Source organism: Ovis canadensis, chromosome 23 (assembly GCF_042477335.2).
Source record: "Ovis canadensis isolate MfBH-ARS-UI-01 breed Bighorn chromosome 23, ARS-UI_OviCan_v2, whole genome shotgun sequence".
Lineage (NCBI taxonomy): Eukaryota > Metazoa > Chordata > Mammalia > Artiodactyla > Bovidae > Ovis > Ovis canadensis.
In genome coordinates, this window is record NC_091267.1 from 74,425,015 (window position 1) to 74,568,272 (window position 143,258).

Sequence of the window (143,258 nt, forward strand, 5' to 3'; positions counted from 1 at the left end):
AGGGAGACAAGCTGTTTCAAATCCTTTTGGGAGGGAACGAGGCAGTGCAGAAATACCTAAGATGGTAAATCCACAGCTCTACTGTGAAGCAAAAATTGCTCTGGAATAGAAAAAGAAATGCTCCAAACTCTAAAGCATTCATCACTTGGTGACTGACACACGATGCTGTTACTAAATATTAAACCTCCAGAAGCTTCTCAGCAGTACCCCGCGTTCAGCTCTCCTCTCGGTTCTGTTTACCTCTGGGCCATGACCGTCAGGTCGCAGATTTGCTTTATCCTCAGAAAGTGGGATTATTGTAGGAACCAAGAAACCCTCATGTCTGACAGGACTCAACACAAGAAATAGCTGTCTGCTGGGGGCCTCCTGGTCATGTCCTGGTGGGGCCAGAAGGACCTAGAAAAGGCGCCTATACTTTGAACAGCTGGGCATCGGATGCCGAAATCAACGGCCCTTCTTTCCGGAGGAGCACGATCAGCCTGTGAGTTGAAGGGCGGGGTCCCTTGGCCTAGCTCAGGTCCCCGAGCTTCACTCTCTGCACTGGTGCCTGCCATGCTGTTGGGCGTCACAGTTGCTTGCAGTTGATTGCAGCAGGAGAGTTGACCTTTTCTCTGGGTTTTATGAACCGTGCCCCAGTCCCTAGAGGTCAGAGAGGGAGTGGAAGGCCGGCTCAGCCTTCTCGATTTCGTTTCCGGAATCTTATGGCGAAAACGGGAAGACCACTGTGTGTCCACCTTCCCTTCCCCACACTGGTTCCACCAGTGAGTGCTTCCCAACACGCTAGCCCTTCCTTCTCCAAACCAAACTGTTCATATTCCCCACAAACAGCTCCCCTGGGCTACCTGTGCGCCCACGCAGTCGGAGCAGAACACTTTACTTGGGAGGATGGAAGAAGGGCAAGGCTGTGGCGTCCCCGGAATGGACTGGAGGCGGTTTGAGGTCTGCTTTGGAAGGGGAAGCACAGGGCAGGCCGAGGCGAGACCTGGGGGCTCCTTGTGCTGTGAGGAGGGGCCAGGCTGAAGGTGACCAGAGGGGGCCCCTGAGAGCAGACAGCCCAGCACAGGGGCCCCACTCGTTTGAGTGTACGGGTCATACAGCACGCAGGTACACACACACACACACACACACACACACACACACACACTCTTTTTGCTTTTTAATTAAACGTTTTATAAGGGACTTTCCTGGTGGTCCAGTGGCTAAGAACCTGCCTTGCAATGCAGGAGACTGACATCCCACCTGCCGTGGACCCCAGCAACCTTGGAGAGCTGCTTTCTCTTTCAGTCTGGGGCCCGAGCGAATGATGTCCTGAGTTGTCATTGCTGGGGGCCCATCATCCATGCTCTGTTGTGTTTCCGCACATCTCGGGAGCAGAGGCTCTGGCAGCCGTTTGCCTGGACTGTCATTTCCAGGATGTTTGTGAGGAGAACACCTTTAAAAGGTAGAGACACTGTCTCTGTTCAAAGCAAAGTGTAGGTGTGCTCACCGTCCAGTGTAAGAAAGACAGTGCAGTTAAGCCCTCGTGCCCCAGCTAGAGTCTGTGGACCACAGCGGAGGATCCACCTGACGAAACTGAGATCCAAGGCAGCGATGTTTCAGTTTCAGTTCAGTCGCTCAGCCATGTCCAACTCTCTGCAACCCCATGGACTGCAGCACGCCAGCCCTCCCTGTCCGTCACCAACTCCCGGAGTTTACTCAAACTCATGTGCATTGAGTCAGTGATGCCATCCAGCCATCTCATCCTCTGTCATCCCCTTCTCCTCCTGCCTTCAATCTTTCCCAGCATCAGCGTCTTTTCAAATGAGTCAGTTCTTTGCATTAGGTACCCAAAGTATTGGAGTTTCAGCTTCAGCATCAGTCCTTCCAATGAACACCCAGGACTGATCTCCTTTAGGATGGACTGGTTGGGTCTCCTTGCAGTCCAAGGGACTCTCAAGAGTCTTCTCCAACACCACAGTTCAGAAGCATCAATTCTTCGGCACTCAGCTTTCTTTACAGTCCAACTCTCCCATCCATACATGACTACTAGAAAAACCATAGCCTTGACTAGATGGACCTTTGTTGGCAATGTCTCTGCTTTTGAATATGCTGTCTAGGTTGGTCATAGATTTTCTTCCAAGGAATAAGCATCTTTTAATTTCATGGCTGCAATCACCATCTGAAGTGATTTTGGAGCCCCCAAAAATAAAGTCTGACACTGTTTCCACTGTTTCCCCATCTATTTGCCATGAAGTGATGGGACTGGATGCCATGATCTTAGTTTTCTGAATATTGAGCTTTAAGCCCACTTTTTTACTCTCCTCTTTCAGTTTCATCAAGAGGCTTTTTAGTTCCTCTTCACTTTCTGCCATAAGGGCGGTATCATCTGCATGTCTAAGGTTATTGATATTCCTCCCAGCAATCTTGATTCCAGCTTGTGCTTCATCTAGCCCAGGATTTCGCATGATGTACTCTGCACATAAGTTAAATGAGCAGGATGACAATATACAGCCTTGACGTACTCCTTTCCCAACCTTTATATATAAGGCAGCCAAATAAATAAGTAAATATCTTTAAATTTTTTTTACTGATAATTGTAGATGTAAATGCAGGTTTAAGAAATTAATACAGAGCTTGGACATGTTGGCTGAAGTGTCCACCCACATACATGAAAGCTCCTTCCTGGAGTGACAGGGCGGGCCTCTGGACAGAGGCAGAGAGATTCTAAACTGGAACCTTGTTTTCCGTGTCATTGTGAAGTTACATTTATCAAGGAAGGAGGATATGAATGCCATTTGACAGTATGTTAGCTTGACTTACATCTGGATTTGTAGACATGGCTGCGGGCCTCTCTTCATACTGTTGCCCTGCAAAGGTTAGGGATGAACGGAGGGCTGGAGGGCAGTTTATTCCCAAGTTAATGACCCCTAGAGATGAAGGTTCTGAATCCTATCTCCAATAGTCTGCTGAGGCCCAGAAAACCTCCTGTGTCTCTTGTGTGTGCGTGTTAAGTTGCTTCAGTTGTCTCTGACTTTTTGCAGCCCCGTGGACTGTAACCCACCAGGCTCCCTTGTCCATGGGATTCTCCAGGAAAGAATACTGGAGTGGGTTGCCACGCTCTCCTCCAGGAGAATTTCAGGACCCAGGGAGCCCGGGTCTCCCACATCACAGGCAGATTCTTTACCGTCTTAGTCACCAGGGAAGCCCTACGTCTCCCCTGGAGAAGCTTCTTAAGAGTCTTGGCAACCAAAGGGAGAGGTTGGCTAGGAATACTGGGGCCGTTGTGTGGAAAGCAGGGTTTGGGGAAGGTTCTCTTGGAAGGGGGCTTCCCAGGTGGCACTAGTGGTAAAGAACCTGCCTGCCAATGCAGGAGACGGGAGTTGATCCCAGGGTGGGGAAGATCCCCTGGAGGAGGGCCTGGCAGGTAAGACTGAACTCTTGTTCCCTCCAGATAAACGATCCATATCTACTTCTCTGCTTTGGTTGTTTCTTCGTCTCTTTGGTTCTCTTGCTTTGGGGATTTTCCTTAGCATCCCAGTAAGATTTCACAGGAAAACCACATGTATGTCTTGGCTAAGTTGAGAGGCTCAGGGGAAGGTGTACCTGTGGGCTTGGGTAGATGGCCAGGCCAGAGCCCGCGATGAGACTGGGCTGGGGGAGCCTGGAAGCATTTTTCGGCCTCTGCTACCTTGCCCTTTATGGCAGCTTCAGGCACTTAGGGTCTGGTCCTGTCCCACCCCGGTGCCCAGGGCGTGTATGCTCAGACATTGTTTGTTAAATGGATGAACAAATATCCTCATCTCACATGCTACTCCAAGTAAACAATCAATGAATTGTTAACTCAAAGAATTTTTCTTAAGTAAGTATTGTTGTTCAGTTGCTCAGCCATGTCCAACTCTCTGCAACCACATGGACTGCAGCACGCCAGGCCGCCCTGTCCCTCACCATCTCCCAGAGTTCACTCAAACTCATGTCAATTGAGTCAGTGATGCCATCCAACCCTCTCGTTCTCTGTCATCCCCTTCTCCTGCCTTTAATCTTTCCCAGCATCAGGGTCTTTTCCAATGAGCCGGTTCTTTGCATCAGGTGGCCAAAGTATTGGAGCTTCAAGTTCAGCATCAGTCCTTCCAATTAAATATTACTAATAATTATGATTAACAATAAATATAAATAAATTACCTATATACATAGTGTATTATAATTATATAAATAATATGCACCCATAGTAATAAAATATAATTAATAATTATTGTTAATTTTGTTAACACCTAACTAGGAAACAATAAACTATTTAGACCATTTCACTGAATTTATTGGAACTAAATTTACAACCAGAAAGTTTCACCACTTTGTCTAAAGACAGAGAAAAGCTAATTGTGATGTTACTAAACTGAAAATAGGGGGAGATTTAAAAATAGCTGCAAGCAAACTCATCATTATTTCTTCCTGGTTTTAGTATATGGAGCACCAGGTTCCGAATTGTTTGCAGTGTCCTTGATGAGTGTGACCTTCCGTAAGATGTTTACATGTAAATATTTGTAGGATGAGTTCAACCACCGAGATAAGCACCCTTGCTTCTAGGTCAGGCCTTCCAAGTAAGGCTGCTCAGGTTGTCTCTTCATATATTTATATCAAGCTCTTGCAAAGGTTTCTAAATTGCTGTGTCAGCGCTTGTGTTTGCAATATCTTAAAGTTAACAGCCCTACTCTTTTAACAGATTTACCAAGTGCTACATACATCTGAACTTCCTGATGTTCAAGCTGGTTTTAGAAAAGGCAGAGGAACCAGAGATAAAATTGCCAACATCCGCTGGATCATGGAAAAAGCAAGAGAGTTCCAGAAAAACATCTATTTCTGCTTTATTGACTATGCCAAACCCTTTGACTATGTGAATCACAATAAACTGTGGAAAATTCTTTAAGAGATGGGAATACCAGACCACCTGACCTGCCTCTTGAGAAACCTATATGCAGGTCAGGAAGCAACAGTTAGAACTGGACATGGAACAACAGACTGGTTCCAAATAGGAAAAGGAGTACGTCAAGGCTGTATACTGTCACCCTGCTTATTTAACTTCTATGCAGAGTACATCATGAGAAACGCTGGGCTGGAAGAAACACAAGCTGGAATCAAGATTGCTGGGAGAAATATCAATACCCTCAGATATGCAGATGACACCACCCTTATGGCAGAAAGTGAAGAGGAACTAAACGCCTCTTGATGAAAGTGAAAGAGGAGAGTGAAAAAGTTGGCTTAAAGCTCAACATTCAGAAAACGAAGATCATGGCATCTGGTACTTCATGGGAAATAGATGGGGAAACAGTGAAAACAGTGTCAGACTTTATTTTTTTGGGCTCCAGAATCACTGCAGATGGTGACTGCAGCCATGAAATTAAAAGACGCTTACTCCTTGGAAGAAAAGTTATGACCAACCTAGATAGCATATTCAAAAGCAGAGACATTACTTTGCCGACTAAGGTCCGTCTAGTCAAGGCTATGGTTTTTCCTGTGGTCATGTATGGATGTGAGTTGGAATGTGAAGAAAGCTGAGCACCGAAGAATTGATGCTTTTGAACTGTGGTGTTGGAGAAGACTCTTGAGAGTCCCTTGGACTGCAAGGAGATCCAACCAGTCCATTCTGAAGGAGATCAGCCTTGGGTGTTCTTTGGAAGGAATGATGCTGAAGCTGAAACTCCAGTACTTTGGCCACCTCATGCGAAGAGTTGACTCATTGGAAAAGACTCTGATGCTGGGAGGGATTGGGGGCAGGAGAAGAGGACGACCGAGGATGAGATGGCTGGATGGCATCACCGACTCGATGGACGTGAGTCTGAGTGAACTCCGGGAGTTTGTGATGGACAGGGAGGCCTGGCGTGCTGCGGTTCATGGGGTCGCACAGAGTCGGACATGCCTGAGCGACTGCACTGGACTGGACTGGACTGCACTGGACTGCACTGGACTGCACTGGACTGGACTGGACTGGACTGGCCTGCACTGCACTGGACTGCACTGGACTGGACTGGACTCCACTGGCCTGCACTGGACTGGACTGGCCTGCACTGCACTGGACTGGACTGGACTGCACTGGACTGGACTGGACTGCACTGGACTGCACTGGACTGCACTGGACTGCACTGGACTGGACTGCACTGGACTGGCCTGCACTGGACTGGACTGGCCTGCACTGCACTGCACGCGCCCCTGCTATTTGGCTGGAATTCATTGGTGTGTGACCATGACTTAGTGCCACACACACATATGCATACTCATCCATAGCAGTTAAAGATGGTGAGACATTTAGATCAAAGGAGTAGAAGTGAGAGTCCAGAATTAAACCCATATATCTAGGGCTAATTGACAAGGTTGTCAGGACAAAAAATTGGAAAGAGTAAGCTTTCAACATATGATATTGGGACAACTGGATATCTGCAAGCAAAAGACTGAGTTGGACTTCTATTTTACAGCATATACAAAAATTAACTAAAATGGACCAAAGACCTAAACTTAGAAGCTAAAACTATACAATTCTTACAAGGAAATATAGGGGTAGATCTTCCTGACTTCCCTGGTGGCTCAGATGGTAATCTGCCTGGAAGCAGAAGACCAGGGTTCAATCCCTGAGTCGGGAAGATCCCCCGGAGAAGGGAATGGCAACCTGCTCCAGTATTCTTGCCTGGAGAATCTCATGGACTGGGGAGCATGGCAGGCTATAGTCCGTGGGGTTGCAAAGAGTCAGACACGACTGAGCAACTAACACTTTCATTTTCTTTCACTTCCTGACCTCAGATTTGGCAATGGATTCTTAGAAATTACATAGAAAAGTACAAGTAACAAAATGAATTGAACTCATAAAAATTAAGAAATATTTGTGTATCAAAGGGCAATCAAGAAAGTTAAAAGACTGTACACAATAGAAGAAAATATTCAGAAACATGTATCAGATAAGATGCTTGCATCCAGAATGGATAAAGAACTCTTAGAACTCAACAATAGAGATACAAACAACTAAATTTTAAAATGGGCGAAAACTTTGAATAGACATTTCTCCAAAGATATATAAACAACCAACAAACACATGGAAAGATGCTCATCATTAGTCATTAAGGAAATGTAATTCAAAACCACAATGAGATGTATTTCACCCCCAGAAAGATGGCTATCATTAGAAAAAACAAAACAAAACAAAACCAAAAAACCCAACAACAACAAGTGTTGGCAAAGATGTGGAGAAACTGGAAGCTTGTTCCCTGCTGGTTAGAACGTGAAATGGTGCAGCCACTGTTGGAAACAGTTCGGCAGTTCCCCAGAAAGTTAAGCATAGAATTATCGTAGCCTCCAGGCCCCTGGAGCTGGTAATAGGTGCTCCAGCAAATATACATGAACGTTCACGGCCACACTGTCCACAAGAGCCAGATGATGGAGACCGCCGTGTCCCTCAGACTACGGACGGATAAACAAATGTGGTATATCCATGCAGGGTATATAACTCACCAAATGCCACAGTGCCATCTGCTGCATAGCTCAGTTGGTAAAGAATCTGCCTGTAACGCAGGAGACCCTGGTTCAATTCCTGGGTCGGGAATCTCCGCTGCAGAAGGGATAGGCTACCCACTCCAGTATTCTTGGGCTTCCCTTATGGCTCAGCTGGTAGAGATCCGCCTGCAATGCGGGAGACCTGTGTTCGATCCCTGGGTTGGGAAGATCCCCTGCAGGAGGGCATGGCAACCCACTCCAGTATTCTGGCCTAGAGAGTTCCATGGACTGTATTGGCCATGGGGTTGCAAACAGCAGGACATGACTGAGCGAGTTTTGCAATGTGGATGAGTCCCTAAAACACGATGCTAAGTGAAAGAAGCCAGACACAAAACGTCGCACAGTTCATGCTTCCATTTATACCATGTGTCCAGAAGAGGCAAATCCATAGAGACAGGAAGCGCCATGGGGTGGGGATATTGAGTGACTGCTTAACGGGTCCAGGGTGAGGTGATGGGACTAGACGGTGGGGACGAGTTCTGAAGGTACCGAACCCCACACTTTCGCTTTATTTATTTATTGGTCATGCTACACGGCTTGCTGGATCTTGGTTCCCCAACCAGAGATGGAACCTGGGCCCCCAGCAAAGAAAACAGTCCTAACCGTGAGACCGCCAGGGAGGTCCCTGAACTCTATGTTTTTACATGGTTACTTTTATGTTATGTGAATTTTACTTCAATAAAACAAAGGGAAAAGGTGACAACACCCGGGCCCTTCCTCATCCCTCTCCCAGACCCCTCTGTGGAGCTGCCTCCGTGGGAACGAGCCCCCGGCCCCACAGACTCTCTGCTCACCCTCCCGGTGCTGAGCCGTCTTCGGGCGCGGGCAGCACAGGGCGGCCCTGCCCCGACGTTTCCTGGTGCTCAGGGAAAAGTCACCCCCTGCCGGGCAGTGCCCCGTCTCCCTGCGTCCCTGTCTTGGTCTCCCACAGCTCTCTGCTGAGCAGATCTTGGAAGCCATCTAAGATCTTGCTACATTGTTTGGGGAGCCCAGGGCAAAGGGAAATTGCTGTGAAAAGATGAAGAATTTCAAGATGGGGACACAGAGTGTCCAGACAAGCTAAGGGCTCTTCATTCCTGAGCAGGGTGTTCTGTCTGCCCAGGCCCCATCACAGCTCCTGTTTCTGGCTCCGTCGTTGCCCTATAAGCACCATAACACAGTCCCTCTCTGACGATGATGACTGCTGTACCCTGTCCCAGGGGCCTGGGACCACTCAGCCGGCTTCCGAAGCCACGTCAGTGTAACGTCCGCCCGGGCTTTTTCCTGCCACCCTTTCCCGCACGTTGCTGGGCACCCACTTTGCCTGAGCCTTCAGTGAGCCCAGCAGAAAGCTCACTTGTCTCCAGTACTCACTGTTGGGACAGGAGAGATGGGCCTGAATGTGAGGGGCCTGGGGGATGCACGGCAAGACAAGACCGCGGCCCTGCACCAGTGCAGGGGGTGCGCTTGGTGGTCTCCAGTCCTCTTCAAGTCCTGAGAGTCTATGTTGAATCTCAGTCAGTTCAGTCGCTCAGCCGTGTCTGACTCTGCGACCCCATGGAGTGCAGCACACCAGGCCTCCCTGTCCATAGCCAACTCCCGAAGTTTACTCAAACTCACATCCATTGAGTTGGTGATGCCATCCAATCATCTTATCCTCTGTCATCCCCTTCTTCTCCCACATTCGATCTTTCCCAGCATAAGGGTCTTTTCCAGTGAGTCAGTTCTTCGCATCAGGTGGACAAAGTATTGGGGTTTCAGCTTCAGCATCAGTCCTTCCAATGAATATTCAGGACTGATTTCCTTTAGGATGGACTGGTTGGATCTCCTTGCAGTCCAAGGGACTCTCAAGAGTCTTCTCCAGCACCACAATTCTTCGGCACTCAGCTTTCTTTATAGTCCAACTCTCACATCCATACATGACCACTGGAAAAACCATAGCCTTGACTAGACGGGCCTTTGTTGGCAATGTAATGTCTCTGCTTTTCAATATGCTATCTAGGTTGTTCAGAGCTTTTCCTCCAAGGAGTAAGCATCTTTTAATTTCATGGCTGCAGTCACCATCTGCAGTGATTTTGGAGCCCCCCAAAATAAAGCCTGACACTGTTTCTCCATCTATTTCCCATGAAGTGATGGGACCAGATGCCATGATCTTCATTTTCTGAATGTTGAGTTTTAAGCCAAAGTTTTCACTCTCCTCTTTCATTTTCATCAAGAGGCTTTTTAATTCCTCTTCACTTTCTGCCATAAGGGTTGTGTCATCTGCATATCTGAGGTTATTGATATTTCTCCCAGCAATCTTGATTCCAGCTTGTGCTTCTTCCAGCCCAGTGTTTCTCATGATGTACTTTGCATATAAGTTAAATAAGCAGGGTGACAATATACAGCCTTGACATACTTGTTTCTCAATTTGGAACCAGTCTGTTGTTCCATTTCCAGTTCTAACTGGACCTACATACAGACAGATTTCTCAAGAGGCCAGTCAGGTGGTCTGGTATTCCCATCTCTTAAAGAATTTTCCACAGTTTATTGTGATCCACACAGTCAAAGGCTTTGACATAGTCAATAAAGCAGAGTAGATGTTTTTCTGGAACTCTCTTGCTTTTTCGATGATCCAACTGCTGCTGCTGCTGCTGCTAAGTCGCTTCAGTCGTGTCCGACTCTATGTGACCCCATAGACGGCAGCCCACCAGGCTCCCCCGTCCTTGGGATTCTCCAGGCAAGAACACTGGAGTGGGTTGCCATTTCCTTCTCCAATGCATGAAAGTGAAAATTCAAATTGAAGTCACTCAGTCTTGTCCGACTTTTAGCGACCCCACGGACTGCAGCCTACCAGGCTCATCTGTCCATGGGATTTTCCAGGCAAGAGTACTGGAATGGGGTGCCATTGTTGGATCTCCGTGATGATCCAACAGATGTTGGCAATTTGATCTCTGGTTCCTCTGCCTTTTCTAAATCCAGCTTGAACATCTGGAAGTTCTCGGTTCATGTACTGTTGAAACCTGGCTTGGAGAATATTGAGCTTTACTTTGCTAGCCTGTGAGATGAGTGCAATTGTGCAGTAGTTTGAGTTTCCCTGGTGGCTCAGTGGGCAAAGCGTCTGCCTCCAATGCGGGAGACCTGGGTTCGATCCCTGGGTTGGGAAGATCCCCTGAAGAAAGAAATGGCAACCCACTCCGGTGCTCTTGCCTGGAAAATCCCATGGACTGAGAAGCCTGGTAGGCTACAGTCCGTGGGGTCGCAGAGTTAGACACAACTGAGCGACTTCACCTCACTTCACTTTTGAGCATTCTTTGGCACTGCCTTTCTTTGGGATTGGAATGAAAACTGACCTTTCCAGTCCTATGGCCACTGCTGAGTGTTCCAAATTTGCCGGCATATTGAGTGCAGCACTTTCATAGCATCATCTTTTAAGATTTGAAATAGCTCCACTGGAATTCCATCACCTCCACTAGCTTTGTTTGTTGTGATGCTTCCTAAGGCCCACTTGACTTCACATTCCAGGATGTCTGGCTGTAGGTGAGTGATCACACCATTGTGATTATCTGGGTCATGAAGATCTTTTTTGTATAGTTCTGTGTATTCTTGCCACCTCTTCTTAATATCTTCTGCTTCTGTTAGGTCCATACCATTTCTGTCCTTTATCGAGCCCATCTTTGCATGAAATGTTCCCTTGGTATCTCTAATTTTCTTGAAGAAATCTCTAGTCTTTTCCATTCTATTGTTTTTCTCTATTTCTTTGCATTGATCACTGAGGAAGGCTTTCTTATCTCTCCATGCTATTCTTTGGAACTCTGCATTCAAGTGGATATATCTTTTCTTTTCTTATCCTTTGTCTTTTATATATCTTATCCTTTGTCTTTCACTTCTCTTCTTTTCACAGCTATTTGTAAGGCCTCCTCACACAACCATTTTGCTTTTTTGCATTTCTTTTTCTTGGGGATGGTCTTGATCCCTGTTTCCTGTACAATGTCATGAACCTGTGTCCATAGTTCTCAGGCACTCTGTCTATCAGATCGAATCCCTTGAATCTATTTCTCACTTCCACTGTATAATCATAAGGGATTTCATAGGTCATACCTGAATGGTCTAGTGCTTTCCCCTACTTTCTTCAATTTAAGTCTGAATTTGGCAATAAGGAGTTCATGATCTGAGCCACAGTCAGCTCCCAGTCTTGTTTTTGCTGACTGTATAGAGCTTCTCCATCTTTGGCTGCAAAGGATATAATCAATCTGATTTCGGTGTTGACCATCTGGTGATGTCCATGTGCAGAGTCTTCTCTTGTGTTGTTGGAAGAGGGTGTTTGCTATGACCAGTGTGTTCTCTTGGCAAAACTCTATTAGTCTTTGCCCTGCTTCATTCCGCATTCCAAGGCCAAATTTGCCTGTTACTCCAGTTATTTCTTGACTTCCTACTTTTGCATTCCAGTCCCCTATAATGAAAAGGACATCTTTTTTAGGTGTTAGTTCCAAAAGGTCTTGTAGGTCTTCATAGAACCATTCAACTTCAGCTTCTTCAGCATTACTGGTTGGGGCATAGACTTGGATAACTGTGATATTGAATGGTTTGCCTTGGAGACGAACAGAGATCATTCTGTTGTTTTTGAGACTGCATCCTGAGATGTCTGAGAGTCCTGAGAGTGTATATTGAATCTAGGCTGGCATGAATTGGTATCCCTATTTTCACAGATGAGTACATGAGACTCAGAGAGGTTAAGTGACTTCAGCAAAGTCAGAAGCTGGTGACAAGTTTCATTTTTAGTTTAAATGTAACTTAGGAAAACTTAAGACATTCATTTCTTTACTCTTGGTAATACTGGCTCATGTATAGTTACCTGCTAGAACTCTGGTAAGATCAGACTTCTTTTGTTTTAATAGCTTTGCTGGCTAAGTTTCAGTTTCATTTCTCTTTCTATTGTTTAGGTTTCAGTTCTGTTCTCAGAATATTCTCTTTTCCTTTGTAGTGGTATCATCTGATCCTGTTTATTATAATTGTACTTTTGTGCCCTTGAACTTAATTAAGACACAAAAGTTATTCTATGGCAGATATTCCTAAACAAAGAGTTGCAACAGATTTAAAGCTTAGTACCAGGCACACTTATTCTAACCCTGAGAAGAATGCATCTGCTTTATTAACACCATACATTGACCCAATAGCTGCCTTGGTGTCTGTACATTCATGGCTTACGTTGTCCCATCAGCACATTCCTCGATGTGGAAAGGCCACCCAGAACCCCTGCCGCCCTTATCAGCCTATGGTGAGTGAACCATAGCCAGGGTTTCTGCCTTTGCCAGAAAAAGAACTTAAGGAGAACTTCCTGAACTTGCTGGTATTCTGGCCACAAAGTGGAGGAAAGCGCTTCTGCTCTTCCTTGTTCACAACTTATCCTCAAATCTGTCCAAGCCAAACAGCCAAGGGGCTCCGCCGGACAGAGTATGAGGAAACGACTCAAGACAGTGACCACGTGGTTAGAAAGTTCTTCAGACTTGACAGCACTTAAGGAGAACAAAGCCTGGACTTCTACTGAGACCACCACACACACTCCAGACACCGAAGCACTAAGGCATTTAAACTTTATAAGTTTCTGCTTTCAACTTAAACCCTGGATGGTCCTGTATTTGGAATTGCATTGTTTTCCTCTTGAAAATTAGTGCACGCTCCATTTTGACAACTTGGAACAGGAAAAAGTAGGAGGAGAAAGAAAATTCAGATTTCAATTTCACCTTTGAAAGATGACTCCTCAATATTTTGGGGTGTTCTCTATTTTTTTTTGACTCGTATTTTTTGGTGTCTTATTGACTATGCTGCATATAAAATTTTATGTGTAATATGTATACATATATATGTATATACGTATATTATCCATAGATATATTTATATATGGATACTGCTATTTTTTTCACTTAACGTTATATTATAGCATTTGTCTGTGTTGGTGCAAATGTTACCAACCGCATTTTTAGTTGATTACATAATATTCTCACTGGCTCAATGGACATGAACCTGAGCAAACTCCAGGAGCTAGTACAGGACAGGGCAGCCTGGCATGCTGCAGTCTAAGGGGTTGCAAAGAGTCAGACATGACTGAGCAACTGAACAACAGCAACCACAATATCCTCTCATTTGTATATGATGCACTTATCCACTTACTTATTTTTGTGCATTAATATTACAAGTTACTCTACTATGAACACGTTTACATATAAACTGCATACCTGTGCCTGCGTGCCCAGTAGTGTCCAACTCTTCTGTGACCCCACGGACTGTGGCCCACCAACTTCCCATCTAGCTCAGTTGGCAAAGAGCCTGCCTGCAATGCTGGAGACTCAGGTTCCCTCCCTGGGTTGGGAAGATCCTCTGGAGAAGTAAATGGCAACCCACTCCAGTATTCTTGCCTAGAGAATCCCAGGGACCGAGCAGCCTGGTGGGCTACAGTCCACGGCTCACAAGAGTCGGACACGACTTAGTGACTAAACCACCACACTTATAAAGGTTGTTTGTTTGTTTTTTAAGAAATTATTTCCTTAGGAATTGTTCCCAGCAACAGGTATAATAAGGCACTCCCTATCTGCAGGTTCTGCCTGCACAATTCAACCAACCCCCTCAATCAAAAACATTCAGAAAAAATAAATTCCAGAAAGTTCCAAAAAAGCAAAACTTGAATGTGCCATAGGCAACCGTTTACATAGAATTAATGTTGCACTGAGGCTTCCCTCAGCTCAGCTGGTAAAATTAGTGCAGGAGACCCGGGTTTGATTCCTGGGTTGGGAAGATCCTCTAGGGAAGGAAATGGCAGCCCACTCCAGTGTTCTTGCCTGGAGAATTCCATAGACAGAGGAGCCTGGCGGGCTATAGTCTATGAGGTCACAAGAGTCAGACACAACAGAGCGACTAAGCGTCATAGAACGCAACATCGCGTTAGGTATTGCAAGCAATTTCCAGCTGGCACAAATGGTAAAGACTCTGCCTGCAATGCAGGAAACCTGGGTTTGATCCCTAGGTCGGGACGATCCCCTGGAGAAAAGAATGGCAACCCAATCCCTGTATTCTTGCCTGGGAAATCCCATGGACAGAGGAGCCTGGTGGGCTACAGTCCAGGGGGTCACAAAGAGTCAGACATGACTGAGCAACTAACACTTTCACTTTCTTTTCAGAGGTGATTTAAGGTATACGAGAGGATATACATAGGTTATAGGCAAATGGTGTGCCATTTTATATAAGGGAATTGGGCATTCTGAGATTTTTAGTATCCGAGAGCATTCTGGAACCTGTCCTAAATGGGACAAAAAATATTAAGATTCTCAACACATATCGTCAAGTTGCTTTACAAAATGATTGCAGTAGTTTACACTCTCAAGCACCCCATTTGATGCCAATATTCCTGGCAACATAAGCGCTTAAAATCGTTACAGGCAAATAATCCCTTAAAAGAAGCTTGCCACACATCTAATGTCTACAGAAATGCCCTTTATTTCGCCTATGCCTTTGGAAGGTTTTAGCCGTTCACTGATGTGAAGAAGCACGAGCTGGAATCAAGATTGCCAGAAGAAATATCAATAACCTCAGATATGCAGATGACACCACCCTTTTGGCAGAAAGTGAAGAGGAACTAAAGAGCACCTTGATGAAAGTGAAAGAGGAAAGTGAAAAAGTTGGCTTAAAGCTCAACATTCAGAAAACGAAGATCATGGCATCCGGTCCCATCACTTCATGGGAAATAGATGGGGAAACGGTGGAAACAGTGTCAGACTTTATTTTTCAGGGCTCCAAAACCACTGCAGATGGTGACTGCAGCCATGAAATTAAAAGACGCTTGCTCCTTGGAAGGAAAGTTATGACTAACCTAGATAGCATATTAAAAAGCAGAGACATTACTTTGCCAGCAAAGATCCGTCTAGTCAAGGCTATGGTTTTTCCAGTAGTCATGTATGGATGTGAGAGTTGGACTATAAAGAAAGCTGAGTGCCAAAGAATTTATGTTTTTGAACTGTGGTGTTGAAGAAGACTCTTGAGAGTCCCTTGGACTGCAAGGAGATCCAACCAGTCCATCCTAAAGGAGACCAATTCTGAATATTCACTGGAAGGACTAATGTTGAAGCCGAGACTCCAATACTTTGGCCACCTGATGCGAAGAGCTGACTCATTTGAAAAGACCCTGATTCTGGGAAAGATTGAGGGCAGGAGGAGAAGGGGATGACAGAGGATGAGATGGTTGGATGGCATCACCGACTTAATGGACATGAGTTTGGGTGAACTTCGGGAGTTGGTGATGGACAGGGAGGCCTGGTGTGCTGCAGTTCATGGGCTTGCAAAGAGTCAGACACAACTGAGCAACTAAACTGAACTGAATGTGTCCGTATTTGAATTTAAAAATCAAGATTTAATCAACTTGTTTATGTTACAGAGAGACATAAAGTGGCAAATAAATTTGGTCCATATCCCATAGGATAGACAAGAATTACATACAGATATAACGGGGGGAGGGACTTCCCTCGTGGTCCAGCAGCTAAGACTTGGAGTTCCCAGTGCAGGGGGCCTGGGGCCAATCCCTGGTCCAGGATGGAAATGAGACTCAGCAGGAAGACTCGGTGAGTCATTTCCCTCTGGAGCTGGTGTAATCTTATACCGAAGGATGGTGAGGCCTAGAGAAGTATTGTGAAATTGCTTTACAAAATGATTGTAGTAGTTTATACTCTCAAGCAACCTTGAGGAGGGCCTTCTAGACTGGGGAAACAGGATTTGCAAAGAAGGTTTGTCATACAGGAAATGAGGAGACAGTTGGCTATAATTACCAAGTGATTTAAGCCATATTTGTACACTAAATCCTGACGTTCCATCCCTTGACTTGTATTCAAAGAAGTCAGTCCACGGAGGCACACCTGATTTTAAAGCTAGGAGAGACCTTAGCTCTGCCCAATGTCTTCCCTATTCTATCATTTTCAAAGGAGGAAGTGGAAAAGAGTGAAGGATTGGAAGGTTTATGTCCTAATTCCTAGGACAGTGCTCTTTCTACGGGGTCCTACACTCAGGCATACATACCAGATGAAAATCTGACAGAGACCAGGTCTATTTATTGCCTTATATTTACATGTTTAAACACACATATACACACGGCATTCTTACAGAGCCTGGGAAAATAACTGGGGGGAAGGGTCCCAAGTAGGAGTGATTATATAGATGTGAAGCGGAGTCTGTTTTGAAAAACTTTTAAGTTTACTTTCATACCTGTATTAGAATATTTTGCCTGGAATGATTAAATGGTATAACTAACTATTGGAACTATTGATGTCTTACAGACTTAAGTATCTTTAAAGAAAATCTAAAAATATATTCACCACACAAATTAAACTTTCCCTTTAACTCTTTTGGGCCACGCTGCCCAGCTTCTGTGATCTTCGTTCCCCAATCAGGGACTGAACCCGTACCCCCTGAAGGGGAAGCCTGGAGTCCTAACCACTGGGCCACCAGGGAATTCCCTTCCTTGAAGTCTCAATAGAAGTTACTTTCTAAATTTTATGAGGAATGGAGTAAGTAATAAGATTGAGGGTGTAGCCCCAAGTAACTCACAATTTAACTGAGAAAATAAGATTTAGAGGTATATATCTACAAGCGCGCAAAACTATTTGATGTAGATAACTTTTACTTATCTTCTATTACCTAATCAGTGTCTTAGAGAGAGTGGGTACTCCATAAATATTTGCTGAACAAATAAATAAGGAAGGAGAAAAGACCATTTCCAGGTGAGATGGCCATGGGCAAGTCCTTGAAAGAGTGCAGGTTTGCGCTTGGTCCTTGAGAGTGTTTAAGATTGAGAAGAATTAGGAGATAAGACGCTCCACAGACAGGAAGTGCGCCTGTTCTCGGCAGCTTTTTAGATGAGCGTGCTTCCTGAACACTAAAAACTCACATTCCAAAGTAGATCAATGTGATATAACCAGGCATGTGAACAGACAAATAGTGTGAAATCAACAGTATACCTCACCAAGAGGTAAGCTTTGGGCTCAGGAAAATGATGTATTTTAAAATATAGCACTGTCCTCAAAAAAACAGAAAAGAAACGAAAACACACCTTAAAACTTTTCCTCGATTAAATTGCTATGAACTAGAACAGCCTGTAATGGAAAATATACCATTTCCTGCACAGTCTACGGGATGGTAATGGTCAGTGATCACATAGTCGCAAAATACTGGAACGCTGACTCTCTCAGCATAAAAGCCACGTCGGTTCAGTTCTGTGTGACTGCACCGGGCAAACGTGTCACAAACATGCACAGATCAGATCGCTCACTGCGCACGCTACCTGTGCTCCAAATAACTCTTTGCGCCTTTTACCCAGGGAAAGAATTAGAGGTATTCTTCTAGGCCCTAGTTCCCAAAGTATAACGCGTTTCTTTCCTCTTTGAAGAATTTTAAACTCTAAGAAAAGACATGTACTGTTTATAGATCCAGGACACAGGTAGAGTTTTTGTTATAACATTTTTTCTCCACTGAAAGCGTTTAGGCTATTTTGAGTGAAAGGGGGTTAATAGTTATTTAGTCTAAATCCTGAAAGTGGTTTCTACATGTATGTAGATACATGGTAACACAGCGTAAAGGAGGTGGGAAGTGTTTCCCGTCTCTAAATGGTAAATGGATCTGCATGTTACAAGATGAATGAAACTTCATGTGAACCTGAGCAGTGGTAAGTCAACATATATGTAACAAGGTTTCTACATTCGGCACAATGGGGAAACATTAACTAAAGTACATTGGCAAGTTAAGGGTGTAGATTGCACCCCTATAGAAGAACCAGGGGCGGGGGAGGGGTGCGGTGGTGAGACGGGGGCTCGATTGCCAGGGTGACTCAGGGAGACGCGCTGCTAATCTTTTTCCCAAAAGTCAACATTGAAATTGGACAAAACTGTCCAAGAACAACCATCTCAGTACTCTCTAAATACAAAAAGCTGAGACAGGTTTATCTGAGACAAGTACTGAATTTCAGTAAGATCAGTGAGGCCTGTGGCGGTGTAGTGGGGGCTCCCCGACCACCCCTGTCCTCGGCTGCAGTCCTACTCAGTTCTACTCAGGCCGAGGATGGGACGAGAGGCAGCTGCCCGCACAGGGCAGTATCCAGCAACGCAGAGAAATGATGATACAGTAGGGCCAAGCGGGGCTTATCCAGAGAACACTAGACTGGTTCAAGATCTCAATGTCATTTAATATAATGCCCCAGACAATAGAATCAAGTACATAAAACACACAACCACCTCAACAGACCCAGAAAAAGCACAGGACAAAATCCAATACCTATTCATGATAAAACAAAGAAACAAACAAACAAAAAGCCAACTCTCAGCAAACAAGGGCTAGAAAGGAACTTCTGCAATCTATTAGGGGCCTCTGTGAAAAGTGCGCAGCTAACTTCATACTCAGTGATGAAAGTCTGAATTTTTTCCCCACTTAAGTGGGAATAAGGTAAGGATGTCTACCTCACCACTTCTATTCAACACGGTACTAGAAATTCTAGCCAGCGCAAACAGGGAGGAAAAAAAGGCATATGGATCAGAAAGGAAATATAGAACTTGTCTTTATTTAGGTTCGTGATTGTGATGTATTCTGCTTCTAAAAATGCACGCGCACACAAGTGCTAGAATGAACGAGTCCGGAAGGTGCAGATACAAGACCAACACACAAAAATCAATCTCATTTCCATATATCAGCAATGAACAATTCAAAAACAAAATTAGGAAATCAGCATAGTCTTAAGTGAAAAATGCACCCCAGAACCACAGTGTGTGATATATAAACCCCGAACAAATATGCACGCATGTATTTGTGCATACTCAAATCCATACAGTCATGGGAAAATGTTGGAAATATATTGTATAATAGTCACCTATAAGCTTATTTAGTGTTTAATAATACTATTTAGTGTTTATTAATTTAGTGTTTTAATTTTAGTCCAATTTATTTTATTAATCAAAAATTGAACAGTGAACATGTGTGGCTGTTATAGTCAGGGAACACATGGTAAATTATTCACTGTTTAAACGGTGTTGTTCGGTCACCCAGGAGTGTCTGACTTTGCGACCCCATGGACTGCAGCACGCCGGGCCTCCCTATCCCTCACCGTCTCCCGGCATTTGCCTAAGCTCGTGTCCATTGCGTCGGTGATGCCATCCAGCCGTCTTATCCTCTGGTGCCCTCTTCTTCTGCCCTCAATCTTTCCCAGCATCAGGGACTTTTCCAGTGAGTCGTCTGTTCATATTAGATGACCAAAATACTGGAGCCTCAGCTTTAGCATCAGTCCTTCCAGTGAATATTCAGGGTTGATCTCCCTTAAGATTGACTGGTTTGTTCTCCTTGCTATCCAAGGGACTTTCAGGAGTCTTCTCCAGCACCACAGTTCAAAGGCATCAATTCTTTGGCGTTCTGCCTTCTCTACGGTCCAGCTCTCACAACCAAATGTGACCACTGGGAAGACCATAGCCTCGACTATACGGACCTTTGTCAGCAGAGTCACGTCTCTGCTTCTCAGCACGCTGTCTAGGTTTGCCATCGCTTTCCTGCCAAGGAGCAATCGTCTGCTGATTTCATGGCTGTGGTCACCGTCCGCAGTGGATTTGGAAACCAAGAAGAGGAAAGCTGTCACTGCTTGCAACTTTCCCCCTTCTATTTGCCATGCAGTAGTGGAGACGGATGCCATGATCCCAGTTTTCCTTAATATTCAGTCTTAAACTGGCCTTTTCGTTCTCCTTCTCCACCCTCATCAAGAGGCTCTTCAGTTCCTCTTCTCTTACAATGGTTGAGACGCTGCTGAGTGGCCAATCAGGGTTTGAATCCTGTCTCAGTTGCCTTCTAACACGAGACCTTGAGAAAACAGCTTAACCTTCTAGTCTCGACTTCCTCATCTATGAAATGGCATATATCTGAAGCATGTTATGGAGATTAATAGAAACTTCGTATAAAGTGGTTAATAGAGAAGTACGGTGTGTGTCCAGTCACTAAGTCATGTCTGACTCTTTGCGACCCTATGAACTGTAGCCCGCCAGGCTCCTCCATCCACGGGGATTTTCCAGGCAAGAATACTGGAGTGAATTGCCATTTCCTTCTCCTGGGGATCTTCCCAAACAAAGAATCACTCCTGTGTCCCTTGCCTCAGAAGGCGGAATCTTTACCACTGATCCAGCAGGGAAGAAGCCCCAGCAGAACAGCACATGATTCAATATGTTCAATTTAATAAATGGTCTTCATCACTGTTGCTGTAGCTCTGCTTAGACAGACTTGCTACACTTTGCTGTCGGGACATGGTCTTTTTCTCCTGGCTATTATTTCTTTGCTCTGCCTGATTTTTTCAAGTAATTATTAATATGATAGGGAACATACTGGCTAATAGAATTAGGTGCAGTTGGAGATAACCGTGGTAAGCTTCACATTACTGCAGCAGCTCTGTGTTTGACTCATTCCAGCCTTAAAGTCACTGCTCAGGCTCACAGGAGGATGTGCTAGAAGTGAGCTCTGATGCAAATGCTGCCAGAGCGTCCCAGGGAGGGATCAGAGCTAGGGTGGACCCGTAGTGGGGTCTCCTTTCTTGCCACTGGCCTGTTACAGCTGGTGAGGACTTGCAGCCAGAGGGCTAGTCGTGCAGCAGAAAGGGTGCCGGGCAGGGATGTTGAGAGCTTGATGGTGTGTCTCTGAATCTTAACGGAGCTCCCTGTAGTCACTTCCTCCAATATGGCTGACTGCCTGAGCCACCAGTTGCAGCCGAAGGCTCTTCAGAGGTTAGAAGTCAGGGAACAGGAATATAGTCAAATATTTCTATCATTTCTAATCCTTCTATTATTATCACCCAAAGTGGATAAAACTGAAATGGTTCTGTAGGCTATCCACATTTCAGTAGCTATGATAGCATACATCATAAGCTTGCTAATCTTACAAAAGCACGGTTAGATCTGAGAAAGTGATCATGAATATTTTACAGAAAAAGCTTACGTTTGTATAAAATAAAACTGTTCTTATGCCTTTTTAAATAGTGAGATATGAGACTTATGATGGAAAAAAACCTTTAAAGTTGGAAATGTTGATGGAACATTTAAAATACAAATTGCATTCAAAAAATTTTTTAGACTTGAGGTTTAAGTGCAAAATAAATATTTTGGAATATTTCAAGTAAGACTATAAAACCAGTGTTCTGATGTACAGATATGCTCTGAGGTAAATATGGCAAGGATACTGTTTAATTTAGGTTATATTTGCTTAATTAGTATCCACATAGTTTCATCATAATCAGTTGGAAAATTGCAAAATAAAACAAATATTCTTCTACATTGTAAACAAAATGGTTGGTTTTTAACTGAGTAGTATTGAAATGAACTCTTGAGAGTCCCTTGGACTGCAAGATCAAACCAGTCAGTCCAACAGGAAATGAACCCTGAATATCTGTTGGAAGGACTGATGCTGAAGCTGAAGCTCCAATACTTTGAACATGTGAAGAGAAGAGCCGACCCCTTGGAAAGGATCGTGATGCAGGAAAGATTGAAGGTAGGAGGAGAAGAGGATGACAGGGGACCAGATGGTTAGATAGCATCACTGATTCAATGGATGGATTGGAGCAAGCTCTGAGAGACAGGGAAGGACAGGTGGGCCTGGTGTGCTGCAGTCCAGGGGTCAGTCAGATGCGACTCAGCAGCTGAACAATAACAACACAAAATGAGCTAAAGAAATGTAACTTTAAACTTAATTTTTGTTTCTAAAGTAAATTTTTTAATGTTATATAAAAGGGTAAGAATGGCAGGGTGTTCAAGTCACCATATCTAGGCCAGGATCCAAGAAATCAATTGTATTTGTTTGCTTACCATTGATAAGATTCAGGGGAGTGCCCACTTTAACCAGGCTTACAAGGCGCTGGTAAACCAGATTGTCGCTCTGTTCACAGAGTTAATGCGGGGTACTCCTTTCTTGGCATCGAGTTCTGTATCTCCATTCTCCAGGGTATCTTGTTCCCAGCACTGAATCGATGGGAGACCAAATTGTTAATCAAAATCAGCTTGCGAAAGTCGATTATCAGAATTGCAGTGAGAGAACCGCTTGGTCTCAGAGACTTTTTGTGAGGATGGGGGAAAAGCCCAAAGAACCAGGTCTTCTCCAGGACAGAGTCTCTTTCTATTGATGGAAAAGTCATCTCTACTGGATACGATGGCTACTGATATTGAAAGTTTTGCACCAGCTTTAACAAATACATGTGCTAAGTACTAAGTCACTTCAGTTGTGTCTGACTCTTTGAGACCCTATGGACTGCAGCCCGCCAGGCTCTTCTGGCCATGGGATTTTCTAGGCAAGAACACTGGAGTGGATTGCCATTTCCTTCTCTAGGGGATCTTCCCAATCCAAGGATCGAACCCTGGCCTCTTCTGTCTCCTGCACTGGCAGGCAGATTCTTCACCACTGCCGCCACCTGGGAAGCCCATTCCCCGTTTTGAGATTACAAGCAGTCCTCTTAAATCACGTTCGAAAGGCAGATAATACAACATAATTAACTTAATAATATTTAAGATTAATCATAATACACTCCACACCAAAAGCCGTCCTCCTCGTGCTTCCTCCTGACCCCATGTAGTTAAGTTCCAGTGTGATTGCTTTGCACTCTTCTTCAGGAATATTTGTCTGAGGACGACCTTGCTTGTCTTTGGCTGTGCCCCAGGTTTCCTTCAGAACACACTGATAGGCTGACTCTGAGGACACCTCACGACTCTGCAAGCCATTTTGAGTTGATTCTAACCAGTTTCACTCTCCAATTTTTTGAAAGATCAACCTACTGAGGTAACAAGTTCAGAAAAACCATTCTCTGTTGAGTTTCTGTTCCTTTTACAAATCTTATTATTCTATTTTAGATATAGTTTTAAAGGGACTTTAATGTTTTGTCCCATTGACAAAACCAGTTAATTAGGCAGCTTTAAGTGTGCTGAACTCCATCCATAAGCTAAGCGAACTGTTTTGTTTACTCATCCTATGGATGTATACCTGCAACTGCTGTCTTTTTTTCCTAATAAAGTAGATGAAATTTTACAACCAACTGAAAACAGTTTTCTATACAATTAAAATGTCATTATCTCATCCCAGAAAGTTAGCATTAATACAGTAACCATATCTAATCAGAAGTCCATATTCAAATGTATCTAATTATTCCCAGAATGTCTTTTAGAGTTTTTTATTTTTTAAAATCATGATCCAATCATAGATCATGAATTGCATTTGGTTGTTAAGTCTGTCTAGTTTTCTTTAGGACACAGCAGTGCCCTGCCTGTGTTTGCTTCCATGACGTTGATATTTTGGGTGATTCAGGCCCGTGTCTTCTATGAACAGTGAGTGTTAGTCATTCAGTCAAGTCAGACTCTGCAACCCTCTAGACTGAAGCCCACCAGGCTCCTCTGTCCGGAATTCTCCAGCCAAGAATACTGCAGTGAGTAGCCATTCCCTTCTCCAGGGGGTCTTCCTGACCTAGGGATTGAACCCAGGTCGAACCCCAGTTTTCTGCATTGCAGGCAGATTCTTTGCCATCTGAGTCACCAGGGAAGCCCGGTGGTGTCTATAATGTCCTCCAGTCCAGATTTTGTCTCATTTCCCCGTGATTAGATTCAGTGTAGACATTTTGGGAAGAATACTGCAAATAGTGTGTACTTTCAATGACACCCATGACATGGGGAGCAATGTTAGGGCGTCTCATTATTGGTGATGCTAATTGTGACCTCAAGGTTAAGGTGGCATCCATCAGATTTGTCAGTGGAAAACACCATTCCTCCCTTTTAATTAAGTGTTATTTTGAGGAACTGTGACTGTTTTGCTTCCTAACAACTTTGCACCTAGTGGTACAAATGCCTGGCTCAATTATTGCTTTTGGTGGTTGCAAAACAACACTGTCCATCTAGGGCTTCCTGGTGGCTCAATAGTAAAGAACCCATCTGCCAATGCAGGAGACATGAATTCAATCCCTGGATCAGGAGGATTCCCTGGAGAATGAAACGGCAACCCACTCCAGTATTCTTGCCTGGGAAATCCCATGGACAGAGGAGCTTTGTGGGTTCACCAATAATACGATGTCACCCTACAAAAAGTCATAAATTCAGCAAATTCTATTCTAGAGAAAACTGCTGGAACAGAGGTTATTTTTCTCCCTAGCAAGTCAGCCTTCCAGGAATTCAGTTCTACCTTTCCACAGATCCCTAGAAGGCAATGTTTTGTTTTTTCTTTTTTGGTGGGGTTGGGAGAGGGACTTCCCTCATAGCTCAGTTGGTAAAGAGTCCGCCTGCAATGCAGGAGACCCCGGTTCGATTCCTGGGCCGTGAAGACCCACTGGAGAAGGGATAGGCTACCTACTCCAGTACGCTTAGGCTTCCCTTGTGGCTCAGCTGGTGAAGAATACATCTGTAATGTGAGAGACCTGGGATTGATCCCTGGGTTGGGAAGATCCCCTGGAGAAGGGAAAAGCTACCCACTCCAGTATTCTGGCCTGGAGAATCCCATGGACTACAGTCCTGATCAGAAAGAGGTGGACACAACTGAGTGACTCTCACTTGACTTCACTGGGGGAGGGACAGCCCTTGCCTTTTTGAGCGATTGGGCAAAGGGTCTATTTGCCAGGTTACCAAAGAACCACACGAGTGCCTCAGGTGGTCCAGTTCCTTAATTTCTAACACAAATCAGCAGCCTGAGGATTTTCCAAACCAAGCCACTTTAGAACCAAATTTATGTCTGGACAGGCCCCAAAGATGGTTGGATTTCAGGGTTTCTTCATGTACAAGTGGGAAAACTTAGGCCACCTGGTCAATCTAAGGTCCTAAGAAGCTGACAAGTGGAACTGTAACTCCAGGGAGAGTCCGAATTCTACCCAATGCTGGTCTTCCAGAAAAGGTATCATACACCCTGTGTTGGGCATGGACTTCCAGCTGTCACAGCATCAACAATGAGGATTTCTTTTTATCTCAAATCTGTCATATTGGGTATTTTTAATAAACCTCATCAAAAACTTATCCTTTTAAATATGCACTCATTTTTTCCCCTTAAGTCAAATGTCAATGATTTACCCATGTTGCTTGCAAGACCTATAGACCAGCTTAACTGTTATCTCTGCTGCTGCTGCTGCTAAGTTGCTTCAGTCGCGTCCAACTCTGTGCGACCCCATAGACGGCAGCCCACCAGGCTCCCCCGTCCCTGGGATTCTCCAGGCAAGAACACTGGAGTGGGTTGCCATTTCCTTCTCCAATGCATGAAAGTGAAAAGTGAAAGTGAAGTTGCCCAGTCGTGTCTGACTCTCCGCAACCCCATGGACTGCAGCCTACCAGGCTCCTCTGTCCATGGGATTTTCCAGGCAAGAGTACTGGAGTGGGGTGCCATTGCCTTCTCCAAACTGTCATCTCTAAAGACAATTTAATATTTCATCTCTTAAAATAAATGCATGATGTTTCCCTTCTTTCCAACAGCCCTAGGGTTCTTTTGGGTTCTGAAGAAGCTGCATCCACTTCTCTGGTTCCAGGACTGATCAGGAACAGACATGTAACCTAAGCCAGTTCAGTTAGAAGAACTCTCAGAACGAGCCTGGCAATGTTGGGATGCCAATATTTTCTCTTTCCTGCTAGAGATGAAAGGGGTTCAGGTGACCACAGGAGCTGTGAGTGGTTACTTCTGGTTCCTGGAGCATTATCCATTCATTGTTTACTCAACAAACATTTAGCACCCCTATAGAAAACTGAATACAATACAGTCACTGACGTTAAGGTACTTACACTGTAAGGGAGGAAACAGGAAGGTACAAAGAGCGGGCGGCCAAGCAGCTAGAATTCACAGCAACTGAGAGAGAGCACACAGATTCTTGGCATGGATCAAGTTAGCTGTTGCAAGATACCATCTGAGGTAGAAGTGGCTGTATCTAGGCATTCTTTATGTGGGGTTGATAGCTTATCAGTCTGCCTTGAACCATCCAGTTAACTGTGGTTTTAGTGAAATTTCTTGCAGTAAGCCAATTGCAAAAGCATCGCAAAGTTTCCTCAATCTTCAACCACTGGCTGGTGTCTTAATCCAAAGTATAACCTTAACTAGAAACCAGTTTTCTGGGTACATATAAATATTTGGACAACAATGTCAGTAACACCATCTTTCATTATTAATGAGGCAAATAAATCAGAGTATTTTTTTTTTTCTTTTGGCTGAGTAGTGGCATGTGGGATCTTAGTTCCCCAAACAGGGACTGGACCCATGCCTGATGCAGTAGAAGCTCAGTGTCTTAAACACTGGACCACCACAGAAGTCCCAAAACAAAGTATATTGAATATTCATTAAAAAGCATCTAGGGACAAGACAAAATAGCACTTTATGTCCTTAAAGATGTCTTTTACAGGATATATTCCTCTGAAAGATCTGGATACAAACACATAACCACTATTACCACAGTAATATTATTTGACCCATCTAAATGATTATATAGGGAATATATATATATATGTATATATAATTAAATATAAAACGCTAGAGAATCTAGAGCAAGTGTTCCCAGTAGGTAGGCCCTGGTGGGAGGAATACCTTCCCAGGATGTCATATTAGAATTATCTGGATAGTTTGTTTTTCCAATAAATACACCTACACCTCATCCTGGGATTTCCATCTGGGCTCCTCCCTGTTGTAATACATCACTCTATTTTTTTTAAATAAGCGACTTCATTATTTTTTAAAACTTTATGTTTGGCTGTGCTGGGTCTTCGTTGCTGTGCCTGAGCCCGCTCTAGTTGCACCAGCAGGGGTTACTCTGTAGTTGAGATACCTGCGCTTCTCATTGCGGGGGAGGGGTGCTTCGCTTGCTACAGAGCACGGGCTAAGTGCATGGGCTCAGTAGTTTCGACTGGACGGCTTAGTTGCTGCGCCCCGTATGTGGGGTCTTCCCAGACCAGGGGTTGAATCTGTGTCCCCTGCATTGACAGGTGGATTCTTAACCACTGGACCCCCAGGGGAGTCCCTAGGACATCACTCTTCACTGAACATGTATTCTCACTATAGGGTGGAAAAAAAACCCACTGCGGCCCGGTCTAATGAGCGGCTGTATGGAGAGAGCGAGCTCCGAAACAATGTACTGGGGCGTAAGCAGCCAACTGTCCAGCCAATGGATGATAACCAGAATCATTAAAGCACAGTGCGTGTCGCTGCATTTTCTAACATGGGCCAAAGACGGAAGAACAAAAGTAATCATTACTGATTGTAAATCTGAACTCAGACCCAAATTTATGGATCAAGTATTACGGAGAGTTCATACCAAATGGCTTCTTGTTGCCAAGGAAAATGTAAAGACCATATGCCTGGATCACATGTAAAAATCATCTCCAAGGATCTAGACAGGTGACTCACTATGGACCTGTGAATATCTAGCAAGGTTACTATCGGTTGCCTAAAGTATGTCACCATAAGCTTCACAAATGATAAGACAGAAAATTCCAAGACACTTGAAGTTGACAGCAAAGGGGCAAGGATTGTAATAATAAATGTTCCTGCAAAGTTTTCTCCTGATCATTTTAGATGACACCTAAAGAACACAAGGAAATAGCAAAGTACAGGAAGAATGGCTTTTATATATTTGACATATCTCAAGTGTGTTGACGACTGAGCGACTTCACTTTCATTTTTTACTTTCATGCATTGGAGAAGGAAATGGCAACCTACTCCAGTGTTCTTGCCTGGACAATCCCAGGGACGGGGGAGCCTGGTGGGCTGCCGTCTATGGGGTCGCACAGAGTCGGACACGACTGAAGCGACTTAGCAGCAGCAGCAGCAAGTGTGTTGAAAACAACTGTTTCCCCATTTTATCGCTGAAGCAGATTCAGGCTTCAGTTCAACCTTTTATTGAAATATAAATTAGCTTCTTAGGGCATAAAATTGTAAAGAGGGCTCAGTATATGCTCTACCAACAGATGTTCAAATATTTTCAGGAAGAGTTTCGGAAAAAGTGATTCTTTTTTTTAACATCCTGCCACTACACAGCTGTAGTAGGACTTCCTAATTTAAAACCTGAAGGTTTTTTTTTTTTAGTCCCACCTTTTAAAAATTAACCTTCAAAAGATCCAGCTGGGTGTTAAATTATAGACTTAAATTTTTTTTTTAAAGCAACAGTGAGAGGGACAAAGGTCTTCCAACGTTAAAAACGTAACAAAAACTTAAAAAAAAAAGTCAGTTCCTCAAATCACAGAGAATTCGCAGGGGCACAGGAATTCAAAATTCTAGCGTAAAGGCACAGAAACGTCATGTAGCTAATAGGACAGGCCCCCGAAGATGGTGGCTCCGCGGGGCTTTGGTAACTGTCGCGGCAATAATTCCCGAAGACCGTTACAGACCGTTGGCCCCGGGGCCGCGGGGCTGCCCGCGTCGGGAGGGCCCTGCGCCCGGGGCCGCCCTCCTCGTGGGCGCCCGCCCGCTGCGCAGACCGGACACGGGGCGGCGGAGCCGCGGCGGCAGGGCCCGCGAGCTGACCTCCTGACACCCGCGGAGGTCGGGCCGGCGCGCCCCCTCCGGAGGGAGCCCGGCTCCAGGACGCGTCCCGCGCGGCCGCGACGGGAGCCGGGCGGCGCCAGGGGCGGCGGCCTGACCGGGGCGGCGGCACGGCGTCGGGAGTCAGAAACCGCGCCGGAGCCCGGAGAAGGTGCGGCCCCCTGACGGCCCCCGCGCCGTGGGCCGAGAGCGCCTCTCGCACGCGGGCAGCCCCGCGCGGTAGCTCCTCGCCCGGCCCGGAGCCCGGCTCACCGCCAGACGCCGGGACCGCGCGGGAGCCGCCGGCAGGGAAGGCGGCCGCAGGGCGGTTGGGCGTGGCCTCCCGGAGGGGGCGTGCCCCGGGGGCGGGGAGACTCGCGCAACCAGCCGTTCCGGCTGCTGATTGGCTGAGGTGCCTGCGCGGAGCCCTCAAGCGTCTCCGCCCGCCCGGCCGCTGCTCCTCTTGTCGCCACCGCCCCGTCCCCACCGGCTTGCGAGGGGACCGCTCAGGCGCCGCCGGCCCGGCCCTGCGCGGAAGACCAGAGAGCGGGAGGCGGACGGACGGAGGACACGCTCGCTAGCTCGCTCCCGACCTCGCCCGGGCTCCCAGAGGCGGCGCGGAGCCCGGGAGGGAGGAGCCGCTGCGGGCACGCCCCGCCCCCCGGCCGGGGAAGACACCGCCCGCGGCCGCCCGCGCCGGCCGAGACCCGCCCCCGGCCCGGCCCGGCCCGGCCCCGGCGGCATGGAGGGGCCCTGCTCCTGACGGCCGCCCGCCGCCGCTGCCGCGGCCCCCGCCCCGCCCCCGGCCCCGCCCTCCTGCCCCCGCTCGCATGTCCGCGCCGCCGTAGCCGAGGATGCTGAGGATGAAGCTGCCGCTGAAGCCGACGCACCCCGCGGAGCCGCCGCCGGAGGCTGAGGAGCCAGAGGCAGACGCGCGGCCGGGCGCGAAGGCGCCTCCGCGCCGCCGCCGCGACTGCCGCCCCCCGCCGCCGCCGCCGCCGCCGCCTTCAGGCGCGCCGCGGGGCCCCCCGCTGCCGCCGCCGCCGCCGCCGCCGCCGTCTCGGGGGCTCCGGCCGCCTGTTGCTGGCGGGGCGGCGGCGGGGGTGGGCATGCCGGGCGGTGGCGCGGGGCCCGCGGCGGCGGCGCTGCGCGAGCAGGAGCGGGTATACGAGTGGTTCGGGATGGTGCTGGGCTCGGCGCAGCGTCTGGAGTTCATGTGCGGGCTGCTGGACCTGTGCAACCCGCTGGAGCTGCGCTTCCTCGGCTCGTGCCTGGAGGACCTGGCGCGCAAGGACTACCACTACCTGCGGGACTCGGAGGCCAAGGCCAACGGTCTCTCGGACCCGGGCCCGCTGGCCGATTTCCGAGAGCCCGCCGTGCGCTCGCGCCTCATCGTCTACCTGGCGCTGCTGGGCTCGGAGAACCGCGAGGCCGCCGGCCGCCTGCACCGCCTCCTGCCCCAGGTGGACGCGGTGCTCCGGAGCCTGCGCGCGGCCCGGGGCGAGGGCTCGCGGGGCGGCGCGGAGAACGAGCGCGGCGAGGAGGACGGCGGCGGCGAGGAGGAGGACGCCGAGAAGGACGGCTCCGGCCCGGAAGGCGGTGGCGCCGCGCCCCGGCCGGGCGGCGGGCTCGGGCTCAGGGCCCAGGAGGAACTGCTGCTGCTCTTCACCATGGCCTCGCTGCACCCGGCCTTCTCCTTCCACCAGCGCGTCACCCTGAGGGAGCACCTGGAGAGGCTCCGCGCCGCGCTCCGCGGGGGCGCCGAGGACGTAGAGGCGGCGCCGGGCCACTTGGCCGGCGCCCGGGCCCAGGTAAGGCGCGCCGGCCTCCCCGCGCCCGCGCGGCGGTCCCCGCGGCCTCCGCGCCCGGCTCCCGGACGTCCCCCGGCCCGGCCGACCCTGACCCCGGCGCCGGGACTGATGTGCGTCCGGCCGGGCCGCTCAGCCCCGCTCCCCTCACACACATACACACACACGAGCGCCCGCCATAACAGAATGCTCTGGAAGTCTCGTCCCGCCGGGGTTGCCCCGGAAGCCCGGCGCTCAGCCCGGCCCTCGGACGCGGGCTCTCGGGACCTTTCGGCCCCGACACTTGGTCGGGGCTGCGGAGCCCGGGCCGGCCGCCGCCCCGCCGCCTGGCGCTCCGCCCGCGCGTCCCGAGGCCCCGCTCGCCCCCCGGGGGAGGCGGCCCCAGGCGCGCTCCCGGCGCGCTCCGCGGTGGCCTGAGGTATAGCGGGTCGCGGGCTCTTAGACTCCTGCCCTGAGCTTGATGTTCTCAGAAAAAGTCAGAGGTGCGAAGTGACTCAAATCAGTTAGGTCGTCGGGCAGGTTGTCTGGGTAGGGAAACGTCCCCTCGGGCGGTTCTGGTGCCCTTCACCCCCGGCTAGTCCGGCTTCTAACGGGTTTGAGTCGTGTCTACACGTTTGGGTCCGGGGATGTTTGTGGGGCCTTTACTGGAAGCATAAATGGTTTCTAAAAAGTTACTGAAAGCCAAAATGTAGTAGATAAGATTAAAAGTAAGTCCCTTGTCGCAAACATGAGATAAAATTTTATAAGGCCACGAAAGCAATTTAATAATCTAGGCCCAATATAAAGCCCTTGAGTGTGACCATTTAATGGAGCAAATAGCTTTCATTTAAAGACTGTACAGTAAGTTTATTTTCGTGGTTCACGATTATTTAAAAAGTATTTATTTGGATGCCATGTTTTTCAGTTTAGGAGATCTCCAGGATGATATATTGGAAAGCGAGATTTTTTTCACTCCTTGCTTGAAAGTTTTCAGCTTATATATCTGCTGTCATTCAGACTAAAACTGGGCATTATATCTCTGCAATGGCTGTGTGGACTCAATAGCCATAGACTCAGAGGAACCTGGGAGCTGGAAAGGATTTAGTGATAATCTAGGCTGAGCCCCTCCTTTTAAAAAGGAGGCTTCAGTGAAGTGACTAACCCACTTTAGGACATACTTTATCAAACTGGGACGTAGTAATGCTAGTATCCAGAATTTTGGCGAGCATGAAATATTACAGTGTCTATTTACATAGCATGCAACTGTGTATACTGCACTCTTCAGCCTGCTTAATAATTCCAAAAAAATCCTTTGTGCCCATCAAGTTTAGAGAAGCAAGCCTGAACTCCAAAGCAGTAAGTACTTACATATCTTACCCCCCCCAAAATCCCTGTATATATTGTAAAGATAACTTAGCGTGTAGATATGAAAATGTCTCATAGTGGAGCAGTTTATATTATTCCATTCTTATCATTCCAACAAGGGTAGCCGACTTCTGGTTTTAACTGCAGTGTTGTTTTTCTCCTCTTTCAAATTTTGCTTATACTGCGAGTGTTGTAAGGGGACGAGGTAAGGGGAGAGATGCGTTCAGAGCACAGCAGTGCAATCTTTATGTTGACCGCGGCGCGTGGCCTTTTCTGGCCACCAGTGAGTGCCGGGAAGAGTGGACAGTGAGGCTGGGCACGCTGCCGCGAGTGTGAGCGCATCGTCCCTTCTCGGACGGTGCCTGGGTCGTGGCCGTCCGCGGGAGCGGGGGTGGATGACGGGGCGCACGCCTGCAGGCGACACTGAACGCCGTTTGTGGACGTCGGCGGCCTGTTTCCTCCCCCGTGGTTGGGGGCTGCCGTGACGGATCACCCCGTCTTACTCGGCTGTTGCTGCCCCGCACTCGGCTCGTCAGCGGGACTCCGAGCCCCTCAGGCGTGGCCGCTTCTGGCCCTGAGGACGTGCCCGCGGGTCTTCCTGCTGCCAGGCTGCCCCGAGAGGCGGCTCGCGGGGGTCTCCACACTTCAGCCCCGCCGCTCGCGGTCTTGGCCGCCCTGGCCTGAGGAGGGAGGGCCCACCCCGCAGTCCGCAGGGAGGCGCCGGGGCTCGCGCCTGAGGGCCGCGCGGGCACGCGCCGCCGAGGGCCGGCGGCGGGGGGGCGGGCGGGGGGCGTCCGCGGGGCCCCGCCCTCCCCCGCCCTGCAAGATGGCGGCCGCGCGCCGCCCACGTGACGGGCGCTGGCCCCGCCCCCGGAGGTGCGCTGCGCCGCCGTGCGGGGGCGCGGGGGGGTTCCCTTTGGGGTCCGCTGGGCGAGGTGGGGACCGGGGTCGCCCGAGAGCCGTGGGGAGGGTTTGCTCTGGGACTGGCAGAGGCGGGTATCGTGGCAGCCTTCTTTTGCCCGGAAGTAACCTTTTAGGCCGATCCTTGTAACTTTTTAATTGTCCAGGAATAATTCTATTTCTCTGCTTTCTTAAATGTCATACATACTATCAATAAATGGATGAAGTAGCACTAATTTTCTTTTAATTTTCTCTTAGAGCATGCTAGCCCAGAATAGTGTTCCTGGCTCTTTTAGGGTTTGTATCCAATTCATAATATGCTGCAGTTTCTCGTTAAAATTTTAAAAACTAAAGACATTTGTCGGTAGAACTTGTATTTCAGTGCAAATTTTAATTCTGGTCGTATGCTTTCAAGCTGACCCAGTCTCAGCAACTGTTGGTTTAGTGGCATAAGGTGGTCACGATGTCAATAAAAGTGACAAGTCCACAAACACTACTAGAGCTTACTACTAAGTAGGTCATTTTAGAATAATGGAGATTTAACAAATATATTTTTACTTTTAAAAGAGGCATTTCTAGAGTTTTCCTACAGGATTTGGATGTTTTCAGAGTAAATGTTACACAGGATTACAACTTAAATGTTGGCCTTGCTTTTAGGAGACTTGTGGGTGAAGCTCATGTTCGTCACAGCTGCAGTGAATTGCCAATCACTGGCATAAAATTAAACAACTAGCCCAGTTGGCAGTAGTGAAAATTACTAACAATGTCCTAGGAAATTTGTGTGATTGATGCATGTCGGTGTTAATGAGATGAAGTACTGCATGTATAGCATAGCTGAAAAAAACTGGTGTTAAAATGGGCCCTTTACTATTAGGAACACAGGGTATAAATGGTGTGTTAGCAATAGCAGCAAAAAAGGAATGTGTTTTTAAATTACATACTTAATGATTACGTTTTTGTTTTCTGGCTGTGCTGGGTTTTCATTGAGGTGCAGGCTTTCTGTAGTAGCAGTGAGCAGGGCCTGCTCTAGTTGTGGTGCGTGGCCTTCTCACTGTGGCAGCTCTCCTGTGGCGGAGCACACGCTCTGGGCTCGAGGGCTCAGTAGTTGTGGCACACAGGCTTAGTTGCTCCACTGCATGTGGGATCTTCCTGGATCACGGATGGAACCCATGTCCCCTGAGTTGGCAGTCAGATACTACCAGGGAAGTCCATGATCAAGTATTTTAAAAAGATACTAGTCTTGTTGCTGTTTCATTGAAAGGATGAAAGACAGCCCCTATCTTTGTTTCCTATCTTTGCATACTTACTAAAGACCCTCTGTTTATGAAAATGGATCCTCTAGTTCTGGAGGCTTAGCCCCCAGTTAGTGACACAAAGATGAAAAGAGCTAAAATTACCATGAAAGAGGAAAGTGAAAAAGTTGGTTTAAAGCTCAGCATTCAGAAAATGAAGATCATGGCATCTGGTCCCACCACTTCATGGGAAATATATGGGGAAACAGTGTCAGACTTTATTTTGGGGGCTGCAGGTGGTGATTGCAGCCATGAAATTAAAAGACACTTACTCCTTGGATGGAAAGTTATGACCAACCTAGATAGCATATTCAAAAGCAGAGACATTACTTTGCCAACAAAGGTCTGTCTAGTCAAGGCTATGATTTTTCTAGTGGTCACGTATGGCTGTGAGAGTTGGACTGTGAAGAAACCTGACTACCGAAGAATTGATGCTTTTGAACTGTGGTATTGGAGAAGACTCTCGAGAGTCCCTTGGACTGCAAGGAGATCCAACCAGTCCATTCTAAAGGAGATCAGTCCTGAGTGTTCATTGGAAGGACTGATGCTGAAGCTGAAACTCCAATATTTTGGCCACCTCATGTGAAGAATTGACTCATTGGAAAAGACGCTGATGCTAGGAGGGATTGGGGGCAGGAGGAGAAGGGGACGACAGAGGATGAGATGGCTGGATGGCATCACTGACTCGATGGACATGAGTTTGAGTGAACTCTGGGAGTTGGTGATGGACAGGGAGGCCTGGCGTGCTGTGATTCATGGAGTTGCAAAGAGTCGGACACGACTGAGCGACTGAACTGAATAGTCGTTAGTGGTTAACGTTGTTGGTATGGCCTTGTTTCTCTGGAGATTGTTTTTAGTATCTTCAAAAGTTAATTATTTGGCAAATAGTGTTAATGTTTGAATTAAAGATAGAAACTGAACATTTATGTTATATGTTATAGCAGATAGCATTTAGTGTTATTTGAACTCACACACAAAAATAAGTGACTGTGTCCTTTAAAAAAAGATCAGTGAAGATACTTAAAAGGAAAACTTGGCAAAATTGTTACTTTTTCATAGCATAGGTTAATTAGATATATTGTACTTGACAAAACAAGTACCTCAACTAGTTTTAATAATACAGATAACATACTGGTGGTGTTAGGACCTAAAAAAGAAAACTCTTTTGGAAAGAGTGCTCTTTTGGAAATAAGTGCTCCTGTCCTGGATGATGAGGATGTGTCTGTGGCAGTCAGAATCCTAGTGAGAGCCCTGAACTGAAGTGAGACCTGGGAGGTTCGTGTCCAGATGTCAGCTGTTGGTGGATTAGGCCCTAAAAAGATGCTTTCTAAAAATGACATTTGAAAAGAACAACAACACTGTTCACAGTAATAAAACCTTTATTTAATTTGTTGTCCACTGCTGGGAGCTTTTACAGTGACTTGGGTCCCTGGAGCAGTGGGCACTGTCTGAGAAGGCTCCTATCGGAGGGATAATAATGGTACTTATGTTATTTTGCAAGGATTAAATGAATGAGTACTTGTGGAATGATGTCTAGTACATGATTTTTAATAAGTGTTAGCAGTTATTAATGGAAGTAAAACTTTCTTTGGACGGTGCTGAAGAGAAGTGAGTGTAGCATCTAGAAACTGAGAGTAGGGAGTAGAGCGAGTCATGACTTTTACAGGAAACTTTAGGTTGTTTTGGCTGCATTGAGGAATAAAAGCAGTTCAGCTAATAAATGCCTCCTGGGAGAGGCTTTTAGAATATCATAGTTAAGCAGTAATTACTTTCATAGCAAATGGCAGCTATTGGGTATCCTCCCCAGTTACTTAAGTTTTCTCAGCGGTGGTTTTCTGAGGCAAGACTAATTCAGGAAAATCTCACTCACACTGTAGGTTAGTATACCATTAGTTCAGTTCAGTCACTCAGTTGTGGCCAACTCTTTGCGACTCCATGAACCGCAGCATGCCCCTGTCCATCACCAACTCCCAGAGTTCACTCAAACTGATGTCCATCAAGTCGGTGATGCCATCCAGCCATCTCATCCTCTGTCATCCCCTTCTCCTCCTGCCCCCAATCCCTCCCAGCATCAGGGTCTTTTCCAATGAGTCAACTCTTCGCATGAGGTGGCCAAAGTATTGGAGTTTCAGCTTCAACATCACTCCTTCCAGTGAACACCCAGGACTGATTTCCTTTAGGATGGACTGGTTGGATCTCCTTGCAGTCCAAGGGACTCTCAAGAGTCTTCTCCAACACCACAGTTCAAAAGCATCAATTCTTCGGCGCTCAGCTTTCTTTATAGCCCAACTCTCGCATCCATACATGACTACTGGAAAAACCATAGCCTTGACTAGATGGACCTTTGTTGGCAAAGTAATATTTCTGCTTTTCAATATACTATGTAGGTTGGTCATAACTTTCCATCCAAGGAGTAAGCGTCTTTTAATTTCATGGCTGCAGTCACCATCTGCAGTGATTTTCGAGCCACCAAAAATAAAGTCTGACACTGTTTCCACTGTTTCCCTATATATTTCCCATGAAGTGGTGGGACCAGATGCCGTGATCTTTGTTTTCTGAATGTTGAGCTTTAAGCCAACTTTTTCACTCTCCTCTTTCACTTTCATGAAGAGGCTCTTTAGTTCCTCTTCACTTTCTGCCATAAGAACTTCTCTGCAAATCAGCTAATGTTATAGCTGATTTATATATATATATATATATATATACACAATTTACCTTTTGTGGGTTTGTTTTGTGTGTATGTGTTTGGGATGGGGCAGGAATTGTGTTGTTCACTTCAGTCGCTCAGTCGTGTCCCAACTCTTTGTGACCCCATGGACTGCAGCACGCCAGGCTTCCCTGTCCATCACCAGCTTCCGAAGTTTGCTCAAACTCACATCCATCAATTTGGTGATGCAGTCCAACCATCTTATCCTCTGTCATCCCCTTCTTCTCCCTTCAATCTTCCCCAGCATCAGGGTCTTTTCCAATGAGTCAGTTCTTCACATCAGGTGGCCAAAGTATTAGAGATTTAGCATCAGTCCTTCCAGTGAGTATTCAGGACTGATTTCCTTTGGGATGGACTGGTTTGATCTTGTGCTGTGCAAGGGACTCTCAAGAGTCTTTTCCAGGACCACACAGTTCAAAAACATCAATCCTTTGGCGCTCAGTTTTCTTTATGGTCCAGCTCTCACATCCATACATAACTACTGGAAAAACCATCACTTTGACTAGACTTTGTTGGCAAAGTAATGTCTCTGCTGTATTTAATATGCTGTCTGGGTTGGTCATAGCTTTTCTTCTAAGGAGCAAGCATCTTTTAATTTCATGGCTGAGCCTCAGTCTTATCTGTGAAGTTGGAACAACAACATCTCTTTAAGTTATGGTGTTTGCATTAGGGAGACAAAATGATTCAAATTGTCTTGAGCACAAATTCATTGAGAATGATATTCAGTGCCTTTTCTTTTCCACTAAGATGCAGCCATTCAGATTGCTACATAAATTGTTTTCAGGAATAGGTTTTCTTTTTTTTTTCTTAATAAAAAGTCTATATGGTATAGTATAGAAAATACTATAGACTATAGTAATATAGAAAATATTCTCTGTTACCGTATCTCTAAATTGATTGGTGTTCCAAGAAGGTAATTAATTAAGCTGGTATGTGAGACATATTTCAGACAGCTTTGTTAGTTCTTATGTTGTTAAGATCTGATAAGCTACAGACAGGCCCAAAGGAAGCATTTCTCTGGGTCACAGATCATTAAAATATGTATTTTCCCCATATTGGATTTGGGGGTGGGAATGGAGAAAACATATAGTTTGAATTTGGGTTATCATGAACTCCCTTGCAAATGTAATCTACTTAAATTTTTTCACATTTAGTTAGGGTAATATAAAGGGCTCAGACGGTAAAGAATCCTCCTGCTATGCGAGATTTGGGTTCCATCCGTGGGTTAGGAAGATGCCCTGGAGAAGGGAATGGCTACCCACTCCAGTATTCTTTCCTGGCGAATTCTGTGGACAGAGGAGCCTGGTGGGCTACAGCCCATAGGGTTGTGAAGAGTCTGACAGGACTGAGCGATTAACTCTTCAAAGATATTTTGCAGTTCTGTTAAGTTATATATTTTTAAAATTTATTTCAGAGTACAAACTGGAATCTATAAATAATTTAACTTTTTAATACTTTTTTAAAGAGCTATACGTTGGCTGGTTTTTAAACCTATTTAATGTTTTTGATCTTCCTTAGTAATAGTAGCTTAATTTTTTTTTTTTTTTAAGAAAAGCAAATACAGCCTGCACTACTCTCAAAGCAGACTGGGCTTCACTTCTATCAACTCTCTCTTCCATCCTGGAGGACCGTGTCGTCACAGGGCTCCTGTTCTTCGCAGAGAGTGCTTTGTCCCACAGGTCGCTTCATCCGGGCTGTGTGAACAGTCACTCCAGAGGGGCCGTGCCTGGGCGGGCGTGTATGTTTCAGGTGCGGCAGTTGCTGGGCGCACACTCGTCCTTCTTGTCTTCCTCCTGCGCTCCAGAGAGCACTTGGTTTAATGCCCTTTGAAACGTCTCAGTTCATTAGGCATGTTCAGTGCTCATTCAGGAAATAATTTGAGATCACTTTGGCAAGTTGTTTGGTCTTTCCAAGTTTCAGACTGCTCTGAATAGAATAGGGATCCCCTCACCATTTATTGCAAAGAATGGCTGTGAAGATGAACACAACAGTGTACATGAGACACTTGGTCAGCAAGCGGGAGACAGGCCGGCTCATCCGTGGGTGGTTCCAAGGGTGGGTAGCGCAGTTTGATTGTAGTGGATGAACAGAAACACAGAAGCTTTAGGAGAAAACGGGTTGGGCTGCATAGGAGCTTGAAGGTCAGATGAAAGAAACTGGTTTGCAGTGAGAGCAGGTGAGAATTTGTATGTCTTCCTGAAACGTTAACTATCCCTTTACATTCATATGTGTGAAAAGAATGCATCACTGATTTGTTATTAAAAAAAAAAAAAAAGACATCTTCCAAACTCATCCAGTTTTCTCAATGGTTCCATTACATTTCTGGTCACTCTGATTTGCTTGGTAACCTTAATCCTCTCTCCTTCATAAGATGAATCGACCCTTTTCCCATCCTCGCTGACACCGTTCTCTTTGAGGACTTGGTCTCTGATTCCCTTTCAGCCTCCCCGCCTCTTACCTGCTGATACCACTGCCAGGCCCACCTTCCTAAAGCAGTGCTTCCTCATACCACGTGTGCTCGCAGTGACGGGTGGAGCCTGTAGGTCTCAGGACTCACATGCCGTCTCCCGCTCCTCCCTCCTGCTCACGGTCTGTGGTTTTATTCGAGGCTGACTCATGCCGTCACCTCTTGTGTGGTGGTGTTTAGAGTTGTCCTTGTGGTAATCTTGGAAGTCTTTGCTGCCTCTGCCTTCCAATAGCCTGTATATTCTCTGTTACAGTTTTGGTACTTATCCTGTGATTTCTTTTTCCTTTTTTTTAATTTACTTTGAATTATTTTTAACTTAAAATCCAGGAGGGAAGGTCAATCTTATAGGTTCCACAAAAACTTAACGTATCACATTTCATTTTTTTTTTGTCAGCGTTGCATATGTCATAAGTGCTCAGTCAAAATTTCCTATCCTTAGAATATTTCAAATAGTACTCTGAAAAATACCATTATGATTAATTACTGTAAGACAGAGTGCATCAGGCAGTGATTTTTTTTTTCTTGGTCTTGATGAATTATCAGCTACTTTGTTATTTGCAGCCATGCAGTAAATGTGCACAATATAGATAGGCACAGTTGTTTTGGAAATAATACAAGGAATTGTTTGTTTAGATAGAAAGCATGGACCAGTATAGATTTGAACCGAAGCTTCAATGAGTGAATGCTGAATAGTTGTACTTATTAATTATTCTTTCACAATCAGGTCATGCTTACTCTGCTCCTTAAGTTAACTAAGCTTTTGTGTGTGTCGGGGGGGTGCACATTTTGCAAACCTATGGGTGATGTTTTGATAGGATGAAGAGTCACAAGTCACAGGCTGTCTTCTCCTTATTTGGGTGGTTGTGGTTATTGCTGTCTAGTGCTGCTCCCCAGCCTTGTGGTTCGCTTGGGGGATGCTGGGAGCCTGATAGGGAGTTGGAGTGCAGCACCTTGCTAATGGGGCTTCCCAGGTGGCACAGTGGCCAAGAATCCGCCTGTCAGTGAGGAGACATAGGAGATGCAGGTTCGATCCCTGGGTCAGGAAGATCCCCAGAAGGGAATGGCAACCCACTCCAGTGTTCTTACCTGGAAAATCCCATGGACAGAGGAGCCTGGCAGGCTACAGTCTAAGAGTCACAGAGTCAGACATGACAGAGCACACACGTGATCTTGCTTATGATCTGAAAGTTAAAAACTTTTTGGTCACTCAAGTGAACAACTTTATAACCTAAGAAGTATGGAGTTTTTATGTTTCTTGTTCAGTTCAGTTCAGTCGCTCAGTTGTGTCTGACTCTTTGCGACCCCGTGAATCACAGCACACCAGGCCTCCCTGTCCATCACAAACTCCCGGAGTTCACTCAGACTCACGGCCATCGAGTCTGTGATGCCATCCAGCCATCTCATCCTCTGTCATGGCCTTCTCCTCCTGCCCCCAATCCTTCCCAGCATCAGAGTCTTTTCCAGTGAGTCATCTCTTCACATGAGGTGGCCAAAGTACTGGAGTTTCAGCTTTAGCATCATTCCTTCCAAAGAAATCCCAGGGCTGATCTCCTTCAGAATGGACTGGTTGGATCTCCTTGCAGTCCAAGGGACTCTCAAGAGTCTTGTCCAACACCACAGTTCAAAAGTATCAATTCTTTGGCACTCAGCTTTCTTCACAGTCCAACTATCACATCCATATGTGACCACAGGAAAAACCATAGCCTTGACTAGACGGACTTTTGTTGGCAAAGTAATGTCTCTGCTTTTCTAGGTTGGTCATAACTTTCCTTCCAAGGAGTAAGCGACTTTTAATTTCATGGCTGCAATCACCATCTGCAGTGATTTTGGAGCCCCCCAAAATAAAGTCTGACACTGTTTCCATTGTTTCCCCATCTATTTCCCGTGGAGTGATGGGACCAGATGCCATGATCTTCATTTTCTGAATGTTGAGCTTTAACCCAACGTTTTCACTCTCCTCTTTCACTTTCATCAAGAGGCTTTTTAGTTCCTTTTCACTTTCTGTCATAAGGGTGGTGTCATCTGCATATCTGACGGTATTGATATTTCTCCCGCCAGTCTTGATTCCAGCTTGTGTTTCTTCCAGCCCAGCGTTTCTCATGATGTACTCTGCATAGAAGTTAAATAAGCAGGGTGACAATATACAGCCTTGACGCACTCCTTTTCCGATTTGGAACCAGTCTTTTGTTCCATGTCCAGTTCTAACTGTTGCTTCCTGACCTGCATACAGATTTCTCAAGAGGCAGGTCAGGTGGTCTGGTATTCCCATCTCTTTCAGAATTTTGCACAGTTTATTGTGATCCACACAGTCAAAGGCTTTGGCATAGTCACTAAAGCAGAAATAGATGTTTTTCTGGAGCTCTCTCACTTTTTCGATGATCCAGCGGATGTTGGCAATTTGATCTCTGGTTCCTCTGCCTTTTCTAAAACCAGCTGGAACATCAGGAAGTTCATGCTTCACGTATTGCTGAAGTCTGGCTTGGAGAATTTTGAGCATTACTTTACTAGCATGTGAGATGAGTACAATTGTGCAGTAGTTTGAGCATTCTTTGGCATTGCCAAGAATGTTTCTTGTTAGGAATGTTTAAATTAGGATAGTTAAGAAACATAATGTTTTCTTGGTATGATTGATTTTTGTTTTGGGTATCAAACGATGTTAAGTTGTCTAGTGGTCCTGGGAGGTACAGTGTGATGGTGTGTGAGCCAAAGTGTTTGGAGAAGACGTCCTCGGGGAAGAGGCCATCTGCTGACGGAGGGGTGGGGGTAGGGTGGGGGTGGGGGTGGTGGTTTGGGGAAGGTGTCATTTGTACTTGGTGGGGTTAAACACGAGGCCTGATGAAGTGTTTCCTGACACAAATCATCACTGACCTTTCTGTCAAAGATCCTTCATAGGCTTTGTGAGCATTTCGGTGAAGAACCCTTCTCCTCTGGGGATGAAGTTCAGTTAGGAGTCCCTGCAGTGCCGTTGGCTGTTGGGGTCCTGAGCCCAGGCTCACCTCCCAGCAAGGCCCGCTCGTGTCTCCTGTTGTGGGGGTGGGGGTGGGGGTTGTGAAGGAGACGGCAGCTCACTTGTGCGCAGGCTGGGGAGGCGAGACACAGCCTCACAAGGTCCTTTGGGTCTCATGCTCAGGGGTCAGGGGTGTGTGCTTCTCAGCTCACCCAGAAGCCTTCTTGCAAAGTGGGGATCTGAAGGTCTGGGCGCCGCCAGCCCAGGGATGCAGCAAATCCTGATTCAACCTCCTTGTTGTTGTTCAGACTTTTAAGTCGTGTCCGACTCTGCGACCCCACAGACTGTAGCCCACCAGTCTCCTCCGTCTATGGGATTTCCCAGGAAAGAACACAGGAGTGGGTGCCATTTCCTCCTCCAGGGGGTCTTGCCCACCCAGGGGTTGAACTTGTGTCTCTTGCGTCTCCTATCTTGGCAGGCGGATTCTTTACCACTGTGTCCAGAAACACACAGGGCGCTTCATGAGGGAAACGCCAGGCTGTTTCTGGGTGGAACTGCTGCCTCTCCTCTTCCCTGCTCTACTCCCCGTCTCCCTGGTCAGCTTCTGCATCAGCATCCTTTCTGCTGGTTCTCCCCCGGGTGTGCATCCTGCAAGTTCAGTTCTCTAGAAGAGACAATGTCATCGACAATATTAATGTTTGGTTTTTGTTTTTTTGTGATAAATTCAGAATTCCCCCAAACACACATAAAGTTGCAGTGAGTCAAGTTTCCCCATTCCATCCTATTCAACCACCCAGCTCCAGCCATGCCTGCTGTGGTCACAGAGGTGCCGGCCCTCAGCTCACCCGGGTGGTCGTGGGAAGAACTGAGAGTCGGGCCTGGGCTGTGGGCTGCGGTGGCCGAGTGTGGACACGCGGTCAGTGCATAGCTTAGCCCTTCCCCCGCTTTCAGTGACTAGAGCACGTTTACCCACACTTTTAACGTAGGGACTCTGCCACACTTGTCTGGCTGAATCATCTTTTCCACACATTTCTAGTCAAACAGTAAGTTACATAGGGAGTGAGTTCACGGCCATAGCAGAAGTCATGGCAGACTGTTTCTAAGCTGCTGACTCTCCAGTCTCCTCCTTTCTGCCCTGTTGGGTCGATCTTGTTCTTCGCGGCAAAACTTGAATGCAGGCGGCATCCGCATCTCTCTCCCACCACAACTCACCCCTCATCAGATGCGCTAGGTTGATTCTGGAGAAGGCAATGGCACCCACTCGAGTACTCTTGCCTGGAGCATCCCATGGATGGAGGAGCCTGGTGGGCTGCAGTCCATGGGGTCGCTGAGGGTCGGACAGGACTGAGCGACTTCCCTTTCACTTTTCTCTTTCATGCATTGGAGGAGGAAATGGCAACCCACTCCAGTGTTCTTGCCTGGAGAATCTCAGAGACGGGGGAGCCTGGTGGGCTGACGTCTGTGGGGTCACACAGAGTCGGACACGACTGAAGTGACTTAGCAGCAGCAGCAGCAAGTTGATTCAGGACTTTCCTTTGGGTTGGGTTACACTGTTTTCACTGAGGAAAGATGAGACAGATGTCTGCCTTTCCCCCACATCCTCTCAATTGAAGAGACAGACAGTAAATAATTCTTAACTTCGCCTGAGCTTCTTCCCTCTTCTATCAAAATAGATGAAATTTGACATCTCAGTAGTGTTTCTAATAGTGAATCATTTTTCTGACATTCAAAGAAAGACTTTCTATGAATCTTGCTTAGATAATAGCATATACTTGAGGTACAACCCTGGTTATTTAAAGAGAATTTACCATGTAGTACTGTAACAGATTACTTCCAAACTTACTGACTTAAAGCAACAACCGTTTTTCCCTTAGTGTTATGTCTCATAATTCTGTGGGCCGGGAATTCAGACAGGGAGCTAACAGCAAGAGCGACTTGTGTCTGCTGCAGAATGTCTGGACACGCAGCTGGCGGCTGCAGGCCTCTCTCGCCTTGCCTCTCTCTGTGTGTCTATGGCGCGGCGTCTCTGGGGAACCACTGTTCCTACAGGCCTGGGGTCCCAGAGCAAGTGTTCCCAGAGGCCCAGCGGCAAGGCTTCTATGACCTATCTCGGCCATTCCAGAACGGCTCTTGATCCCATCCTCCTGGTTAGGCCTGTCTCTGAAGTCGGTCCAGATCCACTTGCTGGAGAATTATACCCACATTTCAGCAGGAGGAGTAAGCACAGTATTTTGAGCTGTCTTTACCCCAGAAACTTCATAGGGTGTTGTCATATACTAATGTTAAATTCTCAGTCTGATTTGATGAGTGTAAAAATTTGACATTAGTAAGTTTAGTATGGAGAAGGCAATGACACCCCACTCCAGTACTCTTGCCTGGAAAATCCCATGGACGGAGGAGCCTGGTAGGCTGCAGTCCATGGGGTCGCACAGAATCAGACACGACTGAGCAACTTCACTTTCACTTTTCACTTTCATGCATTGGAGAAGGAAATGGCAGCCCACTCCAGTTTCTTGCTTGGAGAATCCCAGGGATGGGGGAGCCTGGTGGGCTGCCATCTATGGAGTCGCACAGAATCAGACACGACTGAAGCGACTTAGCGGCAGCAGCAGCAGCAAGTTTAGTATAAAAACAATTTCTGTGCTTTTTTTTTTTTTTGCCTTTTTTTCTTAGAATGTCTTGGTATTTTAAGATGTACCGTCTGCATCAAAGGACGGCAGAAAACATATCGAACATTGGTAGATGTGCTGGGATAAAGTCTATCCGGTTAGACCTTTGTTAGAGTAACCTGAGACCTGCATGATCTTTGCTCTAATGATGTGTTCTCAGAGAAGGGTCTTCTTGGAACTGCGTAGTCAATTTGACTGTTTCACAGACTTTCTTCACATTTAAGAGATCTCCAGTAATTGTGATGGATCTGCATGTGTAAAAGTGAAGTCTGAGCAGTCTTTTAGAATAACCGAGATATGTTCCATGACACGTGGGTTTGAGTTGACCAGGAGCACGCCACAGGTCAGAAGAAGCTTTCTGAGCTCAGATGAGTTGCCTCAGCAGGAAGGAGAAGGGCACACACATGCGGGGCTCTCTTTGCTCCTGCACATATTTTTGCCAGCTTAGGGTTTTTTAAATTTGTCATCTTCTTCCAGCTGAGAAAAATTCTCCCATTTCCCACTTGGTCCTGATCCTTTTTCTAAAACGGTGATTCTGGCGTGTCATCTGCGTTGCATTTGCATAGGAATCTGAACTTAATAGAGAACATGGGCGCTATTCCTTCCTGCAGGGTCCCATTAAACCAGTGGTTCTCAGGTTTTATGGTGCTTTTCCCTGCACATGGTAAAAGCACATGTGCCAGGGGAGAGGAGACAGCGGTACCAACAGCTGTTCCTGCTGAGGCCAGGAAGCCCCGTGATTCTGATCTCTGTAGCTCCTGAGATGTTAGATTCAGTTTTGGTTAAATTAATAAAATCAAAATTTTTTAGTTTCTGAAACATAGTCTAAATGACTATATAGCAGTGATACATGCTGGGATTCGGTGTTGGGAGGAGGGGCAGAAAGCTTAATTAATAGACATTTCATGGGTCAATGAACTTTGGTCCTTGGATAGAAATTCAAATTCCATTTTTCTGCCTACGTTATTAAACTAGGAGGTTTTTGAGTTGGTTGTTAAATTGTGTTCTTCAAAGTAACTTCAGACTTTAAAAGTGATTCCATACAGCTGTTTCATTACAGAATTTATGGAGGCAATGTGATAGAACTATTCTTAATTTTTTTTATTGTGGTGAAATATATATGCGTCCTAAGTCGCTTCAATCGTGTCCAGGTCTCTGCAACCCTTTGGACTGTAGTCCGCCAGGCTTCTCTGTCCAAGGATTCTCTAGGCAAGGATACTGGAGTGGTTGCCATGTTTTCCCCAGGGGATCTTCCCCACCCAGGGTTCAGACCCCAGTCTCCTGCGTCAGTAGGCAGGCTCTTTACCACTGTATACAACTCCGAGTGCTGTTTTCATGGTTTTGAGTATGCACTTCAGTGGCGTTCACATTGCTGTGCAACCACCGGCACCATCTGTCTGTGGAACGTTTCTTTTATCCCAAACTGAGACTGTGTCCATTAAGCCACTACTCCCATCCGCAATTCTCTGAAGCCCCTGGTTAGAACCACCATACTGGCCGCGAATTTGACTGCTCTAGAGTGCCTCGTATAAGCGGCATCATACAGAATCTGCCGTTTTGTGCCTGGCTTATTTCACTTAGCATAATGCCCTAAAGATTTCACCCATGTGTCAATTTTATGCCTTCTTAAGGCTGAGTAATACTCAGTTGTACGTATACCTCATTTTGTTTATCGGTTCATCCATGGACTTTTGAATAGTCCACCTTTCGGCTGTAGTGAACACTGGAGTACTAACTACCTGCTTGGGTGTCTTCTTCAGTTCTTCTGTGTATATGGCTAGGAGTGGAATTGCTGAATCATATGATAATTTTATTTATTTATTTAGTAAATTTTACTGTGGCTGCACTGTATACACTCCTACCAGCAAGGCACAAGGGCTCCGATTTCTCCCCATATTCACCAATACTTGTTGTCTGGTTTTGGATAGTAGCCTTTCTGATGGGTATGAAGTGGTATCTCATTGTAGTTGTGCTTTGCACTTCCCTGACGAAAACTGTTCTTTCTTGTATAGTTTAGCATTCATTTATTTTCAATGGTGAGTGTTATTTTTAATTTATGAACCACATATGAACAATATGGAATATACCCTTAAGAAATGGTTGGCGGGGGGGCGGTCCTAAGATGGTGGAGGAATAGGATGGGGAGACCACTTTCTCCCCCACAAATTCATCAAAAGAACATTTGAACACTGAGTAAATTCCACAAAACAACTTCTGAATGCCGGTGGAGGACATCAGGCACTCAGAAAAGCAGCCCGTTGTCTTAAAAAGGAGGTGGAAAAATATAAAAGACAAAAAGACAAAAGAGGTAGGGACGGAGCTCCTTCCCTGGAAAGGAAGTCTTAAAAAAGAGAGAAGTTTCCAAACACCAGGAAACACTGTCACTGCCGAGTCTGTGGCGAGCCTTGGAACCACAGAGGGCAACGTAACTGGGAGGAAAAATAAATAATGAAAACCCACAGATTATGTGCCCAACATTGACTCCCACAGTGGAGAAGCAGTGCAGACGCCTGCATTTGCCACTAGCAAGCGGGGGCTGGGCAGGGAGGCACAGGCTGCATTGCTTAGAGTAAGGACCGGGCCTGAATGCCCCGAGGGCAATCTGAGGGAACTAACTTGGGCTAGCAAACCAGACTGTGGGAAAGCTACCACGGGAAAAGCCCTAACCTAAGACACCGCCAAGCCCGCTCACAGAACAACGGACTGACTAGAGCTACGCGAAAAGCCCTAACCTAAGGCACCATCAAGCCCACTCACAGAACAAAGGACTGAGCAGAGCTAGCCAGCTGCCGGCCGGCCCATCTCCCTCCAGAGACAGGCAGCCAGAGCCAGAAGAGGGCAATCGCGGCCCCAGAGAGGCATAATCTACCAAACTGCAAGCAGGCTTCGTTGCTAACCAAGACTTCTTGGGGTTCTGGATGGTCAACATCCGCCTGAGAAGGTGTGCCGAGTGGACACCCAGTAAACTGAGCGGCAGGGATGGGGGAGGTGATGAGTCGCAGCAACTGCACTCACCAAACACCTGATCACCTGAGCTGCTCGGACCTGGGAAGGGCACAAAACACAGGCCCAACCGAGTCTGCGCCTCTGAGGACTACCCGAGTGCCTGAACCTGAGCGGCTTAGACCTGGGAGGCGCATGCAGCCCAGGGCCGCCCACGGGCGGTTCCCAGCAGAGCAACCTAGAGCCTGAGAGTGTGGGCACGGAGGGCACACGCGCCGTGAGCGAAGGCAGGCCCAGTGTGGCTGAGACACCGCGAGCACACACCAGTGTTATTTGTTTGCAGCGTCCCTCCCTCCCCACAGCACGACTGAACAAGTGAGTCTGAAAAAGTGTCCACCACCACCCCCTTGTGTCAGGGTGGAAATTAGACACTGAAGAGACCAGCAAACAGAAGAAGTTAAAACAGGGAACCGCCTTGGAAGTGGCAGGTGCAATAGATAAAACCCTGTCATTAGACCGACTACACAGGAAGGGGCCTGTAGATCTTGAGAAGTATAAGCCGGACCAAGGAGCTATCTGAAAATGAACTGACCCCACACTGCCCACAACACCAGAGAAAGTCCTAGATATATTTTTACTATTTTTACTATTATTCTTTACATTTTTTTAATTAAAAAAATTTTAAGTCCTCTATTACTCCTTTAACTTTCATTTTTATAACCTATTACTTTGTGAAAAAAAAGAGAGACCCTATTTTTTAAAGCAAACTTTATATATATATATATATATAATAATTTTGTGTTTTTTTTCTTTAATATTGTATTTTTGAGAATCCAACCTCTACTCTAGATTTTTAATCTTCACTTTTTGGTATTTGTTACCAATTTTGTACCTTTAAGAACCCAGTCTTCAGTACCCATTTTTACTTGGGAGCGAGATTACTGGCTTGACTGCTCTCTCCCCCTTTGGACTCTCCTTTTTCTCCACCAGGTCACCTCTATCTCCTCCTTCCCCCTTCTCTTCTCTACCCAGCTCTGTGAATCTCTTTGTGTGTTCCAGACGGTGGAGAACACTTAGGGAACTGATTACTGGCTGGATGTGTCTCTCTCCTTTTGATTCCCTCCCTTTATCCTCCTGGCCACCTCTGTCTCCTTCCTCCCTCTTCTCTTCTCTGTATAACTCCGAGAACATCTCTGAGCCGTCCAGACTGTGGAGCACACATAAGGAAGTGATTACTGGCTAGCTTGCTCTCTCCTTTTTTGATTCCCCCTCTTTTCATCCTGGTCACCTCTATCTCCCTCCTCCCTCTTCTCTTCTCCATATAACTCTGGGAACCTCTCTGGGTGTCCCTCACTGTGGAGAAACTTTTCATATTTACCCTAGATGTTTTATCAATGGTGCTGTATAGATGGAGAAGTCTTGAGGCTACTGTAAAAATAAAACTGAAAACCAGAAGCAGGAGGCTTAAGTTCAAATCCTGAGAACATCAGAGAACTCCTGACTTCAGGGAACATTAATCAAAAAGAGCTCATGAAATGCTTCCATACCTACACTGAAACCAAGCACCACCCAAGGGCCAACAAGTTCCAGAGCAAGACGTACCATGCAAATCTCCAGCAACACAGGAACACAGCCCTGAGCTTCAATATACAGGCTGCCCAAAGTCACTCCAAGCCCATTGATGTCTCATAACTCATTACTGGACACTTCATTGCACTCCAGAGAGAAGAAATCCAGCTCCACCCATCAGAACACCGACACAGAAAACAGGTTTTCCCTAACCAGGAAACCTTGACAAGCCACCTGTACAACCCGACTCACAGCGAGGAAACTCCACAATAAAGAGAACTCCACAAACTGCCATAATGCAGAAAGCCCACCCCAAATGCAGCAATATAAACAAGATGAAGAGATAGAGGAGTACCCAGCAGGTAAAAGAACAAGATAAATGCCCACCAAACCAAACAAAAAAGGAAGAGATAGGGAATCTACCTGAATTCTGAATAATGGTAGTAAAAATGATCCAAAATCTTGAAATCAAAATGGAATCACAGATAAATAGCCTGGAGACAAGGATTGAGAAGATGCAAGAAAGGTTTAACAAGGACCTAGAAGAAATAAAAAAGAGTCAATATATACTGAATAATGCAATAAATGAGAGCAGAAACACTCTGGAGGGAACAAATAGTAGAATAACGGGGGCAGAAGATAGGATTAGTGAGGTAGAAGATAGAATGGTAGAAATAAATGAATCAGAGAGGAGAAAAGAAAAACGAATTAAATGAGGACAATCTCAGAGACCTCTGGGACAATGTTACATGCCCCAACATTCGAATCATAGGCGTCCCAGAAGAAGAAGACAAAAAGAAAGACCATGAGAGAATGTTGGAGGAGATGATAGTTGAAAAATTCCCTAAAATGGGGAAGGAAATACTCACCCAAGTCCAAGAAACCCAGAGAGTCCCAAACAGGATAAAACCAAGGTGAAACACCCCAAGACACATATTAATCAAATTAACAAAGATCAAACACAAAGAACAAATATTAAAAGCAGCAAGGGAAAAACAACAAATAACACACAAGGGGATTCCCACAAGGATAACAGCTGATCTTTCAGTAGAAACTCTTCAGGCAAGGAGGGAATGGAAGGACATACTTAAAGTGATGAAAGAAAATAACTTACAGCCCAGATTACTGTACCCAGCAAGGATCTCATTCAGATATGCACGAGAAATCAAAAGCTTTACAGACAAGCAAAAGCTGAGAGAATTCAGCACCACCAAACCAGCTCTCCAGCAAATGCTAAAGGATCTTCTCTAGTCATCAAGACAGTATGGTACTGGCACAAAGACAGAAATATAGACCAATGGAACAAAGTAGAAAGCCCAGAGATAAATCCATGCACCTGTGGTCATCTTATTTTTGACAAAGGAGGCAAGAATATACAATGGAGAAAAGACAATCTCTTTAACAAGTGGTACTGGGAAAACTGGTCAACCACTTGTAAAAGAATGAAACTAGAACACTTTCTAACACCATACACAAAAATAAACTCAAAATGGATTAAAGATCTAAATGTAAGACCAGAAACTATAAAACTCCTAGAGGAGAACATAGGCAAAACACTCTCCGACATAAATCAAAGCAAGATCCTCTATGACCCACCTCCCCGATTATTGGAAATAAAAGCAAAAATAAATGGGACCTAATTAAAATTAAAAGCTTCTGCACAAAAAAGGAAACTGTAAGCAAGGTGAAAAGACAGCCTTCAGAATGGGAGAAAACAATAGCAAATGAAGCAACTGACAAAGAATTAATCTCAAAAACATACAAGCAACGCCTGCAGCTCAATTCCAGAAAAATAAACGACCCAATCAAAAAATGGGCCAAAGAACTAAACAGACATTTTTCCAAAGAAGACATACAGATGGCTAACAAACACATAAAAAGATGTTTAGCATCACTCATTATCAGAGAAATGCAAATCAAAACCACAATGAGGTACCATTTCATGCCAGTCAGAATGGCTGCAATCCAAAAGTCTACAAGCAATAAATGCTGGAGAGGGTGTGGAGAAAAGGGAGCCCTCTTACACTGTTGGTGGGAATGCAAACTAGTATAGCCACGATGGAAAACATTGTGGAGACTCCTTAAAAAACTGGAAATAGAACTGCCATATGACCCGACAATCCCACTGTTGGTATACACACTGAGGAAACCAGAATTGAAAGAGACACATGTACCCCAGTGTTCATCACAGCACTATTTATAATAGCCAGGACATGGAAGCAACCTAGATGTTCATCAGCAGACGAATGGGTAAGAAAGCTGTGGTACATATACACAATGGAGTATTACTCAGCCATTAAAAAGAATATATTTGTATCAGTTCTAATGAGGTGGATGAACCTGGAGCCTATTATACAGAGTGAAGTAAGCCAGAAAGAAAAACATCAATACAGTATACTAATGCATATATGTGGAATTTAAAAAGATGGTAATGAAAACCCTGTATGCAAGACAGCAAAAGAGACACAGATGTATAGAACAGTCTTTTGGACTCTGGGAAAGGGCGAGGGTGGGATGATTTGGGAGAATGGCATTGAAACGTATATCATCATATGTGAAACGAATCGCCAGTCCAGGTTCGATGCATGATTCAGGATGCTCGGGGCTGGTGCACTGGGATGACCCAGAGGGATGGTATGGGGAGTGAGGTGGGAGGGAGGTTCAGGATGGGGAACACGTGAACACCCATGGTGGATTCATGTTGATGTATGGCAAAAACAATACAATATTATAAAGTAAGTAGCCTCCAATTAAAATAAATAAATTTATATTAAAAAAGTGGTTGACCCGTTCAGCTAAACTTGCAATTAACAGAAGTACTAAGAGGATTACAGTGCATTATTTATGTTGATTTTTGAAGTATTTATAGCAGTTTTAGGCCAATATGGTTGTATTACTTTGTAGTAAATGATTATTTCAAATCCTGAAAGATGATGCTGTGAAAGTGCTGCATTCATATGCCAGCAAATTTGGAAAACTCGGCAGTGGCCACAGGACTGGAAAAGGTCAGTTTTCATTCCAATCCCAAAGAAAGGCAATGCAAAAGAATGCTCAAACTACCGCACAATTGCACTCATCTCACATGCTAGTAAAGTAATGCTCAAAATACTCCAAGCCAGACTTCAGCAATACGTGAACCGTGAACTTCCTGATGTTCAAGCTGGTTTTAGAAAAGGCAGAGGAACCAGAGATCAAATTGCCAACATCTGCTGGATCCTGGGAAAAGCAAGAGAGTTCCAGAAAAACATCTATTTCTGCTTTATTGACTATGCCAAAGCCTTTGACTGTGTGGATCACAATAAACTGTGCAAAATTCTGAAAGAGATGGGAATACCAGACCACCTGACCTGCCTCTTGAGAAATCTGTATGCAGGTCAGGAAGCAACAGTTAGAACTGGACATGGAACAAAAGACTGGTTCCAAATCGGAAAAGGAGTGCGTCAAGGCTGTATATTGTCACCCTGCTTATTTAACTTCTATGCAGAGTACATCATGAGAAACGCTGGACTGGAAGAAACACAAGCTGGAATCAAGATTGCTGGGAGAAATATCAATACCGTCAGATATGCAGATGACACCACCCTTATGGCAGAAAGTGAAGAGAAACTAAAAAGCCTCTTGATGAAAGTGAAAGAGGAGAGTGAAAACATTGGCTTAAAGCTCAACATTCAGAAAATGAAGATCATGGCATCCAGTCCCATCACTTCATGGGAAATAGATGGGGAAACAGTGTCAGACTTTATTTTGGGGGGCTCCAAAATCACTGCAGATGGTGACTGCAGCCATGAAATTAAAATTGCTTACTCCTTGGAAGAAAAGTTATGACCAACCTAGATAGCATATTCAAAAGCAGAGACATTACTTTGCCGACTAAGGTCCGTCTAGTCAAGGCTATGGTTTTTCCTGTGGTCGTGTATGGATGTGAGAGTTGGACTGTGAAGAAGGCTGAGCGCCAAAGAATTGATGTGTTTGAACTGTGGTGTTGGAGAAGACTCTTGAGAGTCCCTTGGACTGCAAGGAGATCCAACCAGTCCATTCTGAAGGAGATCAGCCCTGGGTGTTCTTTGGAAGGAATGATGCTAAAGCTGAAGCTCCAGTACTTTGACCACCTTATGCGAAGAGTTGACTCATTGGAAAAGACTCTGATGCTGGGAGAGATTGGGGGCAGGAGGAGAAGGGGACGACAGAGGATTAGATGGCTGGATGGCATCACTGACTTGATGGACGTGAGTCTGAGTGAACTCTGGGAGTTGGTGATGGACAGGGAGGCCTGGCATGCTGCGGTTCATGGGGTCACAAAGAGTCAGACATGACTGAGCGACTGAACTGAACTAACTGAAATTATTTATATGGTTTGGGTTGGGAAATACATGATTGTGTTATTGTTAAAAGAATTCTTATGTCTGCCTTTTTTTATTCAATAATATTGAAAGTTAGTGAGTGCCATTCAAAAGTTGGATGGTGACTTAAGAGGTCGATGCTCTCCTCCTTCTTAAGTGTTTCTGTGTATACAGTCTTTATTTCCTTGGGTTTCTAGAAGACGACACACCGTGAGGCTGAAGCTTAGCTCCCAAGGGTATCTGTTATGATGCCTTATTCCTAGGAATAGGGTCATCAACTGACAGCTCATACTCACTGACAGGTCAGAAGGCATGGTCAGACTATAGAACAAAATATTTTAAATTAGAATTCTAGGAAAGTTTAACGTCTTCTGTTTACTTCCTTTTTTTATACTATTAAAAAATTAATGTGTATTATTTATTGCAGGTTTGTATATAATTAGCTCCTGTAACTGAGATAATTTTGGTCTGAATAGTGTTTTGAGATTCTGAACATGAAGTGGGGGAGGATAAGGTATGAATTCTGATATAGATCCATTATAGAGCTATTTTAATTTTTGGCTTACCCAGTGGGTTAGAGTAATAACATATTGGGTTGATCAAAAGGTTTGTTCATATTTTTTCATAACATCTTAACAGAAAAATTGAACTTTCTGGCCAACCCAATCCATGATGGTGTTTGAATTCTGAGAGCCATGTATAAGATTTGCAAGCTCTTCATGACTCCAGGTAGCATTTCTGGGGATAAAACTTACTCTAGTTCACTAATGGTAGAGCACCTAGTTGATATTAGATGGTTTAGCATGAATAGTAAACTCATTGTCCACACACGTTTTTGCTTAGATTTGTGTATTGATGATAGCCTTAAATTTTTTTTTCCTAACAAAGCATCTTGTTAGACTATCACTAAGACTAAGTAGTGAATTAAAAAATTGCATAAAAACATAAAAAATGCAGATGCCCTTACATCTGGGGAATAGCATAAAGGCTACCATCTTTTTATATGTGATCATGGTTCACTTGGGTAAGAAATTGACATCGTTGGCGATTCTGAATAGCGGTCTGCTGTGTGTAACCCCCAAACTGGGACAATTAAATAATTGATAGAATATTGCCGTTAAATAATATGGCTATCTCTTTCCTGCTCTGGCGCCTTGCTTTTCTGCTCTTAATGTGTAATCACCTATCTTATCTCTGGAATTGCTGTTGAAATTCGTGCTGTTAGAAGTATCGCTTTAGCTTATTTTTGTGGCATTTGTTTTTCTTAGTCTCAGATGTAGATTAACTTGTGCCCCCCTCTCTCCTCCAGAATGACTCTTCTCATGGTGATTATATGCCAAGTAACGAGGCCAGTTTAATAGAACAAGCCCCAGTACCTCATGACGGGCTTACTGTGACACCTCACAGAGCCCAGCGAGAAGGTATGTTGTATTTTTCCTAAACTTTAAACCGTCTGTACCCAAGACTGCAGGGCGCTGCTGACACTGACTAACTCGCCCCCTTGCCCCTTTGTGGAGTACAGAGCTCTGTGGCTCCTGGGTTTGGCTCAAATGCTGGTCCTCTCGCTTCCTTGAGTCTGCGTCTGGGCTCCAACTCCAAGCCCCTGGCCCATCCCAGCCCATGCTTGTTCGGTTCTGCCTTTCCTAAACCCGGTCGCATACTTCTGGAGGGCAAAGGCTTTAACCTCTCCCCAAAGTGTTAGCACAGTGCTTCAGCTGTAGAATGTGCTCAAGGCCTGCTGAAAAAGTTAATTTTACTGACGTGCACTGTAAGAGAGAAGAGATTTCTTGCAAGCACATGCTTCCTGCACTGATGCAGGTTTCAAGAGGTCTGGGTGGGGGAGTGAAAGGACGTTGCCCACCGGAGAGGAACGGGTTCACGTGCTCTCTTCCCTTTACATCTGGGGGTCCGTTAACCTGCTGAGGGAAGGTTTGGGGAGGGTGAAAGATATGCGGTGAGCATCACAGTTATAACACTCAGCTAACAGCTTTGAATTGATGTCATTCTGTCTCCTTTTAGTTCCGATAATAATCCTTTTCATGTAATACATTTTTCTTCACAGAGGAAAAATAGATGGGAATGTTTAAGGTTTAGAAAACGTTTACGTAATGAACTGCTTCTGTTCAAGATTACTGAATCTTGAACAGTAACCTGGAATCCTGCCTGGTCTGCTTCAGCCAGGCTCCGTGAAGCAGAGTTTGGGTTTACAGTGAAGGTCCCTTGTGTTTTTCTTTTTTTTTTTTTTCCTTTAAGATAGTTAAAAAATAAAAAGACTACATCAAAATGACAATAATTAACCGTAAGGTGGTACTTGCAGATAGTTTTTCTATATCTTTACCTTTTAAACAAATGTCCGTAGTCCCTGCCCTGCGGTTCTTTAATTTGAGAGCTGCAGGGCCTCCCGTTATCAGCCACCCCTCACCTCATGCCCTCTGTCTCCCTCACCTCGATTCTGATAGATCACAGCAGGTAGAAGTGAAATGGAGCCCAAGCCACAGCCAGGCTCCTGTGCCACACTGCCCTGCGGCCCCCTCTCTCAGCTTGCTTTCAGAAGTAGAGCTGCTTCATATTTTGGAACATTGATTAGTTCAGATCGTTTTTATTTAATAGCACCATCCTTCACGTAATTGAATAGAGCAGCTTTTGGAAACAGCAGGCCCCTCCCCTCCTCCAGCCTTCGAGATACGCAGCAGTTCTGAGCCACTGCAGGCTTCTCACCCCACCCAGCGTCTGCGGTTGTTTCGTCTCCATCCTCAACGTTCTCATCCACCAAGGGAAACTGGCCCAGAAGCAGGCCACCAAACACTAGACATTTGGAAAGTTAACACAAAATTCTGGTAATGGTGTCTCCTAATGTCTGTTTGCCAGCAGATTTCTGTAATCTCAGGGTTCTTGCTTTCTCAGTGCTCACCTGTGGTCTGTAGAGGCTCACTTCTTCCTGCACACTTCTGCTCCTTTGTCTATTCTCCTTCACCTGTTTCAACTTCTTCCTTTAAGGCAAAGTGAGTCCTTCCCTTTTCTTTTCCATCTCCTGTCCCCTGTGACTCGAGCGGTGACCTTCTGTTGAGTCACTTTCCTAGCTTCTTCCCTGTGACCTTTATCATCTTCATTACGATTTCTTCAACTTATACCCTGAGCAACAAATTTTTTTTTTCCTTAAGTCCTCATATTATCCTTAGTAGACTGGCTCTTTTCCCTTTGTAAAGAGATTTACTTGCTAAGGTGGTAACTTCTATTGAAGGATGCATGAAATGAGGACTTTGGGGATTTGCACTTTGACTGACTTCATGAGTGAGCTGATCATCTTACCTGGTTCAATTCAGTGTAATTGTTCTTAAGCCACCAGTGTAATTTATGACCACTTTGTATAATAAATTGTGAGAAGTTTTACTATAGTGAACCATCGTAATTCATTATAATGTTGTTTGTGTTACCACTGTATGATATTAAGGGTCATACTTGAGGGAAACAGTTTTTAAATTCTGAATTGGAAAGAAGTCTTTATCACTTTCCTGTTACTTTTGAAGAGTTCCCCACCTCATTTAATAATTTTTTCCAGTTTATACCTAATCTGCCTAAATAACTGAAAGACTCTAAAGTGTGTATTCGTGGTAATGTGAGTTATCAGGTGTGAAGATTCCTCTAGATAAGCAGTCTTCACTGCAGGCACCTCTCATTATTTATCTCTGGTGCTTGGCAGAGTGCTTGGAGCGACTCTAGGCACTGCGCATACTCATAGATGCAGAAAGAGACTACTCGACTGATGGGCAGCACATGGCTGTGCTTCCGGGTTTTTTGGTTTTATTCCATGATTAAGGCCAGTAGTAAAGATGAAGATAAATAGCTTAACCGTTTGGCTGTGTCAGGTTGAATAACTGAAATGTGTATCTAGTCTCTGTAGAACAAGTCAGCATGTTTTCTTTCTTTCAGCTGTACACATTGAGAAGATAATGTTGAAAGGAGTCCAGAGAAAAAGGGCTGACAGATATTGGGAGTACACCTTCAAAGTAAGCTCCTCTCACCCGAGAAAGAGCCTCACACTGTGTTCAATGGTCTTTTGGAAGGAATGAAAATTGATCTTTGGAAAAACTAAATGGCAGGTTTGCTAACTTAAGAAAAGCTGTGCACATATCTGTGTTTGTCTTAATTAAGGGGGTGTGCTGTTTCCGGTATATACTGCATGGTTTGCCCAGATTAAAAGATGTGTCGCGTCAAGATTGCCCTGACAGTTTGATTAAAAAGAAATAAGAGCCTTAGATTTAAGTAAACAAACCTTTAGCAGGTGAAAGTGAACACTCAGCAGTGTTTTGAACGTCCAGCGACAGGCGTCACCCTCCATGGCGGTCTTCCCTGGCGCCTCTCCTCCTCTTCCTCTGCGGCTGCTGTTTCCTGGCCCTCGTTGCCTGCTCTGGTCTCTGGTTGCTCTGCTGCCCTTCTGTCCGTCACACGGTGTCTGACTGAGCACAGAGCCCGGTGCGGTCGGTCCCCGCGGCTCCTCTCTGCCTGTGGCCTGTGCTGTGGACCCTCGACCACATCTCCCTCCTCCCTGCCGGGCCGCACCTGCTAGCCCTGCTCTTCAGGCGGGCCGCCCGCGCTGGAGCTGCAGGGCGGAGGTGTCTCTGTGCGCCCGCCCCTCGCTTCCTTCTGGAGGAGCTGCCCGGACGTCTGCGGTTCTGCCTCACGAAGTCGCTTCTGGTCCTCCAGCAGGAGGTCTTTCCCTTCATCCCGGGTGTGCTGCCATCATCCCTTTCCCAGGTTCTTGTACTTGGGTTACATGGTATTTCTTTCCAGAAGGCTGTCATCTCCGAGAGAGCAGGAATCATCATCCTCTGCATCTCACTGAGTCTGACTTGCCTAGTTTCGTTGAGTAAGTTTTGGGACTAGCTTCTGCCTTCTATAGAAGCGTCCTCAGTTTTCAAATTTTAAGTCATCTCCACATCTCATGTACATTGCGTGACATTCGCCGCCAGCCGCTCCGCGCTCTTCACTCAGCTAGCCCAGCTCTCCTCGCGCTGCTGGAGCTCTCGGCGCGTCCCTTCCATGAGGCCTTCATGTTCTCTGGCTCTGCACCATCTGTTGCCCCCGGGTTGAGCTCCCGCCCGGGCCATTCTTGGCGCCTGTCTCACCTGCTGCTCGCAGCCCCTGCTCCGTGCCCAGCGCGCTGTCTGTGGAGCCCTGGTCACTGACGGGCTCTCTCTGCTCACGGGCTCTGGTCTTACTCCTGCACTGGGCTCTGTCCACAGAGACCTCACGGTCTTGTCCTCTCTGTGTCCTTTCATAAGAACAGTGTCTGACACCAGGAGCTGCTCAGTGACCATTTGAATAATTAGAAGTCATTTAAAAGTCATACCCCGTTAATAAGGATATTTGTTTGAGGGTTGCTGGGTAAAATTTTGAAGGTATTGTTAAGTATTTGGTTAATTGTGGCATGAGTAGTTGCTAAGGCTTATGTGTTACATAGTTCAAGTATTTACTCAGCTCAGATAATTGTAAAGCAGAAATTATTAGTGGGCCACCACTGAGTCCATTGAATTAAAAGTATCCAAGAAGTAGGTGGGTAATCGATCTTAGTTCTGGCTCTTCTGCTTGCTTAGAGTTTGAATCTATCAGTTAGCCTTTTGAGCTTTAGTTTCTCCGTCTGCAAATGGAAGGAGTCATATCTGCCTCATCCACCTTAATAGGACTTTAAAGCATTAAGATAAAGATGATGAAATCTTTTCCTAAACTATAAATTCCCATAAAAGCACAATACAACACTACCAAGGAGAGGCACGGAACCCGGTACTTCTCTTAAGAATGTGCACTTAGTAGGTTTCAGGAGATAGACTTTTCTTTTTCTTGGGGCTTATATCTACACTCTCCAAGTGTCCTTTTAGAGTCCTACAACTTCTCCAACAGGAATGTAAGACATTCTCCTTTCTGAAAAATTACTAAAATGTAGTCATATTTATAGAAGACAGCTTTTTTTGAAAACCATGCAATTTGAAAGAAATTTTTAAGTAACATGTCAATATACAGTTAATTTTAACAGTTTTGAACAAATTATGATAACAGATTAACTTTATATTTCTAATTTGTTGATATTGATAAAGTTTAAGTAAGGTCATCTGTTTTACACATGGCTTTTTTCCAGTCAGTTCTTGCCTGAGAAATAACTGTATAGTATGTGTTGTTTTTTTTTTTTTCTTTTTAAATCAGGTAAATTGGTCTGATCTTTCAGTCACAACAGTAACAAAAACCCACCAAGAACTACAGGAATTTCTACTAAAGGTAAAAATACAGATTTTATTGTTAAAATGATTTTGATGTCATACACAGAATCCAAAAACTTTAGCACCACAGTAAACACCAGGAATATTAAAACATATATGTAGAGGTTGATTTACAACTCTTCATGAACATTAGCTGTAGAAAATGTCATATTATTCTAAGCATAGATGTTCTTACGTTATATTGCTAATATAAGGAATTGAAGGCTTTCCACATTAAAAAAAAAAAAGGAACCTTATTATTCCCAAGCTTCTTGTTGAGATGTGTGTTGTTGGTGGCGATGTGCCCAGCACCCAGTAAGGTCTCTCCTCTGGGTTTCCTGAGCTTTGACTGTTCTTTTTCTTGACAGATTTCATTTTTTAGTCATACAACTTCTGGAAAGCTTAGATTTAAAAAAAAATATATATATATATATATACATAAATATATAATTATTAGTCCCAAATAGATAACTTATCCTTCAGAATCACAGTAATTAATGACCCCCTGTTTAGCCAACATTTGAATATAGTGTTTTTTCTGTAAGACCAGTGCCTTATCAAGTTATATGAAATAAGTGGCAACATAGTGTACTTCTAGGAACGAATTTCCTATTATAAAATATCCTTTCAAGTTTACCATATGTCTTTTTTTTTCCTGTTTACCTTCCTTTTAAAATCATCTGCAAAATGTAAGAGTAAAAACTGTCCCCTTCACAGTGCTCCCTAACACTCTCTAACTTTTGCGAGGCTGATGGGCGGCACTTAGAGTTTGCTGAAATGTGCAAGAGGAGGCCGGGCCTTTCAGCCCCTTTTCCGGTTCGGTGGCCGCCTCCCCTGCTGCTCAGTGGCAGCTGTGTCCGGCACCTGGATTGTTCCTCTGCCCCAGAAGGACAGCTCCATGGAGGCCAGGTGCAGATTTCCTCCTCCGCGCTGTATCCACAGCGCCGGACACAGTCCTTAGGACACGGTCGGAGTTTGCACTGTGTGTTGACTGCACGAATGAACGAATTCAGGAGAAGAGTTACAAAAACTAAATGGTTGCGAGGTTTTGCAGATGGTTATCCATCAGGCCTCAGTGTTTTTAAAGAAGAGCTTCTAGCATGCTGAGCTCGGCCAGGACTGAGCTGGGGCTCCAGAGGTGGGGACTGTTTGTGTAAAACTTGGGGTTTTGCCCCGTCGTTCCCACGTAGCTCTTCACTGGGAGTGTAGCGTTGGCAGTCTGTGGTGGCCTGAGCGTCACCTGTGAAGCAGGAGGCACAGAGGTGGTAACTGCAAAGGCAGGCCGCACTTTGCAGAAGGCTATTTGAGCTCCGGGAAATGCTCCGTTTAACAGAAGCGCCACGCTGTGGGTGTCCGGGAGCGGGAGGGAAGTGGGGTGAGCGCTTCGGGAACCCCCACCCCGTGTGGGGATGCCCTGGGGACCCCGCCCTGCTCAGCGCTGCTCCAGGCTGCAGCCCTGTATCTGGAAGATTTAGAAAAGGAACGGCTTTGGGGTGATGTCTGAGCAGGAGGCACTTACCTCCCTTTTATGCCCCTGGTTTGTGATGTATTTGCCAGTGAGAGACGTGACGCTGGCCGGTTTTTGTTTCCTAGCTTCCCAAGGAGTTGTCTTCGGAGACTTTTGACAAGACCATCCTCCGAGCCCTGAATCAGGGCTCGCTGAAGAGGGAGGAGCGGCGGCACCCCGACCTGGAGCCCGTGCTGAGGTGAGGTCTGCACGCCGCGCGCTCCTGAGATGAGGTCTGCACGCGCCCAGTGAGCCTCAGGCTGCCCGTGGCCGGCCGGGGCTGAGGACGCGGCGACATCTCTGCAAAAGTTATATTAAAGAAGTGATTTTTTCTTATACTTCCCTTGAGAAACACCCTTGACTGTTCTGTGTGGCTGGGCCGTGGCCTCAGCACCATAAGTCGGGTTCGGGACTCGGGTCCCAGTTGGTGGGCGCCGGGTCAGTGTCGCTGTCCTTCACGCCGCTAAGAAATGCGGCAGCTGTGAAGGAGGAGGACGACGGAAGAGGGGGGGAGCGAGTGTGCAAGTGAGGAGGAAAGTGCGTGAAGGAGGACGTGAGTGTGCAGGTGAGGGAGGAAAGTGCGTGAAGGAGGAAGTGAGTGTGTAAGTGAGGAAAGTGCGTGAAGGAGGAAATGAGTGTGCAAGTGAGGGAGGAAAGTGCGTGAAGGAGGAAGTGAGTGTGTGGGGGAGGCGGCGATGGGGCCAGTACCGGGCCTGGGGTCTGCGCTCCCCTCCGCCTGCGCTGCGGGTCAGGAGGACGAAGGCGTGGTAGGAAGCGTGCGTTTGGGGCTGGACGCCGTCTGTCACGCCGCAGTGCCGTCTTGTTTTCCTTCCGTAATTCCGCGAGCAGGTCATGGCCGCTTTGCGTCCTGTTTGGGTGTAATTGCTCACTCGTGGCCCTGTGGCAGTGAATCTGACGAGCCTGCATGCTGATTAAAGCCCCTGCCTTGTACTCGATATGACTGTACTTCTGACCAATTAGCTGGTTTGTAAACATAACTGGATAAATAGAAGCCTTTGGATTTTAGTCCCCAGCCTTTGGTACTGTGTTCATACCTGAAATTTGGATGAGCTCCATACTTCGCATCTGTTTCTCGTCCCTCTCTCCGTTTCCCCCTTTGTCTTCCTGTTGTGTTTACCTCCACATTTTGAGTTCCAAGAAGCGGTTTTTTCTAATGCACGAGGAAGCTTCAGTCCATAAGGGTCAGCTCTTGGTTTGGTATTTAATGATTTTGTAACTAATCAGAATGGTAGGTCTGAAACATTGGGGAGACAATAAGAACTATATTTTTGAATGAGCACTTAGTGAAAAGGGATTTGTGTGTTGAGCAGGGGGACAGTTTAATATGTGTGTACTATTTGAGTATCATAACCTTGAAGAATGTTGATATTTCCTAAGAGGAAATTGGAGCCAAAAGGCCACATGCCTTGTTTAGGGCGACTCAGCTTGTAAGTGATTGAGCTGGTGTTCACATTCCAAGTAAACTTTCCATCAGACTGTGCTGTAACTCTTCCCCTTTTGTAGGGAAGACCTCCACTTGGAATCCCCTAATGACAGTAATACAACACGAGGAAAGCTGTTTTTAAAGACAGCGGCTTAGACCCATGGTGTGGTGCACACCGAGGTGACCCACCAGCCATGCGTGCCTTAGTCAGCAGCAGTACTTGTGACCAACCTGGTGGTGTCTTGTAGCTTCCAGAACTCTCCCGATCCAGACTTCCCCATGTCTGTATTTTCAGGGAGTGGGACGGTTCCTTCATGGTGCCGCCAAATGGTGAAAAGTAACACCCGTGAAGACGGTAAAGAACCTGCAGTTGTTTTTCTGAGCAGAAAGGTGACTGTTAATAATACGTGTTGGGTCAGAATTGAAACCTTATCACTAGATTATATAAAGTTGAAAATAAGCCTTTTTATTAGATTCTTGTAAATAAGTCTTTTATTCATTTCCTCCTGTGGGAAATACATTAGTGAACAAATATTCTCTTCCTTAGGAAACAGTCTTTTGTACCTGAATTAAACTGCCAGGTGGTTTGTTTACCGTCTCACCTATCTTGTGGGTTTATTGCATGAAATTAACCAATCTCTTTTCTTTTTACATGCAGGCAGCTGTTTTCAACTTCATCACAAGCTTTTCTACAGAGTCAGAAAGTACACAGCTTTTTTCAGTCCATATCATCTGACCCTCTACACAGCCTCAGTAAGTGTCTCTGCTCCTCCGCAGAAATCTGACATTTTTCTGGCCTGGATTTCTTGCTTTACTATGCCATCCTGTATATGGGATTGCCATTTTAGTTAAGGTCAAGTAGCATACAAATTAGAAACATTGGTAGTTTTTAGTGAATTTTCACTGCAGTTTTAAAGAAAGTAACTTATAAAAGCTAATGTCACGAAACAGTAATGACCTGTATGTGAAAAAGTCTATAAAAGAGTGGATATATGTATATGTGTAACTGATTCACTTTGCTCTACAGCAAAAACTTAACAGCTAAATCAGCGGTACTGTAATGAAAATTTTAAAAGAAAAAAGCATAACATCACAAAACAGGGGCCAAGTATCTCAAACTCGTGGGCCTTCTGGATCCTCAGGCCCCTTAATAGACCTGATTCACAGGTTGCCAAGACACCCTAGTGCAGCCTGGATGATGGATAACCTCTGACCTCTACCCCTATTCCCATAAGGACCTCCCCAGCCTCCCAGGCTGGAAGCTCTGGCCTTACCCTCTCCACATTTCCCCTTCATGTCCAGTCATTTAAGGACCAAGCCGCACCGGACAGAGGACATCTTCCTTCTTACCCTTCTCAGCAGTCCCACTGCCAGGCCTGTTTTTCACGCACAGACTGTGCAAAGCCGCACTTCTCTCCGATTCTAGTTTCTCACTGCATTGTAACCCGCCCCAGGATTATCTTGAGGATCAGCGTGTTAATCCTCTTGTTGGTGTTCAGTCATTAAGTTGTGTCCAACTCTGTGACACCGTGGACTGCAGCACGCTAGGCTCTCCCGTCTTTCACTGTCTCCTGGAGTTTGCTCACATTCATGTCCATTGAGTCAGTGGTGCTATCTAACCATCTCATCCTCTGTTGCCCCCTTCTCCTTTTGCCTTCAATCTTTCCCAGCATCAGAGTCTTTTCCTTGAGTCAGCTCTTCGCATCAGGTGGCTAAAGTGTTGGGGCTTCCATCCACCCTCTGTTCAGAACATTAAACAGCCACTGTGAGGCTCAGGCCCTGTCATGAACATCCTTGAGCCTCCTCTCCCCAGCTTGAAGGGTTGGCAGCCACTCGGTACACCTGCCGTTTCCTATTCCAGGGTCTTGCTCTTTTGCACCCTTTTGTCACAATCTGTTAAGATCACACCTGTTTTTTGGGACCCAGCTGAAATAGCCGCCTCACAAGGGTGTTTCCCAGCCTCCGTGTGTGTTCCTGTGGTCTGGTTCCGCCCACATGTTTCAGCATTCGTCACAGTCTGCTTTGCATTTGGTTTTGTACACATCTATCTCAGGTGCCTTTTCTAACAAATATTTTGCCAGTAACATCAAAATAGTCAGTGCTTTCTTCTTGAACCAAGTGTGATTTTTTTGAATGAATATCTATAAATAGCATCTGTTTAATTCTAAAGAAGCATTGAAGCCGGAAGTTAAGCTTTTAATTCAGATTTTAGCAAGGCTGCCTAGGAAAATGTGCTCAAGTGAGTAGTACACACATAAATAAGAGAAGACTAGTCTGGAGAGTTCGGCAATTTATAAATTACATGAGCAATGCTAAAGAGGCTGGTAGATTTTTAAGATCTCAAATTGTGTGAAATGAAGATAGTGTATTAAAGGACATGTTTTGAAATGGTGGAAAATCTCAAGTTATTTCACCAAAGAACATATTGTTGGCAAAGTTCATTTTGCAGCCACTCCTTTAAGAAGGGGCTTCTCTAGTAGCTCAGACGGTAAAGCATTCGCCTGCAGTACAGGAGACCTAGGTTCGATCCCTGGGTTGGGAAGAGCCTCTGGAGAAGGAAGTGGCAACAACCACTCTAGGGTTCTTGTCTGGAGAATTGCATGGACGGAGGAGCCTGGCGGGCTGCAGTCTGTGGGGTTGTACAGAGTCGGACATAATTGAGTACCTGACACACACACTTCTAAGAAACGACAGCTCCATCCTCCTCCTGCCTCCCTGAAATAGCAATATTCCGCATTCTGACATCCGAGGAAACAGATGTTAGACACCCGAATGACTTACAGTGGTGGCCTCTGCAAGCCCCCTGGTCTGTCTGCAACGGAGAAGCGATCTGGCTCATGCAGCGTGTTCCGAGGGCCCGGGCTGGCCCGCGAGCGCTGAGCACGCTTCTGGAGCAGGAGCGGGAGGCGCTGTGCACCGCTACGGCCGCCTGATGTCGCCGCACTGTCCTGTAATCCCTGAAAGGGGCACGAGGCGTACACAGCACAGAGGCTTAGAAGCGCCGGCCCAGCCCATCTCCTCATTGTGCACCGGGCTCGCGGGCAGGAAGCCTCACCCAGTGGCTCCAGTCCTGCGGCTTCTGTGGGGAGAGCTGGCTGCGTGGCTCAGGGCCCCCAGTCCCAGCCCGAGGCTCTGTGCCAGGTCCCCTTGAATTCTTCAAGGTCCCAACTACTGGAGACGCACTCTGTACCAGTAACTCCAACTCTCAGCTTCTGTGGGAGAAAAGTAATCATTACACTGGTTCATCTCACTATGATAATTTCCCTAAAAATTAATGATATTTAATACTTCCTGCAGATAACTTACAGTCCTCTCTGAAGACCTCTAAGATATTAGAGCACTTGAAAGAAGACAGCTCGGAAGCATCGAGTCAAGAAGAAGGTAAACGTTGATTCCCTGGGATGAGTCCTGCACAGTGTTGTTGCAGGGGTAGGTAACAGGCCGTCAGCGCAGACCCAGGGACTGAGGGACAGAGTGTGGGGACTCGGTGTGTGCAAGGTGGCACTTCAGAGCAGGGGCAAAGTGTGTGTGATCAGTGGTACCGTCTGGCTTTCCAGTCAGAAGAACTATATAATTAGATCCCTACTTCTGTCGTGCACAGAACATTTCAAGTGAATAGCACATTATGTGTAACATATATAAACTTAATAAAAAATATAGAACTTGAGTTTTTAAAGGTTAGTACTGTGGGACAAGAAGGCTTTCTGGACAAGACAGAGCAGCATGGCCATAGGGGAGATCTTTCTGTTCTCAGTTAAAGCTCAACATGTGACAGAAAGCCACACTGAAGACATTTGCAGGGTATTTACAGGTGAAGACTACAACCAGACTATACAGTCTTCTAAAAAATCATTGAGAAAATCAGTCTGGTCAACAACATACGGAAAGATAAAAATAGGCAATTCACAGAAGAACTTTGAATGGTTCAGCCCCCTGAGTAGTCGAGAAAATGCAAATGAGAAACAATGAGAAATTATTTCATACCCATCAGATTGGCAGACTGTTTGGGAATTCAAGTTTGGGAATTGTCAAGGATATGAAGTAAGGGGAATTCTCACCCACTGTCAGTGGGAGTTTAAATGGGTGCAAGTGTTTTGGACAGAATTCGACGCTGCCGTGCAGTTGGGAGCGGTTCCTACTGCTCCCAGCATTTCTGCTTCTGTGAACATTGTCGCCCGTGGGCTCAGGGGCCAGGACTCGGGCCATCCCGGCAGCCTGTGGGGGAACAGCAGAGCCCTGAGTGTGACCCGAACGTTTCCAGTGTTGATAAAGTCACGAATGGACTGAGGCGCGTTCCCTCTAGGTGGCAGTTAAAATAAAGGATATTCAGAGTATATCCAAACGTGGCACCACTGTGTTTTTGAATACACAGATGGGTAGTTAAAAACGCGCACCTCAGCTAACCGCTGTAGGGGGAGGGACTGGAATGCAGTGGAGGGAGGCATTTAATTGTTCTGGGATGTTTCCTTTCTTAATAGAAAGAGGAAAATACAGAGCTATCCAGGAGGTGGGTGCATGGGTGTTGGCTTTATTAATACGTGTTTTTTTAATATATGAGGCATGTCATTTGTTTTCATGATTAAAAAAAAAAAAAGACCTGAAATTCAATGTTGTGGTTTTGCAGTTTAATGCTCATAGTCAACTTCTGTAGTTTTGGACAAATTTGATCTGCTATTAGGTGGAACATGTTTGAGAGGATATTTAAGGAAGTTCAGTCACTGACTGTGTCTTTGGGAAATCGTTTCTTTGAGGAATGTCCGTGAGCTTGGAAGCACTCTAAGTGGCCTGTCAACACTGTTACGGTCATAAGTCAGCTGTGGCCTCCGTTTGGATGCTGCAGAAGGGTGTGGCGTAATAAACTGTGTTTTTTCCTCCACTCTAGATGTGTTACAGCACGCCGTAATCCACAAGAAACATACCGGCAAAAGTCCCCTTGTGCAGTAGGTATCTCTTTCCTAAACCGTGCAGGCTGCTGCCTGTTTGTAAGTCACTGCCGCGCTTGCTTCCTGAGACTCAGTTGCCGTTCTGCCGTTTGACTGCTCGCTTATTTGTATCGGCTTTAGCTCGCTCTGCTTGCTTTCGGGTGTTTTTTATTCTGCTCTGCTCTTGTGTTAGCCGCGACAGCTGTGCGGACGCTGTTTCCCGGTCCTTGCAGCGGCCGCCTGGAGGTTCTCCTGTGTGCTGGCAGCGCGTGCAGGGCTGGCAGCGCGTGCAGGGCTGGCAGCGGTTGCGCGTGCAGGGCTGACAGCGGCTGCGCGTGCAGGGCTGACCCGTGAGGGCCTAGCAGCACTGTGGCCCCCTCGCCCCCTCCTCGCTCACAGGCTGTGCCCGTCATGCGCCTTGATTCCCTTTCAGACCTCATGAAGCCTTGTTCCATTCGTCTTCAGATTCTGCCATTCCGTTGCTCCTCATTCCTTCCCGGGTCTGAGCATCCTTCTAACTGAAGAGCATTGAGAATTTCCTGTTATCATTGTCTGCCAGTAATGAGTTCACTTTGTTTTTCTCAAGAAGAAATGTCCCTCTCGCCTTCCCTTTTGAAAGACATTTCTCAGATAGGACATAGGACTGCAGGCGGGTAATTATTTCCTGTCAGCACTCCGAGCGCCTGGGTCACTGTCTTCATGCCTGGGCCTTTGGTCCCTCACTTCACCTCCTCTCAGCCCGGTTTGATTTCTGCTGCAAAGCACCTAAAATTGTCCGTGTGACTTCCGACCCCGTCCCACAGCCGTGTGGTCCTCTCCAGGCTCCCGCCACGAGCCTGTCACCTCTTGGCCCAGGGGCTGTGTGGGTGCTCTGGGCCTCCGTGGCCCTGGAACTGGCCAGCTCAGAGCAGGAAGTTCCTTCGCCCAGGGCTCTGGCCTCACTGGTGGGAGGCTCCGGTTCCTGCCGCTGGGGAGGTAGCTGTGGGGACCCCAGGGGGCTTGAGCCTTTGCAGCTCCTGGCAGCCCCAGTGGCAGCCCCGCAGGCTGGCTCCCCCTCCTCCCATCTGACTTGCCCCCTCCTCCCTTGCTCCTGCTTCCCAGATGCCCGGCCGTGTCAACCATGCCACCCAGACTCTGCTTCTAGGGGGAGCTCAAGATTGCAGGTAGCCATCGTCTCCACCCTGTTACTCTCTGAAGGTTAGGGTGCTTCTCCAAACCCGGACTGTGTGTTTGAATTTTCCCATTGTCTGGTTTTCAGCAGTTCCCTGTGATGAGCTTGCAGCTGTCTTTGAGTGAACCCCCTCCTCTGCAGCCCTGGGTGCCCGCAGGCCAGGCTTTCCACCGCATCCCATGTGCTCTCTCAAGCTTCTGCTGCCGCCGCATTCTTCCCCTCTCCACGCCCTAGTCTGTTTTCTCATGACCAGATTTCCTCTTCACTGAGTTTTTTCATCTGTTTTCCATCCATTGAATTCCTAATTTATTTTACAGTTCTAGAATTTAAATTTGATTCCTTTTCTATTTTCCAGTATTCTTCCAAAATTCTGTCATCCTGTAGCTCTTGACCAGTGTTGAGCACTGTTAGAGTCCGTGTCCAGCAATTCTCTGGATTCTCTCTGAGTCTGTTTCTGTGGCCTGTTCCTCTTGATTTCCAGTCACATTATGCTGTCCCTTCCCTTGCCTTAGACACACACAGTCCGTAGCGATTCTCTCAAGATTGGGGTTAGTACCCCAGCTGTGAGCCATGTGGAATGAGTCCGGAGATAGACTGTGCCTTTGTCAAGCTCCTCAGAGACAGGTATTAATTAATAAATAGGTGAGAATGCTACGTACGGGCTTATTTTCATAGTTTACTTTTTTCCTTAGAGCTATTGCAAGGCACTCCATAAAAGACTAGCGCACTGAAGAAAGGGTTGCCATCGCCTCCCCCTTCTGTGCTGGGTGGGTGGGGTCTCTGAGGACAGGCCTCACGCTGGCACGGGCTCTCTCTTGCTCGCAGTGTTGGTGCAGGCTGTGCCCCGGTGGATGGGCTCCCCACGCGGTGTGCTGAGCAGAATGGGGCCATGGATTGGAGGGAGCCGGCCTCTGCCACCGTCCAGCACCAGGAGCAGTGCGTGGCCTTAGTTGACCAGGTACGGGGGTGGCTCTGTCTTCTGCCATGCTGATCAGGCGGTGCTGCTGCACCTGAGTCACGTCCTCAAGCACCGTGGGGTCCACTAGTGTATCTGGTAGGAAGAAATGAAGGAACATTTCAGTGTAAGACTTCGAAGTTAATTGGAACACATGACCTAAGCTCCCCTGGGACCTGAAGATGTGTATTTATATCAGTTTTATTACTCAGAAATGCTAATACATTTTATTGTGATGATGCCAGAAATGGTTCACTAGGGATACACCGTTATGCCGTTTTTTGCTTTGAAAGAATTATTCACATTTTGGTTCCTGTCTCGCTGTGGAGATGTGAACTTTGAAAACTCTCTTCCCTCGTGAGTTGTTGGGCCAGTTTGCCGGCACTCCCAAACGTGATGAGGAAGCACTCGCTTCTCAGGTGCTGGTGCAGTGAGGGAGCCGCGTGCTCCCCGGTGTGTCTAGGCGCCACGGCACTGCGAATGCAGGGGCGATGCTTACTGGGGCCACTCTGGAGGGAGCCACCTCTGGAAAATGGACCTGTATTACTGGAAACACTCAGGTCCAGATGTGAGCCTTTACTGGGCTGTGTTTTTATGAACTAAAGCACTAAAACATACTTTGAGAAATTGTGTTATTAACGTCATGCTTACTGACGGCCGACTTTCAGGTCCATCTGATCATCGTGCTTCTTCATCCGCTTCAGGGCCTGCACCTTTTCTCTTAGAGTTGACACAGTCGTGTGTTTTACCGACCTGAACTCGAGGAGAAGACTGGTAAACCTGTAGCAAACACCAGCTACTTGATTGTGTTTTTTTAGTGACAAAAAGAAAACACACCCATTTTATTAATACAAGCAAAATACAGAGTAGGTGTTTTTCTCATGATTAAACATTTGTCAGAAAATACACAAATTTTAGTGGATCAAGTAGGTAACTTCAAAAAAGGCTGAAAATAAAAATGTGTTAAAACATACAGTTGGGATTGTGCCATTTTAGTGTCTTGTATCAGAATAAGAGGATGCCTCCTTGAGTATGGCTGAGCTTTGGTCCAGTTACTTTTTTATTCTTTTCCGTAGCATTCAACTGAAAAACGAAGTTTATCTTCAATAAGTAAGAAGAAAGGAAAGCCACAAATAGAAAAGTAGGTTTAATTCAATGTTTCCAGTAATAGAAATTGGCCAGAGAAGACAACATTTGATAATAGACCTGTTTAGTTTATGTAGTGTAAATAGTATTTTTCTGTTAGTTTTCTTTTTATTTTTACTCTGGACTTCTGTTTTGTAGTTCTAGATAATCAACACCTGCACATAATAAAGCAAGGCTGTTGTCGTGTGTCGCACTCAGCTTGGAGGGACAGCCCCCCGCCCTGCACACTGAAGGGTGGCCTGTGCATCCACATGTACCTTCCTAAGCTTTGTTGTTGTTGCTGAAAAAATTCAGGGGAATTTTATTAGTATTGTACTTAATGTGTTCTCTAGGGACTGTTAAAAAAAATGTTGGTAACATGTATGCTTTTGGCTTAGGGAGAAAATTAAGAAAACTGACACTAGATTGAATAGTAGAATAAATGGTATTCGCATCTCTGCTCTTCCGCACACCCACGGTGGTTCTGTGAAAGGTAAGGGAGTTTTTCTTTGAATTACACATCACCTAAATCTATTTAGCAGGGTACCTATTAGAGTGGGTGTTGAACTGTTGGGTCAAAGCCTCACACACATTTTCCCTGCATTGATATGAGTAGTAATTTCTGAATTAACTCCATGAATACTTCAGACATATTTAATGCAGGAAGTTTGGTCTGGCCTCGGAGGTGAAAGGACCTCTGCCACAGCGACACTCTGGCCCCTTCCCCTCCCCCAGCAGCAGCGGTCTCGTCAGGGGTCTCCTCTTCAGCCACTCCCTGCTCCAGAGCAGAGGCCGCAAGACCTGAGGGGTCTACCCAGCCCCACAGAAGCCTGCACTCTTGCGTTAAAGTCATCTCAAAAAATCTCACTGCCTCTTTCAAGCTTTAATGACCGTCCTTTGTGGAGCTTTTTGGGAATCACAAACTGAAGTCAAGATAGCAGGAGAAATATCAGCAACCTCAGATACGCAGATGACGCCGCTCTTAGGAAAGAAAGTGAAGAGGAACTAAAGAGCAGCTAGATGAGAGTGAACCAGGGGAGTGAGAAAGCTGGCTTGAGACTCAGCGTTCAGAAACGTGAGATCATGGCAGACAGCAGGGGGAAAAGTGGAATCAGTGACAGGATTTCTTTTCTTGGGCTCCAAGATCAACTGCAGATGGTGACTGCAGCCATAAAATTAAAAGACACTTGCTCCTTGGAAGAAAAGCTGTGATAAGCCTAGACAGCATATTAAAAACCAGAGACATCGCTTTGCCAACAAAGGTCAGTCTAGTCGAGGCTGTGGTTTTCCCAGGGTCATGTATGGGTGTGAGAGCTGGACCATAAGAAGGACCTTGAGAAGGCTGAGCACCATGGTGTTAGAGAAGACTCTTGAGAGGCCCTGGGACTGCAGGGAGAGCAGAGAAACCTGGGGGCCAACTCATTGGAGTAACTTCTTGTGTTGTAACACTGCAGTGTCTGAGATTCCCATGGTGATGGCAGCTGAAAGAAGGGGGCGCTGCTGAAACAAGGGGGACAGGAGTTCTCGGTGGAGGACTAGAAACAGCTCCTGCCGGGACTCCCTGTCTGTTTGCTCCTGGTTCGTTCTCTGCACTGCCTTCTAAACCACATGCTAAATCAGATCATCTTGAGTTAAGATTCCCGTCAGGTATACGCCATCCTCATAACATCACTCTGGTCTCATATGATGTGGGAACTACATCCAAAAAGTTGGTAACAGTTTCTTCCCCTTTAGCTTCATATTTTCAGAGATACATGTGGACTTTGATCTCAGACAGGTGTAGGTTTGTGTCTTTGCCAGCCCTCAAGTTTCTTAAATTTATAAAAGAAGAATAATATCCACCTCACCAGATTGTAAGACTTAAATGTGACAACATATGAAAAGCATTTGGCTTGCATCAAGTACCAAGGTGTTCAGCCATGTACTTCCTCTTGCCTCTTGGAATAAGTTAGAAGCAAAGATGCACTGTCTGGGTTAAGAACTTGTGATGATCGATCAGACTCTTAACCCCTTTCTTTACTTTCAAATATTACGAAAGTGCAACCTCAGGATTTTTAATTCAAGATTAACCTTATTCTGTCTGGTTCTCTCTATATGCCACTGTTTCATATGTGTGTGTGTATTTACTTATAGAGTAGAGCTATAAATAAAAATACTTTGTGAAACTATTGCCAGGTATAGCTGAGATGTTTGCTGACCGCAGATTAAAGATAAACCCCTCTGTTTATCAATCCCTTTGAAATGCTGAGGAATTACCCTTAAGATTTTTTTAACAGAACACACACACATTTAGTAAATGTAGATGCTATATTGAAGCTGAGAATATTGGGTCCTTTGATTCATGGATTGTCCAGATTTTTAAATAGTTTGAGATAAGTGTTTGTAACTTAAAATTTAACTTCTATTTTGGGTAAAATACATTTATGTAGTTCAAAATTCTGAAGGTACAAAAGGGAACAAAATAAGTCCCCCCGCCCCCCGTATGTTGTCTTCTCCCCGAAACAGTGCTGTTCATTCTCTGTGTTTTCACAGTCTTTGCTTTTAAAGCTCAAGCTTTAGTCTTCCTACTAGAGAGGAGTGTGCCTTGCCTCACTTAGAGTGCGAAGGGCCTTCATCCAGTTGCACTGCCCATGCTTCTCCCGGCCCATTTTTCTGTTGGCTGATTGCGGCACCGAAAATGGGGGGTTGGCCTTTCAGTTTATTTTAGATTAGAATGATTTAAAGACCTTCATCTTTCTTTAATAACTCATTGTGGGTCTTCTGTCTGATGCATCTAAATGGTTCTTAAGTCGGTCTAGCTTCTTTTTGTCCATAAATACTAAAAACTAGATTTTTATCATTAGAATAGTGGCTAGTGTAAGTTTTTTCCTCTTTGTTGTCTTAATAACATGGCACCCCGTCCCATCACTTCATGGCAAATAGAAGGGGAAAAGTGGAATCAGGGAAAACAAGTAAAAAGTTTATCAGTTCAGTTCAGTTGCTCAGTTGTGTTCGACTCTTTGCAACCCCACGGACTGCAGCCTGCCAGGCTTCCCTGTCTATTACCAGCTCCCAGAGCTTGCTCAAACTCATGTCCATCAAGTCAGTGATGCCATCCAGCCATCTCATCCCACCCTTCTCTTGCTGCCTTCAATATTTCCTACCATCGGAGTCTTTTCCAATGAATCAGTCCTTTGCATCAGGTGGCCAAAGTATCAGAGCTTCAGCTTCAGCATCAGTCCTTCCAAAGAACATTCAGGACTGATTTCCTTTAGGACTGACTGGTTTGATCTCCTTTCAGTCCAAGAGACTCTCAAGAGTCTTCTCCAACACCACAGTTCAAAAGCATCAATTCTTCGGTGCTCAGCTTTCGTTATGGTCCAGCTCTCACATCCATACATGACTCCTGGAAAAACCATAGTTTTGGCTAGATGGACCTTTGTTGGCAAAATAACGTGTCTGCTTTTCGATATGCTCTGTAGTTTGGTTATAGTTTTTCTTCCAAGGACCAAAGCGTCTTTTAATTTCGTGGCTGCAGTCACCGTCTGCAGTGATTTTGGAGCCCAAGAAAATAGTCTGTCACAGTTTCCATTGTTTCCCCGTCTATTTGCCATGAAGTAATGGACCGGATGCCATGATCTTAGTTTTTTGAATGTTGAGTTTTATATTTCCGTTTAAAAGGGCAGTTTGTGGAATAGCCTTTGGCATAGTTAATGATCCTTACCTTCCTCACCTTCTGAGTCCAGAGCATCACATTTCTTTTTTATTATAAAAATTCCAGAGACTCCACACAATTCTAAAGCACCTGGATTGTCAAAAACAGGAAATTATGTTCACTATAGATTTAGATTTATATATGTATTTCTTTGAGAATTGCAAATTAATCTATGACACTTGAGTGATTAAAATTTTTACTAGCTATATAATGTAAAGAAAATAATGCAATAAATTATTTCATTCTGAGAAATAGCTGCCTCACCTCCTTTTTTTAAACACTCTGAAGCCTACCCTGTGCAGTAGTGAAGGCCTCGCTGCGTGGTAGTGAGCTCACTCTCCCCAAGTGGTTTGTTGCTGGTGTGTTTTTTGTCCCAGTCCATCATTTATTTCTGCTTAGAACTCAGGGGCTACTCAGTCTACTTCATGGGAAGCAATTTAATCTTTTCAGATATTTTAGGCATAGAAATTTTAACTGAAAGGCATTTTCGGCAGTCGTATTCTTGAGTTGTTTTCTTTTGTTTTTTTCTTAAGAAAGAGTTTTATAGTATGCTCTGAGGCATGTTTGACTTAAGTGGTTCGATGTGGTAATAATAGGCAGACCCTACAAAGAACATTAATTCTGATTTTTAAAGTCAATAAGATTGACTATTTTCTCTGCCTTTGTTTTACGAATGTATTTGTCAATTATTTTCAGTTAAAATTGTGTTTCAGTAATGGATTTTTACTTTGGTCAAGGGCCACTTTTTACTACATAATTATAGAAAAACTGAAAAAAATTTACAACTATAATTTCTGATGGTTCAGCTCAGAAATTTATTTAACTGAACAATTCTACTTTTTAAAAAATCATGTAACTTTCAGATGTGAGTTTGGACATTGGATCTGGACATGACACGTGTGGAGAGACATCTTCAGAGAGTTACAGCTCTCCTTCTAGCCCCCGACATGATGGAAGAGAGAGTTTTGAAAGTGAAGAAGAAAAAGACAGAGGTTTGCTCTTTGGAAGGGTGTGGGGGAGGCAGAGGGAAATGTGTGCTCTAAAATCTGTCAAACAACTATTTTTATGGTACTGAAAATGTCATTATTGACTTTAGATTTAATTGGTATAACAGGTGTCTTAAAGACCATTGACTTAGCAGTTTCTAGTAATGTTGATTTTTTAAACCTGTTTCACTGGAAATGATATTAAAGAGAAGACAGTCGTAACAAAATATAGAGTCAGTGTAGAAAGATTGAAAATTGCATATTGTTAGAGGGATGCATAATTTTTGTGTCTTCCTGATTGACCATCTTTATCGTTATGAATAGCCGTCTTTGTCTCTAATGGCAGATTTTGTCTTAAAGTCTGTTTTATCCAATGATAATACTATAGCCACTTTAGCTCTCTCTTGGGTGTTTGCAGGACACTTCTTTTTCCATCATTTTACTTTAAATGTGTTTGTGTCTTTGATTCTAAAGTATGTCTCTTAAAGACATCTTACAGTTGGATTATGATTTTTCTAAGCCATTCTGCCCATCTCTGCCATTTGGCTGGCTTGCTTATGTATTTAAGTTTACTGTAGTTAATGATAAGGTAGGATTTCTATCTGCCGTTTTGTTTTCTGTATGTACTGTGTCTTCAAATCCTCCTTACATGAAAGCTCAGAGTCAGCCAGAAGTGAGGACTGAGAGCCGCCTTAGGTCTTTACTGGACGGGCCCACAGCCCTGCATATGAGCATGGCCTTCGAGATTGCCAGGGATACAGCTAAGGTTTCCAGAGCTTCCTGTGGACATCTCATTCTTCAGTTCTTTAAGTTTTTTGGTCAGACTCTTGTTAGTCCCAACTGGCAATGCCACCTCAGTCAGCCACGTTGGTAAGCATTCGCCGCAGATGGCGACAGATGCCCGTGGGCACGCCGCTGTGAACATGGTGGCTGAAGCTGCTAGCCACTCAGGCGCGTCTGGCTCTGCTGCCTCGTCCCGTAGCCCGCCAGGCTTCTCTGTCCATGGGATTTCCCAGGCAGGAATGCTTTAGTGGGTTGCCATTTCCTTCTCCGGGGGATCTTTCCCACCCAGGGAATGGACTTGGGTCTCCTGCATGGCAAGTGGCTTTGTTGGCGGTGGTGGTCATAATGGGGTTTTGTTAATAAGACGTTATACTTTTCAAAGTCATCTCAGAAAAGGAAAACCTATCTCTAAATTGCTAGATGAGTCCTTCTAATGAATGCTCAGAAAACCATTTGAGATCAGTAAAAATCATGGGGCCATTTGCTATGACTTAAGATGACTTAAAGCCCAGTTCATTTAGAAATTTAACTGATCATCTGAAAAATGTTAACAGCTTCTTTTGAACTTAAATATTATTTTTAACTCCTACTTGTGTGAAGGTACAGATACAGATATAATGCCTTAAGTAAGTTACTAATGGAATACTTTTTGTTTTGCAGAATTTAACAAGGAACTCCTCAGTTATTAAGAGGAGTTTATATTAGAACCATTTATTCATAAGTTGAATCTCTTCTCTCTAATAAAAATTATTATTGAGTTAGTAGTAGTGTTGTTTACATTCTGTGTCACGAAACAGGTTCTGTTTAACCTTTCTCCAGGAAGTATAGTATGATTTGTTTTTAGAATTGTTTCTAAAAGTTTTAGCTTCTTAGCTGAATATAGCTAGTTACTACCTTAATAAATATAAGCATTTTAAGTACATAATGCAATTCTGCTTGTATTTGTAAGCAAAAAGATGTTAAATGAGGTACTGCATTTAACTGGATAGTCTCCATACATAATACTGCAGTATCTGGGTTTATGATAGTTCAGGCACTCCGTCATGTCCAACTCTGCAGCCCCATGAATCGCAGCACTCCAGGCCTCCCTGTCCATCACCAACTCCCGGAGTTCACTCAGACTCACGTCCATCGAGTCAGTGATGCCATCCAGCCATCTCATCCTCGGTCGTCCCCTTCTCCTCCTGCCCCCAATCCCTCCCAGCATCAGAGTCTTTTCCAATGAGTCAGCTCTTCGCATGAGGTGGCCAAAGTACTGGAGCTTCAGCTTTAGCATCATTCCTTCCAAAGAAATCCCAGGGCTGATCTCCTTCAGAATGGACTGGTTGGATCTCCTTGCAGTCCAAGGGACTCTCAAGAGTCTTCTCCAACACCAACACCACAGTTCAAAAGCATCAATTCTTCAGCACTCAGCCTTCTTCACAGTCCAACTCTCACATCTGTACATGACTACTGGAAAAACCATAGCCTTGACTAGATGGACCTTTGTTGGCAAAGTAATGTCTCTGCTTTTGAATATGCTATGTAGATTGGTCATAACTTTCCTTCCAAGGAGTAAGCGTCTTTTAATTTCATGGCTGCAGTCACCATCTGCAGTGATTTTGGAGCCCCCCCAAAATAAAGTCTGACACTGTTTCCACTGTTTCCCCATCTATTTCCCATGAAGTGATGGGACCAGATGCCATGATCTTCGTTTTCTGAATGTTGAGCTTTAAGCCAACTTTTTCACTCTCCTCTTTCACTTTCATCAAGAGGCTTTTTAGCTCCTCTTCACTTTCTGCCATAAGGGTGGTGTCATCTGCATATCTGAGGTGATTGATATTTCTCCCAGCAATCTTGATTCCAGCTTGTGCTTCTTCCAGCCCAGCGTTTCTCATGATGTACTCTGCATAGCAGTTAAATAAGCAGGGTAACAATATACAGCCTTGACGTACTCCTTTTCCTATTTGGAACCAGTCTGTTGTTCCGTGTCCAGTTCTAACTGTTGCTTCCTGACTTGCATATAGGTTTCTCAAGAGGTAGGTCAGGTGGTCTGGTATTCCCATCTCTTAAAGAATTTTCCACAGTTTATTGTGATCCACACAGTCAAAGGCTTTGATAATTAAACTGAATTAAATATTGTACTTTGCCCCCTTTACACCAAAAATGAAGAAATCCAGGGGAAGTCTATATTGCATTTATTTCTGTTTACAAGCTTAAGAGTACGTAAGAATGACGCAGTAATAAAAGGAAACATGGTGCAGTTTTGCATCTGCCGCGTGGCTGTTTGGTTTTAGGAGAAGCTGCAGTGCTCTTGTGTTTCCCTTGCTTCTTGTGTTCTAGCGTTTACTTTATGGCTGTAACGGTAGCTTTACGTTTTCGTTCTCCCACTGAAGCATTTAAAAGGAAGACTATTCTGCTCTAGGAAAACTGTCTTCCCTTCTCTCTCTCTAGATGTTTAAATTAAATATGGTCTTGATTGAACTCCTTTAAATTGTATAATTTATGAGAGACAAACGTGAAGACCTCGCGTTTGGCAAGCAGTACAGCATATAAATCAAATGAATTGCCTAAAATTGATTAAAGGTAAAAGATACCTGATCCCTTGTAATAAAGGTCTGTGTTTATACTGTGCTTCATCCAGGCTCCATTAACCTTTTGTTTCTTACCTGTCCAAGGGTTTTTTAAGATACATATTTTTTTAGAGCGGTTTTGGATTTACAGTGAAATTGAGAGAAAGACACAGAAATTTCCTGTGTAGTCCCTCTTCTCACACGGTATCAACATCACTGACTAGAATGGCACATTTGTTTCCCAAGGATGAACCGAGTTTGACACAAAACTGACTCTGACACGTGATGCGTCTAAGGGCGCACTCCTGGTGGTGAGCCTTCAGTGGCCCTGGGCAAATGTGTGAGGACACAGGTTTCACCGTTACTACACCACACAGTGTTCTCACTGCCCTGAAAGTCCTCTGCTCTGCCGCCTCATCTCCCCCCGGGCCTCCACCCCCGGCAACCACCAATCTTTTTAATGCCTCCTTAGTGTCCTGCCTTTTCCAGAATCTCCATATTTTTCAAATAAAGTCCATAGAAAGCCAAAAATTAAAAGTTTAGCTCAGTAGTCAGGAAACTGAGGGGGATACATTTATTGGTTTTAAAAGTCAGGGTATATTTTTAGGTATACTTAAATTTTATTTCTAGCAGGATGGACTGGAGAGGATGCTTGTGTTAACATCTGTTTACATGTTTCCCTCAGACACGGACAGCAATTCCGAGGACTCTGGAAATCCCTCGACAACCAGGTTTACGAGCTACGGTTCTGTCGGCCAGACGGTCACGGTCAAGCCACCTGTTCAAATCGCTTCCTTAGGAAACGACAGCGCAAACCTTCTGGAAGATCCCTTAAGCTCAGCCAAGTATCAGCATCTTTCTTTCATGCCAACTCTACACTGTGTCATGCACAATGGTGCCCAGAAGTCGGAGGTCGTGGTACCTCCGCCCAAGTCTGCTGATGGCAAGACGATCGGGATGCTGGTCCCCGGCCCTGTGGCGCTCTCCGCCCTGCGGGAGCCCACGGACCCCGCGGCCCTGGGCGCGCTCGGGCCGGCGGCGTCCGCTGGGGACTCGGAGAAGCCGCTGGAGCTGCTGGCGGCCCCGCTGCCGCTGCCCTCCGGCTTCCTCCCGCACGGCGGCGGCCCCGCGCTGCATCTCACCATCCAGAGGCTGAAGCTGCCGCCGGGCCCCCCCGAGAGCTGCGCCCTGAACCTGGCGCCGCCGCCCGCCGCGGGCCTGGGCGCGGGCTCCGCGAGCGCCACCTACGGCCCCGGCCCCGGGCCCTTCCCGGGCTCCCCCGTCGCTGCCACGGACCCCGTCCCGAAGGCCGCCTCGCCGGCGGCGGGACTCTCTCCAATGGTGCCTCAGCTGGAGGGCGGCGCGGCGGCCGCGGCCCCGCCCGCCGGCGTGAAGGTGGTGGTCCCCGCGGCCGCGCCCGCCGCCTTCCCCGGGCCGGCCGCCACGAGCGCGCCGTCGGGCGCCCCGAGCCCCGCGCCCGCGCCCAGCGCGAGCCCCGCGCCCAGCACGGCGCAGGGCGACGGCGCCGCCTTTCTGGGCGCGGGCGCGCTGCTGGCCCCGGCCGGCGCCTGCGGCTCGTGCGGCCGGCGCTGCGGCTGCGGCGCCGGGCTGCCGCTCGGCGGCTACTACTACCCGGGGCCGGCGCCCGGGCCGCTGTACCGCGTCTCGCCCTTCTTCAGCCTGCCCTCCCTCTGCAACGGCAGCTACCTCAGCCAGGCGCCCCAGGGCAGCGGCGGCCAGCTCCCCTTCTTCCTGCCTCAGGCCCCGTACGCCAGCGGGCTGGTGCACGACCCGGTGCTGGGCGGCCAGGCCGGCTACGGCGTGCAGCCGGTGGCGGGCTTCGGCCGGTTCTACCCCGTGTACCCGCACAGCGTGGTGGCCGGCTCGGGTGGCACGGCGCCCAAGAAGAGCGGGAGCGCCTCGTGCTACAACTGTGGCGTGAGCGGACACCATGCGCAGGAGTGCAAGCAGTCGTCCATGGAGGCCGGCCCACAAGGTAATCACGAGAGCACCCGGAGGACTTGTTTCTGAGGGGCCGGAGGCGTGCGGCTCCGTGGGAGCAGCAGGAGCCGCCGGCGTGTCCGCAGGCTGCGCGCACAGCGACAGCCGAGAGGTGCAGGCGGCCAGACAGCGCAGACACGGGTCCGAAGCTCAGGGCAGTTCAGAGGAGTCCCGCTGCCAGGGAGGGGGGAAACCGGAAAGGCGCTTTCTAAGGGATATAGTGGGATTTGCAAAGTCTCCTTGCTAGCAGCACTTTTTTTTTAAAGCAACAATCCCGTTTCATAGAGTAAGCGGAAGTTTTAAATACTGAAAAACTAGGAAGTGGTAGTCACCTGACTCGGGAGATCCTTCGTTGTTTGGGTCTGTCTGTGCACAGGCAGATGACCTCAGGCATGCTCCCTTCTTTCCCAGCCGACCTTAGTTTCCAGTGCTGTCACATTTTAAGGCACAGAACAGTTAAGCACTGCGCTTTCCTGGTGGCTCAGAAGGTAAAGAATCTGCCTGCAATGCAAGAGACCCGGGTTCGATCCCTGGGTCGGGAGGATCCCCTGGAGAAGGGAATGGCAACCCACTCCAGTGTTCTTGCCTGGAGAATCCCATGGACGGAGGAGCCTGTGGGGGTACAGTCCATAGGATGGCAGAGTCAGACATGACTGAGCGACTAACGCTTTCACTTGGGTGTGTTAACACCACAGGAAAGAAATTTTTCTTAAGTACAAGTAGGATGCCAAATTCAATGGAGGCCTCAAACTGTTAGGGTTCAGCTCACACGAAACTTTTGCCGTTTTGCCAGATCTCGACACAGGAAAAGGGTCTTGAATGGGGAGTGTTTGCTTGGAGTTTTTGAGGCAAAGTTGAGTTTGATAGCTTTAGGTCGAACTTAAAGCACAAACTTCATGTCGCTAGGACTTTCTGGGTCACGGCAGAGCGGAAGGCGCTGCCTAGACGGAGGGGCGGGCCGTCTGACGCCGCGTCGTGTGTGGTGCCTTAGGCGAGTGCACAGTGACTGAGCAGCTCTCTCTCCCGTTTTAGGCTCTTACAGGCTGAGATACGCACCTCCCCTCCCCCCTTCTAGTGACACGTTGGATTCTGCAGACTGAAGTAAAGCTTGCCTCCTTCATACGCTGAAGTGCGGGCAGTCGGGGGTTGGGGGGGGCGGTGTGGAGGGGAGGGAAAGGAAAGGCGTTTCGTTTCGTTTGTGTTTCTTTGTCTATACATTTCCTAGATTTCTATGCAGTTGAGATTTCTCATTTCTCTTGTACGGATGTCCAAAACAAGAATGCATTGCTTTTGAGCCTCTGGTCTCCTGGTTCAACAACAGGCTTATCTGTATGATACGTGTAACTTAAACCTTCAAACAAACTATCAAAAGGAAAATCTTGATGTGTGCTTTTTTAAAAAAAAAAAAAAACACTGAATACTTGCTGTGTGCAATGTTTACTGAATCTTTGAAACTGTGTATTTGACCTTTTTTCATAACACTGGTGACAGTCATATGGTTTGGGGGGAAAAAAAACAACTTTGCTTCTTCCCCAGCTTTTCTCACTTTGGCCCTAATCTCCACGTTTTTGTCCCACCTCCACTCTTGACAGCGGCTGCCGGAGCGGCTGGCCCTGCACTGTCCACACTCTAAACCGCTCTGCGTAGTATCACTCAGCCATAAAATGCTTCACCTTCACAGTAAGGGAGAATCCAGTTCCCCAGGCAGTGTGTGCATATGTAATAAACACTTCCATGTACACACACCAGTGCAGCGCTCGTCCAAATGAAGATGGGCGTGGAAGACAGGAAGAGGTAAAGCCGGGTGAGACTGAGGAGACGTGGCACACGAAGTGGGCAAGGAGCTTTTTCTTTAAAACAGAAACTTTTTTACTCCATCATACGTTTTTAGCCTGTTGCTTCAGAGAGACATAAAGTGAACAAACTCGTGTGAGTGTGGTTCTCCTGTGTGTTTGTGTTTGTAACGAAAGCCAACAGCCAGTTTTACATGGAGTCTACCGCAGTCTACCACTGTGTCATGTAAAAGACACGATTTCTTTTCCTTACACCAGCTGTCACAGTGTTCTGTTGTGTTTGAAACGTGTACGTTTTATTGTGATCTGAACAGAAGCTCTGTGTTTCTACAAAAGTCAGGTATTTGTTCCTATCCTGTCTCTCGTAGCAAAGTCACTTTGATAACAGTTTACCACTGTGCTTGGTTAGAATGTGAAAGACTGAATTCTGAGTGTGTTGAGATGGTGTAATCATGTCAGTGTCCCGTCACTAAGTTTAATGCTGCTGTTCAAAACGACTGTTTGTTTGTTTTTAAAGCTGATCTATGTACTAAATTGCTTCCAGGTAATTTTTGATTTCCTAAAGTGCACTGAGGTTATCTGGAAGACTGGGTGTAGGTTTGGACCGCTGCCATCAGTGGCCCGGAGCAGCCTCGGGGGTGAGGGCTGGGGGTTGGGTGTGCTCGCCCCACCCTCAGTGCAGAGCAGAGGTGGCGAGTGTTTCTGTGGGGTCACGTTGGTGGGCAGCAGAGGAACTAAACTATCTGACCTTGGCTCAGAAACCTAACAGGTTGCCAGACAGAAGGAAACACTTGAAGTAAGAAGCTTTCTGTAAAGCTTCATAGGTAGAGTTTATATTTATAGCACCAATGTACATTTTGAAACCTTCTTTCAGGGGTGGGAGTAAAAGGGGAAGAAGGGGGGGGTGGGAGAAGGGGTAGGCGAAAGCTTTAATTTAAAAAGAAAGTTCAACGAAAGGAAATTATTTTGATTAAATATATTTTATTTGGGTATTTTTGGACCATATTATTAAATTAATTGTTAAGCTGCAATCGAGCTGTGGAAGTGAGAGTTTTGATAAGCCCTGTATGGACCGCATTGTGAATCACTTGCCAGTTGTACTTTATGGAGCTTATTTTATGATTTAAAAGACTGTACTGTATATAGGAGGTATGTTACCTTCTCCTTATTTGTATGTTTACCATATACTTTGATATTTGAAATGTTATGTACTGGAAAGGCCACTTATATTTCTAGAAAAGATTGGATTTTATGCAACCTTTTTTCCTTGAATTAACAGCAATAAAAAAATGAAAAATGGCTTCAGAATTGTGCTTTATTGCAAATGTTGTAGCAGTGAAGAGAGGGGGACATCATATCCGGTGGGTTTGGAGTTGTTTTTCCTTTTTAAAGAATCAACCAGTTATTTCCCTGTAATGTGGGCAGTGAATCCCCTGGTTATTTACCATCTGGGAATCCCAGCCACCCCAAGCAGCCTGCCTGACTGTACAGGTCACCCGCGTGCCCACTGCGAGCAGAGCCTTGCCTGGCCCCTCCGGGGGTCCCGCGCTCAGGGTGCGGGTCTGGAGCCGCTCGTGCAGGCTTCCTCCGTGCCCGCCGGGCGGGCCACGGGTCTGGAGAGATCGCGGCGCCCCCTGGTGGCCCGCAGGCGCCCGCTCCGCTAGCCGGCGGGCAGGCCCTCCCGCGGCGCGGCGGTGGCGCCGGTCTGCGGGGCGTCTGCTTCCGCCGCGCGAGGTCCCCGCTCTGTGTCACTGGCCTCTCGCTGCGCCGTTTCGCGTCCTCCTCCCCCAGCGCGCAGTCTATTCTTCCTTGGCTCGAGCTTTAGAGAAAGGGCGCCCTTCACCTCGCCTCCTGAGACTGCCTCTTCTCATCCGGTGTCAAGCAGACACCTGGGTGGTTTTCACTGCTCTGCCGTCCTTAACGGGAGCGTTTTTGCCCCAGCCTCCCGGTGTCCACGTGCAGGAGCGCCCTTGGGAGACACATCCAGGCACGCAGGGGCGGGGCCGTAGGCCGTCCTCCCAGACTGGCCGGCGGTTTTCCAAGTGGCTGGCGCTCGGTCCGTGTCCCGGCCGCTCCTGAGGCCTGGTGACAGTGCCCCGGGCACCTGGGCGGGGGGTGGCTGCGTGTGAGGCTTCATGGAGGAGTGCCTGACTGCACGGGCGGGCACGGGCGGGCGCGGACGGCCCAGCCGAGGCCGGGGACGCGCTGCGGGCACCTCCGGGTGACAGGTCCCAGCCAGGGCCAGAGACGCGCTGTGGGCACCTGACAGATCCCAGCCAGGGCCGGAGACGCGCTGTGGGCACCTCCGGGTGACAGGTCCCAGCCAGGGCCAGAGACGCGCTGTGGGCACCTGACAGATCCCAGCCAGGGCCGGAGACGCGCTGCGGGCACCTCCGGGTGACAGGTCCCAGCCAGGGCCAGAGACGCGCTGTGGGCACCTGACAGATCCCAGCCAGGGCCGGAGACGTGCTGTGGGCACCTCCGGGTGACAGGTCCCAGCCAGGGCCAGAGACGTGCTGTGGGCACCTCCGGGTGGCAGGTCCCAGCCAGGGCCGGGGACGTGCTGCGGGCACCTCCGGGTGACAGGTCCCAGCCAGGGCCAGAGACGCGCTGTGGGCACCTGACAGATCCCAGCCAGGGCCGGAGACGTGCTGTGGGCACCTCCGGGTGGCAGGTCCCAGCCAGGGCCAGAGACGTGCTGTGGGCACCTCCGGGTGGCAGGTCCCAGCCAGGGCCAGAGACGCGCTGTGGGCACCTGACAGATCCCAGCCAGGGCCGGAGACGTGCTGTGGGCACCTCCGGGTGACAGGTCCCAGCCAGGGCCAGAGACGCGCTGTGGGCACCTGACAGATCCCAGCCAGGGCCGGAGACGTGCTGCGGGCACCTCCGGGTGACAGGTCCCAGCCAGGGCCAGAGACGTGCTGTGGGCACCTCCGGGTGGCAGGTCCCAGCCAGGGCCGGGGACGTGCTGTGGGCACCTTCGGGTGGCAGGCAGTGTGGTTAGGAAGTGGGGGAGGGGGGTGACAAGGGCAACTGTCGTGGGAAACGTCGTGAAAGAGTTATGGGATTTGTGGTTCAGTAGTAAAACAGCGAGACTGCAGAATTGGGAGTTGTTGGTTGAAGGGAAAATTGGAGGTTGCCAGATTTTAAATAGAGACAAAAAGAAAAAATTTTGTTGACATCATTTTTGAAACTGTCAGATGGTTGAGAGAAAGCCTGGAAGTTGAGAGACCGGTTAGGGTGAGGGCACGACAAGAGTCGGATGGCAGAGGCGGATGGAAGGAACCCTGGGCTGCAGAGCTGCGCCTTACCACGTGGATGACAAGCTTGTTTAAGTTATGGCTCCGAGCATTAAATAATAATGGGCAGGGTCCAGCATCATGAAATAGCACCAGGGAGGCACTCAGATGTTAGCAGAATTCTGTTTCGATGAACAGAATTGTCTGCCTGAAGGCAGTGGTTGGTTGTAGCGGTGAGGAGCTTAGGAAATGTATTTCTTCCTTATGTTAAGCTTAGTTGTTTGAGCTCTCTCCATTGATAAAAGATAAAATATTCCTTGTCCTCGAAAATTATTTGGGATTTCCCCAGGTGGTCTAGTGGCTGACTCTGCGCTCCCAATGGAGGGGGCCCAGGTTCGATCCCTGGTCAGATCCCACATGCTATAACTAAAACCCAATGCAACCAAATGAAGTATATATTAAAAATTATTTGGAGGCAATTCTGGGCTATAATTGGAGAAGGCGGTGGCAGTCTACTCCAGTACTCTTGCCTGGAAAATCCCATGGACGGAGGAGCCTAGAAGGCTGCAGTCCGTGGGGTCACTGAGGGTCGGACACGACTGAGCGACTTCACTTTGACTTTTCACTTTCATGCACTGGAGAAGGAAATGGCAACCCACTCCAGTGTTCTTGCCTGGAAAATCCCAGGGACGGGGGAGCCTGGTGGGCCGCCGTCTATGGGGTCGCACAGAGTTGGACACGACTGAAGTGACTTAGCAGCAGCAGCTGGGCTATAATATCCATGGGCTAAGTCTTGCAGAACCGAAGTAGAATAAGGTCTTCCAAGGCAAATCCACATTGTAGTTTTTTTCTAAGTGCTAAATACCTAAACTTTCTGAAGGTCCCCGAAAGATTAAAGCACAATGCAAAATAATCTCTTTTTTTAACAGGTAGCATCTAGTACTCTCAGGAGCACCACCCATTAGAGCCTGGAAAACACCTTTTTTCAATTCTATGTACTGATTACAAAAGCATTCTAAGGTTAAGGCAGTGAAAGCGAGTGCAGGCAAGCTGTGGTAGCAGTTAACCCCGTAACACTTCCATCTCTCCTCTCGAGGGAATGAAGAGAAATACTCACACCCCACCAACCCACCCACAAAAAGGATGCACTTATTTCTGGAGAAATGAATTGAGGTCTGGGGGATGGAAGAAGAGAGGGTGCGCTTTTAAACATGGTTGCTGCACTTCTGGTCGTTTCCCTGGAGCTGGAGGAAAGTCTGCAGCGGGTCCTATTTCGCGAATGAAGGGTCCTGGAGTCCAGGCTGAGAGTCACCGCAGGTGAGGGTGTTTCCCCTGCAGTGCCCGCGCCCTCCTGCAGAGGGCAGCACTGTCCTTTCCCGGAGCGTGCATGGTTTTAACAGCTGAGGTCCATCTAACATCAGTATTTCAGTTTATCGCTACTTACGGGTCACGTTGTGCCCATATGTGCAAAAGTAACTGTGCCGTATCTCCAGAAAAACTGACCTAGTTGTTAAATGCTGTCCTCTTTTGGAAACTTGGCCCCTTTGGAGCATGGGCACCCGTGGCGTGACCTGTGTATCCAACTGTCTGTCCACCTTGGAAGCAGGGTGGCTTTAGGCTCCCCATTCCTGCCCCTGGAAAACGGGGCCCATCACAGTGGAGATGAGGAAAAGCCTTCCTGCCGTCACGGCTCTGCTGCACTGACCGCTGGCCTCAGCCTCCAGAGCTGCTAATCCCGAGGTCCTGGTTTGCTGCTTGAGACCTGGGGGTAGGGGTGAGGCGTGTGTGTGTTGAGGGCTCCTTCACTTTGCTTCTTTGTCCTCTTGGCAGCTCCAACGCCATCCACTGGAAAGGTCTCACCCGCCTCGCGACCCAGATTGCTCGTTGGGCAGCAGCGCCACCTGGTGGGGAGAGCACACCGCGGCGAGCGGCCCGGCAGGCGGGGGCGGGAGGCGCGAGGCGTTCGGGGCGGCGACCCGCGCTCAGGGCCTTCCAGCGTGCGGGCGGCTGTCCGCGGAAGCAGCGTGAGCAGCCTCCCCTTGCAGCCTCCGCAGTCTCAGTGGGGCACACGCCTTACACGCACCGATGGTGCTTCCGTCTCCCGTGCGCAGGGGGCGCTTCTCCCTGTCCGCCGCCGTTGCTCGGGGGGCTTCAGGGCCGCAGACCCGCAGCCGGCGGTGAAGGCCCGGGCCCAGGTTCAGAGGAGGCTCCCCTGCTCGTCCACGGCCCGCAGCGCCCCCCGGCTGAGCCCAAGGCCACGGCCTTTGAAGCCGCATAAAACGGTCCATACCCGTGGTCTCAGGAGCCGGGGGCCTCTGGACTCCCTGCAGGAGCAGAGGCCCGGCCCTGGGCGGCCCGATTGTCTCTTCGCTGCGTCTCAGCTGAAGGATTTGAAGACGCGGGCTGAGGGCAGGCGTGCAGAGGTGGACACCTCCGGACCTCTGGACGTCTGTTCTGTCTCCGATGAATTCCAGGAGCGGCATTCCTCGCCTGCACCCAGGGTTTTAAACAGGCGCACTGTCCTCCGCTGAGACACCGACTCTCGCTCTGGAGAGGTTTTCATGATCCCCCAGATGTCTCGGTAAATCGAGCATTTAGTGACTCTTCATTTTAAGACTTTGGGACTTCGGAAACGCAGTGGCAGGGCACAGAAGACACCTGACTGCTGACGCTGGAAAAGCTCTGAGAGTGACGTGCGGACTGTCGAGAGCACTCCGCCTCAGCCCGCGCGGCTCAGACACCCAGGCGGAAAACGGCAGCAGCAAAGGCACCCGCAGGCAGACACAGCGGCGGCCGTCCACCGCGGAAGCCCCTCTGGGTGCTCCAGGGAGGCCGCCCGCTCACCAGGGGCCTGGGGCTCATTCGTGCTCGGGTATCAAGGGCTGGACTCGGGATGTGGGCATCCCGCGTGCCTCCTACGCCTTCATCAGACGAGCTTGTGCAAGAGAGGAAGCCTTGTTCCAGCACCACCCCCGATTCACACCATCCTTCTCGGGCTCATCTACAGAGTGGGGATAACAGTCACTTTGTTAGAATAGTTACAAGACTTGACTCCAGTGAAATGCGTGAAGGACTCAATATCAGACACACAGCAGGCGCTCTGTAAGTTCGTGAAGGTGGCAAACACCTGAGTGCCCATCGGGGCGGACCGGTCACAGCCTCATGACCGCCCTTGGAGGCAGGCGCGCTGCGTCAGCTTACAGCTGGGGAAACTGAGGCACGAAGGCCCCCCACGCATCTGAGAGCACAGAGCAGGTCAGTGGCCAGGCTGGGACTGGCCCCGAGCCCCCCCAGTTCTCTGTGCTGGGGTCCCGGGACACCGCAGGCGGGGCATGGACGTCCAGGGCGCCCCGCCCGGGGCCCAGGCCAGCTCTGCTGTGAGCCCTGCCGTCTGGGACACCCGGCCCTCCTGGACCTTCATCTCTCACCCGAAAGCTGAGTGCTTGCTTAGAAGGTAGTAGACACTGAGCTGAATGACTACAGAATTCTGACTGGAAGCTTGCTTTTTCTCTTTAAGTGACTTATCAGGTTTCTGTAGCTCTCTTTCATTTAACTGACCTGCAGTCCTTCGGGGGCGTGGCCAGGCGCGCAAAGCCCAGCTGCGCCCGCGTGCTGGCGGAGGGCACGTGGCACCCGGGGGAGGAGAGGAGGCCGCGTGTGGGGCGGGCGGGCACCCGGGGCAGCCGGAGCGGGAGGTGCCTCCCATCGTCAGGGCTCTAGGCTCTTCTCTCCTTGTGCTCATAAGGTTTTCTCCTGGGGGGCCTTCCAGTCAAAGAAGCGGAGCTCACGTCCCAAGTCCTGTTCTGAAGGTCACAGGGTCAGCCGTGGTCAGCAACATGACCCACAGCCAGCCATGCTTTTACATCTCTGAGTGGATGAGAAGAATACTTTTATCACGACACACAAAAATCATCCAGAATTCGTGTGTCAGTGTTCACCAAGTTTCTTGGAGTCCAGCCGCTCTCCTTCCTCTCGTGAAGGCTGCTTTTGCCAGAAAGTCGAGTAGTTATGAGAGGCACCGCGTGACGATCAGAGCCCAAGACACTCTCTGTGTTTTGGGAAAAGCTTGCTGAGCCCAGATGCCTGTCCACCTTCTCTGAGTAAAGACGCGCTCTCTGGCGCCTCTGAGGTCCTCTGTGTGAGAAGGAATTGGAATTGCTCTCCTTTTTGCTGCAGAGTCGTCTTAGCACAGCGAGAGAGCCTCTGGCACGCGGGTTCCATGGGCCATGCAGCAGACATCTCTCGGCTCAGAGCTCAGTGTCACGGGGGGCGCAGCCGTGGGTCCCGGGGGTGGACGGGTGACCTCCGCCTGCTGAGACCTGGGAAACGATCTGCAAAGGACACAGCATCTCCAGGGTGGAGGGGCAGAAGGGAAGAAGTGAGACATCCCTAGTGATGAGGCAGAGAGAGGGCAGAGTGTCATGGAAGACGGGCTTCAGAGAACGCCCTGGGACACGGGCAGGGGGGCCGCGGGGCTGGCACGGACTCCAGTGAGACAGACGCGGCCTGAACCTCGCAGGAGCCAGGACGGGCGCCTGCCTGGAGGAGAAAAGCGGACTCTTCTGCTCTTGCTGAGTCTGAGTGACACCTGGTCGTCCAGGCCCCAAAGTGCGGCCTTGCGCCACCTGCGGCAGAATCACCCGAAGGCTCGACTGTAAGCACAGACGTCTCAACTCTTCCCCATCCCTGGAACAACCCCCCAGAGAACGGGAGCTCCCCGGGGTTCACTGGGTGGGGGCTGGGAAGACACAGCAACCCGCCAGAGAAGGCTGAGGAGGAGGCGGCGGTTCGGGAGGAGGTAGCCTGGAGACACAGGGCTCGGATGGTCGTCACCGACACGCCAGAGACCAGGAGACACAGCTGTGACCTTGCCAGCCACGAGGTCCTGGCGACTAAATCCCAGTTTCAGAGGGATGGTGGGGCGGGCCGGGGGCAGCGGGCCGAGCCGGAGGGAGATGGGAGACCCGGGATCCACCCCTGGGTCGGGAAGATGCCCTGGAGGAGCGCATGGGGCCCACTGCAGGGTTCTCACCTGGAGAATCCCACCACAGAGGAGCCTGGCGGGCTGCAGTCCACGGGGTGGCAAAGAGTCAGACTCGACTGAGCAATTAACACTACGACTATCTTTAAAGTATTGCTTAAATGAATGTAACTAGTGTTAAAAGCTATTTTTAATATTTCAGATTTTTAACATATTTTAAAAATAGTTCAAGACTATTATTAACACTGCTACCTATTTTTAAAGGCAGTATGTGTAATGCAGCACTTTGAATCCCACGGCTGTCCCACTTGAACTGGGGCCCGGGAGCAACTTCCCTGACTGCACACAAAAGTCGACAAGAGGGTCCACCTCTTCGGGTTTTCGTGCACGTTAAAACGTTCCAGGGTGGTGAGGCACACAGGGAGCACTAACATGGTGTTCTACTTCCTTTAAAAATACTTTCTTATTCAGAACCTGCCCCCCTCTTTCAGGGCCCGCCGGGGACACCTCCCTTTGCCTGTGACTGCGTCCTTTTGCTTGCGCCAGCTGCTGCTTTTGCCCCACAGCCCTGCAGTCATCCCACACGCGCAGCCCTTTTCACATAGTTGGCGAGCCAGTGTCCGTCCTTTACTATCAACTAAAGCCCTGTAGTTAGCGTCAGGGTTTACTCGTGGTCTCGTGCGTCCTGTGGGTTTTGACTGACGTATGACGATGTGCCTCACACAGAGCAGCTCCCCTCCCCTGGAGACCCCACGATCTGCGTGCCCGCCCCTCCCTCCCCTGGAGGCCCCACGCCCTGTGTGCTCGCCCCTCCCTCCCGCCCCTGGCAGCCACGGATCTGTCTACTGTTTCTGAAGCTCCGCCTTTTCCAGATTGTCCTATAGTTGGAACCACACAGTACGTAGCCTTTTCAAATTGGCTTCTCTCACCCAGTAATATGCGTGTAAGTTTCCTCCTGTCTTTTCATGGCCCAACAACTTTTTTTTTACCGCCGCCCCCCGCCCCGAATATTCTACTATCTGATGTGCCAGTTGTTTCTCACTCACCTACCAAAGGACATCTTGGTTGCTTCTAGGTTTTGGCTATTATGAATAAAGCTGCTCTAAACACCCACGTGTGGGTTTTTGTGTGGATATAAGTTTTCATCTTAGTTGGGTAAATACCAAAGAGTGCAATTGCTGGATCATATGGTAAGATGTGTTTAGTTGTGTAAGAATCTGCCAAACTGTCTTCCAGAGGGCCTGTCCCGCCCTCATCCCCGCCAGCAGCGAATGGGGCTTTCTGTCGCTCCACGGCCTCACAGCGCTTGCTGTTCTCCTTGGGTTGGGTTTGAGCCATTAGAGGAAGCACACAGCAGTGCCTTATCGCGTGGTTCCCCGCTCTCCAACGACACGTGCTGCGGAGCGTTTTTTTCAGGTGTCTGTCATCTGTTTTGGTAGGGTGTCCAGATCTGCTGATTTTTTAAGTTGGGTTGTCTGTTTTCTTATTGTTGAATTCTAAGCGTTCTTTGTACATTTTGCATCCCAGTTCTTTGTGTTTTGAGGCGTTTTCTCCTTGTCCTTTCATCCTTTCAATGCTGCATTCTTTTTATTGCGATGAAATGGGGATGTGGAGACACTCAGGGGCAGAAAGGAGCCAGAGGCCCCCTGTCTTCACCCTCAGTAGATGCAACGCCAGGCATCTCCAGTGGCACCTGCTGTGTGTCCGGCAACAGTGTCAGAAAGGGGGTCCCCAGTGGTGGCCAGGCCCTCAACCCTGGGCGGGGGGTCACGTGGAAGCTGGAGTGGGGCCAGGAGGCTGCCAAGCCCCTCCTCTGAAGGGACAGGCAGGCAGGCAGGCTGAGCCGCTTCAGCTGGGCCGCCTGTGCGATCCCATGGACTTAGTCCTCCGTCCCTGAGGCTCTCCAGGTGAGGATACTGGCTGGGGCGCCACGGCCTTCTCCAGGGGATCTCCCTGTAGGGACGACCAGGCACAGTTGGGCGGCTGGGACACCACTGGGTGTTTGTGTCACTTGCCCAGAGGGTAGAAATTGTGGGCCTACAACGACATCCCCTCGTAACTTCTTCAACCTCACTTGGGGCACAGAGGACCGTGTTCCTCCCCAGTGTATTTACAGAGACACACAGGAGGAGGAAGAAGCAGACCGTTCCCCAGGGGCCTCCAGCAAGGCTGCCCGCGCTCCTCCCGGCGGGCCTCGTTCTGCAGGACACACACAGACCTCATGGGGCCTCGGGGGAGCAAGAGACAATAGTGCTTCCCGGGATGGGAAGCGGTCACACCACAGGGACAGGAAGTTAGCTCCTCAGAGGGCTGGGCCTGCGGTGGTCAGGGCACCCCTCCCACCCCACCCACCTCGGGAGAAACGGATGCGAAGTGAATGCTGCCCAACAGCGGAGGACCTCCTCTGGAGTCGAGTGCGAAAACAGGCATATTTCTGGCTACAGTGAAAGCCTGGGGAGGAGGAAGTGAGCTGCCCTAGAGAGCGTGATCCCCGTAGAGATAAGCCATTGGGCCCAGCTCCTCTTGAATCCCAGTTTCCTCTTAAGCCAGATTTTCCATTTAATGGAAAGTGAAGGTGTGTTTACTCAGGCAAAGATGGTTGTCATTCTTGACCGAAAACAGTTGGCAAAGGCCCTTCACGTGGAGGGAAATCGGTGCAGAGCTGCCTGGGAAGCCCCTGGAGGCCTCCAGCGTCCAGGTCCCCCAACCCCTGCACTTAATGCCGGGCAGAAGGCCCAGAAGGTGCCCCTCAGGCTTTCCGATGCAAAGCCCCATCAAGCTAACAGCAGGGCTTCCCAGGAGACCCTGGTGGTAAAGAACCCGCCTGCCATGCCAGGGCAGGACATGTAAGAGACACGGGTTCAATCGAGGGATCCAGAAGGTCCTGGAGGAGGGCCTGCCACCCGCGCCAGGGTTCCTGCCCGGAGAATCCCATGGACAACGGAGCCTGAGGGGCCGCCGTCCATGGGGTCACGGAGTCAAGCACGACTGAAGGGACTTCGCACACAAGTTGAAAGCAGAAGCCTGAGACGCCTAGAAAGCTGGATTTAGGTCTTCACTCCCTCACCCAGTGGCTAGCCGTGCGACTTTGCCTTCACGCTTATCTGTAAAGTGGGAATAATGACGACGGGGTCGTGCGGACCACCCGCTGCCTGCACACCTGCTAGAAGCTGAAGCGCTTGGAACGTGCCCTGCGACGCCCGAGGTCCTCAGAGAGGAGGCACCCGCGCCTCGAGTTTCACGCGGGGAGTGACGGCTAGCTTTTATGGAGCTCACCCTGCAACACACATGTCCTAAGCTCGGCCGTGTTCTGTTAAGCCAATCCCATGATATAGGGTAACTGCGACACCTGTTTTATAGACGGAGAATCGGAGGCAAGGACAGCCTTGGGAACTCACCCGCTAAGTGGCCAGGCTGGGACCTGAACGCGGGACCGAGGAGCGGGGATCGCTGTCTTCTCCCTGGGCCTCCGGCCAGTAAGGGCCTGATGGTAAACTGATGGAGCATGAGGTCCACTGACCAGGAAACAGCGAGGTCCATCAGCTCTTCAGGCCACACGGCCCCAGTGACCCGGCTGGGGCTCCAAGACGGACAGTCCCGACGAGCCTACGCGGCATCCTCGGGGCGCCGTGAGTCCCACGTCCGGTCTGCGGCCAGAGGGTCACCGGGGTCGCATCAGTCCGTCCCCCACAGGCCGATTTTAGACAGAGGGCCCGGGGCAGAGAGGGCGCAGGGCTGGGAGGAGGCCAGGGCCCTCCCGGCGACCCCACCCCGGCCGCGTGGACGCCCCTCTGCGCTTCTCCGAAGCCGTGTTAGGGCCGAGGGAGCCGCCCAGGGTCTGCCCGCGGCGCGCCGCCCCCAGGGGAGCTGTCCGGCCAGGCTTGGGGCTCAGGCCCTGACGGGCCCGTCCCCCAGGACCGTCTGCCCCGGAGGAGGCGGAGACCCCCGCCCGCCGCAGCGTCCGTGGGCGCCGCTGGACGGCGGTGAGAAAGGGGCCCCAGGCTGGGTCCCGAACGTGCCCCGTGCACGCGGGGTCCCTGCCCGCAGCTGGAGCCGGCGGGCCGCAGGGCCAGGGCGCTCTCCCCGGGGTCCCCTCCCTGGGGCCCCCTTGTCCGCTTCTGCTGCGACCGACCACACTCCCGAGCCTGCAGCCTCCAGTGTAGTGTCTCAGGGTTTGGCTCCGTCCTGAATCGAGCAGGCAGAGACTTGCACCTGGGAGGACCCGGAGGCCGAGCAGCGTCTGCGCCCAACACCCCCGGGGAGCGCCGTGAGCAACCCCAGCGAGGAGCCGTCCCGCAGCCGGCGAGCTCTGTTCTCCCTGATCCCGGTGCGTGCGCTCGGAGAGGCCTTCTAGGACGCGGCCCTAGAGGAAGACTGGGGCTTTACACCCGCGTGCCTCGTTCCTCCGGAGACAAAGAAGGGGGCATTAAGCCATTAACCTCCACAGAACGAGCGGGTGGGGAAGGCAGGAAGCAACACTTGGAAGGGAAACGCAAATGGCCTCATTTACTTTTAAAAATGATACCTGGAAAACATCAGTGTGCTCAGAAACAATATGTTTTTAAAGCGTGAACAGTTAGAAATCCCTGGTCCCCGAGCCCCCGTCCCGAGTCTCTGCAGCGGTGAGCAGGTGCCGCGACTCGCGGGCAGGCTCAGCCCCGGGAGAGGGCGGAGGCCGGGCTCTGACTGTCCTCGTCCAGGGCGCCCCTGCAGGCCTCCTGCTCGCGGGCCCCCACCCCCCGCACCCGGAACGCCACCCCTGTCGTTTCCCTTCGTGGGGGAAGGGTATTTAATCCCGTTTTTAGTATAACTTTCACGTAGTAAAGGGCACAAACCTTAAAGTGAGCCCTGAGGGAATTTTACATCTGGATTCGTACTCACCCAGGCCAAGACCCTCACTGCTTCCACCCCGGGAAGCCTGCCGGGGTCTGCCAGGGTCTGCCGAGGTCAGCACCCAAACCCGGGTAAGCGCTGTTCTGACCTGCCTCACCGCAGATTCCTTTTGTCGGGTCCTGTAAATGACCTAGGGCTTCCCGGGTGGGGGGGGGGGCTCAGTGGCAAAGAGTCCACCTGCCAAGCAGGAGACGTGGGTTCCATCCCTGGGTCGGGAAGATCCCCTGCAGGAGGGCATGGCAACCGCTCCAGCATTCTTGGTGGAAGAACCCCATAGACGGAGGAGCCTGGCGGGCTGCAGTCTATGGGGCTGCGCAGAGTTGGACCCGGCTTAGCGACAGGGGTGAATGACCTGAGGTTCCTTGGTGTCTCCAGCCCTTTCTGTGGGAACTCACTTCACCCTGCAGTCAGCTCAGGCATTGCCCCCTTGCCTGCGCCTTTCCGTAGCATCGTCCTTCCCTTGCCTTCAGTGTCACGACTTGCAGTTTGCTTGTTTGCTCCCACCTAGAAGGCAGGTGTCCTCTCCCGTTCACCGCTGTCTCCTGAACCCCTAGCCCGGTGTCTAGCATATGTAGACAATCAAATATTCATTTATTGAATAAATAATTGAATAAATCATTATTGAATAAATATTTGATTGTCTACATATGAAAAAAAGGAAGAAACGCCCCAGGTATCAATTTATGTGGCCCTGAATCCAGAACTAATTATAATCGTCCAAACCCCACTTCTGAGGCCTCTGCACTTCTGGTTACAAAGACAATATTCACCGAATTCAAATGTGAAGATTTAGAAAGAAAGACGAGTTGTTCCTGCTTTCTGCCTGGAAGCAAAAATTGGGCCAATTCTCCCTCCTGTAAGAGGATCGCTTCCTCACCAAGACTGGGCTTTCCCTTTGCAGTGTTGAATCAACGTTTTATAAAACAGCTCCATTTTGCCAACATAAAAAGACTCTCTCTACAGTGGTAAACTCTACTGGAGCCGTCGAGGACGATGTTCTTAAAACTTCCTTCATATTTTGTGATGTTTTAAAAATGAGCACATAATACTTAAAAAAAAATTAAGTGACGATAAAATACACCGAAGAGGAAATTTACCGTCTCAACCCCAGCGTCTTCACGTTGTGCAGCCGCCTCCAGAACTCATTTCAGCAAAGCTGAAACTGCAGCCGTTAAACAATCCCCATCCTCTCTCCCCACAGTCCTTGGCAATCATGATTCTACTCTATGTCTCCATGAATTTGACTGCTCTGGGGCCCTTGTGTAAGTGAGCTGTGTAGTCCAGTATTTGTCCTAGCAACCGGTTTATTTCACTTAGCATAACGTCTTCAAGGTTCATTCACGTTACAGCACGTGTCAGACTTTCCGGATTTGTTCTGGCTTGATAATGTTCCATTGTATGTTAAGCCACATTTCGTGTATCTGTACCCATTCCTCCATCCATGGATACTTGAGTTGCTTCCAGCCTTTGGCTATTGTAAATCATGCTGCTGTGAATAACGTTGCTGTGGACAGGTGTGTTGGCTGTCTCTCTGAGATCCTCTTTCAGTTCTTTTGGGTATTTAACTAGCGGTGGAGTTGCTGGCTCATACGATAATTTCGAGTTTCGTTTTTCGAGGGCTGCCTTGCCGTTTTCACAGCGTCTGCATCATTTTACGTTCCCAGAAGCGGCGCCCAAGCGTTCCAGCTCCCCTACATCCTTGCCAACACTTGATGTCTGCTGATTTCTTTGACTATAGCCATCCTGATGGGTGTGAAATGGGGTCTCATTGTGTTTTATTTGTGTTTCCCTAACAAAAATTGATGTCAAGAGCATCTTTTCATGTGCTTGTTGACCATTTGTGTTATCGTCTTTAGAGAAATGTCCAGTCAAGTCCTATGCCCGTTTTTCTTATCAGCTTCTTTGTTGGTGGTGTTGAGTTCTGGGCACATATGTCTTAAAATAAGGAAAGAATTTTATTTTATGAAAAAATAGGGAAATGCATACAGAAAGCTGTTTAAGAGATTGTGGTAGTTAGAAACTTGGACTCTGGAATCGAGAACATTCAGCCACCGTAATTATTGAGCACCTACTCAGGGTAAACTAATATTCTGACACACAGCCCTTGAAGTGACCTAGTTCAAAAAAGAGTTGCTCGCTTACTGCAAGTCCCTGGTGGTCCGAGGCAGATGTGGGAAGGGCAGGGGTCATGGAGGACCCATGTCTCTTGGGGACTCTGAGTCTCAGTCATTCAGGGGTCGAGGCTGCATGGGTCCTGTGGCCCTGACTTCCTGAACCTGTGGCCTCTGGGGTCACCAAGAGACAGGATCAAGGGGGAATCACACCAGGGGGTCTTCCTCCCACCAGCAGCCTCACCCTGTGACACAGCCCTGTCCGATGCACAGGGCACTGAGGGACGCCCCCTTCCTGCATGCCCCGGACAGGAAGTGGCCTGGTCCCTGGCTGGAGAAGAGGACTGCAAGGAGACCCACCCAGTCCATCCTAAAGGAGATCAGTCCTGGGTGTTCGTTGGAAGGACTCAAACTGAGGTTGAAACTCCAATACTTTGTCCACCTGATGCGAAGAGCTGACTCATTTGAAAAGACCCTGATGCTGGAAAAGATTGAGGGCAGGAGAAGGGGACGACAGAGGATGAGATGGTTGGATGGCATCACTGACTCGATGGATATGGGTTTGGGTGGACTCCGGGAGTTGGTGATGGACAGGGAGGCCTGGCGTGTTGCCGTCCATTGGGTCACAAAGAGTCGGACACGACTGAGCGACTGAACTGAACTGGCCGTCTCAGTCTTCCTCCCCTCCGCACAGTCTCACCCCCTTCTCTCCAGAGACAGCCCACCTCCAGGGTCTCTGCTAGCGTCTTCTCCTCCCTCAGGACTAGCCTCCCATCTTGCATTCTCGTGACCACCGAGGTCTGCCTTCCACTGCGACACCCAGCATGCAGAGCTGAAGTCGAGGTGATGGGTTCCCAGGGGTGCAGTGAATGGTCTGGAGCCCGCCTGCCGACCAGGAGATATAAGAGATTCGGGTTCCATCCCTGGATCAGGAAGGCATGGCATCCCTGGAGGAGGGCATGGCAACGCACCCCAGTATTCTTGCCTGGAGAATCCCAGAGACAGAGGAGCCTGGCAGGCTACAGTCCATGGGGTCACAGAGTCGGACATGGTTACACGACCAACTAACCCTTTCCAGGGTCTTCGGGGAGCCCCTGGCTTTCTCTATCTTTTATTTGATGCTGCAGAGACCTAGCCCTTGTGTCACGCGCGACTCTCTCTCTGGAAAGGGAGCTCCGTTTGCTTTCTCCCCGCTCCGCCTATCCGCCCCGTTTTCACCTGAGGAAATGTAAAAGCCGACCATACGCTAAGCGAGTACAAGCAGCCCTTCATCTTATCGATGATGCGAGAATTTGTTGTTGTTGTTCTCTTGCCCAGTCGTGCCCGACTCTTTGCGACCCCGTGGACCGCAGCGCGCCAGGCTCCTCTGTCCTTCACCGTCTCCCGGAGTTTGCTCAGATTCCTGTCCATTGAGTCAGTGATGCCATCTAGTCCTCCCATCCTCTGCTACCCTCTTCTCCTTTTGCCTTCGATCTTGCCCAGCGTCAGGGTCTTTTCTAGTGAGTAGAGTAAAGCAGGTAGCCTAGTCATTAGGTGTTAAAATGTCCTTGAGCTGAAGGCGCTGGGAAACCAGGGCTAGTGATCCGAAGATAAGATCAAAGCCTAATTTCCAGGCAGCTGCCGGGTCGCCAGGTTCCTGGCTCCCACGAGGGACAGAGCATTCCTGGTCCAGGAGGCCGCATGCTGTGCGCTTGCGTTAGGCTTTCTTTCATAGCGGGAGTCGTAAGTTATTAAATGTGTATATAAATTTGATTTTTAGAGGGTTTATTTTAAGGCTGCCCATGATGAAGGTGCACCGTGGCCTGGCCCCATTGGGGGCTCTGCCGGGTGGCTGCAGGGCCTGCTCCCCGTGGGTCTCTCCCGCCTCCCCTGCCGGCGGCCGCTCCCCTCCACCAGCGGCCTGGACTGTTGGTGGGTCTGCTTCCTCAGGCGCCCCTCTCGCTGCCCCCACCGACCTCCCGAGTCACGGCTTGGCTTCCCCTTCCAGCGCCAACAGCCTCTCAGCTCGCACTCCCGAGGGCCAGACGGGCAGACCGGTGCTTGGGTGAGTTTGCCGGGTCTGCCCGGGGGCCAGGCCGCCTCTGTCCTCGCCGGCGGCGGGCGCGCATCTCATGTGATACAACGCGGGGGAAGGAGGCCCAGCTTCTCCCAAGGAAGGCAGGCCCTGGAGCCCTGCGACACGCCTGCCAGCGCGCAGTTTCAATGATTCCCTTCCCTTTAGTAACACGGTCCCGCTGTCAAAACACTCCTCCTCGAAAGCCATGTCTCGTCACTGCCGTGGAGGGCAGGGCCATCTCAGAAACCACCTGCTCACCAGAGTCCTTTCGGCCCTGCCTGTGTGGAGATCCCTTCGAGATCGATGTTTTCCACTGAATGGTCCGTGCAACAGCAGCCGCTGCAGCTCCGCATGCCGGCGGCGCAGGAATGGGGTGATTGCCGAGGGCAGCCCCCTCCTCCCCTTGGCCTCCACGCAACCAGCGAGGCAGGGTTAGCACTGCCATCCTGACTCGTCCCCAGGCTGTCCTGGGCCTGCAGATGCCATCCAAGCCTTGTGCTGGGGACTCCGTGGCCAGACTGGGCTCCTGTGGGTGCTGGGAGGGCCCGTGCGGCCTCGCGTCGCTGTCCTGCGGGACTGCACAGTGCTCAGAGCGACCCCAGGGCTTCCGTCTGTGAGAGGGTCACGCCACCTCACACATCGCAGGGAGAGCTGCCCGGCTTCCCAGCCCTGCTCGGAGATCTCAGGATTAACTGAGGGGCCAAGACTCCCGAGATGTTTGAGTGAGATGTACCCCTTTATTTTATTCGGTTTCCCTGGTCACTCAGATGGTAAAGAATCCGCCTACAGTGGATTTGGGAGACCTGGGTTTGATCCCTGGGTTGGGAAGATGCCCTGGAGGAGGAAATGGCCACCCACTCCAGTATGCTTGCCTGGAGGATTCCATGGATGGAGGAGCCTGGCGGGCTGCAGTCCAGCGGCTCATATGTGACTGAGTAGCTAACACGCACACCCCTTTTATGAAGGGCTTCCCTGGTGACTCAGACGGTAAAGAATCCTCCTGGAATGCAGAAGACCCGGCTTCTATCCCTGAGTCGGGAAGATGCCCTGGAGGAGGGCATGGTAACCCACTCCAGTATTCTTGTCTGGAGAATTCCATGCACAGAGGAGCCTGGAGGGCTGCAGTTCATGGGGTCACAAAGGGTTGGACACAATAGAAGGTTGCCGATATTTTTAATCTCTTTTATATTTTAGATTATGAAAGTATGATAACACGTTTACAGGAGACTTGAAAAATACAGAACAAGGTTATATATAGTTCTAGGCTGTATATTGTCACCCAGCTTATTTAATTTGTATGCAGAGTACATCATGAGAAACGCTGGGCTGGAGGAAGCACAAGCTGGAATCAAGATTGTCGGGAGAAATATCAATAACCTCAGATATGCAGATGATACCACCTTTATGGCAGAAAGTGAAGAACTAAAGAGCCTCTTGATGAAAGAGGAGAGTGAAAAAGTTGGCTTAAATCTCAACATTCAGAAAACGAAGATCATGGCATCCGGTCCCATCACTTCATGGAAAATAGATGGGGAAACAGTGGAAACAGTGTCAGACTTTATTTTGGGGGGCTCCAAAATCACTTCAGATGGTGATTGCAGCCATGAAATTAAAAGACACTTACTCCTTGGAAGGAAAGTTATGACCAACCTAGATAGTATATTCAAAAGCAGAGACATTACTTTGCCGACTAAGGTCCGTCTAGTCAAGGCTATGGTTTTTCCAGTAGTCATGTATGTATGTGAGAGTTGGACTATAAAGAAAGCTGAGCCCCGAAGAGCTGATGCTTTTGAACTGTGATGTTGGGAGAAGACTCTTGAGAGTCCCTTGGACTGCAAGGAGATCCAACCAGTCCATCGTAAAGGAGATCAGTCCTGGATGTTCACTGGAAGGACTGATGTTGAAGCTGAAACTCCAGTACTTTGGCCACCTGATGCAAAGACCTGACTCATTTGGAAATACCCTAATGCTGGGAAAGATGGAGGGCAGGAGGAGAAGGGGATGACAGAGGATGAGATGGTTGGATGGCATCAACGACTCAACGGACATGGCTTTGGGTGGACTCCGGGAGGTGGTGATGGACAGGGAGGCCTGGCGTGCTGTGGTCCACTGGGTCGCAGAGTCGGACACGACTGAGTGGCTGAACTGATATGTTACAATGATTATTTTAAGTAAATAAATTAAGATTTTTACCTGAAGTCTCAATATCGAACTCTCAAACATTAATAGAATGAATAGACAGAAAAGTGAGATATAGTAGGCCTTGAAAAGCACCGTGAACCGGTTCAACATGGTTAAGCTTTATACAATTCTCATACAACGGCAGGATACACATTCTATCCCAGTTCCCATAGGCTGTAAACCAGGAGACCCTGGAACACATCTAGGGCCGTAACACAAGGCACAGACGCTTCATGGTGCGAAGTTGGGGAACGCTGCAGCGTCCGTGCCCTCTGTGTGTCACTGTGCGATTAGGCTGGAAATCAGTGCCACAGACATTCGGAAAGAACCCACGCATTCTCAAGGTGCCCTCGGTGCCCTCCCTGGCACCTCTCAGCTTATAGATGGATGACTTTGCTTCTCCGGGTGTTTGGATCACCACCCCCTTGGGAGCCCTCCGCTGTGATAGCTGCAATCGGGCCCCAGAGACCACTGTCCCGAGGCCTTCGTGGCTCCCCAGGACGCTGGCCTGCCCTCCCCTGCTCGGGGTTGGGGGGCGTCATAGAGCCTGGCAGTCGAAGTGCTCTTCCTCCGGGCTCTGACTCTGCCCCCGCTGCGAGACCGTCAGCTGGACAGAGGCTGTGGGCCGGCCTGGCACTTCACGTGTGGTGCCCACACTGTCGTCATGTTCTGGGAGGTCGTTCTGGGAGATACCACGTCATTTGAAATAGCTCAGTCCCTCGGGTAAGCTGCCAGGGGGTGCCACTTCCATCTGCGGTGCCACCCCTCCCTCCCGAGGGCCCCTGGAGCCTGCACCGTGCTTCCCTGACTGCGATCTCATCCGGTCCTCACGCCACCTCCACACCATGCTCTTAGGATTCTGTGCCCTGTAAATGGGGAAACTGAGGCAGAGACCATTCAAGTGACTCATTCAGAGTAGCAGGGCAGGAAGAAGGACTTTAACGTTCTAGGTTTTAGCCCTGTTCCGGGCCTTTAGTCAGATGGGAGCAGTTCTTACTATGTTAGCGGGGGATGCGTCCACGAGGGGTGCTTCTCAGGAAGAGGGGCGCCTGGCAGATGCTGAGAGGTCACCCCATGCCTGTCCAGGTCTGCTGGCCAGCCCTGGCTTCCTCGTCATCTCAGGGAGACGCTCGCTTTGCTCTCTGCCATGTTCTCTCAGGAACAAACGACCCCCCCCCCGCCCGGGCCTGGCCCCCTCTGTCCCCAGCGCTTCTCATCCTCCGCGACTGTCTCTGGAGACCAAAGTCTCTTATCCCTTTCTCTAGCTCCCTTTGATGCCAGCCTTCATGGCTGCAAGGCTGTGCTTGCCAGTCACTGTTCTAACAGCTCAGAGGTCATTCCAGTCCCAGCTTCCATAGAAAGGATGGGTTTGGAGGGAGGCAGCCCCGCGGCTCCCCGCTTCCTCCTCTCCGTCTGATCGTACCCTCGGCATCTCTTTTCGGCCGTCGTCGTCCTGTATGTAGAAACAGAAACCTTATTTTGACGGCTGGCGGTGTCTTTGATCTTGGGAGACGTCATTCGGAAAAGCGGGGATGAGAGCGGATGGGCTGCGACTGGTGCGCCCATGGTCTCCCTGGGGCGCCGCCGTGGGGGCTGGAGTGGGGCTGGGCTGGGCTGGGGCTGGGGCTGGGCTGGGCTGGGCTGGGGCTGGGGCTGGGCTGGGCTGGGGCTGGGCTGGGCTGGGCTGGGGCTGGGCTGGGCTGGGCTGGGCTGGGCTGGGCTGGGCTGGGCTGGGGCTGGGCTGGGCTGGGGCTGGGCTGGGCTGGGGCTGGGCTGGGCTGGGCTGGGGCTGGGCTGGGGCTGGGCTGGGCTGGGCTGGGCTGGGCTGGGGCTGGGCTGGGCTGGGGCTGGGCTGGGGCTGGGGCTGGGGCTGGGGGTGTGCCTTTGTCTGTGTTTCGTGTCTTTGCCAAATTCCCTGGGGCGGACTCATCAGGCCCCAGCAGCTCCATCTCGTCAGCACCAGGTGCCAGGGAGCGAGCAGGGCAGCAGGGAGTCCTGCAGGCAGGGTCCGGGTGACCTCAGGGGTCCTGGAGGACAAAGGGGAGACGAGCAGGTGGGCGCGGGCTGCTGGTGCTGGGAGGGGTGATTGCCTGGGGTGGGCTTTGTCTTGGTCCATTTATAATAAACCTCCAGGGACTGGGTGGCTGGTAAACAGCAGAAATTCCTTTCTCCCCATTCTGGAGGCTGGGAGTCCAAGGTCGGGGTGCGAGGCTGGCCCACTCCTGGTGAAGGCCCAGCCCGGGACAGAGGCCCCGGCTGTGTCCTCAGGGTGGGAGGCGGGAGCCCCGTGAGGACTCAGATCTGGGAGCGCCTCCCGTCCATGGGGGCCGCCCTCGGGACCCAGGCCTCCCTGAGGCCTGCCCTGCCAGCATCACCTGGAGGGCCAGGGTCTCAGTGGGCGAGTCTCAGGACACACCTTCCGTGAGCAGCCCGCTCTTTCCCGAGATCTGAGACTTCTCCGCCGTTTGAGCTGATCGGCATCACGGGCGACCCCAGCCTTGGCACCGGGAGAGGGGGCCTTTAGGGGCCAAGGCCGTCCTTGAGGCTGTGGTGGGGGCCCTGAGGGGCCAGGCTGCCCCTGCCAGTGAAGGCAGAAGCAGAAAGCCTGCGCCTGGGCCCCTGTCCACACCCTGAGCCGCCTGGGCCCCTGTCCACACCCTGAGCCTCCAGACGTGCGGAGTGACCCTGCGGCTCTCTCGGGGGCCGGGGCAGCAGTGAACTATGAGGAAGGTGGCACTGTGCCCTGCGGCGCTCTCGGGTGGAGCTGCCGCCCTCGGGTGGAGCTGCCGCCCCTCTCCCCACCGCTCAGCTCTGGGCTGGGTGTCTCCTCGTGGCCACCGGCAGCCAGTCCCGCTGGAGGCACACAGCGGCCAGGGCTGCGTGGGGAGATCTGGCCCAGCTCCATCCCTAGGGTTCCGGGGTCGTGGCAGCAATCTGGAGACGGGCGTCTGGATTACTGCACGCGTGGAGGGCCAGCAGTGCAGGAGACCCGTGGGCCACGTCTCAGCCTCGGGAAGAGGCCCCTGGCTGGGCCCTGCCCACAGCTGCGGGGCTGCCCCTTCAAGCCCAGGTTTCCCACGCAGCGGGAGTCCCCGAGACAGGGACTGCAGACCGAAGCTCCTCAGGGCATCTTGGCCGAGAAGGCATGATGTAGGCCGGCGGGACAGGAGGGACCCCAGTGAAGGCATCTGAGCGGAGGAAAGAGGAAGCGTGGCTCTTTTTAAGTCTGCAGTCACCGGGAAGGGCCAGATGCTCGTATGTGGTAACAGGACTGTCAGAGGCGCCACAGCCGTCCAGCAGTTCCCGCCTGCCTCTGAGACAGACGACGTTCACGAGTGACACGCTCCGGTCCAGGAGCCGACGCTGAGCCTTGGAGTGACAGGTGAACTTGCCTCTCTGTGCGAGAGAAGGCCTCTCAAAACACATGCGGGAGTAACTTTACAGAATGGGCTTGAGTCACCTCTAAAATTATTATTGAAATATTGTAATAAACCAAAGACTGTTACTTTAACTAAATAACCAAAGACTGTCCCGCTCTTTGCGACCCCCTGGACTGTAGCCCCACAGGCTCCTCTGTCCATGGGATTCTCCAGGCAAGAACACTGGAGTGGGTTGCCATTTCCTTCTCCAGGGGATCTTCCCGACCCAGGGATCGAACCAGGGTCTCCTGCATTGCAGGCAGACGCTTTACCGTCTGAGCCACCAGGGAAATCCTCTATTGTAACTGTTGGTATTAATAACAAATTGCCCACGACAGGTGTCCCGGTGACATCGTCTTGTAAGAAGCCTGTGCGTGCATGAGTGCTACGAGTCGTTTCAGTCGTGCCTGGCTCTTTGCGACCCATGGACTGGAGCCCCCCAGGCTCTTCTGCCCGTGGGATTCCCCAGGCAATAATACTGCAGTGGGTTGCCATCCCCTTCTCTAGGGGATCTTCCCGACCCAGGGATCGAACCCTCATTTCCTGCCTTGGCTGAGCCACCGGATGCCCCCTTAGTAGCACTAGCAATTTATTAATTACACATTTCTCTCTGGGCCTAATGGAGTTTTTCCTTCTCTTTTTTTCCTTCTTGTTGCTGGCGGACCCTGCCCCCTGCTGCCTTTCTTCTGCCTCATCTCCTGTTTGTTTAATAGATAGAGAATATCGCATTAAAGAATTGTTTTAAATTTGTGTTTCTTGAAGTTAAAAAAAGGAGGTATAGCCAGGGCTTTTGATGGCACCTTGGCACCATAACAGCCTCACGGCCCGTGTGTGTTTGATCTCAAAGAGTGAGGTCTCTTCAAGACCCACGCCCAGACCTGCGCAGGGATGCCTGACCGATCAGAGGGGGGGGTGTGGCGGGCCCGGGGCGCTTCCACCACAGCCCTTAACTCAGTTCCCAGCAGAAAGCAGCCAGTCAGGAGGCCGGGGGTGAAGGAGAGAGTGGCTCCTGGGCCTTTTCTCCCCGAAGCTGCGTAGGCTCCATGACTCCTGAACAGCTTTCCTCCCTCGGTCTCTGTCCCAAGTATGGCAACCGCGTGTCCTAAACCCGCTGACACTTCCAGTGCCCGGCCCAGGTGTCCCCATAAAAGGCCCCTTCTCTTCAGGCCTTGTGCCCCAGTGTGGATTCAGAAAGGATGGTCACTACTATTTTGGAATATCGGGCCCACCCCCACCACTGGAATGCAAGCCAGTTAAGAGCAGAGGCTGCGTCTTATTCATCCTTTCAAACCTGTGTCATCTTGCCCTTCCTGCCTACCCATCCTTTCATTCTAAAACTGGTTCTGCTTGCTTTCTCGTCACTTAGCTGCTATTCTTTGAAAGGACAGATCCCAAAATAGCGCCCATCTCTTTTCTCTCTTCCAAACACTGTGAGTGTCAAAATGGGTTCAGAAAATATAATTTGCCTTAATGTTTTATATGCAGCAACACAGAAGCTACAAGCAACAATGTATCCAATGAGCATCGCCTATCAAATTAATTTTTCTGAATACTTCATTGCGCTGTGGGCAACCAAGTGGTACTTGAAAGTCACAAACTTCTCTGCTTTTGCTTAATATAAAAATTAAAGTTGGCCTGGCCAACAGAAGATATTAGCTTCGTATTAGTAGCTGTCATATTAGGAGAGGTCAGTCATAAAAGAAACTTCCATACAGTGCTATGAATTCGTAGCTTTCGGTAAATATTATAAGATGAAAATGATGCACACTCCTAGAATTTATGCGTCATACCCACACAGCAAAGCCTCTGGGGTCTCAGGAGAATTCCGGCAAATGCTTTGCTTCTAAGCGCTTTGCATTCCACACTTTATTACAGACCCAGCCCTTAACATTTTCTTCCAGACCCCTTCTCCTAGTACTGTCTCCAGTGTAGGTCTCCAGGAGGCAGTCTTGAATTAGCACGGAGTTCAATATGTCAGGATTCCTTGGCCATCCTTCACCTTATCGCTCAAAAACCAAACTTCTGTTCTGGACAGAAGCATCTAGATGGAGTATGGTGAATGGGAGTATGAAATGATGGACTTAAACTGTCAGGAATTGTCCTTCCACATCCTCTAGAATTTTTAATTCCCCACCAAAGAACTTGAACTACAAATTCAAGGTAACTGAAGAAGCAACCTTTGGTAAACACTATCTGTACATTAGTAGGCTCCCCGGACATTAGTCTAGCGGCCAACGAGTCCCGCAAAACGCCCCTCCTCCCCCACCATCTCCTGATTCTACCACACCTGCCCCAGGTGCGGCTTCTCAGTCCGGACGACTTTGTATGTCACAGCTGTCCTCTGCCCCCGGAAGTCAGCCTGGACTCCTGTGGCCGGCCTGCCCCGAGGTCAGAGAGCTTCAGGTCAACCAGCGGCTGGTTCTCCTGCCTTTCTTCAGGACCTGAGCTCCAGACCTGACTGAGCAGGCGGGGGACTCAGCCTGTGTGGACTCTGAGTCACGGCTCCCAGGGGCCAAAGGGACGGCCAAGCAGGAACCCCACCGTTGCTGGGGCAAGAGGCAGGGGTGTGAGTCAGCAGTCTCAAGAGCGCCCATTGCGCAGCAGTCCGCATGGAACCCCAGCTAGCCACTGGGACCGGGGGCACGTCTGAACATTAACAAGAAAAGACTGGGCCTTTGGAGGAAGACCCTGCTGGTTCAGACGGTAGAGGATCTGCCTGCAGGTAGGAGACGCAGGTTCGATTCCCGGGTGGGGAAGATTCCCTGGACAAAGGAATGGCAACCCACTCCGGTATTCTTGCCTGGAGAATCCCATGGACAGAGGAGCCTGGTGGGCTACAGTCCACCGGGTCACACAGTCGGACACGACAGAGCGACTTTCACACTTTGGCCTCTGGAGAGAACTGGTGTCCAGGCTGGACTGCGTGTGCGGCAGCATGGGCCGCAGGGCTGAGGTGAGAGCTGGTCCCGACCAGGGCAGGACAGAGACCGGTGACCCGGGAGTCGCTCCTGGCCCACAGGCCCTGGTTTGGTCCACCCTCGGCCTCTGCTCTGAGCTCCTGTTCGCGGCTGGACTGCGTCCTGGGGGCTGGGGACACCGTGGCGACTCAGGAAGACGCAGCCCCTGTCCGTGTGGAAGAAGCACGGTGCGGGGGAGGGCTTTCCGGAGGAAGAGTCGGGCTCCCGCGCGAGATGCAGCGGCTGTCACGGGGCCCGGAGCCCACACCCGAGGCCGTGACCTCCTGCTCCACCAGGCAGGTCAGGAGCCAGTTCCTGCCTTTGCCGAGTTGGGCTCCAGAACAAGATGGGACGGTCTGCGGGCGGGAGAGCCTCACTGGGCCCAGCGGGGGAGGCTGGGCAGACGCCCCCGTGGGTTCTGCACACGCATGTGTTCACGGAGGCACGATCCACGGCGGGCACAGAGGGAAGCAGCCCAGCTGCCCGCTGACGGGGGAGGAGCTAAACAGAACATGTCCTGGACGTGCAGGGGGATACTAGCCTGACAGAGGAAGGAAATTCTGACCCAGGCTGCGGCTCGCGTGAGCCCTGAGGACGCGAAGGTGGGGGATAAGCCAGTCACAAAGGGACACGTACCACCCGATTCCGTTCATATGAAGTACCTGCAAGAGTCAGATTCATCGAAACAGAGAGCGAAATGGTGGCTGCCTGGGGCTTGGAGGGAAGGGAAAGGGAAGAGAAGCGCTTGATGGGGACCGAGTTTCAGCTTGTTGTTGTTTAGTGACTAAGTCGCGTCTGACGCTTTGCGACCCCATGGACTGTTGTCCACCAGGCTCCTCTGTCCAGGGGATTCTCTAGGCAAGAATACTGGAGTGGGTGGCCGTTTCCTCCCCCAGGGGATCTCCCCACCCAGGGATCGAACCTGCGTCTCCTGCTTGGCCGGCGGATGCTTTCCCGCTGGGCAGCCTGGCAGCCCGAGTCTCCGTTTGGTGGTGGAGGCTGCACAGCGGCGTGAGTGTGCTCAGTGCTGCTGGACTGTACGCTGAGAAATGATCAGACTGCTAAATTTTATGTCAGGTATGTTTAAAGTAAAAAAAAAATTTTAACCCATAACATGGTAGGTAAGGGCTTCCCTGGTGGCTCAGACGGTAAAGAATCTGCCTGCGAAATGGGAGACCTGAGTTCAATCCCTGGGTCGTAAGCTTCCTTCAAGCTCAGAAGTCTTTCCCAGGCCTGGCCTGTCAACGCCTTGAAGTTTAGGAACTTGCCAAATAATGAACTAATATGTTCTCTTGTGAAACAGAACAAAACTGGGAAAAAGCCAGAAGCAGGGGAAGCAATGAGAGATTGGCCCTTTCTGTGAGCTTAGCCTGTGCCCATGGCTCAAACGTCTTCTGCCTCAGAGTCCCTTGGAGGGCTTGTTAAAATGCGATGATGAGGGTGGGATGATTTGAGAGAGCAGCACTGGAACATGTATATTACCAAATGTGAGGCAGACGGCCAGTCCAAGCGCGATGCGGCAAGCAGGGCGCTCAGAGCCGGTGCTGGGGACAACCCAGGGGGATGGGTGGGGAGGGCGGGGGGAGGGGTGTGATGGCACACGTGCGCACCCGTGGCTGATTCATGTCAACGTATGCAAAACCCACCACAATCTTAGAACAAAACTTACGGAGAAAAAAGGAAAGCCCACATGGCGGTTTGCATCTTTAACAAGCTCCCAGGTGGTGCCGACACTGCTGGCTCAGGGACCACCCTCGTTGAACCACAGGCCTCAAACCCAAAGCTCTTTAGAGCGTCAAAACCACAGACCAAGGAGTCTCAGATTTTAGCAAGAAGATTTCCATGAAATGCTTGGTGCAGTGCCAGAGTCCGGAGCCCTGCAGATATTTGTACGTTTTGAAGCTTCCCCAGCTGATTCTGATGCAGTAGGCTTTCATCCCATGGGGGAGTCGATGCAGATATTAGTCCAGGGGTTCTCAAAGTGTGGTCTGGATCAGCAGTCACAGCACCTGGGTACCAGTTGTTCAGTTGCTCAGTCATTTGCGACTCTTTGCGACCCCATGGACTGCATCACACCAGGCTTTCCTGTCCTTCACATCTCCTAGAGCTTGCTCAAACTCATGTCCATTGAGTCGGTGATGCCATCCAACCATCTCATCCTCTGTTGACCCCTTCTGCTCCTGCCTTCAATCTTTCCCAGCATCAGGGTCTTTTCCAATGACTCGGTTCTTCATATCAGATGGCCAAAGCATTGGAATTTCAGCTTCAGAATCAGTCCTTCCAATGAACATTCAGGGTTGATTTCCTTTAGGATGGACTGGTTTGATCTCCTAGCAGTCCAAGGGACTCTCAACAGTCTTCTCCAGCACCACAGTTGAGAAGCATCAGTTCTTCAGTGCTCAGCCTTCTTTATGGTCCAACTCGCACGTCCATGCCTGGCGACCAAAGCCCTTACGGCTGATTCACACTGAAGCCTCAGAGCCAGTGAGCTGGGTCCTTCCATAGTTCCTTGTTCACTGATGTGCTGATGACTAACCCTGGGCTTTTAGACAATCAGATATGTAGTTTCCCTGTCCATGTAACCAATTACTAGAAAAACAAATTGTTTACTCTTTAAAAAAAAAAAATGTTGACCTGGAAATGTGATTTGTATATTACCAGGGTTGGAAATATACAACCCTTTGTTGTCCCTTTCCAATTTCACAAAAGAGGATAGAAAAGTTAGCTTCTAAATGTTGGAAAATGAGGAAAAATGAAAGAATTCTCTCCTTCGGTTAAGAAATGTACGTTAAAACAAAGTAAGGATGGTGGTGTTTTTAGCTCTAAGCTTGTTAGGTCACTCAGTCATGTCTGACTCTTTGTGACCCCATGGACTGTAGCCCACCAGTCTCCTCTGTCCATAGGATTCTCCAGGCAGGAATACTGGAGTGGATTGCCGTTTCATTCTCCAGGGGGTCTTCCCAACCCAGGGATCAAACCCGGGCCTCCTGCATTGTGGGAAGATTCTTTACCCTTTGAGCTACCAGGGAAACCCTTTTAACTCTAAGGACACCCATAACAGACAAGTTCACAGGAGAAACTATTTGCATTAAAGAAAGAATAATTTCTTAGCAAAGATAATTATTAAACATTGGGATGGGCTGAAAAAGTTGATCATGGAAGATTCTTCTCTGGAGATTTCTAAAGCTCAGAGGACATCTCTGCCATCTGGAACAATGGTGGGATCGATTAAACGCCCCTCCAGCCCTGATGCTGATGTTCTGATTTGCACAGCAGGATAGTAAACCAGTACAGACTGTTTCCCTCAAGCTTTTAGAAGAGCTGTAATGAAAGCTCCCCTCATTATTAGATTGTTAATAAAAGATAACCACGATAGTGTGATCACTCATCTAGAGCCAGATATCCTGGAAAGCAAAGTCAAGTGGGCTTTAGGAAGCATCACTACCGACAAAGCTAGTGGAGGTGATGGAATTCCAGTTGAGCTGTTTCAAATCCTGGAAGATGATGCTGTGAAATTGTTGCACTCAATATGCCAGCAAATTTGGAAAACTCAGCAGTGGCCACAGGACTGGAAAAGGTCAGTTTTCATTCCAATCCCAAAGAAAGGCAATGCAAAAGAATGCTCAAACTACCTCACAATTGCACTCATCTCACATGCTAGTAAAGTAATGCTCAAAATTCTCCAAGCCAGGCTTCAGCAATACATGAACCGTGAACTTCCAGATGTTCAAGCTGGTTTTAGAAAAGGCAGAGGAACCAGAGATCAAATTGCCAACATCCGCTGGATCATGGAAAAGTTCCAGAAAAACATCTATTTCTGCTTTATTGACTATGCCAAAGCCTTTGACTGTGTGGGTCACAATAAACTGTGGAAAATTCTTCAAGAGACGGGAATACCAGACCACGTGACCTGCCTCTTGAGAAACCTATATGCAGGTCAGGAAGCAACAATTAGAACTGGACATGGAACAACAGACTGGTTCCAAATAGGAAAAGGAGTACGTCAAGGCTGTATATTGTCACCCTGCTTATTTAACTTCTATGCAGAGTATATCATGAGAAACACTGGGCTGGAAGAAGCACAAGCTGGAATCAAGCTTGCCGGGAGAAATACCAATAACCTCAGATATGCAGATGACACCACCCGTATGGCAGAAAGTGAAGAGGAAGTAAAAAGTCTCTTGATGAAAGTGAAAGAGGAGAATGGAAAAGTTGGCTTAAAGCTCAACATTCAGAAAACGAAGATCATGGCATCCGGTCCCATCACTCCATGGGAAATAGATGGAGAAACAGTGGAAACAGTGTCAGACTTTATTTTGGGGGGCTCCAAAATCACTGCAGATGGTGACTGCAGCCATGAAATTAAAAGACGCTTACTTCTTGGAAGAAAAATTATGACCAACCTAGATAATATATTCAAAAGCAGAGACATTACTTTGCCGGCTAAGGTCCATCTAGTCAAGGCTATGGTTTTTCCAGTAGTCATGTATGGATGTGAGAGTTGGACTGTGAAGAAGGTTGAGCGCCAAAGAATTGATGCTTTTGAACTGTGGTGTTGGAGAAGACTCTTGAGGGTCCCTTGGACTGCAAGGAGATCCAACCAGTCCATTCTGAAGGAGATCAGCCCTGGAATTTCTTTGGAAGGAATGATGCTAAAGCTGAAGCTCCAGTACTTTGGCCACCTCATGCGAAGAGTTGACTCATTGGAAAAGACTCTGATGCTGGGAGGGATTGGGGGCAGGAGGAGAAGGGGACGACCGAGGATGAGATGGCTGGATGGCATCACGGACTCGATGGACGTGAATCTGAGTGAACTCCGGGAGTTGGTGATGGACAGGGAGGCCTGGCGTGCTGCGATTCGTGGGGTCGCAAAAGTCGGACACGACTGAGCGGCTGAACTGAACTGACCTGAATAAAAGGGACTCAGCGAGTGGTGGACAGATAAGCCCTCCCGCCCTCGTCACCCTGAGTCTGAGCAGGAGGCCAGGCGGGTCTCTCACTGTCCTGTCACCGTCCCCCGGGCTCCTGCGGCCTTTATCTGAGCTCTCAGGCTGTGGGCACCAGTCTCCAACGTGGGAAAACGAGAACCGTCCTCCTGACGCACTCTGTCTGTGGCTCCGATTTTAAGGCGCAGCTGGAGTGAGACGTCAAGGGCAGCACTGCTGAAAAGGGAAGAGCTTCAGGTGAAAAGGGAGGCAGGAAGGAAGGCCCTAAGCAAATACAGACAGGAAGAGCAGCGGGCCATTCCTATTCCGCCGGGAGGGCAGGCCCCACCCTGGAAGGAGAAGGAGGCACTGAGAGGCTGGGATGTCAGGCCAGGCAGGGGCGGCGCTGGAGGCTGTCGGGCCTCCTGAGGATTTCTGCTTCGGGAAAGAGAGTTGCAGGGAGACCCTTGTGGTTTCTCAGTTGGAGGCCTAAGCAACACTGATGTCCAGCTTGTGAAAACTCTGCAAGGTTATCATCCAAAAGGTTCAGAAGACTCCCTCCGTCAGCACATTTACCAACTGTGGCATCGTGGTTGAAAACAGGGGTCCCCAAGCTCCAGAGAGAAGGCGAAAAGACAAGAAGGCAGCAGCGGATGAAGCGATTACACGGCGGCGCCGCCTCGGCGGACAGGAGTGTGAGCCAGCTCCGGGAGATGGTGAGGGGCAGGGGCGCCTGGCATGCTGCAGGCCAGGGGGTCCAAAGAGCAGGACATGGCTTAGCGACTGATCAACAACTCTGCCCTCTGATTCTAAAGCCTGATGGTCTAAGAAGGAGCTGGTGTAATAATAAGAAGTAAAGAGCACAATAAACGTAACGTGCCTGAGTCATCTCCAAACCACCTCCCACCCCGGTCTGTGGAAAAATTGTCTTCCGCAAATCTGGTCCCTGGGGCCAGAGACACTGGGGGCCTCTGGAAGGTGCTGGCCGTGGAGTCAGGTGACTTAGGTTAAGCCCCTCCTCTACCGCTTCACCGTGAACAACTTTCCCAGCACTTCCAGGCTGCGATTTCCTTATTTGGAATATGAGGGAAGGACATACGACTGGACCCCTGATGCAGTTTCACAGATAGTGCCTGAGTGCAGGGCCTGGCACACAAGTGCTCCGTGAAGCTTAGCGCTCAGCACCTTTCTAAACAAGGGCAGGGCTGACCTTAGATCCGCGAAGGCAATGCCTTCCAAGGGCCGGCTGACTCCTGGCACCAGCCTGGGGCAGAGTGCTCAGCATCCCTTGGCAGAATGGGAGGATTAAGGACCACATCGGTCGCGTGCGTGTTGGCCCTCGGTTGCCCGAGAGTTTCTTCTCTGCTCTGAGAATGCACAGTGCTCCTTGATTTTGGAAATGACGAGGATAGGGGAACCTTTAGTTTCATGGTCTTGGCCACCTTGTTGGTTTTTTTTCTGGTCTATGAGATACTAAGAATGGGAACCATTCCTGTAACAGTTAACGGAGACAGAGAAGGGGTGGGGAGGCTCTCTCGTCTCCCACCAACAGGCTTCTCACGCTCTTCCTGCTTAGCGTGTGTGTGTGTGTGTGTGTGTGTGTGTGTGTGTCACTCGTGTCCGACTCTTTGTGACCCCCTGGACTGTAGCCCGCCAGGCTCCTCTGTCCATGGGATTCTCCACGCAAGGACACCAAAGTGGGGTGCCATGTCCTCCCCCAGGGGATCTTCCGACCCAGGGATCACACCTGCGCCTCCTGCACTAGGCAGGCTCTTTACCACAGCGCCTCCTGGGAAGCCAGCCTAGGAGGTGGCGGGGGGAAGAGCGGGAGTTACTTTTCCCCTTCTGCGCTCTTTAGACCGCTTGCTCACCCCTCCCTGACCCCCGTCTTTGCGTTCCGGCCCCGGCCCCGCCCTCGTCTTTCTGTTTCTGAGTTTGCTCCTGGCTCGTCTGTCGCAGGAGCCGCCCCACGTGCGCTCACCCCCGCTGCCTGGGGACAGGCGCCTCCCCTTCCCCGCTGGACCGAGGTCTGCTGTGCCGAGGACAGCGCGCGAGTGAGGACCTCAGGACCGACCTCTCTGTCTCTCGGAGTGCCGAGCCGTTCGGAGAGGCGTTGTCTCAGCACCACAAGGCAGTTTACCCACGATGTTTCCAGCACGAGGGGCACCTTCGGGCGACGAATCTGAGGGCGAGAGGTCTGGCTCTGCAGGCTCCGGAGGTGGGAGCCAGGGCTCAGGGTCGAAGCTGGTTTCACGGATTCCTTGAGATTTGGGGCGGAGACGGTTCTCCACTTCGGAGAGCCAGGTCGGCCAGCACGTCCTGGCCTGCCTGGGACTCTCCTGGTTTCAGCTCTGAAAGTCCTGTGTCCTGGGAAGGCCCTGGCCACCTGGGCAGTAGGTCCCTGGAGAGGCAACAGTGGCAAACCCTCTACCGCAGCGGGCGCCAACCTTTCTGACACTGGGGGCCGTTTTCCATGGATCCGGGGGGCGGGGGGCATGGTTTGGGGACGATTCAAGGGCATTACATTCACCGTGATTATTATTTCTATTATTAGTGCCTCAGCTCCACCTCAGAGCATCAGGCATTAGACCCTGGAGGTTGGGGACCGCTGCTCTCCTGGACTGTTTGTCCAAGATTCTGCTTAGGCAGGTCAGGAAGATCCTCTGGAGAAGGGAATGGCACCCGCTCCAGTATTCCTGCCTGGAGAATCCCATGGACAGAAGAGCCCGGCGGGCTGCCAACCATGGGGTCGCAAAGAGTCACTGAGCGACTAACACTTTACCTTTCAAATCCAGAGAAGGAAACCACAGAGAGGATATTAAAGGAGCCGGAGTCATCCCACCCAGAGAAGAGAGGGCTGATGGTGGGGGTGGGCAGGGCTGGGCTGGTGCCGACCCGTGTGCCCGGGCTGGACCGTGTACCCAGAGTCCCTCTCCACCCCAGCTCAGAGCTGGAGGAAATGGGTGTGAGCGGAGCCCAAACTTACTCACAACGGCGAACTTCCTGGCAGTGGGTATTCTTAGAAACACTGAGTTTCTAAGCAGATTAGGCATTGTCTTTGGAGGTCTTCAGCCCAGTAAACTCCTAAGGGCTTTAAGGGTTTAGGTGTGGTCCGGGAGCCAAGGGATGAACCAGGCCCGTTCCCAGGTTTCCTTCCGGCGCTAGGCTTTTGCTTCCGTCCACCCGTCTCAGATGGCTGATGAGTGTTCGTGTCCTCTGTTGCCTGTAGTTAAACCAGAAGACAACCAGGAAAAGTGCTGCGGCTGGGGTCTCATGGAGGAGTCAGCCGAGCTTCTCCAGAGCGTGGTGGGGAGGAAAGATGAGCGTGCTTATTTCTTTTTTCCCAGGGAAAGCTCACAATTAGACAAGGTTATTTATTGGTCAAACGATTTCATGAGGGCAGTGTTAGCAATTTTAGGTGGGGGAAAATTCCCTGGGATCCTATTTTTCGAACAGACTGAGTGACCCACCTTCTCTTTCCACTCCCTGGCCTGATTTTTGTTGTTCAAAAATCATTGCTAAGTCGTGTCTGACTCTTTGTGACCCCGTGGACTGCAGCACACTGGGCTTCCCTGTCCTTCAGTCTCTCTCGGAGTTTGCTGAAACTCGTGTCCCTTGAGTCGGTGATGCCATCCAACCACCTCATCCTCTGCCGCCCTCTATCCTTTTGCCTTCGATCTTTCCCAGCATCAGGGTCTTTCCTGAAGAGTCGGCATCTGATATTTCCCTCCAACGTCTTTATGTTGAACCTAGAATCCAACCTTCCCCACAGAGGACTTATGCATGATGGCAACTGGACCTTATTGAGTGATGAGAGTCAAAAGCACAACAAATGAAAAATTCTTACGTTATTTCCCATTTTCAGGATCAGCTCATTCTCCTTCATAGCACTGTTCACACTCTGGAAAACTGCGCTGAGCCATCTGGTGAGGCACTGCGGCTGAAACGGAGAGGGTTTTCAGGGCGGTGCTTCTTGCTTTGGGAGTGTCCGTCCCTCTAATGTGAACAGTTCTGTGTGTTGGAAATTGAGCCCCACTAACAGCAAATCTGAGCATCTTTCCATTAATCTAGTTGGAAATTGTTCCTTCTCACTGATCTCAACCCACCAGGCCTGAGCTCAGAAGCTGAATGCATATACTCTCCATTAGCTTCCTAACCACTCCTTACAGGTGGTTCATTAGTCAGGGTTCTCTGGGGAAACAGAACCCATAGGATGTATACATACGAAAAGAGAGAGATTAAAGGATTAGCTAGCAAGCCCAAAATCTGCAGGGTGAGCTGCCAGGCTCCTGCCCCAAAGGCTGTCAGGCTGGAGGGAGAGCTGTCTCCATGATATTCTGGCCTTCACCTGACTGGACGAGACCCACCCACCGTTTGGAGGGCACTCTTCTCTACTTAGAGGCTCCCAGCTTAAATATTGGTCACTTCTAAAAACACCGAGCAAGCATCAGGAGTAATGTGTGACCAATATCTAGGCCCCGTGGCTCAGGCAAGTTGACACACACTGCTGACTTTGTGTCATCCCCTTGGATCGTGTCTGCCCACACCCTGACGCTGCGCGCCCCGCCATGCACACACACACCCCTATAATCCTGCCGTGGGTTTCTCTCTGCGGAACAAACCAAAGGAGGGTCTGGTCCACAAATTCAAATGGCTATGAAAATCTCAACCTGATATAACCAGGGTAGTAAGACAATGCCAGGGCAAATTTCTAACTCAAGAGACAACACCTTAATTCTTTTACATGAGTGGCTGTTTACAAATGAGCATTTGAAATAGTTTTGGCTTCACCTTTGGATATAAATTTGGCGAAATAAATTCTGCTCAAGGGAGCTGTAGAGAGGACGCCCTGCATGGGTACTGAATTCATATTTAAGAGTCAGCAGTTACAAAGCACAGCCACGCAGCAGAATGCCCCGTGGAGGCCAGTCTGTGGGTAAGAGGGAAGGGGACCACCAGCCTTTTAACCCCTGATTTCAGCAACAAGCGTGGGGGTTCCCTGTGCAAATTCCTCCTTTAACAAGAGGAAAGATGCCTTCTGTCCTGTTTTGTCTTCCGCTGGGCCTCTGTTCAGAGTTACAGGCTAGTAGAGATGCTAGTGGTACTAGCCAAGTACTGCCAGCAAAAGAGCACTCTGCATTTCCCCCTGTTTATAAAAGAGGCTCTTTTTTGGTTTATTCTTTTAAAAGATTTGGTTATTTGTTTGGCTTGCTGGCTCTTAGTTGAGGCATTCAAACCCTTAGCTGTGGCCGGTGGGATCCAGTTCCATGGCCGGGATCTAACCGAGGCCGCTTCAGTGCAAGCACAGAGTCTCAGCCGCTGAAAACCAGGGAAGTCCTAGAAATATATCTTGACTTGGTCTTCCAAATCTCACCTCTGTCAGGTAAGCTCATGTTGTCATAAGTTGTAGGTGCCCGTATAAAGCTAAGTTTCTGATTTCATTTTATTATAGTGTCTTAATTGTTCATGTATTCGCCTCTTAAAAACATCCAGTCTGGGTTTTAACATGTATTCTTGTAACTCACCATCCATACCTTCACATATGAAAAGCAGGCTTTCATTCACATAACCAGTTTTATGCCATAATCTTACCCGACTTATTTTTTCACTTGTCATACCGTTTTGGAGATGTAACCATGTTGTTGTAAGTCAGTCTTATTTACTGCTTCTGACCCTTGGCCAGTTTTTCCACCTATGATGTTCCACAGTTGACATACTCCCTCTTGCCCTGGAGGACAGGCTGCTCACAGCTGTTAGCACACTAGTGCAAACACACTGTCTCTCTGGCGCCTGCCGGGTCCTCAGAGCTGCCACCTGGGGATGATATTTCCAAGTCACAGGAAGAATACACATATACATGTTTCCACTAATCCTGCCAAACTGCCCTCCAAACATGGCATCAAGGGCCCATCTGTAGTGCAATAAAGCCTTCCATTTCCCCACACTCCTGTCCGTACTTGCTGTCATACAAAACCTTTTTACTTTTTACCAGTCTAACTGTAATAAGGCAGGATCTCATTCGTATTGAAGCTTACTTATTGCACAGCATTATATAAGTCACAAGTTTACAATCTAATGAGTCACAACTTGTAAAGGTTATACTCTATTTATGGTTGTTATAACCTATTGGATATTTTCCCTATGTTGCACAATATATTCTCGTAGCTTATTTTATACCTAATAGTTCGTACCTCTTGATCCCCTCCCCCGGGACATCCCCTCCCTCTTCCCTTTCCCCATTGGTAACTGTCCTCTGTATCCATGGATCTGCTTCTTTTTTGTTACATTCACAAAATATAGTAGGTTGTATTTTTTAGATTCCACTTACAAGCGATATCATGCCGTATCTGTCTTTCTCTGTGTGACTTACTTCACTTAGCATAATATCTTCCAAGCCCATCCATGTTGTTGCAGAAGGCAAAATTTCACTCTTTTTAATGGCTGAGTAGCATTCCATTGTGATATACACCCCGTCTTCTTTCTCCATTCTTCTGTTGCTGTAGGTTGCTCCCGTATCTTGGCTATGGTAAATAATGCTGCTGTGAACACTGGGTTCATGTACTTTTTGAATCAGTATTTCTGTTTTTTTCTGGATTGATAGCCAGTAGAATTGTTGGGTCATATGGTAGTTCTATTTTAAGCTTTTTGAGAAACCTCCATGTAGCATCTCATCTTTAACGTAGCCTGCACTCCTCTGATTAGTAGTTAATTTGAGCGTCTCCTCTGATTTATTGGCCATTCTGCATTCTTCTGTGAATTCTTTTTCATATTTTTGCCAATTTTTCTGTTTTTTTTTTTTTCCTTGCTAATTTACGAGAGTTCCTGGGATGTTCTGATTTTAATCCTTTGTCCTAGTTTTGAAAAATATCTTCTTCCAGCACATTTCTTATCTGTTACTCTTGTCAAGGGTGTCTTATTTTGGAGAGAAAGTTTTACTTTTGATGTCATTAAATTCATAAAATTTTTTTTCCTTTGAAGTTTGTACTTTTGGGGTCTGTGCTTGAATCAGCTACCTTTTGACATGTAACAAACTACTGTAAAGCATAACGGCGTAAGCCAGCAGTGATGCCCTGCGGTGGCCTGGCAGGGAGGTCCTCTGGTCCGGGACTGCCTCCTGGGACTGGGTGGTCGAGGGTGGTCTCAGGTCACGGGGGTCTCGGCTGGGAGGGCCGAGCCCCTCGCCTCTCCACACGGGGATCTTGTGGGTCCCGGGGGCGGGGAGGGCAAACCCTGGGTGCACATGCTTTTCAAGCCTCTGCTTCTTCAGGTCGCGAGGACCCAGTGGACCAAAGCCGGACCCTTGACCAAGCCCAGATTCAGGCAGTGAGGGGAAGAGCCCACCTCTGTCCTGCTGGGAGGAGCTGTGGCCTGTCTGTCCGTTCCACTGCACTGCATTTTTTAGAGCAGGTTTAGGTTCGCAGCAGAATTGAGCAGAGGGCACAGAGCTGCCGATTTCCACCCAGCCCTTCCACACCGTCACGCTCACACCTCCACACCCAGCCCTCACACGCACAGGACCCCCATCCACAGCCCCTCAGAAATGTTACAGTCTGTGGACAGAGCGCACCACCCAGAGTCCACGCAGTGTCATTCCTGGCGGTGTTTGTTCTGTGGGTTTGGACTGATGTGGAACGGCACGTACCCTTCGTCATAGCATCAGAGAGAGCGGCTTCACGGCCCTGAACGTCCTCTCGGCCCCCCTGCTGTCCTTCCCACTCTTCTCAGTCCTCCAGGCTTATAAAGAGATTCTCCGATGTTTCCTATTAGGGGTTTTATGGTCTTTAAACTATCTGGAATTTCTTTTTTTGTATTGATTTTTTAAATCTTTAAATAAATAATTATTTAAAATATAAAGTATTTCATTTATATTTGTTAAACTTAATAAACTATGTTGTTATATATTGTATAATTATTAAAATTAATTTAGATGTAAAAGTTTTAATTTAAATCAGTTTCTTCCATAGAGTGAACCACATTTTTCCAAGATCAGTTATTATATAATCTCTCAGTTTTCCCTCTGGTCTATACTGGCAGCTCCATCATATACCAATTCCTCGTGTATATGTTGTTCCATTTCAGAACCTTCTGTGTCTGCTGCCTCCCCTGTATTCATGCTTTGCAATCCGGGTTAGTGTCTGACAGAGCTAGCCCTTCTTTGCCTTTTGTTCTCAGAATCCCCTTGGCTATCTGTGGACTTTTACTCTTCTTTATAAAATCTAGAATTAATCTTTTCAGTTGAAGAATCGTCTTGAATTCCTCAAGTTCCAGGGGTTTAAGGCACATCATGGTGACTAGCGTCAACGAGACTGTGCTGCACGCCCCGAAGCTGCTATGAGAACAGACCTTTAGTGTTCTCGCCGAAACGACAGCGGGACAGAGGTCGTGCCAGCGGGAGAATGTGCTAGCCAGTCTCACTGAGCAAATCGTTCCATAATGTGTACTTAGGAGGGTCAAACCATCGCACCACACACCTTAAGGTAAGATACCATTGTGTGTCCACTGTATCTCAGTAAAACTGGAAAAACTCATCTTGAGATTTTGACTTAAATTGCACTGATTTAGAGATTAGTGTAGGGGAATCACCATCTATTCTGTGCCAACCTGGCCTACTCATGAACATGGTACATGTGCCAGTTTATTTAGGGGCTCTTTTATAACCTTTGTTAGAGTTTTAATTTTTTTCCATGACTTCATGTGATTTGGGGGGGTTAGGTTTATAGATAATTAAGTTTTTTATTTTTTCAATGATGTAAAACAATGGGTTTTTTTGTTTTGTTTTCCTGTGTTTTACCAGACTTCTAATGATACAGGAGGAGCTTTATGGAATTGTTGAAATGTTGTTTAAAAAAAGCTCTGAATCTGAGGAAAAAGCATGTCATCCAGGGTTATAACAGTATTAATATTTGAAGTGACATCATTCATCATGGCTTCTAAACTATAACAAATGATTAGTTTCAAAATGAAACCAGGCTGTTGAGGTATTCACCCAAGAGATTTTAATAGATTTTTCTCTCCCAGTAATGCAGGAAGTTCAGCGTTCGGTACACCTCACAAAGGCATAAGGTCATGAACTGCTCTCTCTGAAATCTTTATTTCAGCAGCTCCCGTTAGAGAGAATTAATTGCTCAACTGTAAAAGCAGAGTCCCAGGGAAGTTTGAAAAACCAGCCAGATGGGAGAGAGTTTCATGGCACATGCAGGCTTCTACCCTAGCAACAACAGCAGCAACAGAAGCAGCAACAGCAGAAACCAGGACGTTTTACAGGGTTCCATTTCCATTGTCAGCCCAACGCTTTATAAGTTTCCTTTGTTCTTGGGATAAAACCCGAGAGAGGTGAAGGGAGAAGCTCACATACTGAGTTTTCAAAGGATGGATGCCAGGGAAGGTCCTTCCTTGCTCAGAAAGAGATTGTAACTTGGTCACTTTTGCAGAGAATAAAGAACATGACGTACCTTTTGAGATCCACATGTATAGACAATCTGAGAGTGCTTTGTGATGGATGCGAAAATGTTCAGCGGAATGATTAACTGGTCCAGGCAGCAAATGCCTTTCTTTGTTTTGTACTTTTCTCCTTACTTTTTTTTGTTTGTTTTGATTATTTCTTATCACATTTTTCATCTTTTTTTTGCATTCATCTTTAAAATATCTGGACTCACTGCAAGTATTTCTGTCAATGAGAAGTCATGTTATTTGGAACATGGGATGCTCAGGTCCAGTCACCGACATTACAGTTCATTGGACCTTAGGGTCTTTCTCTGCGTTCAGCTCACCCCTCTGACGCAGGAGTGGGTTAGGTGACCCCCAGGTGTCCTGTCAAACTCTAAGAGTCTGCATGTCTTCTTGGACTCCTGGCCTTTGGAGATAGTTCTTAAAGTTTCCATAAATAAAGTAGAAACCAGCTATGTCTTTAAAGCCAGTGAGAGGCTTAGGGGAAACAATAATCACTCTGTTTCTATAATCCCCTCCTAACTGACTCAGAAACTGCCAGGACTGTGGGGACTGTACATGATAACAAGAGCAAGCTGCGTCTTTCCCAAGTCCTCTTTCCTTCTAGCAATTTCTTGAATTGCAATGAAAATTGGAAGAGATGCGAGTTGGAATTTGTCAACAAGATAAGAGACTCATGGATAAAGTGAGTTATCTGCCTTTTGTTCTGACCGAAAGGTGACTTTCCCTGAAATCCTGCTGAACATCTAAGGAATTAATCTGGTTGAGTGAACTCAGCCAGACATCGAGATGCTCTGATGCCCTTCTCAGCAATGATGCTGAAGCAGCAGCAGCTTCAGTCTGCTGAAGCAGTCACCGCTGCCAGGGGGAAAAGAAGAGAGAAACTAGAAAAATCAAAGCCTTTGCAAAAGTATGGAGCAGCAGTTAAGAGGCTGTCCTCGTGCAAGACTTATGTAGCCAACTGGTCAACCAATACCCCTCACTTGCTTGCAGATGAAGACCTCACCTCTGCTCTCTGCCTTCTAGGAGCTTATAGCTTAGTTCACAGCCACTTTCTCTTCCACAGGCCAGTGAACCCAGTGCCTGCTAATAGGCTTTTCCAGATGGTACCACTCCCCTTAGAACCAGTGGCAGCCCATACTAGCCCACTGGCCTTGGCATCGTCGGGCCTTTGACTTTTCAGTCCCTTCCAGTTCTCAGGTCCCTGCTCTGGGAAGGCAGCGACTATTGACAGTCAGCTGCCGTATTTCTGGCTGACCGTTCTTTATTCTTGGAATCCCCCGCAGCTGCTGTCATGTCGGCCCTTCCGCCTTCATCCTGGCGTTGGCCCCTGGCTCTACAGACTCCTGCTGCTGAGGCCTCCTCCCCGTCCTTCTGGGCTGAAGCGGCGCGTGGAGGGTGCGTTCTCCCGCTTCTGCCTCCCGGCTGTCCCAGCAGGGCCTCATCGGTTTTTAAGTGCTGATTTATTTATTTGGCTGCTCTAGGGCCATAGTTGGGGCACGAGGGGTCTTTTCACAGAGGTGTGTGGGATCCAGTCCCCTGACCAGGGGCTGAACTTGGGCCCCCTGAATTGGGAGTGTGGAGTCTTCCCCACTGGACCCCTGGGAAGTCCTCAGAGCCTCATCTGCTGTCCAGAGCCCCCAGGCAGCCTGTCCGTTCCTGGGATCTGACTTTTCCTTGGACCCACAAGCATGCCTATCCACAGCCGATGGGGCAGAGGCCCCTTTATCACTGTCTCAGGCCATACACGCCTGGACGTGCCCCTGCAGCGTCCAGATGTGACTCGCTGGACTCTGAGCAGCGGGGACCAGCTCAGGAGCGATGCTTCCTTGATCTTAGGGGTCCTGTTTTGTTAGGGCCCCTGCCGAGGGCTCAGACCGAGGCTTCACCTGAGCTTGAGAGACGACTTCATTAGAGACAGAAGGCTCCAAATGAGCGAGGAATTGACCTCCTCCCGAAGAGAACAGTTTTGTCACTGTGAGGCATAGTGACAAGGGAAGCCTTTCATTCTTTGCTGCCTAACCAGCAAGAGGACCCGATCCCCAAAGCCAGCGTCTGTGGAGGCTTCTGGGCGACAAAGCTGGGCTGCACGGACCATCTGGGCAGACACGATAACTCATCCTCCTCAGCGCATCTGCCCCTCCTCTGGGTGCTGGTGCCGTCCTTAGGTGGGCAGCCCCCCGGGTCTGCGAGCCCCCCTCACGCAGCAGGACCCTGTAGGCGTGTCTGTAGGGGTCCCCTCTGGGACCCCTCCTTCCTGGCCCCAAGCTCAGGCCCTCGTTTTCTCTCCCCAAAGTCAACACAGTCACCTCTTCACCCTGGAATTCCCAGCCCCACTCTCGCCCTTGCTTCTCCACTTGAACATAATGGTTTCCTTTTGCCTTAAAAAAGGAGTTCGAATTTCTTAGTACAGCAGGCCAGAGTTCTCCACAGGTGCGTCACTGATTACCATGTACCCAGGAAAAAAAGCCAGATGTTAAAAGAGGCCAGATCACTACGTGATCTGAGTTCAGACAGGAGTAATCCAGGTCGGTTTCTATCTATCATGTGTTTCTCCCAGTATGAAAGGACGAGAGAAATAAGGCCAACTTCAAACAAGCATCTTAAATCAATTAATGATTTCATTTCAATTAATTCCACAAACAGACCCTGCCCTAGAAAAGGGCTCAGTTAAGGTGGTAGAGCCCGGTAATTGCATAAAACTTAAACCTTTATAATCAGAAATTCAAGTTCTCTCCTTAACAAAATGTTTATAATTAAATATTCCGGTGCTAATTATCCCCATTCTCCTAGCTGTGGCGTTTCTTACGCCAGTGGAGCGAAGAGTTCTAGGGTCCGTGCCGCTCCGAAAGGGCCCGAGTGCTGTAGGCCCACATGGTCTACTCTAACCTGTTGCCGATGCAATTGAACTTTTCATCGAGAACACTGCAACTTGCCACATGCTCAGTCTCAGTGTTTACCTGGCCTTAAGCCTAGCCCTGCTGCTGCTAAGTCCCTTCAGTCGTGTCTGACTCTGTGCGACCCCATAGACGGCAGCCCACCAGGCTCCCCCATCCCTGGGATTCTCCAGGCAAGAACACTGGAGTGGGTTGCCATTTCCTTCTCCAATGCATGAAAGTGAAAACTGAAAGTGAAGTCACTCAGTCATGTCCGACTCTTAGTGACCCCATGGACTGTGGCCCACCAGGCTCCTCCATCCATGGGATTTTCCAGGCCAGAGTGCTGGAGTGGGGTGTCATTGCCTTCTCCGAAGCCTAGCCCTAACCATGTGAATTCCTTTACCCATACCCCACGCCCTAATCAACATAAACCCAGGAGTCCTATTTATACTGGCCATATCAAGCTTAGCTGTATATTCTATCCTCTAATCAGGCTGAGCCTCCAATTCAAAATACGCACTAATCAGAGCCTTACGAGGAGTTGCACAGACAATCTCATATGAAGTCACGCTGGCAATTATTCCATTACCAGTCCTCCTAACAAGTGGGGCCTTTACCCTCTCCACCCTAATAGCCACACAAGAACAAGTATGACTAATCCTCCCGCATGACCCCAGCAATAATATGACTCATCTCAGCACCAGCAGAAACGAGCCGAGGTTCATTTGACCTACTGAAGGAGAATCAGAACCAGTCTCAGGCTTTAGCACAGAATACGCAGCAGGACCATTTGCCCTATTTTTCATAGCAGAAAATGCAAACATCATTATAGTAGATATTTTTACAAGAATCCTATCCCTAGGGGCATCTCATAATCCATATATACCTGAACTATACAGAATTAACTTCACCATCAAATCACTGCTACTCACAATCTCTTTCCTATGAATTTGAGCATCCTATCCCTGATTCCGTTATGATCAACTAATACACCTACTATGAAACATCTTTCTACCCCTAACGCCAGCCCTATGCATGTGGCACGCATCACTACCCATTCTATCAAGCATCCCCCCACAAACGTAAGAAATATGTCTGATAAAAGAGTTACTTTGATAGAGTCAATAATAGAGGTTTAAGCCATCTTATTTCTAGAACTAGAGGGATTGAACCTACTCCCAAGAGCCCAAAACTCTTCATGTTCCAAATTACACCAAATGCTAATAGTAAGGCCAGCTAATTAAGCTATCGGGCCCAGGCCCCGAAAATGTGGGTTTATATCCTTCCCGTACTAATAAACCCAATCATCTTTATCATTACTCTATCAACCATTGTACTAGGAACTATTATTGTCATGATCAGCTCCCATTGACTACTCATCTGAATTGGATTTGAAATAAACACACTTGCTATTATCCCCATTATAGTAAAAAAATACAATCCATGAGCCACAGAAGCATCAACCAAGTATTTTCTAACCCAATCAACTGCCTCAATATTACTAATAATAGCCATTATCATTAACAATATTCTCAGGCCAATGGACCATAATAAAATTATCTAACCCAACAGCATCCATACTCATAACTATAGCTCTTACCATAAAACTAGGAAGGGCCTCATTCCACTTCTGAGTCCCAGAAGTAACACAAGGCGTCTCCTTGTCATCTGGCCTAATCTCACTCACATGCCAAAAACTAGCACCCATACCAGTACGTTATCAACTCTCCCCATCCATCAAGCTGAACCTAATCCTAACCCTATCCATCCTGTCAATTATAATCGGAGGCCGAGGAGGACTGAATCGAACCCAGGTACGAAAACTTATTACTCATCAATCGCCCATACAGGCTGATAACAGCAGTCCTGCTCTATAATCCCACTATAATACTACTAACCTTAGTCCCCCACAGCATCATAGCCTCTGCCGTATTCACACTGTTTATAGCCACCGCAAGCACCACCGCCCTACCACTATCCCGCACGTGAAATGAAGCACCTGTTACGACCGTGCTCCTATCAATAGGAGGACTTCCCCCACTCTCAGGATTTATACCAAAATGAATAATTGGTCAAGAAATGACAGAAGCAGCAGAGTCATCTTGCCCACCCTTATAGCGATTACAGCGCTGCTAAACTTACGCTTTCACCTAGGACTCACGTTCTCCGCTGCACTGGCCAGATCCGACGCAGTAACTCCCATACGAGTTTCTGCCCTGGCACGACAAATGACTCGGCCTAACCCTGCCCTGCGTTGCCGCCTCTGGCCTGAGCTCCCACCGCGCCTCTGCCTGGGGTGCCCCCACGTCCCTCTCATCTGCTCTGAGCTGACCCCAGATATCCCTGCCATCCCACAGGGGAGCGGAGCGCTCCTCGGTTTCGCGCTGTTGCTGCGTTTAGCGCCCTTGATCTTGCGCTGCGAGTGGCTGCTGACGCGTCTGTCTTTCCTACCGGCGTCTAAGCTTTTCGCGTCGGAGAAACGTGATCAGCCTCTTCACAGCTGCCACAGGCGCTGGTCGTTGCAGGCGCTCAGGGAATGCTTGTTGAAATGAGTCTGCTCAAGCGCCCGCCTGGCTCCAGAGCCCAGTGAAGGCGCGCTTGTTCACGAGGCACACCCGTGTACAGGCGCATCCGCACACACACACGGGCGCCCGCGCGTGGCGCGCACCGCCATCTGCACACACAGCGTCCGTCCGTCATCACGCAACGCCCTGAGCTGTGCCGCCCTCTGCTCAGGGAGGACGGAGTGGTTTGACCGAGAGGAAACTCGGAGAGAACAAACGCACGCGACTGGCACAGCCCTTCTCCGCTCTCCTCTTTCGGAGCCACCCTGCCGTCAGGGCGCTCGAGCCGGTGGCGGGCGCGGGAGGACCGGGCCGGGGGCAGGCTGCGGCGGTCCAGCTGCGTGGCGGGGCCTCCGCGCCGGGAGGCCCATGTGCTCAGTGATACAGGCTCAGCGTCAGCTTACTCAGGGGCCGCGGCCCCGCCTGCCGGCTTTCCTCATCTCTTTCTCGACTGGCCCGTGAAGCAGGCAAGGAGGAAAGCGTTTTCTCCTGGGCCCCCTCAAAAACCCGCCTAGGAGGAGAACACCGAGGCAGAACTTGAGTAATTACAGTGATTGCTTTAAAGCTAAATAACTTTAAGTAATTAAAGCGATCATCTCCACCTGTCTGCTGAGTATCTTCCAACGGACATAAGGAAATGGGGCTGAGGGAATTGCTTCTTACCCACTGGGGTGGTTACTTCCAGCTTGCGACGAGTAAGACACACTGCAGGAGCCTGTCGTCTGTCTTGATGCTTGGTCCTTCCGTGATGTATGAGACATGTGTGGAGCCTCCCAGCTTTCGCAGCGTTGGGAAGCTCCATGAACACAAAGAATCATTCCTATTTACCTTGATTTGGTTACAACTGGTTTTGCTGGCAAGGCCCCTCCTGCCCTGCTGGCTTCATCTCCCCGGGAAGCTGGCCTCACGCAGGGATGTTTGGGTCCCTCCCCCAGGTGTGACAGCATTGTGTTGGCTGCACCTGGACAGGCGTCCCCTCCAGCAGGAGCCACATTCTCTTCAGAGTAATGAGACCCTCCTGAAGACACAGTCAGGCGGCCCCCTTCTCCCCAGAGTGCAGATGCTGGGCTGTGACGGGCCCTGGCTTTGTGCCCCTGCTGTGTGCGTCAGCACTGATCTCACTTCTGTCCTCTGTACGGTGAGACAGACTCAGACGATTCCAAGATGAGGGCTGGCTTAGAGTTCAGTTTTCACAAACAGCCGCCAGTTGAGGAAGGTTCCAGAGACAAGGATCTTTGGAGGGAGAGGTTGAAGAGCAGGTTGGTAGTCGTGGGCTCCGAAGCCTTGGGGGCTATTTTGCAGACGTGTGTGTGTGTGTGTGTGTGTGTGTTCAGTCGCTCAGTCGTGTCTGACTCCTTGTGACCCCATGGACTGTAGCCCACCAGGCTCCTCTGTCCATGGGATTTTTCCAGGCAAGAACACTGGAGTGGGGCTGCCATTTCCTCCTCCAGAGGAATCTTCCTGACCCAGGGATGGAGCCCACGTCTCCTGCCTTGGCAAGCGGATACTCTACCACTGGTACCACCTGGGAAGACTTAGGGACCAACTGATGTATGTCTCCACCGAGGAAGCGAGACGAAATAACCCAAGGCTACAGCAGAGGGGTTGAGTCTTGGCATGGGTGCCCCAGGGGCTGGGTGGAGGTGTCATCTCCTGATGGGCTTGACAGTTCCCATAGATTGTAGTCTGCCTGGGACCGTGGGCATTCCTCTTCCAATAAGCCTCAGAGAAACAACAAACCCATCACACTAAAAATATTTCACCAACTCCATTTTCACTGAAAGAGAGTTTTGTTTTTTTTTTTAATGTGTTTGCTTGCATTTTGAGCTGGGAAAATCAAAATCCAACAATTACTGCAGACTGCCCTCTCCCCAGGATCCCACTCAAACATGAGCAATCCTGTGGAACCCGTTGATGTGAATGTCACGTTATTTATGTCTCTAACTAAGAATGCTACCCATCTTTGAGAGAGGCCTGCAATTTCTAGCTTTGGAGGAGGGCTGTAGAGTGTGTATTTAATTTTTGAGATATACCAGGATAAAATGAGTGTTTCCAGAGTTGTGTGCTGTTTTGGAGGTTTTGAAATGGAAATGTAAAGGTCTGTGCGGGCTGTGCTGTGTATGACTCTGAGATGCGTAAGGCCTTTTGGCAACACCCCTGATTTATCACTGCAAGTCTCGGACCCCGACGGAGAGGCGCAGTTCTGTCCCCAGCGTGTGACCACCCACCGCTGGTGTTCAGTGGCACGGAGATGGCCCTCTTTTCCACTCTAATACTTATGTATCTATTTTCTTACATATTGACAAAAAATAATCAGAGGGCAGACCTTTCAAAGAAAAGTGAGGAGAGGCTGAGAACACGTAGCAAAGGAACACAGTCGGGCTTGCCTTCGGTATTTGCAAACAAGGGGGAGAGAACTGGAAAAGTGTGGTGGGAAGCCCAGCTCTAGGTACAGGCGGAAGAAGATTAGACAGACAATGTGGGGTTTGTCAGGGAGGACCTTGAAAGCAGTGGCAAGCGAAGCAAATGGCACGTTAGAAATAGCAAGAACACGGGCTTCGGAGAAAATAAGATGCAGTTCTGAGGTGGACCTGCTCAGCTCTGATCGTGGAGGCTCTGATGACTGTTTTTTCCTGGGTTACTTGCTGACCCGTGGATGGTGGTGGCATCACAATTATGTATCACTGGTGCTGGTCATGCTTCTGGCAATAACTGAACAGGTTATTTTGGATCATACTTGGTTCTCAGAACATCTTGAAAAGCTGGACTAAAAAGAAAAACTTTTTTAAAAAGACATTGGAAAGCTACCAAGATATGGAGAGTTTGCAGTACCAATATATTAGTGCATTTTCTCTGACACAGTGAAATCAAGCTGAAAATTAATCACAAAATTTAGGAGACAAGTCCCCATGTTTGGAAATTGAACAATACATTTATAATATCCATGTCAAATGATATTGGAAATGAGAAAATATTTTGCATTAAGCCACAGTTAAATTGCTGCCTTTCAAAACTTAGGGGACGCAGCTAAAGCCAAGCTAAGAAGGACACTCATGGCTTTAAATGTTTTAATTTACGCGGACACTATGAAATTTTTAAAGACTCAAAAAACAGTTGTTTAAGAATCTAAAGAATTTAGAAAACGATCGGAAAATCGAGTCTACCAGCAAAAAGAAAGAAGCCAAGCAAACATTAGTAAGACAAAAAGCACACCTAAAACCAACGCAGTCAGCACTGCCAAGTTAATCCCCAGATTCCCCCCCGGAGCCGTCTTAACCACGCTCCATCAAGTCTGATGTGCTGTGTTTCTTTTCATTTAAAGTATTCAAAATGTTTTCTTGAGTGTTGATATTGGACTACATTATTTCTTGAGTTATAGATATTGGACTATGTTAAAAATCAGGAATTTCTGTTAATCAAAAGATACCATGAAAAGAATGAAAAAGACAAACCACAGAGGGGGAGAAGTTATTTAATGCACATATAAGTGACAAAGACGTCAGATCCATAATATATAGAGAACTCTTACAAATCAATAAGAAAAGTTCAAAAGAAAAATGGGCAAAAGACAAAAGAAAAAACACACTTCACAAGAGAAGATACCTAAATGAGCAATAAATATATGAAAAGCTGTTCAACCTCAGTGCTGATGTGCAAACTAAAACCACAAGGAGATACTTGGGCTGTAAAAGGCAAGAAGCTGATAGACCTTCAGCTGTTAAACTAAGCGAAATCACATGGAGGCCTTGCCATGACCTTCAGGAACCTGGCGGCACCAGCCATGGGAATAAGATCGTCTGAACCAGGGTCATCAGGAAGCCCTCGTCTACATCGCGTTCTTGGCTGCTTTGACAACATCTGTATTTGGGGGCGGGCCTCCAAAAGCCTGAACAATGGCATAATAGGAGGAAAGGCAGTCCCTGGGGTTACCTGTGGGAGCTGAAGGGCGCAGCTTCCCCAGAGCTGAAGGGCACAGCTTGAGAGGCTGGTGTTCTGCTTTCTTTCTCAACTGCCAAGCAGGAAGCCGGCCAGAGGGTGTGGTTGGCACGTAATAGGGGCCCCCTCACGGAAGAATTTAAGGGAGTCTGAGCCGCTTTACAAGACTCGAGTCCTAGGAATGACTGCTTAGGCTGCAGTCAGAGACGGCTTTGCAGTTAAGGATCCGGAGGTGGATCCCCCAGGAGGACAGCTGAGCACTGTTTCTGACCGCGGGCGGGCAGGCCCACAGCTTCCCTGGCTGGGAACACTCCCCCCGAGTGACCCCCTCCGAGGGCACAGAGGGTTAAGAAGCTGCATGTTCAGCCCCAGAGTGTTCTGCAGAAAAGCAAGTTTGGAAAAAGAAGATCCCGGGGCAGTCTCTACTGTCTTGTCCCTCTCACGTGCGAGATTCAGGTAAAACTCACACACTCGGGACTTCCGGGGTGGGCCAGTGGCCAAGGCGCTGTGCCCCAGTGCAGGGGGCCCAGGTCTGACCCCTGGTCAGGGGACTAGACCCCACATGCTGCAGCTGAAAGGAAAACCGGAAAAGATCCTGAGTAACTCAACTAATACCTTGTGCAGCCAAATAAATAAGCATTAAAAAGAGAAAAGACCCACACGCTCGCGTGATAACGGAGTTGTATCCGTGCATGCTTAGTTGCCCAGTCATGTCCGACTCTTTGCGACCCCATGGACTGTAGCCAGGCTCCTCTGCCCGTGGGATTCTCCAGGCAAGAACACTGGAGTGGGGTGCCATGCCCTCCTCCAGGGGGTCTTCCCGACACAGGGATTGGACCCACGTCTCTTACGTCTCCTGCACTGGCAGGCGGGTTCTTTACCACCAGCGCCACCTGGGAAGCCCCGGGGCTTGTGAGTCCTGCCTGTGATACAGCTCCTGCCACTCCCTGTGGACAGGAGGATGGGAAAATGTAGGATGCTGGTCCCAGATACCTGTGTTAGTCGCTCAGTCATGTCTGACTCTGCGACCCTATGGACTGTGGCCCGCCAGGCTCCTCTGTCCATGGAATTCTCCAAGCAAGAACACTGGAGTGGGGTGCCATGCCCTCCTCCAGGGGATCGTCCCAACCCAGGGATCGAACACGGGTTGCCTGCATTGCAGGTGGACTCTTTGCTGTCTGAGTCACTGTGGAAGCCCGGATACGGTGTTGGATTCCCATCAAAGTCTCGTGCATCTCATACCATCCCAGCAGCTGGCCTGGCACGTCTGTTTGTTGTTGTCTTTTTGGCCCCATGGACCACAGCACAGGCTTCCTGTCCTCCACTCTCTCCCAGAATTTGCTCAAGTTCACGTTCGTTGGGTGGGTGATGCTGTCTCACCATCTCGCCCTCGGCTGCCCTCCTCTCCTCTGGCCCCTAGTCCTCTCCCGCACTCCCCGCACTTTGGGCTCTTCCACAAAGGGCCCCCTCCTCTGCTGCCCATCCTCGGCCCCCAGGCCAGACTTGCTCTGGACGGTTATTTTCGTCGTAGTGCGGTGCTCTCCCTAGAAGAGTCCAGATGTTTCCCTCGTAGACTCGTTCACTTCCTTCCCTGCGTGCGTCACAGTCATCTCAGAGAAGGTCACGTTGTCCCCCTGGTCAGAGCACGCCGCAGGATACCTGTCTTCTGAGACCTGTCGGTGGCGGTTTCTGCAGGCGGACCCTGAACCAGGTGGTGAGGGGAGCCCGCGTTTTCCCTGCGTCTCCCCAGCCTCCGGAGGCGATCTCCTGTATTTTGTGTCTTAAACTCTTTACCAAACAAAATCCTCTCAAGACAAATCCTGAAACTGTGTCATACCAAACGTGAAGGGCAGCTCCACGAGTTATCTCTATCATTATTTCACAAGAGCCACTTATTGCTTCGGCCGCTCTGGGTCTTCGTTGCAGCAAGCAGGGCTTCGGTCTTCACTGTGGCATGGGGTTTTTTTTCCCGTTGCACCGGGTGAGCTCTTGGCGGCGGCGCTCATGGGATCCAGTTCCTTGTTATTGTGCTGTGTCTCTGGGCTCCAACGTTTTGCAGCCCCAGGAACGGTAGCCCACCAGGCTCCTCTGTCCATGGCATTTTGCCTGGAGAGGGCTGTCATTCCCTACTCCGGGGGATCTTCACAACCCAGGGATCAAACCCACATTTCCTTCGTCTCCTGCATTGTGCCGCTGGGAAGCCCCTCCAGCTCCCTGACCAGGAACCAAACCTGGGCCCCTGCCCTGGGAGCCGAAGCCTTAGCCACTGAGCCACCAAGGAAGTCCCTACCTCTACCAGTTTAAAAAAAAACTTTACTTTGTATTGGGATGTTCCCACTCCAGTATTCTTCCTGGATAATCCCATGGACAGAGAAGCCTGACGGGCTACCCTGTCCATGGGGTTGCAAAGAGCCTGACGTGACCAAGCATGCATGCGTGCACACACACACGCACACGCACGCACACACGTGCACACACGTGCACGCACATGCACGCGCGCACACACGCACACGTGTACACACGCACGCACGCACACACATGCACACACGCGTGTGCATACACACACAGCCAGTTAACAGTGTTGTGATACTTTCAGGTGAATAGTGAAGGGACTCAGCCACACATACATATGGGCCCATTCTCCCCCAAACTTCCCTCTATTCCAGGCTGCCACATGACATTGGGCAGGGCGCCCCGTCCTTCTCACCTACCTCTATCATTTTGAAAGAGGTCAGCCAAGGAGCCCTGTGCCTGCATGTTTTAGGGAACAGCAAGCGAGCGAGAGGGTTTATTGCTCCAAAACGCTCTCCTGCTGCACCAAATCACATCAAACAAGCAAATTGCTGTTTGTGATGATCCCTGCTTCCCTATTTTAATATTTCAGAATGGGAAAATGGGGATTTAGAGCGATAACGAACACTGATTCATTGGCTGCCTCAGTTTCAGGTTCTAGACGTGATAAGGCCTCCCTCAGCCCTCAATGTAGCAGCCATCAATTTGGACACCGCATCACCTACACATCAGTCCTTCCTTACGAGGGAAAGTTGCATTTGTAAATGGAAGTGACAGTTTCATTCCTACTTAATCCTCCGAAGTGCTGACTGCAGCAACGTGAGCACTGCAAGCGTGTGAGGGCGGTTTCTTGGGCGAGTATCAGAATATTACCCACTAGTGGGCGGTCAGCTACTGCCTTGATGGCTGTCTCAACCATGTGTTAACACTCATCAGCTGAAATTTCTTACATATTTGTCTGAAGGGAGAAAAGAATGTTCGGGGGGAAAGATATCCACTATTTTTTACTAAAACTTTGTATTTTCCGAGGAAGTCAAAAAATGCCTATCTACTTGGACTGACCTAAAATGCAATGCTTTTAATACCAACCTGATTTATCTATGACCAGGCTTCCAAAATCATGTTTAACTTTATCCTTAAATTGGCCTCTACATCAGCAGTCTTTTCCAGGTTCTTATTTTTAGCTATGCTATCTCCCTTTTCCTTGCTGTTTTGGAATGATTGATGATAATTAACCCCAACCACTATCTACACCCTGAACCCTCCCGCTTTATTTCTAGTTTTTAAAAGTCTTCAGGCATATTATTGATCCCACCTTCATACAAAGTCTGCGGAGCAGCAAGAGGAGTGAAGAGCTGGCTCTTCACCACCAACGGGGTGGGGGAGTATGTCAGCTGCTCCAAGAGACCTCGGGAGGGCAGGTGGGGAATGCGGTGAGACACGGACAGGAGGGAGGAGGAGGGGAGAGACGCCCCGCTGCCCCCTTCCCAACGGGAGCAACTTTTAAATTTAGATTGTTCCTTGTCAGTTATATACCCATATGTTTTTTGAGCCAAATCAGACTTTAAAAGAAAACACCTAAGCGATGGAACCACTCCGGCACCCAGACCAGTGCTTGCTCGCACACCAAGCCTCTCTGGGCTCTTGCCAGTCTTGGAAATCTGGTGGCTTTGAGTTTCTGGGGACTCTCAACGTCCCTCGCCAGCGCTTTGTACGTGGGTCAGTTACAATGGCAATATGCCTGTATAGATGCAGAAATGTCAACCTTTAAGGAAAAAATAACTACGCGGTATTTTGGAGTATGACCCGGGGGCACATGCCATAGGTCTGCACAAGCTGTGCCTTGATTTGGGCAGATCGTGGGTGGATGTGAACGTGGTGTCCTTAGTTTGTATGTGGGGCGGGGCCCTCAGAGAGCCCTAACAGAGAGCACTGGCTGGATGGACCGTTTCCCCAATAGATCGTTTTTGACGTGCTGATTACTGTGAGTTAAAGGCATTTGAGAAGCAGCAGTGGAAAGCAGAGCTCTCTGACCCTTCTTTTCATCCTGAAAGCAAGAGATAAAACTCCTGAGGAAAGGTGTCCTCTTAATGCCAGGAGGCACGGTGCGTGCTCAGCTGTGTCTGACTCTCTGAGACCCCCTGGACTGCAGCCTGCCAGGCTCTCCTTTGAGTGAAAGGTGCCCTCCTAGTACCAGGGGGCATGCCCGCGTGCTCAGCTGTGTCTGACTCTCTGAGACCCCCTGGACTGCAGCCTGCCAGGCTCTCCTTTGAGTGAAAGGTGCCCTCCTAGTACCAGGGGGCATGCCCGCGTGCTCAGCTGTGTCTGACTCTCTGAGACCCCATGGACTGCAGCCTGCCAGGCTCTCCTTTGAGTGAAAGGTGCCCTCCTAGTACCAGGGGGCATGCCCGCGTGCTCAGCTGTGTCTGACTCTCTGAGACCCCATGGACTGGAGCCTGCCAGGCTCTCCTTTGAGTGAAAGGTGCCCTCCTAGTACCAGGGGGCATGCCCGCGTGCTCAGCTGTGTCTGACTCTCTGAGACCCCATGGACTGCAGCCTGCCAGGCTCTCCTTTGAGTGAAAGGTGCCCTCCTAGTACCAGGGGGCATGCCCGCGTGCTCAGCTGTGTCTGACTCTCTGAGACCCCCTGGACTGCAGCCTGCCAGGCTCTCCTTTGAGTGAAAGGTGCCCTCCTAGTACCAGGGGGCATGCCCGCGTGCTCAGCTGTGTCTGACTCTCTGAGACCCCCTGGACTGCAGCCTGCCAGGCTCTCCTTTGAGTGAAAGGTGCCCTCCTAGTACCAGGGGGCATGCCCGCGTGCTCAGCTGTGTCTGACTCTCTGAGACCCCCTGGACTGCAGCCTGCCAGGCTCTCCTGTGAGTGAAAGGTGCCCTCCTAGTACCAGGGGGCATGCCCGCGTGCTCAGCTGTGTCTGACTCTCTGAGACCCCATGGACTGGAGCCTGCCAGGCTCTCCTTTGAGTGAAAGGTGCCCTCCTAGTACCAGGGGGCATGCCCGCGTGCTCAGCTGTGTCTGACTCTCTGAGACCCCCTGGACTGCAGCCTGCCAGGCTCTCCTTTGAGTGAAAGGTGCCCTCCTAGTACCAGGGGGCATGCCCGCGTGCTCAGCTGTGTCTGACTCTCTGAGACCCCCTGGACTGCAGCCTGCCAGGCTCTCCTTTGAGTGAAAGGTGCCCTCCTAGTACCAGGGGGCATGCCCGCGTGCTCAGCTGTGTCTGACTCTCTGAGACCCCCTGGACTGCAGCCTGCCAGGCTCTCCTGTGAGTGAAAGGTGCCCTCCTAGTACCAGGGGGCATGCCCGCGTGCTCAGCTGTGTCTGACTCTCTGAGACCCCATGGACTGCAGCCTGCCAGGCTCTCCTTTGAGTGAAAGGTGCCCTCCTAGTACCAGGGGGCATGCCCGCGTGCTCAGCTGTGTCTGACTCTCTGAGACCCCATGGACTGTAGCCTGCCAGGCTCTCCTTTGAGTGAAAGGTGCCCTCCTAGTACCAGGGGGCATGCCCGCGTGCTCAGCTGTGTCTGACTCTCTGAGACCCCATGGACTGCAGCCTGCCAGGCTCTCCTTTGAGTGAAAGGTGCCCTCCTAGTACCAGGGGGCATGCCCGCGTGCTCAGCTGTGTCTGACTCTCTGAGACCCCCTGGACTGCAGCCTGCCAGGCTCTCCTTTGAGTGAAAGGTGCCCTCCTAGTACCAGGGGGCATGCCCGCGTGCTCAGCTGTGTCTGACTCTCTGAGACCCCCTGGACTGCAGCCTGCCAGGCTCTCCTTTGAGTGAAAGGTGCCCTCCTAGTACCAGGAGGCACGGTGCGTGCTCAGCTGTGTCTGACTCTCTGAGACCCCATGGACTGTAGCCTGCCAGGCTCTCCTTTGTCTGTGAGGCTTCCTGGCAAAAATCCTGGAGTCGGTTGCCACGTCCTCCTCCAGGGATCTTCTCGACCCAGGGGTCAGATTCCCATCTCCTACATCTCCTGCGTTGCAGGCGGATCCTTTACCACTGTGCCACCTGGCAAGCTATACCAGGAGGAAGGGTGCTTATCACCAGACACATGGAACTCGTTCTAAGAATCTGTGCAAACACACCTCACTGGACTAATGTTTGTCTTCCCAGCTTCAGTTCCACGAGTCCCTCCCTCAGTCCAAGACTCTGTCCTTCCTGCCACTGATTGTTCTTTGTTGAAGATGCTCCACAAACCGGAATGCTCTGCTGCCGTCTCGAGTTATTTTTCCTTTGAGTTTCTCCCTTATGATGTGTGCTGCGTGTGTTAGTAAGCTGTTCCTTTTCCTGTTGTTAATATTTGTGTTTAAGAGTTTCAGCAGAAAATCTAAGGTGGGTAGAGAAAACGTTTGCCTCCCCTGCAGCTGCCAGGTGATGCGGTGTTAGAGAACCTGCCTGCAGTGCAGGAGATGTGAAAGCCTTGAGCTCGACTCCTGGCTGGGGAGACCCCCTGGGGGAGGGCATGGCAACCCACTCCAGCGTTCTTGCCGGGAACATCCCACGGACAGCGGAGCCTGGTGGGCTGCAGCTCACGGGGTGGCAAAGAGTCGGACACGGCTGAGCACCACCACCCACCCCTAACTGACAATAAATCCTGGGGACTTCCCTGCTGGTCCAGTGGGTAAGACTCCATCTCCTGATGCAGAGGGCCCCGGCTTTATCCCTGGTCAGGGAACTAGGTCCCACTTGCCGCAACTGAAAAGAAAAAAAGATCCCCCATGCCACAGCTAAGACCCGGTGCAGTCAAATAAATATATTAAAAAATGAACCCTGGGGAACTATTTCTCGGGGAACTAGGGGATGATAGATACCACGGCAAGCCAGGAAACAGGCCCAACACTTGAGACAGCAACATCAGTCTGAACAACTAGGATGCGCTTTAGGTTAAAGGGGGCAATGACGGGCCACAGAGGAGACGGAAAGGAGAGGGAAAAGGAGGTGACTGGGGGAACCTAAATCTTGAACTTGGGACAGGACTCGACAAACGGAGATGCAGATGAACTCGCAGGCGGAGGCGCTCCAGCGAGGTCCAGACTTCAGGGGGTTCAGGGCATGCTCCAGCCTTGGCAGGTCCCTAGGGATGGGACGGCGCAGCCGCTTCAGAAGGGAGGGCGAGGCATCGTCTTGTCCGGAGGTCACAGCGTTTAGCACAGTCTGGCATGGAGGTCGTCCTCAATAGAATGAATGAGAACGTGGGCCCAGGTCGGACCCCGGGGTGAGGGCCTCGGACTTGACACAGCGCAGAGAGAAGGGCCAGCGTGTGCCCGGGAGAGCTGATAGGAGACTGGGGAGACAGCTTCCTGGCTGAAAACCTGCGGGGTGGGGGTGGGAAATGAGAAGACAGGGGACAGCGGAGCCGGGCTGAGAGCACCCGAGCAGCAGCCGTGGTCTTCTCCGTCACAGACTCACAGGGAGCCTCTTGATTCTGTCTCTCGGCTCATAAGATAAAAGTGTGAGCACACAAAGGTTATTACAAGGTACTGTTACGGCCACATGGGACCAAGGGAAAATGAGAAGATGGGGGGGAGCCCTCCAAGGCAGACTGCTAAAGTGGCTCAGGAACAGGGGGAGGAATCGTCATGTGTAAATAAAAGGGTCTCGGGAGCCCTGAATGTTCGCAAATCGCATGGAGACGCGATCCACGTCGCCGCCTAGCAGAGCTGCGCCTCTGTCCTCTTTGTCTGTTGCCATGGGCTACCGATGCTGGAGGGAAGACGAGCCCTGAGACAACTGACCAAATAAATGCAATTATCTTGGGGAACATCAATGGGGCCTCGCGGGCCTTCTTTCTGTTTGGCCAACGGTTAAGAGCCTGTCCCCTGACTCCTCTGCCGTCTGCCCTGCCGGAGACGCCCCAATCGCTGAGTCTCCTCTAAGGGTGGGTGGCGGTGGTCTCAGATGCTCAGCCGTGTCTGTCTTTCGGGACCCTGTAGAAGGTGGCCCACCAGGCTCCTCCATCCATGGGATTTCCCAGGCAAGAGTACCAGCCTGGGTTGCCATTTCCTTCTCCAGGAGACCCTCCTGACTCAGGGACTGAGCGTACGCCTCCTGCACTGGCAGGCGGATTCATTACCACCGAGCCAGCATCTGGTCCTAAAATACTCGTGTGTCTAGAGATTCCTTACTCATCCTAGGGACTGTTCTTAAGAAAAACAAAAAACACTGATTTGGCTGCATAGAGGCACGGTGCAGAAGGCCATCTTCCTTCACAGAGTGAGAATCAGTCCGGTGTTTGTTTCCAGCTAGACCAGAACCCACACTCCAACGGTCCTCTCTCTGTCCCTGAATCTGTATTCAAGGGAGGGTTGAAGAAGCAAGTCACAGACCTCAGGTGTGAGCTGGACCAGTGGTTCTCAGCGTGTGACGCTGGCCTGCCAGCAGCCGCAGCCTCACCTGAGAGTGTGGAAGGAACACGCGCTCTCTCGCCCACCCTACACCGACGGGGTCAGGGCCCCTGTGATTCTGGTCGGAGCTGAAGCTTGTGGCGAGCGGCTTACAGCCTGGAGACCTGTATTCAGCTCAGTTCAGTTCAGCGGTTCAGTCGCGTCCGATTCTTGGCGGCCCCATGGACTGCAGCACGCCACACTGCCCTTCCAGGTTACAGCCCGGAGAACTGTATTAGTCAGGGTTTTCCAGAGGGACGGAGCCAATGGGCTATATATAGACACGCATAAGAGCAGATTTAGTACATGAGTTGGCTCAGCAGTTGCAGAGGCCGAGAAGTCCCCTGAGCTGCCATCTGCGGGCTGGAGACCCAGGAAGGCCAGCCGCCTGACTCAGCCTGAGGACCAGTAACCAGGGCGTGGGTGGAGTCAGGTCCTGACCGGAGCCCCAGAGCCCGGGAATCGGGATCCTGGTGTCTGAGGGCAGGAGGAGCCGGTGTCTCGGCTCCGGCAGAGAGAGCAAGTGTGCTCTCCCTCAGAAAGAGGCCTTGCTGTCTCCCTCGGGCCCTCGAGGCATTAAGTAACACCCACTCATCCTGGGGAGGGCAGTCTGTTGCACAGAGTTCACGGATTCAAATGCTAATCTCTTCCCCAAACACCCTCACAGACGCAGCCAGAAATATTTTACCAGCTATCTGAGCATCCCTTAGCTCAGCCAAGTTGACACATAAAATTAACTATCATGGTAGCTATCGATAAAGCTAGACTAAGCATATCACGCGGATTGATTCTTCTCCCTTCTTTGGTTCAGTCAATCCCTGTCTCAGTTCATCAATATTTTATGGTGCACTTGCCCGATATCGCTATATCTGCTGGGATGATAAACCAGTCAAGGTTTCTGCTCTCAGACAGACTTGCAGATAAAAGACAGAATACCCAGTTCACTTTGAATCTCTGCAATGAAAACAAACTTGTTTAAATATGTTTGTCCCAAGTATTGCATGAAACATCCTAAAAGCTAGTCTTTGCTTTTCCGAAATGCAAATGTAACCGAATACCCTGTATTTTTATTTGCTAAACCTGGCAGTACACTCTGTGGTATGTATATTCTTGTGGGGAATGCAGACCCCAAAAAAGTACACGTATTTTAAAAAGCAGTGCTTTTAAAAAAAAAAAAAAGCACCGCTTCTCAGTGTTGATGCGTAACTGAGAAATAAAAAGGTATAGTGCAGGAAAGACTGGCATTGGGCAGGCTGGTCAGAGAAGCCCGCTCCGAGGAGCTGGAAGCCAATCGTGAGTAGCTCTGAGGGGAGAAAACTCCAGACAAAAGAACCAATTTAGTGCAAAGTCCCTAAGATGAGAAGATTTTAATATGTTCTTGGAATTGGCCAAAAATCGGCAAGGAGAAAGAGGCAGACGGTGGGGGTGGAGAAGCGGACAGGAGCCCAGGCTTGTCTCCACTGAGGCCCGAGTGGAGAGCAGCACTGAGTCTCGTACGGGAGTGTTCTAAGCACGGAGGAGCCTCAGTAGTGGCTTTGTGATCTTAGACACCACCCTAGCTTCTGCACAGAGAACCCTTGCTTCTGTAAGAACAAGGAGCAGAGGTGTGCAGCAGGGAGGCAGGTCAGGAAGGGCTCGTTGAGGTCCAGGGAGGAGATGGTACCAGCTAGGGCACGGGTGGTCGTCAGGGATGTGGGAAGGAATAAACACATTCGGGGTATGCTTTGGAGAGGAGCAGACAAGGGCAGAGAAATTGATGCTGCAGAGAGAGAAGGGAAAACTGCAGAGAGAGAGGGGACAACTGCAGAGAGAAGTGCTTCAGGAAGAGGAGGCGATAAATTG

General features: G+C 49.1%; 1 protein-coding gene across 1 annotated transcript; it reads left to right on the plus strand.

The window, feature by feature from the left end:
• Positions 1–29,372: 29,372 nt before the first annotated feature.
• ZCCHC2 (zinc finger CCHC-type containing 2) lies at positions 29,373–84,442 on the plus strand. Its single transcript, XM_069569115.1, has 14 exons — positions 29,373–30,782; positions 55,267–55,378; positions 57,888–57,964; positions 60,156–60,227; positions 61,802–61,914; positions 63,818–63,912; positions 66,457–66,540; positions 68,042–68,099; positions 70,078–70,210; positions 71,284–71,348; positions 71,731–71,825; positions 75,890–76,018; positions 80,033–81,343; positions 82,381–84,442. The coding sequence occupies exons 1-14, from the start codon at positions 29,826–29,828 to the stop codon at positions 82,446–82,448; spliced, it is 3,369 nt and encodes a 1,122-aa protein (XP_069425216.1). The 5' UTR covers positions 29,373–29,825; the 3' UTR covers positions 82,449–84,442.
• The last annotated feature ends 58,816 nt before the right edge of the window (positions 84,443–143,258 follow it).

Excerpts from the sequence above, each read along its gene's own strand:
- ZCCHC2 (XM_069569115.1), top strand. The coding sequence starts at position 29,826 with ATGCTGAGGATGAAGCTGCCGCTGAAGCCGACGCACCCCGCGGAGCCG. Across the intron at positions 60,228-61,801 it reads TACAGGAATTTCTACTAAAG|CTTCCCAAGGAGTTGTCTTC; the intron begins GTAAAAATACAG and ends TTTGTTTCCTAG. Across the intron at positions 76,019-80,032 it reads TGAAGAAGAAAAAGACAGAG|ACACGGACAGCAATTCCGAG; the intron begins GTTTGCTCTTTG and ends TGTTTCCCTCAG.